The sequence below is a fragment of the Pelobates fuscus genome, chromosome 4, assembly GCF_036172605.1.
Source record: "Pelobates fuscus isolate aPelFus1 chromosome 4, aPelFus1.pri, whole genome shotgun sequence".
NCBI lineage: Eukaryota > Metazoa > Chordata > Amphibia > Anura > Pelobatidae > Pelobates > Pelobates fuscus.
The window spans coordinates 230,517,178-230,661,356 of NC_086320.1; the positions used below are offsets into that span (position 1 = coordinate 230,517,178).

General features: G+C 42.1%; 2 protein-coding genes across 2 annotated transcripts; one reads left to right on the top strand and one right to left on the bottom strand.

Annotated features, from left to right (window-relative positions):
* Nucleotides 1–31,947: 31,947 nt before the first annotated feature.
* ATPSCKMT (ATP synthase c subunit lysine N-methyltransferase) lies at nt 31,948–84,640 on the bottom strand. Its single transcript, XM_063451937.1, has 5 exons — nt 84,427–84,640; nt 80,252–80,529; nt 77,783–77,920; nt 73,599–73,649; nt 31,948–32,501 (listed from the first exon to the last, which is right to left on the bottom strand). The coding sequence occupies exons 2-5, from the start codon at nt 80,516–80,518 to the stop codon at nt 32,295–32,297; spliced, it is 663 nt and encodes a 220-aa protein (XP_063308007.1). The 5' UTR covers nt 80,519–80,529; nt 84,427–84,640; the 3' UTR covers nt 31,948–32,294.
* A 610-nt stretch (nt 84,641–85,250) lies between these two features.
* Nucleotides 85,251–97,871, top strand: CCT5 (chaperonin containing TCP1 subunit 5). Its single transcript, XM_063451933.1, has 11 exons — nt 85,251–85,467; nt 89,426–89,486; nt 89,585–89,749; nt 90,268–90,466; nt 93,291–93,483; nt 93,567–93,716; nt 94,318–94,437; nt 94,519–94,704; nt 94,840–94,977; nt 96,848–97,028; nt 97,612–97,871. The coding sequence occupies exons 1-11, from the start codon at nt 85,363–85,365 to the stop codon at nt 97,737–97,739; spliced, it is 1,626 nt and encodes a 541-aa protein (XP_063308003.1). The 5' UTR covers nt 85,251–85,362; the 3' UTR covers nt 97,740–97,871.
* The last annotated feature ends 46,308 nt before the right edge of the window (nt 97,872–144,179 follow it).

Consider the following 144,179-nt stretch of genomic DNA (forward strand, 5'->3'; position numbering starts at 1 on the left):
AAATTTCTCCAACAACTTAAAAACATAAGAATGGCTGTATCCAAATCCGTGACTTGATAGCCGAACATGTTTTCTACATCATGAGATTCTAAGTGGACCTGAAATAACTAACAATTTTTCTATAAGAACCTCAGATTTCATCATTATTTTTTTGTATTTTTTAAATCATTATATAAGCTATTATAGTTTGATTTAAATACTATTGATACGTAAAATGTTTTATTATTTATGTAAGGAACAGCAGCTTTCTTTCCATTTTGTATTTTGTTTATATAATAAAATCAAGAACATTTGGATATCTATTGAATCTGCAGTCTGGTACTTTCTATAATAGATATAATTTATACTCTTGTTTTCCTATGAATCTTTCTATTATGAATGATTGTTCTGCCATCTGCTGGCTAGCACTGTTATTTACATGTATGAGAGTTTTTGTGCGGTACAGAGTAGTTACAGTAATTTACATAGAGTAAAAGACACGTTAGTTATACAGACAGTGGAGGCTGCTTAGATATGTAGTACAAATGTAGTAAAAACAAAACATGTTAAAATGTCCTGTAGTGTTTCCTTCTGCAGGGGTCTGGAGGATAAAATGTGTTCATCTATATCACAAGTTGTCCTACTCAGTACTACATAAAAGTTGGGTCTACTGTCTAAGATCCTAATAAGATATGATTAGTCTTTTGAATGTATTTTTTTTTTTAAATATATGTATATTTTTGACAGTGAATAACACACACACTTTACAGTGTAGCTGAGATTCGTTAAGTCATACTTTAGGAGATTAAGGAGCAGAAGTCCTCAGCCAGGTACCTACAGTTTGTGCTATCAAATTATAAATGAGTGCATATTTTTACATTATTCTTTCTATTCTATAGATTTGCAACTTTATCATTATTTCATTCACCTTTACATACTTCTTTGCACTTTCATATTTATATACAATTTAGTGTACCGCCTACTACATGCTTATAATATTTATTTTTAAAGTTATGTGGGAGTGAAGTGGAAAAGGGGATAAGAGTGGGGCTGGGATATATAGATGTTTCTACTGGTATTTTACTGATTTGTATGTTATATTGGACGATTCACAAACATGGTTCTATACTACTGTCAGTATTATGTTCCTCAATAAAAACTGTTTAACGTTAGGTAGGGAGGTAGGTACTTTATTTTAGGTAGGCAATTACAGAGAATTGAGCTTCCAGACACAATACAAATAATTCTGAGATGGGTTTTGGCAATAAAATTGGCAATAAATTTGATAGTGCTGTAAAATATGTGGACTGATGGACACAGAGGAACAGAGGGTGTTAAGGGATATTCTCAAACAAGCTTACATTCTAGAGCAGGGGTTCCCAACCCGTGGTACGCGCACACCCAGGAGTATAATCCAGTGCTACGGGGGTATGCAAAACAAATTAGGTAATGGCGGTTGCGCAGGCAGGGAACTGCATTGTGAGCGGGTCCAACGGGTGGCCCATGCACTTGGGGCCACTCGATGGACTTGTGCCATGAGGGGCCCAGTCATGCGATGTGACACTTTAATAGCGTCACCGGGCCCCTTCAAATCTGCTGGGTGGAAGTGAGAGAGTGACGGGCACTTCCTCCAGGCTCAAGCAGACACAATCGTGTGAGATGGAGGATTCGCGAGTGGTGGCAGGGCCTGGGAGAGGAGCAACACTCCAACTCCCACCAACCCTAGTCAAGAGAAGCCACCCTCCAGCTCCTACAAGGTAAGAAACTGATCTCTACGTGTGCTTCGGATGTCTGTATGTGTGCGTATGTGTAGTGTTTGTATCTGTGTATATATCTGTATGTGTGAGTGTGTGTATCTGTATGTCAGTATTTGTTTCTGTATATCTGGCACTCTTTGTATCTGTGTGTCTGTACATCTCTATGCGTGTCAGTATGTGTATGTGTGTTAGTTATTATTATGATATTTATAGAGCGCGTCAAATTCCGCAGCGCTTTACAATGGGTGGACGAACAGACTTGTAGTTGTAACCAGACAAGTTGGACACACAGGAAGGGGGGGTTGAGGGCCCTGCTCAATGAGCTTACATGATAGAGGGAGTGGTGTAAAATGACACAAAAAGGTAAGGATAGTATTAGACTAGTGACAGTTGCTGAAGAGGAATTAGTTGGGAGCTATTAACAGTTTAATTGATACGCTTTTATGAAGAAGTGGGTTTTTAACGATTTTTTGAAAGAGTGGAGACTGGGTAAGCCTCTAACGGAGGAGGGAAGCGAGTTCCACAGGAACAGTGCAGCCCTCGAGAAATCTTGAAGGCGAGCATCAGAGGTGGGAGTACAGACAGAAGAGAGACGTAAGTCTTCAACAGATCGTAAGGGCCTAGACGGGACATACTTGTGTATAAGGGAGGATAGATAGATGGGAGCAGCATTATGTAGAGATTTGAAAGCAAGAACCAGAATTTTAAATTGAGCTCTATAATTTATAGGAAGCCAATGTAGGGACTGACAGAAGGGTGAGGCATGGGAGGTGCGGGCGGACAGGAAGATGAGCCTCACTGCCGCATTCATTATGGACTGTAACGGCGCAAGTTGGGAGCACGTAAGACCACTGAGAAGCAGATTACAGTAGTCAAGGCGAGAAAGGACAGTGGAATGGACCAACATCTTAGTCGCATCTGGCGTTAAGTAGGGGCGGATGCGCGCAATGTTTTTGAGATGGAAATGACAGGATTTGGTTTTAGATTGAACATGAGGCTTGAAGGAAAGGTCGGAGTTAAAGAGAACACCGTACACCGTTGACTTGGAGGGAGACAGACACAGGAGTAACAACACTTGAGGGAGGAAAGACCAGAATTTCAGTTTTGGTCAAGTTTAGTTTAAGGAAGTGGGCAGCCATCCAGTTAGAAACAGCAGAGAGGCAGTCAGAGACACTAGTCAAGAGGGACAGGGAGAGATCAGGAGAGGAAAGGTAGATTTGCGTGTCATCTGCATAGAAATGATATTGGAAGCCAAAGGAGCTAATGAGTTTACCAAGGGAGGCAGTATAGATGGAGAACAGTAGGGGACCAAGGACTGAACCTTGGGGGACACCAAAAGAGAGGAGTTGGGGAGAAGAAGCAGAGCCAGAGAAAGAAACACTGAAAGAGCGCTGGGAGAGGTAAGAGGAGCACCAGGAGAGAGCAATATCTTGTAGACCGATATTGCGGAGGACGAGAAGAAGCTGTTGATGATCAACAGTGTCAAAAGCCGCAGACAGGTCAAGGAGAATTAGGATAGAGCAGTGACCACGATATTTTGCAGCGAGTAGATCATTGGATACTTTGGTCAGTGCCGTTTTCACAGAGTGCTTAGCGCGGAAACCAGACTGAAGCGGGTCTAGCAGAGAGTTGGACTCAAGGAAGTCTGTCAATCTCGCATACAAAATTCTGTTAAGAATCTTGGATGCAAAAGGCAATAACGAGATAGGACGATAGTTGGATGGGGAGTTACGGTCAAGATTGGGCTTCTTTAGAATTGGGGTTACAGTTGCATGTTTGAAGGGCGATGGAAATATACCAGAGGAGAGAGAGAGATTGAGAATTTTAGTGAGAGGTGAAGAAAGAGAAGAAGACAGAGTATGGATGAGATGCGAGGGAATTGGATCTAGGGAGCAGGTGGTGGGGTGGGAGGACTGGAGCAGAGCAGAAACCTCTTGCAATGTAGCGGGTGCGAATGAACATAGAACAGCAGAGGGAGTGAAGTTAGGGGAAGTATTGTAAGGGGAAGAAAAAAGATGAGAGATCTGATTGTAGAGATCTTGTCAGCGAAGTGAGTTGCAAAGTCAGAGGCGGTCAAGTTAGTAGGTGGAGGAGGAACAGCAGGCGAAGAAGAGAGTTAAATGTGTGAAATAGTCGTTTGGGTTCACGGGAGAGTATGGTTATGAGGGTATTGAAGTAATTAACTTTTGCAGAGGAAAGAGCCAAGCTGTATGAGCTCAGCATAAATTTATAGTGGAGAAAGTCAGATGCACAGTGAGACTTTCTCCAGCGTTCAGCAGATCTGGAGCATTTTTGGAGGTATCGAGTGAGCTTGGTGTGCCAGGGTTGTTGTTGGGGGGCCTGTTGCTGTGTGTATATGTGTATCTACATGTGCGCCAGTGTGTGTATCAGTGTGTCGGTGCTATTGTATGTGTGTCAGTATGTTTATCAGTGTGCCTGTGCAACTGTATGTGCGCCAGTGTGTATCAGTGTGTCTGTGCAATTGTATGTGTGTCAGTATGTGTATCAGTGTGTCTGTGCAGCTGTATGTGTGTCAGTGTTTGCATCTGTGTGTCTGTATCTGCATGTGTGTCCATGTTTGTATCTGCTTATCTGTATCTGCATGTGTCAGTGTTTTGTATGTGTGTCTGTCTGTATCTGCATGTGTACAATAAAAATGAAAATCCAGTGCACTCCCTTATATACTAAACAGTAACTCTGGTGCTGACAGATTTTGCTAGGTTTTTTTTTTTTTTAAAAAAAAAAAACACCTAATCTAGTCAAAAATAATGGGGGTTTAGTTACATTATGTGATCATACATTGCATAAGCCTGCCACAACGTCAATGTACCCCATCTTTGGCAGGTCCTACTCTAACAGCCAAATGTCAGCACCAAAGTTGCTGTTTAATAGATAAGGGACTGTGCTGGATTTCATTTTTATTGTACTTATTGGCTCCCAGCAGCACCCTATTTATGCATGTTTAGGTGAGTGCAGCCAGCCCCTTGTTTTCTCATATGTACCTGCATGTGTGTCTGTGTTTGTATCTGTGTGTCTGTATCTGCATGTGTGTTAGTGTTTGCATCTGTGTGTGTCTGTATATGTATGTGTGGCAGTGTGTGTCTGTATGTCTGAATCTGTATGCCAGTGTGTGTACCTGTATGTCTGTGTATCTGTAAGTGTGTCATTGTTTGTATCTGTGTATCTGCATGTGTGACACTGTTTGTATTTGTATGTGTGTCAGTGTGTGTATCTGCATGTGTGTGTGTGTCTTTATATATGCATGTGTGGCAATGTTTGTATCTGTGTGTCTGTACAGCCATATGTGTGTCAGTGTCTGTATCTGTGTATCTGCATGTGTGTCAGTGTTTGCATCTGTGTGTATGTGTATCTGCATGTGTGGCAGTGTTTGTACCTGTTTATCCACATGTATTAGTGTGTGTATCTGTATGTGTGGCAGTATATCTGTGTATCTGCATGTGTGTCAGTGTGCATCTGAATGTGTGTATCAGTATGTGTGTCGATGTTTATATCTGTGTGTCTGTATATGTATGTGTCAGTGATTGTATCTTTGTGTCTATGTATTTGCGTCTGTGTGTGTGTCAGTGTGTCTATCTGCACTGTGAGAAGCAGGGAGAGCCTGGAGCAGAGGAGAAGCAGTGGGAGCCTAAGACAAAGGAGACGTAGCAGAGAGAGCCTGGTGCAGAGGAGTAGTAGGGTGAACCTGGTGCAGAAGAAAAACAGTGAGAGAGCCTGGGGCAGAAGAAAAGCAGGGAGAGCCTAAGGCTGAAGAGACGCATCAACTATATTAATTACAAACATTTCACTAATATGAGGGATACAATTTATGGAAATGGGCTGCCAAGGGGTACTCGAGTGAAAAAAGGTTGGGAACCACTGTTCTAGAGGATTAAAGGGGGGCAGACCTGGCCTTACTTAGTAACATACTATTGAACCATGCACTTATATACTATCCCCATCCTAGTAATTTAAAGGAGTGGGCATGTCTACAAAGTTTGTATTTATTATTATTATTATTAAGTCATAACCCATCAATCTTTCAGCATACAAACCAACTTGATGGGTCAGTGGGTGGGGTGACAGCAGCATTACTACCTTCTACTTTAGGAGAACTTTTCATTTTATTTTAAACTATTTGCAGTCTGACTGCTCAATGAGACTTTAATCTATTAAAATGTGGGGGGGGGGGGCGGTGGCATAGAAATATTAACAAGGCAGATAGATAAGAAAGGAGGTTTAAACTCAGTCCTGGGGGTGGTGAAGGGGGAAGTGGTAGCAATTAGCGAAAATGTGACCCTAACATGCTGTAATTTGACTTAAACTCAGTTAAATGAATGTATCCGTTGCCTACTCTCAACCAGTGAGCTAACGGAAGTTCATGATTAGTAACTTCCAACTCTCCGAAGATAGTAGTGGAGGCATAAGCAGCGTCTGGCAGATCCCAGAAAAAAAATGAGCCAGTCAAAAACTCCTTAAAATAGCAGTACTGGTTACAGTGCTTGTAAGGTTCACTACAGCATGCTGTATTAGTTATTGTGCCACTACTTACATCCCCCATGTAAGTAGTAAAACCAATTTAGAGTAGCTCAGACCTTCCGAGCCAAGCTTCCTGCCTCTCAGAGAGCTCATGTGCTGAGCTAAGCTCATAGTGCTCATTTACTGAGCATGACCAGTGGAGTTTCTTAGCCAACAAGCCGGCTCTGCCCTGCAAGGCTAACAGAAGCTGCTAGCAGTGAGGCAGGGCCGGCGCGTCCATAAGGCGGCACAGGCGGCCGCCTCAGGGCGCACCGGCCCGGGGGCGCAAATGTCGGGGTGACCGGCAGGAGGGAAGCGCACAGCGTCCCTTTCCTGCCGGTCACTTCTTGAAGCGTGGCCGAGCGGCAGCAGCATCCCCACAAATCAGCCTTCTTCCCTACAGTGCCGCGGACTGTGTGGAGGGGGCGGGGATATGAACACGTCATATCCCTGCTCCCTCTGTAGCACACAGCGCGCCCAGCAGGGGCGGAGCTAACGCTGGACACCTTCATTTCAGCATGGGAGGACTTCCTCCCAAGAAGAATGCAGAGAGGAGGGGGGCTGGGCAGGACTAGCTCCAACTCCCAACTACCTGAGCCAGCACTCTAGATCCCAGGTAAGCCACCCTCCTGTGTATGGCTAGAAAAGTGTATATTTTGATCAGCATGTTTGTGTGTGTATGTCTGTCAGTGTGTCTGTGTGTGTATATATCTGTCTGTGTGTATCTATATGTCTGTCAGTGTGTCTGTGTATGTCTGTCTGTTAGTGTGTCTTTGTGTGTGTATATGTCTGTCAGTGTGCCTGTATGTCTGTCTGTGTTTCTATCTGTCAGTGTCTTGTGTGTTTCTGTCTGTCAGTGTCCGTGTGTGTATGTCTGTCAGTGTGTCTGTGTGTGTGTGTGTGTATATCTTTCTGTCAGTGTGTCTGTGTGTATCTATATGTCTGTGTATGTCTGTCAGTGTGTCTTTGTGTGTGTATGTGTGTGTGCGTATGTCTGTCAGTGTGCCTGTATGTCTGTCAGTGTATCTGTGTGTGTTTCTGTCTGTCAGTGTCCTGTGTGTTTCTGTCTGTCAGTGTGTCTGTGTGTGTATATATCTGTCTGTCATTGTGTCTGTGTGTATCCATATGTCTGTCAGTGTGTGTGTGTCTGTCAGTGTGTCTGTGTGTGTAACTGTATGTCTGTCAGTGTGTCTGTATGTCAGTGTGTGTTTATCTGTATGTCTGTCAGTGTTTGTGTGTATCTGTATATGTGTGTCTGTCTATCTGAATGTGTATCCGTTTGTGTATATGTGTATCTGCATGTGTGTCAGTGTGTGCATCTTCGTGTATGTGTATCACAGTGTGTGCGTGTGTGGCAGTGTATGTGTATATGTGCATACATCTCAACATTCAAACACCAACACTACACACAAATAACCACCTGCATGCAAACTTCAACACTACATACAAACACACCCCTGCATTCAAATGTCAACACTACATACAAACACACGTCTGTATCAGACACCAAAATTATATATAAACACACACCTGCATTCAAAAACCCAACACTACACGTAAATGCATGCTTGCATTCAAACTCAAACACTACATACAAACTCACCCCTACATTCACACAAACATACTCTATACAAACACATACTTACAGTCAAACACACAACTGCTCCGTGCTAAATACAATCCTGCAAGCATGGGGAATCGGTAGAGCCCCAGCTTTCAAAGCATTGTTAAAGTTGCACGACAGATGGGGGTCTATCTTTTAGCCATCCTGTGTACATACACAGACCGTCATACAGAGACATACAGTCTGTATGTCTCTGTATGATGATCTGTGTATGTATTCAAAAGGAATAAACGCAGGCAACACTCTAATAGTAATAATGGTATATTTATTGATAGGTGAACCACCCCAAAGAAAGTGCAACGTTTCGGCTAAGCAGAGCATTATTGCATTATTAAGGCTCTGCTGAGCCGAAACATCACACTTTCTCTGGGGTTGGTCACCTATCAATAAATATACCATCCTTACTATTGGAGTATTGCCTGCGTTTATTCCTTTTGAAGACTTTACTGGTGGATCCAGCGATGTCTGCCTGACGTCGGAGCAACTACCACTGTGGATGGCCGGAGCATTTACACGGTATCGGTGTGCAGGGTTCTTTGTTTGTCTGTCTTTGTATGTCTCTGTATGCCTTGTCTGTATGTCTCTTTATGACTGTCTGCGTATGTATGTCTCTGTATCACTGTGTATGTATGTCTCTATATGCCAATCTCTATGTTTCTTTATGTCTGTGTCTGTATTTTTGTGTGTTCCTGTGTCTGTATGAATGTATGTCTGTGTTTGTACGACAATGTACCTGAATGTGTAGATTGTATGACTGTGTTTGTTTGATTGTGTGCCTTTTATGACTGTGTGTCTGTATATCTTTGTGACTGTGTGCTTGTATGGTTGTGTGTCTGTATGTTTGTGTATTTGTGCATGTATGTATTTTTGCCTGTATCTATGTCTATGTCTATATGGGAGAAAAAGAGAGATAGAAAGGGTCTGACGGGGAAGTAAGAAATACATAAGAGGGGTTGTATGAGACACACTAAAGGGGGGTGTAAGGCACAAAGGGACCAGAGGGGTAAGAGAGTGGATATGCAACACTAATGGGGGTAAAATTCAAAAGGGGGGCTACGAGACACAGAGGTGAAGATGCATTGGGTTTTTTTGGGTGCGGGGGGGGGGGGGGGGGCCTCAAAATGCATCTTCGCCTGTGTAGTCAAAAATCCTAGCACCGGCCCTGCAGTGAGGGTAACTATCATATTCGAGGTAACATGTCTAACTATTCTAAAGCAGTTTGTCTGTTAACATTGGTATAGATATGCAAGGCACTGTAGTGTTTCTATATTCTCCGTCATCTTTGAGAAAACATGGCACCCTCAGAAAGAAAATTGCCCCCATGATAGCATACCATTTTAGCAATTATTCTAGCAATCCAGTAGTCAGAGTAGTCGGTATAGCAAGCCACAAAATCGGTACAGGCATTACAAATAGTAATCAGATCAAGCTGTGGACAAAACTGCAGAATAATCAAACAAACTAACAAAGTACCATACAGAGTAATTCAATAGTTCAGCTCTGTAAGATAGACTATGAAACAGTCTGTTTTGTAGAAGGCAGGTAGAGATGGACAGAAAGGGCAGTAATAGCTGGAGTTCTTTCAAAATCCTTTTTTATAGCGAACACAACACTTTCTCTGGGTTGACTTTTTACAAATAAATCAATACTGGTATAATAATTATGAACCCATAGATATAGCCCTTATTTAATAAGGGAAGGATCAGATGCCACACAATCTTGCCATTTGTGCTCACAGAATCAGAGCATCCTGGTGGGTCAAGATGGCTATCCTTCAATTCAGGGCTCGAGTCCTGCAGGAACGCACGGGAACGGCGTTCCTGCACTTTTTCCAAAGCAGGAACGCCGTTCCCGCTAGTGATCCTGCAGGACCTGCCCTGCTACCTGCATACAGGGGCCCTCACACGCTGTGTTTCCTCTCAAGCACTAATTCTCGCGAGACCCGTGGCTGTAAGAGCGTTGCCACGGGTTACCATGGCAACGCTCCGCACAGGCAAGTCTCGCGAGAATTAGTGCTGGAGAGGAAACACAGCGTGTGATGGCCCCTGTGTGCAGCGGCTGCTTCCCTCCACCGGACCACCCGGCGATCTCCCCCCTCCCTGACAAGGTAAGAAGCAGGGAGGGGGGAATAAAACAAAAAAACCTAAACACATAAGGTTTAAAAAACAAATGCTTCCCCCCATAATCCAGCGCACACACACACATCATCCAGCGCACACACACACTTCATCCAGTTCACACACACTTCATCCAGCACACACACACTTCATCCAGCACACACACACTTCATCCAGCACACACACACACACACTTCATCCAGCACACACACACACACATCATCCAGCCCACACACACACACACACATCATCCAGCACACACACACACATCATCCAGCACACACACACACACACACACATCATCCAGCACACACACACACATACACATCATCCAGCACACACACACACTTCATCCAGCACACACACACACTTCATCCAGCACACACACTACATTCATTATACACACTCTGCACTCACTACAAACACACTACATTCATTATACACACTCTGCACTCACTACAAACACACTACATTCACTATACACACTTTGCACTCACTACACACTACATTCATTATACACACTGCACTCACTACACACACTACATTCATTATACACATTCTGCACTCACTACAAACACACTACATTTATTATGCACAAAAGCGTGTATAAAACCCCAAGGGTGATATACACAGGTAGAGGGTGGTACAAAACAATACAACCTGTTTATGGCTGATCGTGAACGTGGAATCTATTGAATGGCAAAAATACAAAATATGGTGAAGTAAATAAGGCAAAGATAAATTTTGCACGTGGTAGAGAACTTACAAAAGAGAGATGGTAATCACGCCTGTCACCCTGTCAGGGGTATTGTCCAAATGAAGGATCAGATGTATATGATAGAGACTGGATAGCAGTGGAAGCAGGTGTCTGTCTCGTAGTATATGGAGAGGAGAAGTTCCAGATTCAATCGCTTATACGGCAATATCACTTTTGCTCAGGAATAAAAGAAAATAGAAATAGTGCAGATTGTATAAAATTTACAAAATTTATTACAAAGATTGCACTTACAGAAAATCAGTGGTAAAACAGCATGTCTCCATAATGAAGTTTTGGCCTGGTCTCCAGATGGTAATGGAAAGAGATCCAAAAATGGAGATGCACAAAAACAATAAAATAAAATAAAATAGAATGGACTATAATAACAGTGCTGGTAATTAGCATAAAACGTCCAGAGTGTAGTATCCAACGCGTTTCGTCACTATAGTGACTTCCTCAGGGATGTAGATATGCTGTAATCTTCATGGTTTATATACCATATCAGTTTTCAAATTTCGCGGGAAAAATTCTCCAGTCACATGTTACTTCCGGTTTTCGGCCATTTGACTTCCTGTGTTTCACCTTGGAACGCATGACATCACTTCCGGTTTCGGGTTCATTCTGATCCAGGAGAGCCCTTATCTGATAGTACTAATAGTAGTGCAGCAGAGACTTCCTGCGTTCCACCTTGGAACGCATGACATCATTTCTGGTTTCAGGTCTGGTCGGGGGGGAGTCCCTATCTGCTGGCACAAAAGGTGGTGCAGCAGAAAAGGTTTCCCCTCTAAACAACCCTTAGACAATAGGTTCCCATTACACATAAATAGGGCAAAACAGAGAACTGTATGTCCATAGAATATTTTAAAAAACTGGCATGCAGAACATCATGAAGAACCAATGAAAAATAATTTTTTCAATGCATTATATACTCTGTAATATCAGAATACATGGCTTCAAAGGATTTTTTATATATGAAGCCCAAAATGTAAAACAAGGAATAAATAATACTAATAAAAATAAAAAATAAATAAAAAAGCTAAGCATACAGTTCAAAATCCAACCTATAATGTATAATGGAACAGCATAAACAGGTATTTAGCAATGGCTAGATATATTTCAAGGATTATATGCATATGAATTATAAAACATACATAGAAAACTTTGAAAATTATATAACATATATACAATAAAATACATAGATATGGTTATACAAATATGGAGTGAAAATGGTTCAACATCCATCTATAAAGTAGAAATAAAAATTAGTATCCATATAACACATATAATATACTATATCCAAACATCAAGATAATATAGGTGGATATAGATAAGTTTCAAACAACCATAAATAAGATAAGGGTATGTAGAAAAGGGGAAAGCAGTCAAAGAATTTTAGGATGGAAGAAAGATGGTTTTTAAGGTTACTCTGTAAATTATTAAATTAAACCAGTTAGATCAATATCTTGGTTTAAACCGGTTTTTAGTGTTCTTAAATTATATATCCATTCTGCTTCTTTTTTAATTAGCTCCTGCATTCTATTACCTCCCCTCCAATGTACATCTATCTTGTCGATTCCAAAGGCACGGAAAGTCGACCATTCAAACAAACTGCATGTATTGCAGTGTCTGGGAACACTGTGGTCGCTTTTTTTGTTTCTTATATTGAGAAAATGTTCTCTGAACCTAATATGTAGTTTACGGGTGGTCCTGCCTACATATTGTGCCCCACACCCACATTGGAGCAAATATATGGCATAGGTGGCAGTACAATGTAAAAATGTTTTAATTTGGTATGTTTTTTGAGTATATGTGCCCTTGAAATCGACAATCTTTCTTTCTAAATGTGTACATGTGGAACACTTTCCACATTTATGGAAACCGGGAGTTTTTGAGGACTCCAAAAAATGTTTCTTTGGTTTGTTGGTATTTAGAAGACTAGGGGCCAATTGAGATTTTAGATTGTCCGCTTTGCTGTATATGACCTGGGGTTTGTTTGGTAGAATCTGGCCTAATACTTCGTCCTGTTTAAGGATTGCCCAGTGTTTTTTTAAAATATTTTCAATCTTTTTGGCATGCATATTATATTTTGTTATAAATGCAAATTCAAACTTTCCCCGGTTATGGTTCCCCTTTTGTTTATCTATTAAAAATTCAGATCGGTTCTTTGTTTTTATACTTTGTATATCTATGTCGATTTTTTTCCTATTGTATCCCTTCTCTACATATCTGTTTTTTATGATTCGAGATTGTTCTTCAAAAGAATGTATATCGGAACAATTTCTTCTCATACGGATTATTTGTCCCTTAGGGATATTATCCAACCATAATGGATGGTGTAGACTGTTGTTTTTAATAGCAGTATTACAGTCGGTTTTTTTAAAGAATGTCTTAGTTCTTAATGTATTTTCCTCGATATATATAGTCAAATGAAAGAAATCCATTGATTCATGGTGTATTGAAGAAGTGAATTTTAAATTATAATCATTTTGATTGAATTACCATCTCTCTTTTGTAAGTTCTCTACCACGTGCAAAATTTATCTTTGCCTTATTTACTTCACCATATTTTGTATTTTTGCCATTCAATAGATTCCACGTTCACGATCAGCCATAAACAGGTTGTATTGTTTTGTACCACCCTCTACCTGTGTATATCACCCTTGGGGTTTTATACACGCTTTTGTGCATATTTTATATAGTGTGTGTGAGGTACACTTTTTGGGGGTGTGTCTTTCTAGTGTATCATATAGTAAGCTAATTTCTTTTGTCTGCAACACTACATTTATTATACACACTGTACTCACTACAAACACTTCATTATACACACTCTGCTCTCACCACAAACACACTACATTTACTATACACAATCTGCACTCACTACAAACACACTGCATTCATTATACACACACTGCACTCACAACAAACACACTACATTCATTATACACACGCTGCACTCACAACAAACACACTACATTCATTATACACACACTGCACTCACAACAAACACACTACATTCATTATACACACACTGCACTCACAACAAACACACTACATTCATTATACACACTCTGCACTCACTACAAACACACTACATTCACTATACACACTTTGCACTCACTACACACTACATTCATTATGCACACTGCACTCACTACACACACTACATTCATTATACACATTCTGCACTCACTACAAACACACTACATTTATTATACACACTGCACTCACTACAAACACGTCATTATACACACTCTGCTCTCACCACAAACACACTACATTTACTATACACAATCTGCACTCACTACAAACACACTGCATTCATTATACACACACTGCACTCACAACAAATACACTACATTCATTATACACACTCTGCTCTCACCACAAACACACTACATTTACTATACACAATCTGCACTCACTACAAACACACTGCATTCATTATACACACACTGCACTCACAACAAACACACTACATTCATTATACACACACTGCACTCACAACAAACACACTACATTCATTATACACACACTGCACTCACAACAAACACACTACATTCATTATACACACTCTGCACTCACTACAAACACACTAAATTTATTATACACACTGCACTCACTACAAACACACTACATTCATTATACACCCTGCACTCACTACAAACACACTACATTCATTATACACCCTGCACTCACTACAAACACACTACATTCATTATACACACTGCACTCACTACAAACACACTACATTCATTATCCATACTCTGCATTCACTACAAACACACTACATTCATTATACACACCCTGCACTGCACTATATGCATAGGAGTGTAATTTTATTTTTTTAAGTCCCCCCCTCCCCCCCCCCCCCCCTTAAAAAGAAAAATTACCTTCCTATGCATATAGTGCAGTCCAGGAATCTTGGGTGAGTTCCCACACTTTTTTCCCCAGGACTTGACCCCTGCTTCAATTGATAAATCTGAAATGGCCATGTGTAGCCTGTAGTGGATTCACATAATTTAAATAATTTGATACCATTCGATGACTGCTTTAATAGGATATGTTGTTTGAAAAGCAGTCTACCTTTAAATTTTATAAGGGATTCGTCAATACATCAATACAAATGATTTGTCAGACAGGAGTTGTATAAGGTGCCAACCAATTGGTCATTTCCAGGGGGAACCCAGTGTATTGTCTTTATAATAAAGGAATAGCAGCATTTACTCATAGCGATCCCTCTTCATAACGCCTGTGAATAGAGGGGTAGCCAGTATTGGATGCTTGTGCCGATAAAACTTTTTTCACAATCCCCATTACTAGGGATAGAGCCACAAACGTTTTCATTTCTGTGACATCAGTGGGGTGCTACATGCTTTTTCTACTGTTGTGTGACCCCGGTTAAACAGACAGATACTGGCTGGCATTCAAGTTGGTTTGCTCAACCATCAGCTCAAGTATGTCGTCCAAAACAAACAGCCTAAAATAGTTCACTGGCTCACAAATATATAACGTTGTTGTGATGCCAGGTGTAGCTATGAATGGGAGTATTTCTGGGGCAGTAAAGTTTTGTAGTACCCAACTTTCCATTGGCACTTTAGAGCACCCAAAATGCTTTCTTGTAGATGGTAGTGGGGCACTATTACTGGAGGACTCGCTTAGGATCTCATTGTTAGAGGATGTCATAGTGTCACTGTCTGCGAGAGTGTCACTATCCGAGCCTGCCAGAATGTCATATGCCTAATCCGCCATATAATAGCGTGCCATCTTAGGGGGTTTAATTTCATTAATTTGCCTAATATCCACTACCACAACCACCTCTAAATTCCCACTTCCACCCACAAAAAAACCCAAATCCAACCTAAAAATGAAAATAAAAGTAGCATGCGGCCCACAGTGAACTATTTGCGTCCCGCCTGCCCTGGAGCTGCTTTCAGCTGTGGCTGCGACCAGCAAGTCAGGAAAAATATTTCCTGATTCTTGCTCTCCTGGCCACAAGAGGGCAGAGTGGCTGTGTGTCTGCTGAGCAGACCAGAGCAGCCACTCCCCCTTCCCTCCTGCTCGCAGTGCCAGAGGAGCGTCTGGCCTGCTTCAGCAGGGCTGGAGCTGGAGGATGGACAGCAAATTGTAAGGTAGGAAAAGAGTGGCTTGGGGAGGGGGCAGTGTATTTATTTGAGGGAGGGGACACTATTAATTTAAGGGAGGGAGGGGGCACGGTATTAATTTGGGGGAGGGAGGGGGCACTGTATTAATTTGAGGGAGTGGGCACTCTATTAATTTGAGGAAGGGAGGGGGCACTGTATTAATTTGAGGGAGGGCAGTGTATTAATTTGAGGGATGGAGGGGGACAACGTATTAATTTGAGGGAGGGGGCACTGTATTCATTTGAGGGTGAGGGGGCACTATTAATTTAGGGGAGGGAGAGGGCCAGTGTAATAATTTGGGGGAGGGACAGGGCCAGTGTATTAATTTGAGGGAGAGGTACAGTGTATTAATTTGAGGGAGGGAGCGGGCCAATTGGGGGAAGGCAGTGCAAAGTGGTGGTGGGTTTGTCACAAACGCACCCTACTCCAAGAGTGTGCGTGACGTAGTTGTGGTGGTGAAAGGGTTACAGTTTACTATTTGTCTGCACTAGACCGGAAATAATAACAAAATCCCCCTTAACACCACCCACACTTAAACATAATAATATAACTATTACTGTTTTAACGCTGCCACCACCAAGACAATTTATAAATGGGGTGCCTTGGTCCCCCCAGGTAAATCAATAATAAAAACCCACCAAATATTATTTAGCAAAATATCTATGTAATTGCAAAATACTAATTAGTCTCTTCAGGCAACGTGATTCTTAACCAGACAAAGGCAGAACGTAATAAATTAATGTTTATTATGAGCAAAAAATAGTCACAGTGCATACAAAAATATATGATAAACTAATTATTTACACCAACAACAGATAAAACCAAAAAGGATAAAACAACCGAAGTCCTAATTACTCACTTAGGTTTGCAAAGTAAAACGTCCCAGGGGGTCTTTGGCAAGGAAGGATGATGGTGACTCAATTAGATCTTGGCCCCAAGCAAGTACACCAACACCACTCCAAGTCATTGGATATATACCCTGTGGATTATCAAGTCTTGTCCAAGGGTGGAGTTAAGGCGTACCTATAGAAATAATAAGTGACCACCTCCTTTCTTCCAGACCAACCTCAATTCAAATGGAAACATTTGACTCTATCTTCTCTTATGTAACTGCCAGAGAAATAATAATTGCATCTATTAATTTGTTATTGTTCTCCCAATCTATACATATGTTGCACGCCTTACTGGCGACTCCATATGGCGGACATCATAATCCCTGCCACACGGTTTAAGTTGTGCAACCAGTGGCGTACACACGATCCATGGGGCCCCGGTGCAAAAATTGATCCGTGGGCCTCCCTGCGCGCTTACGCTGCACGGGCCGGGGCCGCAATACATGGCGGCGGGCACCTGGTCGCAGGGCTGCGACCCCTGCGACTGCGGCATGTATGCCAGTGCATGCAGATACATATACACTTAAAGGACCATTATAGGCACTCAGATCATTTCTTTTCAATGAAGTGGTCTGGGTGCCAGGCCCCTCTAGTTTTAACCCTGCAGCTGAAAACATAGCAGTTTTAGCGAAACTGCTATGTTTCACCGAGGGTTAATCCAGCCTCTAGTGGCTGTCTCACTGACAGCCACTAGAGGCGCTTCTGCGATTCTCACTGTGAAAATCACAGTAAGAAGACGCTGGACGTCCATAGGAAAGCATGAGTAATGCTTTCCTATGGGTGGTTTGAATGTGTGCGCACGTTCGGCTCTTGACGCGCATGCTCGTTCGGAGCTGAGAGGCGGTTTGGGGCAGAGAGATCCCCAGCGTCAAGGGAGCTGGGTGCTGGAAAAAGGTAAGTGCTGAAGGGGTTTTTTTTTTTTTTTTTTTTTTTAATTCTTTATTTTTCTTGTGCATGGATAGACAGGTAACATTTTTCTTGCGATGCTACAACAGCATTGGCAAGCTATTTTGAGACAAATGGTTTGACATGGCATGCGATTTGACAGCACATTTTTATAATCGATAAAAGGTTTTCAACAAGTTAAACTTCGCTTAGTACAACTACACTGTTAGTCTCGATTGTACATAGGTAAGAGGTCTGCGTGTCATGTACTAACTAAAGTAGCACTGGTTAGGGATCGCCGTTTAAGATGGGCTAAAGAGTATATGTAAATGCTTGTGCCTGTAAAAGGAGCACAAGTTGAGTCGCATAGATAGAAGATAATATAAACATGGTGATTATATAAACTGGTTATAACTGGCTTGCTACTGAAACATGCACTGCGCTGTTCTTCATATTGTAAGCTAATATGCGTCCAGCTGATATGCCTCTGTCGTAATACTAGTTAGAGCTAAACAATTATGCAGTATATGTTAAACATTTTTAGGGTCCCTATTTTTATAAAGTTATGCTTGAACATCAAAATACTCGTGTGGTTCGAATAAAAATAAGCTGAAGCTACGTAATTATCAAGGCAATAGCAGTATGCATACAGATATCACTTATCACATGGGTGACACATAGAGAGCATGCAATAGGAGGCCCAATAGGTAACTGGAGAGAGGTGTAGTCATGTTGGGTACATTGGAAATTTGTTCCATATCGAAAGTCAGTGGGAATAAGAGGCAGAAAAGCGTCCGGTTTGTATGTGGACTGTATGCCAAGTCCCCTTTTTTGCTGGTAAGGTGGACGGTCATTAAGTCCTTGCGGTTTAGGCATCTTCATCCTATGCCCTCCTGAGGGTGTATAGAGTCCCGAAGCCATGGTGGGCGCAGCCCATTGCCCCCAGTCATGAAGGATCGCCAGGTATGGGCTTTCGCTGGTAGGATTCACCACTGTACCTCGAGTATGTCGTGCATTTGCCCGCCAGCCAGCATTCTCGCTGTGTTCTGTTCGGCGTTACGGTGAGGTTTTAGAATTCTCTTGTGCAGGGAGATGCCCGCTTTGTCAAGGGTTGCTGGTGCCGCCGGGTGGCAAACAGGTCGGACAAACTGGCGGGAGTTATTCTTGGGCGTGGGGGTGTGAGTGCCGGAGTCCGGTGAACTCAGTGTTCTCTTGGGCCCAGACGATTTTTGGCTGTGTTCCCGCTGGGGGGCCGCCTTTGCTTCTCGTGGGGGAATCTCCCATATACGGCGCCGGGTAACTGGGCGAATCCAGGCCGCCATCTCTCTTATCTCTTGCTTGTAAGGCTGTCTCCGGGTATTGTGCCCCCTCCACAGGCGTGTGCATAGCTGGTTGAAGAACTCCAGGGCGTCCCTGGGTGGCTTAATAAGTGTATTTTTGGTCTTGGGTTGCGTCCGTGCCTCCATTTCAGTGAGGCCTAGTCGGACTCGCTTAGTTGTGGGTTGCGTCGCTTGGTATAACCGCTGAGTGGGGATGACCGTCCCTTGCGAGGACCGGGATGTACCCCGCCGGTCCAAAGGGGGGGGGGGTAGCAGGGCTGAGGTGAAGTCTGGTTCGTGAGCGCATTCCGCGCCAGGGGATCGGCCGCCTCCCCCGGGCCACAGGCTCCCCATCTGTTTAGGCCGCATGGCCGTTGTGGGCTTTTTGGTGTCCCTCCGGTGTCGTACAGGTATCATTTTGTTTGTCTGGTTGTGCTGTGTCTGTTTCCGGGCCCCGTGGGCCGCTGTGGCTATCGTGTCGGTCAAAATCAGCGTTCTCATGCTCTGTATTGAGAGAGCTCTCGAAGGGTGCGACCGGCCATCTTGGCTGTCAGGCCCCGCCATGTGCTGAAGGGGTTTTTACCACACACACACTCTCACGAACAGACACATACACACTAGCTAACAGACACACACATTTACTGACAGACACACACTCAGTGACAGACATACATACACACTCACTTACAAAACACACACTCACTAACAGACCCCAAACAGACTCACTAACAGACACACACTAACACACTCACTGACACACACACTCACTGACACACAAACCAACACACACACTGACAGTCACTAGCAGACACACAACTAACACACTCAATAACAGACACAAAGTAACACACATACTCTAACACTAATACAAATACACACTCAATTTGTTTTACATTTTGTCCCCCCGCCTCCCTACCTTTGGCAGTGTGTAAGGGTTTCCAGATTTCCTTGGGGTCCAGTGGGGCTGCTGGGCGGCCAGTCCTGCAGGCGGTGAAGGAGCACTGATCCTCCTGTTCAGCTCCCTCGCGCGCCGCTTACTGATGCCAGAGCCGGAGGGACGTCATATTCCAGCTCCAGCATCACTGCAGTGCAAACGAGGGAGCTGGGCAGAGAGAGCTCAGAGGAGAATGCTCCCTCGCGTGCCCGGTGACACCACTGCCTGCTTCGGGGGCTCCTGGGCCCCCCTGGCTGGCAAACAGGCGTACATACCGGGTCGCAGGGTGGCCGGGCTCCTGGTGGGCAAGACCCGGTAGCCGCTGCGACCCCTGCGACCGCGGTATGTACACCAGTGGGTAAGGGGGTTGCACACAGGGGTAAGGGGCTGCATAGAAGGGGCAAGGAGGGGGGAGAGGGCTGCACACAGAGAGGTCAAGGGGCCTGCACACAGAGGGGGAAGGGGGCTGCACAAAGGGGGAATGAACTTCACAGAGGGGGAAAGGGGGGATACACACAGGGGGAATGAACTGCACAGAGGGGGGGGAATTCACACAGGGGGAGGGGCTGCACATAGAGAGGGAAAGGGGGCTGCACAGAGAGGGGGAAGTGGGCTGCACAGAGGGGGAAAAGGGGGATTCACATGGGGGAATTAACTGCACAGAGGGGGGAAATGGGGATTCACACAGGGGGAGGGTGCTGCAAACAGAGGGGGCTGCACAGGGAACAGAGGGGGGGAAACAGGGATTCACACAGGGGGGGATGAACTGCACAGAGGAGGGAAAGGGGGAAATTAACTGCACACAGGGGGGAAAGGGGGCTGCACAGAGAGGGGAAAGGGGGCTGCACAGAGAGGGGAAAGGGGGCTTCAAAAAGGGGGGAGTGGGCTGCACAAAGGGGTGACTGAACTGCACAGAGGGGGGAAAGGGGAATTCACACAGGGGGAGGGGGCTGCACACAGAGAGGGAAAGGGGGCTGCACGGAGAGGGAAAGGGGGGATACACAGAGGGGGTAAGGGGCTGCAAACAGGAGGAAGGGGTTGCACAAAGAGGGATGGGCAGCACACAAGAGTGCCAAGGGGCTCACTGTGGTGGTGGTTGGGGTTAAGGGCTTTAAAATATTAAAACAATGCAATGCAAAAAAATAACCAATAATACAACTTCCTATTTGTTGTCCCCCTCCCTTTGGCTTACCTTGGGCCAGAGAGGGGAGACACAATGATTTGGACCTGGCCTGACTGGGGGGACTCTGCTCTGCACGATGCACAGCAAAATTCTGTGTTTGTTACTTGTTGCTGTCAGACAGTGGCAGTGCTGAAGGGCTGCTGCCTGCTGGAGAGGCAGTGAGGGAGATCTGATTTCCTGCGGATTTCCAGCCTCCTGGCTGCCTTCCCAACCCCACGTTCCCCCCTGGGCTCCACCCCCACCCCCAGAGTCCCCCCGCGCTCCACTCCCTGCACCACATGCCCCAGTCAGACAGTTAAAAACAGACAGCATACGGGCCCAGCTTACCTGCTGCATCAGTCACTGAGTCTGAGACTCAGAGCAGCCAGACAGCTTTCTGCCGAGGCCGCCCACAGCACCAGGAAGAATGTTATTATCTGATAGTAACAGCAGGGGTCCACAGTGCGGCCGGGCCCCCTGGAGTGCCGGGCCCGGTCGCAATTGTGACCCCTGCGACCACTGTAGGTACGCCACTGTGTGCAACTCATGTTTAGGCTTAATTAAAAGATTGAGTTTGTCCGATTCCAAATATAATAAAAATGAGGCTTAATTATTAAGATGTGGGTAAGTTTTAATGTTTCTCTTGGATATGATACTGGAAAACAAGGGTCTTCATGAAACTAATACCATTACCATATCAAAGGATTTAACTATCAATTGAGAGTTACAGGCCATATGGTCGAAGTCATTTAATTTACAATGAAACTGGACATACAGGTGACTCAAGTGTAAAATGTCTCACGTTGCAGGGCCTTTGATAGATCAAAAGGGCAATCTTTTTGACACCTTACAGAAGCCCCTTTTGATCAAAATAGCAATTTCTCTGGGCCATTTGTCCTCTACCCAGGGGTCAAATTATTGATGCACTACATGTAGGGCTGGTTTAACATAGACTTTTGCCGCTGGTATTCCAAGAGTTGCTTAGGATCAAGTAAATTATCACAGGAAGAACATAAGTAGTAAATAAAATAATCCACGAATATCCCATCACCTTTCCCAATAACTGGACAACACACAGTATCAGGAGCAGAACTGATGTTTAATGACATGCAAGGGAGACACCCACCGAAAAGTAGGCATTCTCCAATCACTAACTGGTTACATCCCACACATCCTCTCCCCTTAGCCTGAGAGATAACACAATTAACTGTACATTTGAAACACACAATTTTACCCATTTTCAAGATGTACCCCAAGACTATGTTTACACCCATAAATTACATATCCCCTGATAGCCCTGATCTGGGTGAACAACATACTCAAAAATCACCCAGATCGGTTCAGGGGATCGGGAATTTCTTGGAGGTCTTCGTTTTACCGACTGCACACGAGATAGTAGCCGAAAAGAGTTCCATGGGTTTTGGCCTTGCGGTTGGTCTCCTTTCGTGCATTGAAAATCACAAAATAAGTCACTACAATGGGCTCTGCCTGGGTTTGTCTGATTCCCCTCGTTCGTGTACATCTTTTCACCGAACGCCGACCCGTTCATATGTTTTCTCACAAATGGGTGGAAGTATGGAGGTCTCTGCGGTGTTCGCGTGGTCTAGTGTCCGATTTGGGTTCCAGACACTCGACGACCAAACACCGCTGGTGCGTTCGTATGGCAAGATGGCCACCACCACGTGTTCGTATGCCGAACAGCGCCTACCCAGGGAATACATAGTGTGTTCGTGCAGTTATCAATCAGGAAAGTGTGAATAGCGATGGGAGGTCAATAAGAGCCACATTCCTCTCCAGGGTGGCCTGGTTGTTCAGTAGTTTGCTCGTTTGTTGAACGGAGGTATTTAACAGGTTTGCAATTGGGTTTCTACCGAACAACCAGACGAATGCTTTAGCAGCCAACTTGTTACTTCTTTTCTCAAAAGTAACGAACTGTTGGAAATTGAACAAAATATTGCAACCATCAAAGTTATGGACAGCCAAAATTAAGGACAGGGGTTAGTAGCCAAACGCAATCTGCTACACTACACAAGTTATATTAAATAGCTATATTCAATAGTGCAAGAATGAATTATGTACCCTTGCCATGACAGGGGTCAGTGTGTTAAATTGGGGGGAGGCCAGTGTATTAATTTAAGAGAGGGAAGGGGCAGTGTATTAACCTGGGGGAAGGAGGGGGCAGTGTATTACATTGGGGAGTGGTGGCAGTGTATTAATGGGAGGAAGGGGGCAGTGTATGTATTTGAGGAAGGGAGGGAGACAGTGTATTAGAGTGGTGTGGGGCAGTGTGTTAAATTGGGGGGAGGGAGGGCAGTGTATTAAAATAGAGTGGTGGGAGTGGGGGCAGTGTATTAGATTAAGGGGCAATGTATTAGATTGGCTGAAGGGGGCAGTGTATGTTGGAGGGAGGAGAGGCAGTATGTTGGATTTGTGGGCAACGTATTGGATTTGTGGGCAGTGTATTAGAGTGGGAGTAGGGGCAGTGTGTTAGATTGGGTATGCATGGAGGCGCTGAATGCTCCCCATGGAGATGCTGTTTGGCCACACAGTTTTTTGTCACACATGCACAATAGCCTCCCAATGCTTTCCTATGGGAAAGCATTAGATTGGCTGAGATTATCAAGTTTAATGATCTCAGCCAAAGTGAAGAACACACTCATAGAACTTCAAAATAAACAAGATAACGCCATTTGCTTTTTACAGCTGTGCAACAGCATACATTCACCATTTCAGTTCCATTACTGTACATGTCTTAATATGTCAAGGTAGTTGGATTGAAACGTTGTATATATGCAAATGCAATAAATTCACTCTTTTGTTTATATAAAAGCCCTACGAGCGCGAGGACATCCAGTGTGGGTTAGGCAACTTTTTTATATTATACTTTTCTAAATAAACCTACGTTTCTATGGAAACTGAAGTTTGTTTGTTTTTGCGGCCCACAAAAACATAAACCTTGTTTATTTGGCCCATCTAGGGCACTGGCCTGCTGGGGGCGCCCACCGGGATAATTCCTGGTGGGCTCCCCTGTCTTGGGCCGCAGCGCTGGGCAAGCGGCTCTAGAGCCACCTCCCTCAACGCCGGGCCGCTCCTCCAGGTGCCCGAAGGTGGGGCTGCACAGAGGAGCCCTGTCACAGAATGTCAGAGCAGGCACCTTCTTACCTTGATGACAGGTGCCTGCTCTGCCATAAAATGTCGGTGCCCAGAGGAGAATGCAAGCTGCGACGGAGGTTCTTCTTGCAGCTCCTCACTCGCGCGCCCTCTGTGATGCATGGCAGCTGGAATATGATGTCATTCCGGCCCTGGCATACTAAATAGCGGGTGGGAGGAGTGAGGAGCTGCCCTACACTGGACCCCAGGGAGGTGGGTGTTTGACTGTCAGTGAGTGTGTTGGTTGCCAGACAGGATAGTTCCTGTTGGTTGCCATGACCGGATAGTTCTGTAGTGGACACCTTCCTGCAGAATTGGCCAGCCAGAGGGGGTTACACCTTCACACCTTTCACAATGTATTACACCACATCAGAGTTCAAGAACTGACGACTCTCCTGTTAACTCCCCTATGGCAGAGTCAACCATGGTTCCCGGACCGTCTCACATTATCATGCAAAGACCCTCTCCTCCTACTGTATGACCAGACGATGCTCAGAGACCCTATGGGGAATCCGCATCCTATGTTTCAAGACGGACACCTCTCTTTGGTAGCCTGGACTCTTTTAGGGGCTCATGGTGCACCAAAGAACTTTCGTCGGAAGCTAGAGGAGATGTTACCTCACAGCTTGGCATTCATGGTCTAATTGGTGTATGGGACAGATCCTTGATCCCTTTATGGCCTCTGTATCCCCTATGTTAAATTTCCTGGCATCCCTGTTTTCTGAATGTAAGGTCCCATTAACATTATACATTCAGCGATTTTGGTGGCTCATGTCCCTGTCCATGGGAAACCAATAGGTCAAGACCCTTGGGTTTGTCATCTACTTCGGGGCATTCAGTTACGAAGACCACTGGCCCCGAAGTATTCCAATCATGTAGCTCATGGTTCTTCGATTCCTGAAATAGTGGCCTTCTAATCTGTCCCTAAGACAGTTTACTGCGAAACTCCTTCTATTGGATATCAGACGTTTGGGTTTTTGATGTGGATGCCTTCTCCTTTTCTCCAGAAGGTATCACCTTTCGGGTGTCTTGAAGTACCAAATCGGATTTGACATCTGTTTTCTACGCATCTTTCCCATCAGAACCCCCGACTCTGCATGGTCCAGGCTCTACGAGCCTATATAATGGCTACGGCTGTGATGCGGTCTTCATCCTCCTGACAACAGTTAGTTGTTAAACCACATGGACCTGTTTCGGTTACCACCTTGTCACGGTGGGTGAGATGGCTTTGTCCTTGTCTGGACTTGACCCATCATTTGGTGCCCACTCGGTTCGGGGTGCGGCGGCATCGTCTGATTTTGTGGCAGGTGCCTCCTAATCGGATATTTTCCAAACAGCAGATTGGTCATGGGAGGTGGACGAAAATTAAAAGGTCGGAAAGGTGGATACCTTTCCAACCTTTTAATTTTCGTCCACCTCGAAAGCAGCTTTTTTCATTGTTATAATAGGGTTAAAACTGCAAAATATGAAGCCTCCTGCCATGTGATAAAAGATTATGCTATCTTTAGTGTACTAATAATCTTAATTTTAAAAATGACAGGAGGCAAATATTTTCCCCACCTTCCTCTTTTTCCCTCCCTTTAAGTGTGGTTCACGTTTTGTTCAGGGTGTACGTTCATGCTGATTTATCGAGTTTGGCCCTTCTACCACAGTATAACTGTATTAATTATGTTCATATGTTCTGTATGACATGGTATTGCCTTAACCGTTAGTTGTCTTTGATAATTGAATTAGTTAATTGTTTAGACATTCTAATCTGATACATAGAATTGCCTTACATAACGTTCAATAGGATATGGATTGGTCGTGTTTTCAAAGTCCCATGCCATTTCACTAAAACGTTTTTTGATCTCTTTCAGCTTAATGCAACACTACCATCTTCTCTGGGTACAAGCATAGGAAGATTCTTCACGATTACCATCTTTTGCTTGGGCGTTACAGTTGAACTCCCTTTATTCTGTAGGATGTTATTGGACATTCCTTGTCTTAGTTATTTGGTTGTTCCTTTATGTGACCTTTGATGTCGCTATATCAAGAGGAAGTGCCTCAGTCTGAGGAGCATGTTATATTATCTGCTTATCAGTTCTTTGGTTTTTTTTATGTTCTTTGCTGCTATGGAGTAGTAAAGAAAGATAATGCAAAATACTCGCTAAGATTATTAATACTCTAAAGCTAGCATAATCTTCAATTCTACTTGTTATGAAAGGCTTCTCCTTTATATTTTCTTTGGTTCTTTGGTTCTGTTTTATCACTGCACATAGGGCAAGAAACTATAACAAATAATTTTAACTATGGTAACTTCTATCATTGATAGCTATGGGAAAACTACTAATCAATCATTAGAGATGTATTGACCATTAATATAATTTAGACCCTAAGCGATTCATACAAAGCTCAAAATAGGTAAGAGAATTGTGTAAGAATAGTATAGAATGATAGAAGAAAGATCTTTTTCTCTATGCAGTTCACCGCTATCCTCACCTACTTATTTATCTCTTCTATACCCATACATCAATTTTTGGATCACTCAATTCTACCCTTCCTTATCTGCTAACTTTAAATGTATTCATTCTACTTCCTCAGTAACATTTAACAGTTTTTGTGTTCCCCATGCTAATTCTCATTAACGAGTTTACTATATTTTCAATGCATTTCCCAATGCAATAAAGACCACCGCACATTCTGGAAGCAGTCTATTTTTCTAGATTTATTTTGAATCTCATTACATCAGAGTGGAAGAACAGGTCATTGAGTTAATTTTATGAACATAATGAAGTATAATGAAGTATATGTAATGTGAATTCTTTTGAATTCTCAAAAAAGTTGCCAATTTCCATTTTGAAAGTATACATAAAAGTAAAATGAGGGGCAAAATCAATTTAAGATTCATGTGCTCTCCAATGGGCCAACATGGATTCTGCATATAAGTGCCTCCACTGGACCTCTAGAGCCAAAAGGTAAGCATGAGGGGGGTCAAAAATAAAACATCCCCAAACACAACATGCAGACTCCCCTACACACACTTCACTTGGACTCCTACACTCACTTAACACTCAACTAGCATCTACAGGTACACCCAGCCTCCTGCCAACATACAGTTCTCAGGTATATAATTTAGTTGGTTTATTAAGAGAGTCCTAAGAGAAGAAAGTGTAAGACTATATTTCTTTCTATCTATAGAACCGCTCGCAGCGTATATAAGACAAAATCATAACATTACTGGGGTAAAATTATAAACTTAACTGGTCTGATAATTTACACTACTTGGGGATTAATTTAATTCCAAGGTCGATGAGTGGACTACTGTTAATTACAATCTACTCCTTAAAGAATTCAACAATTCACTCTCAAAATGGTCCAAACTACAGTTATCATGGTTGGGAAGAATAAACATCATTAGAGCATATTTACTCCCAAAATTGGAATATCTTTTCCGTACTATTCCTCTTAGACTACCGAAGAAGATACTTCAACTATTCCATGGCCTAGTTCTTTCTTTCGTTTGGGATAATAAAAAACCCAGGATAGCCATAGGAATTATGTCAGCCAGAATATCAGACGGAGGGCTATCTTTTCTGAACATATTACACATTCACGACACAGTAATGTTTTCACATTATTTAGAATGGGAAAACAATTCAAAATTGAAAGCATGGTATATCTATGAAAAGAAATTGTGTGGTACTTTAGACCCGTTTGATTTTCTCTGGGTTGGAAAAAAGATTTTTAAAAATCTCCAGATAGATAACCTAATTATCTCATACCTACCAATCTATTAAACCGATACAGAAATATTTTTTTCCCTCAAAATCAAATTTCTATAAACGCCCCTTTGGGAACTTTGAAGCTTTTTATTCAAGATTTAAATTTGGTAGAGTGGCAAGCTAGAGATGGGATAAAAATTAAGGAATTATATAGCATCTCTGTGATTAATAGCTTCCCATACCTTCAAGAGAAAATAGGACTACCGAATAAAGATTTTTTTACATATTTGAGAATACAAGATTTTTTACATATTTGAGAATACAAGAATGGTTTTAAATGGTTTTATAAAATTGTGTATTTTATATTATTAAAGATTTTTTGGCTAATATCTGTGCCAACTATCTTTTTACACACTATTTTATTTACTTTTACCTGGCATTTAATTGATTTTACCATGTGCTTACAAGCCTATCCTGAGGTGGGGATCATACCACCACCGCTGTTACCATAGTGCAGTTGGCCTGCACTATACTTGTAAGTACATTTTTATTTATTTAAACAACTTTTATACCGTGTCAAACAGAGACTATTAGTTGTTTTTATATATCCCTTTTCCTGAGAGTTGGACACCATTCCCTCCGGAGGACAATCGTCCATATATCCCATAAGCGGGGATTGTTCCGCTGTACGCCTGTCATACCTGAGCTGGATATAGCTCATTTAAATGTGAGTGGAATAGTTATATCTTTTTCTCACATATATTGACGTTTACACTCTATACGATTTGTCTTTTATCTTGTTTTTTCCATATCACGAGACCAACAGGACTACTATAAACAGAGAAGAGACCCCATCATCTAAAGCACCTTAAAATACATTTATTGCCACAGTGCAACTACTATAAACTTATTGGACTATTCCATAACTTTTATAAGTTTTATTTATATGTCTTTTTATTACTTGTCTTTTCATTATCTGTAGTCCTCATTGATTCATTTTGGCGCAGCTTTGCATTATTGTTGTTGTTCTTTTCCATTTGGCCTTGATAGTGGATCTGGGATTTGATCACTGTTATAGAAGGAGGTACTTCCTTGCCATACATAATTTAACTGCCATCAGTATGTGTATAGTCAAGTATAGAGAGGGTTTTCCATTTTTTGCTGGTCCAGGTGGAACAGGAATTTTTCTGGTGATAGAACAGGTTTTAATTTCAGATCCTGAATAAGATTTAAGACCTGTAGTTTAAGAATATCTAAACCAGTACAGTCCCACCAGACAGCTTTTCTAAGTTTTTATATGTCTTTTTATTATTTGTCTTTTCATTATCTGTAGTCCTCATTGATTCATTTTGGCACAGCCTTGCATTGTTGTTGTTGTTGTTGTCCATCCTTACCATAGAGGGTTAGAGGGTTACCCTCTGCCAGGCCACTGCCTATCTTTTTATTATTAGCGCTAACCTCCTTTCCTGTTTTTCATTGATTTTTAATGACAACAATATTGGCTCTTATAATAGAATCTGGACAAAATGGTACGACTATTATAAAGAATATGCTTTCTACACCTCAGTAAATTTTTGACCTTGGTATAAACTACCCTTATCTGACATACTATTATAAACTTTCCAAAGAAGGTTCTAATGATTTAACTTATTAAAGAAGCAATATATTCACCACCCACCTTTCCTATTTTAGAAAGTTGATCCTACACCCGTATTCTTGTATGATGTTTGTTTATGTTTTTTATGTAAGTTTATTATACAACTACTAGGAACCAATCTTTACGACCAGGAGTATATCTTAGGCCTATATTTATATAGAATTTAGGCCGGAAACTTTATTTGATATTGTGGTTTATAATATACTAGATTGTGAACTGATAATGGAACTCCAAAACTATGTTTGTCGAATTTGAAAAATGACAATAAAAACTAATTATAAAAAAAACAAAAAAAAAAAGAATAGAAGTGAGAGAATTGGTTGAGCAACAACAAGACATCATCTGGAAATGCACCTATTTACACCTACTTAAATCCCATATTAACCCCTGTAATCATAGCACTACTAACAGAATTTAAAAAAGGTCTAGTATATATACAGTTGTCATCAAAAGGATTGAACCCCATTAAAAATCAGGTTTATTGTCAAAATTGTTGTGAACTAGGTGTCAGGATTACTAGTTGAACTGTATCATACCTAAGACTAAAGGTAACGTCTTACCGGGCCTTAGAATGGCCGGACTTAACGTACCAGCGAATAGACAGAATACTTGCCGAGGTCGGGGACACAGAATGAGACACAACGATGAGGGAAAGCCAAAAGTCAAGGGTACCAGAATACAGGGTCAATATAAGTCAAACGAAGCCAAAGTCAATAACCAGAAATAAACGCTCAGGAACACACTCTCGGACAACCACTAAAGGAAACCAAGACAGGGCAATGAGGGAAAAGAAAAAGGAGTTTAAATAAGTCTCCTTCAGATCCGATTGACCGTACCCGGCCTTTGACCCCAAAACTTGTGTGCGCGTCCTTTGCACGACGTCACACGCACGCTTTAGTCGCCAATACCGTGGGCAGGCGTGGGGCTACAAATGGGAATGGATTCCCAGCAGCCGGTGTCCCCCAAAATGCCACAGGAGTCAGATACACCAGCACAGGGCTGCTGAGTAGAACCTCCGTTAATGCCAGAAAGGCATTTGCCGTTAAAGATACCACAAGGTGAGGATGAACATGTGACACTGGGGCCTCTATGAATCAGATTTGTTGTTCCAGCACATCCCACATATGCTCAATCGGATTGGGATATGGGAAATATGGAGGCCATGGCAACACCTTGAACTCTTTGTACTGTTCCTCAAACCATCCCTGAACAATTTTTGCAATGTGGCAGGGTGCATTATCCTGCTGAAAGAGGCCACTGTCATCAGGGAAATACCATTGCCATAAAGGGCTGCAACTATCTCTGTCACATTCACATGAATGCCAGGACCCAAGGTCTCCCAGCAGGACATAGCCCAGTGCATAACACTGCCTCCGCCAGCCTGCCTTCTTCCCATAGTGCATCCTGTTGCCATCTCGTCCCTAGGTACAAGACGCACACACGCCCAGCCATTCACCTGATCTATAAAAAAAAAAAACGTGATTAAACAGACCAGGCAACTTTCTTCCAGTGCTCCATGGTCCAGTTTTGATGCTCACGTCTACATTGAAAGCACTTTCAGAGGTGGGCAGGGGTCATCATAAGCCCTTTGACTGGTCTGCGGCTACTCACCAAACTGCAATGTACTGTGCATTCTCACTTTTCTATTTTGGCCAGCATTACGTTTTCAGCAATTTGAGCTACAGTAGCTCTTCTGTGTGATCGGACTAGACGGGCAAGCCCTTGCTTCCCATGTGCATCAATGAGCCTTGAGCACCCATGACTCTGACACTCGTTCACCATTTGTCCTTTCTTGCCCAACGTTTGGTAGGTACTATCCACTGCAAACCAGGAACAAACCACAAGACTTGCCGTTTAGGAGATGCTCTGACACAGCTGTCTAACCATCACTATTTGGCCCTTGTCAAAGTAACTTGGATTTCTTTTTTCCTGCCCCTTTTTTAAGCTTCCAACACATAAAAATCATGATAAAAATCATTATCTGTCTGTTAACTTGCCACCTAATACATCCCACCCCTTGGTAGGTGGCATTGTAACAATATAATCAATGTTATTCTCTTCAACTGTCAGTGGTTTTAATGGTATGTGATGCTTGCAGTAACAGAGAGGCATCATCTCTGCTCTGCATTGCCATTGTTCTTGACCACATATTTTTTTCTGGGGAAAAAATGGCACGTGATCTATTTTATCATTTTTAAAATTAGCCATCTGAGAAATCCTGCAAAATAACCCAGTAAAGCAGTAAAGCAATTCAGTTTTAGTTGCTGCTCTCATGCTTAAAAAAAAGCTGTATCAATGGTATACTTTTAATAGTAAATACTTAATTTTTAGGGTTAGAAAATGCAAGACTTGAATTAAAGATAAACGTTAAATAACAGACAAAACAAATATTCATAATATTTATTACAGACTTTATACAATGATATGCAAAACAAAACCATACATATTTAAGTATCAGTTTGTCTTCACATAAAACACAAAAAGGGACATTTATCAAGACAGAAATGGATACTATTCTGATGCAAAGTGCTGCATAAGTATCAGTCTCCATGGAAAACAATAGAAATTCTCTCAATAATTGGTACCTAGTAACACAATAGCATGTTTGGCCTTTATAAATCTTTGAACTCTTTTGATTAGCAAGGCAAATTATAAGCATTTCTATTGTTCTCAATCGATTTATGTAAAACTTAATGTTCCTTTATACTAAATCAGAAGGGATTTGATTTTGGTCAACTGATCTTGACTCCTTGTATTTCTTTAATGTATCCAATTCATATGTCCAAACAGTGTCTACACCTTCACCAGAGACATGCTTTGGAATCCAATGAGGAAAGGGAAATCGGCAAGCTATTACTCTGGCACATTCATCCAGTTCCATCTCAAGCTTCTTTTCTAACTGAGGCATCTGTAGAAACAAAATAAAGCAGCATTGTTTATCTGAAAGTTCACATTTCATCTCTCCACTTGCATTACTTCAAATGAGATAAAATAGCTAAGAGAAACAATGGTTCTAATCTAATACATTATTTTTTACTAAAAAAAATAATAATAATAATGATAATTAAAAAACAAACAAAACAAAAAAAAACAGATTTATAACTATCATACTAAATCTAAGAAGCAAGGAACTGCTGAAATCAACTTTGTGCCCCAGTCAGTGGTGAATTAAGTAAGAGGGACTCCCCCATTTAAAATGTATGCTCTTCACACCTTCATATCAATTAAGTGGTTATGGTGCCAGAAATTTCCTGGTTTCATGCTATTGGTCAATATTAAACTCTAACAATAAATAAGGATTTCTGGGAAGCTGTGGCTACTCCACCACACTGGTGGTATAGCTAGGGCAGAATGTATATCCACATTACCATAACAACGCAAACCATTGATCGGCATCAGTGATAGGCAGAGAGCGAACAACTGTTGCTCCCAGCCTGTCATTGCTACCTATTACTGCTTGGCCTAATGCAAAAGCACTTGGAGTTTGGGGATTTCTAGGGAATGAGGACAGTAGCTCTACGTACCCCCAAGCCTCTCGGCCACTCACAATTACTGTGAATGATATACATAGTTGAGTCCAATTCATTGGTGTATAAAAACAGTAATGAAGAGTTTTTCTTTTTTTAACCCTTTAACCCCTTAAGGACCGAGCCAAATGTACACGTTGTGATCAAAACAAAACTTAAACAAAAACTTGAATTTGCGCTATATGTCTGTTCAGGTGTAATTCGCCTCTTTCATATTATGTGCACCCACACTTATTATATATCATTTTATTCAGGGGAAACAGGGATTTTATTTAACATCAAATATTTAGGTATGAAAGACAATTTATTATGAATAAAATATTAAACAATGGGAGAAAATACAAATGTAAAAAAAATGTTTTAGTTCTATGTGACATTCTAACTGTGAATGTCATAATACGGTTTGCTTTTACTGCAATAAAATACACATATTTGTATTCAGCAATGTCTCATGTGTAAAACAATACCCCCTATATACAGGTTTTATGGTGTTTTGGGAAGTTACAGGGTCAAATATAGCATGTTAAATTTTTCAGTTTTTTCACAAAGAAATTCGCCAGATTGGTTACGTTGCCTTTGAGACCGTTTAGTAGCTCAGGAATAAAAAAACCCCATGATGACATACCATTTGCAATAGTAGACAACCCAAGGTATTTCAAATGGGGTATGTCTAGTCTTTTTTAATAGCCACTTAGTCACAAACCCTGGCCAAAGTTAGTGTTAATATTTGTTTGTGTGTGAAAAATGCAAAATAATTATTTGAATGCAAATTTTGGCCAGTGTTTGTGACTAAGTGGCTACTAAAAAAGATTGGGCATACCCCACTTGCAATACCTTGGGTTGTCTACTTTTGCAAATGGTGTGCCATCGTGGGGGTAATTCTCAATCCTGGACTACCATACGGTCTCAAAGGCAAGGTGACCAATCTGGCAAATTTCAATGTGAAAAAACAGAAATGCAAGCCTTATATTTGACTCTGTAACTTTTGAAAACACCATAAAACCTGTTATACTCGGGAGACTTTGCTGAAAATAAATATTAGTGTTTCAAAACCGTGTGATCGGACTAGACAGGCAAGCCTTTATTCCCCACGTGCATCCATGAGCTTTTGGCACCCATAACCCTGACGCTGGTTTACCGGTTATCCTTTTTTGCACTACTTTTGGTAGGTACTAACTACTCCATACCTGAAACACCCCACAAGATTTGCCGCTTTGGAGATGCTCTGACACATTTGTCTAGCCATCACTATATGGCCCTATATGTCAAAGTCACTCAGATCTTTTTGCTTTCCCTTTTTGCCTGCTTCCAACAAATGAAATGTAAGAACTGACTTTTCACCTGCTGCCTAATATAGTCCACCACTTTGATATTGTAACAATATAATTAATGTTATTGACTTCACATATCAGTGGTTTTAATGTTGTGGATGATCCGAGTATATCTGACCCACATGCTGTGTACAATGCCATTACATCTTTCATATTACCAACAGTCTTCATAGTCCTGCATTTTTCTGCAGCTTGTCCCCTTCACTTCCATTTCCTCCATGCACAGAGTGTCAGCCGCAAGGATATGACAAGTTATATCCTTGTAGCCATCAGTTCTGTTTATTGTGAGTAGCGGCTGAAGCTCCTCGTACCTCCCCATGCCTGGTTGTCTACTGCGGCTTCTAGCTGGCTTTAGACTATGGCTGCAAGACCTTTCACCGTACTAATCACCCTCCCACTGTCAACCCTGCTGCGTGCTTGTGGCAGGGCTAAAGGGTAGAAACACTGCTTGACCTGTGCCAAAAATAACATCGGGAGATACATATTCCACGTCCCTGCTATTACAAAATCAGTGCTTAAAATATAAAGCAAAAAAAAATATTGAATGTTGGTTAAAAAGAAAAAATAAACTATGTTACCTCCCCATTTACTTCAATGCTGATTCTCACCCAGCAGAGAGACATCATCCTGGCCCCAAATGTTAATGCAAGGAAAGAATGCAAGGTTGGAAGAATTGAGGGGCGGTGTGTTTATCTCAGGGCAAAAGCTATAGCAATAGTATTGTGCAAGGCCATGAGAAAACCATGAGTCTGGTTTTAGGGAATTATTTTTCTTCTTCTACACATAAGGAAAAACACTTTATCATTTTACAGCTTTCAAGTAAACACCAGTATTTACCATTTTCTTTCATTACAACTACAGAGCTTACCAGGCTTAGGTAATTTAATTTGCTGTCAATGTGTCTTGCATTTTTAATAAACATTACAAAAATATTCAAAAAGAACTCTGTAATGAAAGGGTTAAAAGATAAATATTATTGTTCATGGCATATTTCCAATTCTTCTGTAACGCATAACAACCAACTGCAGAAAAACTTAATTTCCAAGAATTATGTTTTAATGTTATCACACAAGCACAACCCAGGTGCCTTGCTTGTTCAATAAATATTTAATCATCAGAATTATTTATAATTCATATAAAATACCAATGGAGCAATGAGTCGGTTTCTGAGATGTCAAACATTCTATAATAAAGATTTATGCTTTTTAATTATTCATAGTCCTTGTAATGTAAACAAATGCAAAACTGCACATAATAGGCCATCAGTCAAGAAAATAAAATGTATGAACTTATTTCTATCTTACACCCTTTATTTCTCTAGTCATCATTATGTTATTATTTATATAGCTCCAACAAATTCCGCAGCACTTTACAATGGGTGGACGAACAGACATGTAGTTGTAACCAGACAAGTTGGACACACAGGAACAGAGGGGTTGAGGGCCCTGCTCAATGAGCTTACATGCTAGAGGGAGTGGGGTAAAGTGACACAAAAGGTAAGGATAGTATTAGACTAGTGACAGTTGCAAGAGAGGAATCAGTCGATAACTATTAACAGTTTAATTGATACACTTTTATGTAGTCATGTATGTATGTATCCAATCATGTACCTATAGATTTACAGGTTTTCATTTGCATTGCGCTGTCATGCAAAACAAAATATAATAAATTCCTTCACATCCGTTCCTTGTCATGATCAGCATGAGAAGTTAAAGGAACACTATAGTGTTAGGAATACAAACACAACAGTGTCCTAGTGCCTGAATAGCGTAACACCTCCCTCTTCCCACCTGTTTGCTGCACCTGCTGGACTACAACTTATATCATTCTTAGTGATTCTGGCAAAGGCTGGAGGAAGTTGAAATTCACATCTGATGTAATAGGACAATGAGGAATCAAGTTGATAAACAGCTTATGTAGAACATAACTCCAATTAGCCACATTCAGTGGTTGACGGAGTCTGGTAAAGAACTAGGGATTATTCTAGCCTTGGTGAAGGAATAATCTAAATTTTATTAAAGCCGGGAGGCAAATATTTGCATTACCGTCTTTATTAAAAACCTCCAACAGCAAAGAAATAGTTAACATAACTTCCAGAAAACAACCAATCAGAAAAAAGAACAGTAATATAATACTCTCAAGCAGACCCTCCCACTTCCTCTTTCATTGAGGTCGAGCAGGAGAGCAGGAATTCCAAGCAGAATAAGTCAATAATCACATACAACCAAACAAGAACCAACTGAACCAGAAGAAGCCCCAAATAAACTGCAAAGAGAAAGAAAACGTTGTGAAAATAAACTGCAAAGGCAGAATTTCATGCTAAATCAAAAAATACAGGATTACGCACTGTAAGCATATTAACCAAAACAGGTAAACGCCAGAGACAAAACATGCAGACAAAATAAATTTAAAAAAAACAGAAAGAACAATAAACAAAAATCACAAATCCCCACAAGACCATGAAATAAAAAAACCCAGGGAGGGACGCAAAGTCAGCAGTATGGGAAATATTCACCTCCTGCCTTTAATAAAATTTAGATTAATCTTTCACCAAGGCTAGAATAATCCCTAATTGTGAAGAAAATTGACTTTATTTCGACATTTTCTTCTATATTCGTGTATTTTCTCCATTTTGCTGTATAAATATTGGTTATTAGTTCGGCAGTTTGAAACTAACGAACACCGACCACCCTCCTGGCTTGTTAAGTTCAAAAGTACCGTCGATTAAGTGTTCCCTGGGTGGCCGCTGTTCGTATAGCCGAACGCCATGTGGAAAAGAAAACGGCGGCCATCTTGTTCGCACGAGGGGAGTCAGCGGGACTTGGTCGTCGAGTGTCTGGAACTAAACTAACTACTCCCTGCTGTAGCTATAATCACTTCGGCTCAGCTGTTGGGAAAGGAATAGAAGACCGCAGTACCATAACCACTGCAGGTCTTAACAACTGGTGGCAAGCGACGGGATTGAATGGAACACGGAAAGACAACTGGTGAATGGCCCAGCAGTACGAGAAACTAAAAAGGACTACGCTAAAGGATCTACTGGAAGCCAGAGGTCAGGTGGCAAGCAACAAAAAGAGAGCTACCCTCATAGCGGAACTGATGGAGGGCGACCAAACCAGCAGCATGGCGAATGTCAGCCGGGAGGAAGCAGAATTCCAACAGAAGGTGATGTGGAGGCTAAATCTATATGGGCCAAATCCCACACCTAAGATGGCGACGCAAGTCCTGGCACAAGTGAACGCAGAACGCAGAGCACAACAAGCGAGCTTGATCCAAGGAGACAACGCTTAACTCTTAACGGGATCTATAAATGGAGGGCAGCGGAGAAAAATTAATTATGCTGCATTTAAAAGTTTTTCGGACGGAGAGATGGAAATTAACGCTTATTTACAAGATTTTGAGCGTCAATGCACTTTGGAGGGTCTGGAATCGGAGCAATGGGCAGCGATTTTAAGCAGCAAGCTCACAGGCCGAGCAGCATAGGCATACCGAGCAGTTCCTGATACAGCCATACATGACTACGCCAGGGTAAAGGACATTCTGCTGGCCAGGTATGCCGTGACCCCAGAGACTTACAGGAAAATGTTTCGGGCATTACGGAAAGGGGGCCGAGACTCCTACACCAAATGGGCCTTTAGGATGTATCGGGCAGCCCAAAACTGGATACAGGGCTGCCAGGCCACAACGCTGGAGGAGGTGCTGCAACTCCTCTTGCTCGAACTATTTTTTTTTTCTTCAATGTCTTATTTTTTTTTATTGAAGATTTAACAAACAAAAGAATCCATGGGGTACAGAAAGGAAAAGGGGAGGGATTACAGAGGTATCAGATGCATCCAATATCACAGAATTATACAGAGTTATACACGGTTCAATTGATATCATTTAATAAACTATACAATCATCCAATTAAAGGAGTCATGCGTAAAGTACTTAAACAAGGTGAGTACGCACAGTTTCGTACATGGAAAGCATAAAAACATAATGACACATACAAGTCGGCAGTAAAAATAATAAAATCAGTGTTAAGCGTTTGTGTAAAGAGCAAACGGTATACATGCTCTTGGTCGTGTAGATTGGCCCGCAGTTTTGATGGGCAAGTAACACATTGCATTTATAACGTAAAATATCTGTACAGAAATCATCTGTACATATTCCAACCACTGTGCCTCTGTCGGACGGCTTAATGTGGATGCCTAAAATCTCTGCTATGCTTGAGATTAAACCAACCCTTGTGAGAGTTGTGTAGGTTTGGTGTTATCTTCCTTACGGATATATAAATTGTCCGCATATAAATAATGAAATAACGGGGGATGCAGAGGGGACAGGAATAAAGGAACCTAAAGAGGGGGTAAGCATAGGGGAGGAGAGGTCAATGCATACTATATTTTATAACACAATCAGGTTAGTATTCTTAGTTGGTGTTCACATTTGTATCCCAATCTTTCCATAAAGTAAGGAATTTCGACATATCACCTCTCTTTGCCCATTCTCTTTCATGCATGTAGGTGCTATTGACCCTTTTGATTACCTCCTGTATGGTGGGACAGACTGTGCTTTTCCAGTGAGCGGCAATGCTGGTCTTTGCCGCCAAGAGAATGTTTAGCACCACTGCTCGTGAGGGGAGTGTACCTAGGTCTGGGATTAGATGGAGAATGTAGTATGCTGGTGAGAGCGGTAATGTTTGGCCACTTACTAATGCTATGAGGCGTTGAACTTGAAGCCAATAATTTTGAAGAATTGTACAACCCCAAAATACATGTTGCAATGTGCCTTTCTGAGTGTTACATCTCCAACAGAGCATAGATACATCCGGATAGATATTGCTGAGTCTTTCTGGAGTCATATACCATCTCATTAGTACTTTGAAGTAAGCTTCCCAGTGGGTAACGCACTTAGAGGATTGTTTGGTAAACCTAACGGCTTTATCCCAGTTAGAACTATGGAAATTGGTACCCAATTCCTCTTCCCAACGAAGCCTGTAAGGCAATTTGTCGATATTCCTATTCAGTGATAGTAGTAGATAACAAAGTGATAGGAATTTTGAGGAGGTTGGATTCGTTTTATGAGTGTAGCATATATGTCCCACAGTGCTTAATGAGGAGGGGTCAATATATTCTATTGATCTGGATTGTAAGAGAGGTTTCACCCGTAAATATAAAACCAAATCTCGTGTAGTTAGTTCGAAGGTTTGTTGAAGATCCGGAAAGGGGATCAATCCCGTACGAGTAAACAATAAATGTACATGAGTTAATCCTCTTGACACCCAGTGGTGTACTGGCAAATCTGGTGAGATAGCTGAGAGGGCTCGTAGTGGTGCTACAAACAGTAATTCCGATTGAGGGCATAACAGTGAGCTCCCCGATAACCAAGACTTCAGTAAAAATCTAGTGGTTGTGAGCATAGTCGATGACGTTGGGATGTTCCTAGACCAAAGGTTATCAGATAAAGATCGAGTGTTTGCACACTTTGCTTCCAAGTTAAGCCATACTGGCTTGGATCTGTTTGTAATAATGTCTAGGCCTTGAGCCAAAATTGTTGCCTTATAATAGTTCCTTATATTGGGAATATTAAGGCCAAAATATTGGTTAAAACTGTTTCATTATTTTCCTGAATAATTTGCTTGTGGGAACAGGCTATTTTTACCCCCAAATAGGATATCGAGGTTTTGCGCCATTCAAAAGGGAATCGTGCTTTTAGATCGTTGATTGTCCCTACATCCAGATGGACGGGAAGAATTTGACCCCCCCCCCCATCCAATAAAGGGGGACCTAACAGAGGTCCCCTATACCCCCAGAATTAGTTAAACAGGGGAAGGCATGGTGTCTCCCTCTAGCCCCACCCATGCCCCATGGGCTACTAAACTAAAAGGGGAATCCAGCCTCTCCAGTGTCCCCCCCAGTTTAGGGCTCTAAATGATAATGGGGATCCCAACCAAGTCTCCTTTCATGAGAGGCGGGTGGAAGCCCACAGTAATAGTGTGGGGGACCAATTGTCCTCCCCCAGTCCCCACCTATTGGTAGAGGGTGGGGGCTTAAGTGACAATGGGGGGAACCTACTGTCCCTTCACCAGCCCTCAGTCATTAGCAGCGGGTGGGGTCCCTAAGTGATAAGGAGGGGAGGGGACATCTTGCATACCCTTCATTACTAGCGGGTGAGGGCCCTAAGTAGTAAAGGAGGGACCTATTGTCCTCCCTCAACCCCACCCATTAGGGGTGGGTGGGGGCCATAAGTAATAGTGGGGAGAAACCTATTGTATCCTCCTAACCCCCATACAGAAGTGGGAGGTGGGGCCCCTAAATAATAATGAGGGAAACCTATTGTCCCCCCACCGGCACCCACCCATTAGTGGTGGGTCGGGACCTAAGTGATAAAGGGGGGGATCTATTGGCTTAAGCCAACCAATCAGAGAGTTCTGACAGGTAAATCTTGAGACTTACCTGTCAGCCTTCCATCATTCTTCAGTCTCAAGATTTACCTATCTGAGCACTCTGATAAGTAGCCAACCAACCAGAGCGCTCTGAGCCAAATTGCATAACATGGGAAGGCTTTATAAGCCTTTCCCTGCCCTGAAAAGCTCAGTCTGCGCCAAGCCCTTGCCGGGTGAAGATGGACCTAAGTGATAAAGGGGGGGACCTATTGGCTTAAGCCAACCAATCAGAGAGCTCTGACAGGTAAATGTTCAGAATTACCTGTCAGTCTTCCGTCATTTTTCAGCCTCAAGATAAAATGAATATTTTGTCTGGATTTTTTTTTTCTGTCTTTTTGTTTGCAATTGGCTCTTTTTTATTTTAATAGTTCAACTCGACATTATGCAATTTTATTTGGCCTTTTTTAAAACTGAAAAAAGATGATAGAAAAAAAAAACAACATCTAATTGTTAGTATTAATGTTTTATTTTTCAGGTATTTAGTTTACTGCCCCACTATTGTCAGGGTGAGTGGGATAGGTAGGGCATTTGTTTATTGGGAGCGTGACTAGGGTCTAGGGACCCGAAATCACTAGGGAGGGTGTCTAGGGGCTTTTTTACAATAAGCCCCCAACGTGCTTTGGTGGATGGGGGCTAGGGGGGAGACAATAGGTCCCTCCGATATCACTTAGGGCTCCACCCGCCACTAATGGTTGGGGGCTGAGGGAAACAATGGTTTCCACTATTATCATTTAAGCCCTTCGTCTGCCAATAATGTGTGGCGTCTGGGGCGGGGACACACAAACTCCCCCTTTTGGTTTAATAGCACCCACTCGCATGGCACGGGTGGGGGCTGTAAAGACACACTATGTACCCCACTTGTTGAGAAAAGGTAAGTTCAGCGTGACAGTGACGCTTTAATACCAAGGACTGTTACCTTACTTAAATTCTCTTTCATTCCAGCACTTGTTCTCACCTAACTGAGAAACTAATCGTATTCAATGGCATGCCTTTATAAAGGTTCCTATTTTCATTTTTAGCACGCGGTATTGGTAAATGTTCAAAAACTTTATTTAAATGCATGAAAATTTTCTGAAAGTATGATATGGTTGACTGTACTCTGTATTTTAATACTCACAAGGCCTACTAAATGTTATTAGACTTTTTTTTACCTGCTATAAAGTTATTGTGTGTCTGCTATGACAGTAATAAAACCAGTCAACAGCCTCTGATAGTTCAAAGACTTTTATTATGGAATTCAATGAAGCATATGGTTCATGGCTTTAAGCAGATTTAATGTGCCCCTTGAAGCAGAACTACATAGAAAAGTGTAAGTAACAGGAGACAATCTTTCAAACTAAGATTATATTGTTCAATGGAAAAGGAATACATAAATTCTTATTGATATAAAACACATACCGTATATACTCGAGTATAAGCCGACCCGAATATAAGCCGGGGCCCCTAATTTTACCCCAAAAAACTGGGAAAACGTATTGACTCGAGTATAAGACTAGGGTGGGAAATGCAGAAGCTACTGGCAAATTTCTAAATAAAATTAGATCCTAAAAAAATTATATTAGTGGAATATTTATTTACAGTGTGTGTATATAATGAATGCAGTGTGTGTGTATGAATGCAGTGTGTGTGTGTATAAGTGCAGTGTGTGTGTGTATGAGTGCAGAGTGTGTGTGTATGAGTGCAGAGTGTGTGTGTATGAGTGCAGTGTGTGTATGAGTGCAGTGTGTGTGTGTATGAGTGCAGTGTGTGTGTGTATGAATGCGGTGTGTGTGTGTGTATGAATGCAGTGTGTGTGTGAGCGCAGTGTGTGTGTATGAATGCAGTGTTTGTATGGGTTTAGTGTGTGTGTATGAATGCAGTGTGTGTATGAGTGCAGTGTGTCTGTATGAATGCAGTGTGTGTATGAGTGCAGTGTTTGTGTATGAATGCAGTGTGTGTGTATGAGTGCAGTGTGTGTGTATAAGTGCAGTGTGTGTGTATGAATGCAGTGTGTGTGTATGAATGCAGCGTGTGTGTATGAATGCAGGGTGTGTATGAATGCAGTGTGTGTGTGTATGAATGCAGTGTGTGTGTATGAATTCAGTGTGTGTGTATGAGTGCAGTGTGTGTGTATGAGTGCAGTGTGTGTATGAGTGCAGTGTGTGTATGAATGCAGCGTGTGTATGAATGCAGTGTGTGTGTGTATGAATATGGTGTGTGAGTATGAATTCAGTGTGTGTGTATGAGTGCAGTGTGTGTGTATGAGTGCAGTGTGTGTGTATGAGTGCAGTGTGTGTGTATGAGTGCAGTGTGTGTGTATGAATGCAGTGTGTGTATGTGTGTGATGCAGAGTGTGATGCAGAGCCTTGGTGGGGGGGTGCCTTTTTTATTATTATTTTTTAATATTCATTTGTTTGTTTTATTATTATTATTTTTTTAATTTTTTTTTATTTTTTTATTGTAAAATTTTATATATATTTCTCTTATTCGTCCCCCCTCCCTCCTTGATACATGGCAGGGAGGGGGGCTCTCACTCCTTGGTGGACCAGTGGCATTGGCAGTTCAGTGGAGGGGGGGCTGGCAGGAAGCACTTACCTCTCCTGCAGCTCCTGTCAGCTCCCTTTTCCTCCGCGCCGGTCCAGTCAGCTCTCTCTGCAAGTCCCAGTGTAAGTCTCGCAGCCGCACTATGACCCCGCAGCTCTCGCGAGACTTACACTGGGAGCTGACAGAGGTGCTGACCGGACCGGCGCGGAGGAGAAGGGAGCTGACAGGAGCTGCAGGAGAGGTAAGAGCTCTCTGCCAGCCCCCAGTCTGTATTATGGCAATGTAAATTGCTATAATACAGACAGTGACTCGAGTATAAGTCGAGTTGGGGTTTTTCAGCACAAAAAATGTGCTGAAAAACTCGACTTATACTCGAGTATATACGATACTTGGCCCATTATTAAGTGGGGAATTATACAAGTAAAAAGATCTATATAGCAAACAGCAGACTTCTCATAAAAATTTTGTATGTTCGGCCTGCCAAACAAGTAAATAAATACATTCTAAATAATAATTAATAATAGTGAGAAATGATCACAAAAATCCATTAAATTCTGGCATCAAGCAAAGCTGGCATAGCTTCATCAAGGAATATGAAAGAAAAGAAGGGGAGTGGTCAAGGATAAGGGTTTAATGTAACACCCTCATCCTGTACGTAACCCACAAAAAAAGGTCACCTAGACTGGAAAAGTAGGGGATAACCCTAGGGAATACAATAAATAGTAGAGAACCAAAGGTGTCACTTGAATAGAAAGTGACCACAAGGTTACATTTCCAATCCACTCCACTAAGATCCTAAAGGAGAAAATAATAATAAATAACAAAAGAACTTTATTAGCAACTCTAAAAAGTACTAGGACAAATTCAACAGTGTAGCCTGATAGGAGGGGGGACAGCCCTGAGTGAGATGCTCAATAATAGATAGTCAATAATAAAGCATACCACACTAGTTTCAAACGGTTATGGATTGGCAGTACGAGAACTAACTGAAGATGTAACAATCTCCCCATTTATGTGTTTAAGCTCTCATGGAAGTATATACAGCACTGGTTACGACAGAGCCTAGTGTGATCTTCCAGAAGCAAAAACTAAAACGTAAAAAGAATAGTGAGAGATATGCTAAATGGTGAGAAAAAAGCACACAGGAAAAAATATATAAAATAAGGGTATATACAGAGCGATAAGTAATAGAGATATAACCAATTAAATCCACCTCTCTAGGGTTACCAGAGGTCTGTGGCAAGGGTGTCCCTAGTCGCTAGACCCTAAATCTCCTGTAAACACTTTCATGGGTGTTCTATGCTTATACTCCGTCTAGGGTAATTCCCTCAAGTTCTCAATCGCTAAGTACTAAAAAAAAAATAAAAAAAAAATACTTCAAATGAATAAAGTTATAAAAGTGCATGCATAGAGGCACATACAAGCAATACATTCAGAATACCCTGCACCAATAATGGGGACAGGGTGACCAAAACACAAAAAGAATCTGGGGATCTACATATGGTGTCTGTCTTTCATCCCCAGTGATGGTGACTACCGTTACATATACCAGGAGTGAATTTCTAAATTTCTACTCGCCAGTTTTAGATTTTCACTCTCCAAAGGTTAGTGGCTAGTGGTGTACATATTATAATACACATATATATATATATATATATAGAGAGAGAGAGAGAGAGAGAGAGAGAGAGAGTGAGTGTAGATTGGATTAGCCGTGTTAGTCCAGTAAGATGGCAAAATACCACAGTGTTGCAGTATGCAATAATACCTTTTTTATTGGACTAACATAATATTTGAAAGACAAGAGTTTTCCTCTCTTCCTCAGGTCTGAAGCAATAAGATATATATACACACACATATATATATATATATATATATATATATATATATAAAATGTATTCCTACTTACTGTAATTTTCTTTTCCTGTTCATAGGCCATGGCAACACAATAATGGGTAGTCCCTCCCTATGCCTAATTAGACACAAAATTAATTAGAACAGAAGGTATCAGTAACTTTGTGCTGCCATGGCCTATGATCAGGAAAAGAAAATGATGGTAAGTAGGAATACATTTTTCTTTTTCCTGGTCATATCCATGGCAGCACAACAATGGGTAATACCCAAGTAATAACCAAGGGAGGGATAGAAAACACAAGACTGAGGGTGGGATGGGTATGAAAAGTAACTTATACTTTTATTTAGATTCCTGTCTAATTAGGGATATGGATGAGCTACCCCTTGTAGTGCTGCCATGGATGTGGCCAGGAAAAGGAAATTATGGTAAGTAGGAATACATTTTCCTTTTATTTATATATACACATTCATATACAGACACACACACACAGTACAAGGCAGGTGTAAAAAAATCACTGAAAAGTATGAATTCTTTAAAAAAAAAAAGAAATGTTAATAGTTTATGTCAAACAATATTGAAAGTTTTTTAAGGAAACTTTTTTTAAGGAACTCAGCAGATAGGTTGCTCCAAACATCCTGGAGATCTAACCATAGTTCTATGGATTTGTGTAGCCTCAGTTTTTTCTCTTCACCTCAAACTCTATAATGTTGAGATTAGGGCCGTTATGGGGGGCAGGATTTCTTGTCCTTTCTTATCGCGTAATGGCTTTAGCTGTATGCTTGGGGTCATATATATCATAAGTAATAATGTTTTTTTTTTTCACTTTCCGGGACCAGTGGGACTGCCTAAGAGCCCAGGCAGTCCACGTGCAGGCAGTGCTAAGGGCAGCTATTGGGGCCATGTTAGACCGATTACATGGCCCGCAGGGACCTGATTCACCGAAGGGGGACTGCCTGGCCTGTCAGGCTGTACCCCCCGAAGATGATCGCCAGAGAGGTGAATATCCTGGCAACTGTTATGACATTCTATGCCACCACAATGGCTTTAAAGCCCATTATAATAAGGACAACATAAAAAGCCGTAACAGATTTATGTTATTGACCCTTTTGGCTTGCGATTTGGACTCTAACCCGTTGCTGCCTGGACCCACATCTGCACTGACTGTTCCTGCCTCTTGGACTGCTGCTTCAATTTGACTATTGCCCTGTTTCTTTCTACTGTTGATGCTACTGTAAGTCACCCTCTAACTGAGCAATTATCTGCATACTGAGCCCCTTCACCAAACAAATGTCACAACAGATAGGTTAATTGGAACACACCTCATACAATATCAAAAACATGTAAACCCCTAATGGAAGATTTAAAGGTTGTGAAGCAAAATTACACATTATCAAAAACAGCTCACATCTGAAGTTTGAAGCAAGGATTTTCAGGATGAAATCAATTGCCATATTCAAGTGAAAAGCACCTATGAGTCTTTGATCTTACACATATGGACTGCAGGTTTTATTAGCAATTTTCTATTGTTTGTTTTAATAACTGTTAAAGTTTAGAATACTATAGCATTAAGAATACAAGTATTAGTGCCTAATGTTATAGTGCGAGACTATCTATTTAGATTAAGCCCCACTGCCAAAGAATGAAGTAAAAATTAAATTTCTATTAACGTTTTTATTTCTCGCCTCGCTGGTCTCGCAGCAGCAGTCTCACCTCCGTGCCTGAGATCATCAATCTTGCATCTCCTCATGGATGCAGTTATTTAATGCACCTCTATGGGGTGCATCCTTTGCAGGACAAACGCAGGAATTCCACCTAGTGCCGGTCTAATTGACAGCCAGCCACTGGAGGTGGACTTACTGCTCAATTACTGCTCAGGCTGCAGGGACATGCTACTTCCTTAGAAAAATGAACGTACACCCTCTTTGAATTCTATGGTTTTAGATATCAGGAAATAATAATCATCTGTTCCTTAGCAGGTCTTAAAATTAGGCAAATGCTACCTCCAATGAACAAAACATGACATATTGCATTGTATCATGATTTGTTTAACAAAAATAAAGCCCAAATGGAGAAGCCATGTGTGAAAAACATCCTTACTACTTCCAAAGGAATTAAGAGGCAAATTTAATCAAATGTCCTTGATTAATTGATTATCAGCAACTGTGACCACCTTTATAAAAGCCAAAGTTTTAGCAGTTTGCTGGTCTGGAGGACTTGGGTGTGTGCCAAAAGGAAAGACAGCAACAATGATATTAGTGAAGCAATTGTTGCTGTTCATCAAACTGGGAAGGGTTATAAGGCCATTTCAAAACAATTTAAAGTTCATCATTCTACAGTGAGATAGTGGCTGATCCGGGAGGGGAGGAGAGTGGGGAGCAATTGCAATGGCACCCGTCCTCGAGAAAATAGTGCAGCTATTGCCCACACTGAGTAGCCCAGGTGCATGGGAGTCCTTCTCAGGACTTTTCACTTTTGTGTCTGGGCTGGAATACGGAGCAGGAATAGACTTTATATTCTATCCCTGCTACCTCCTACAAGTAGGTGGTGCCAAACTGAACTGCGCTCCTGCTAGGACCATCAGTTCCATGCCACTCGGCCACACTACCACCAAGGCAGGTAGGCAGAGCTTCACTTTATTTTAAATTGCTAAACAGGGAGAGTATATGGAAAGAGGAACAGATTGTGTGTGTGTGATATGTAGAAAGTTGATGGTGTGGGGGGGGGGTGGGGAGGGAATATGTAGAAAGTTGAAGGTGTGGAGGGGAGACTATGTAGAAAGTTGTATGTGTGTGTGGGGGACAATATGCAGAAAGTTGAAGGTATGAAGACAGCTGAAGGTGTGGGAGGGGTATATGAGAAAATAATAATGAAGAAAAGAAGAATATGGAGAAAGGTAAATGTGTTTGGACAGAATATGAGGAAAGGGGCAAGCGTTGGTGGTAAAATGTGTACAGAAGGGCAGAAAGTGGGTGAGAAAACCTAGAGAGAAGGTCACAAGGTGAGTATGGAAAGAGGGATACCATTGTAGAATCGGACAATATGGAAAGAGGTACAGAGTAATGGGGGAGTATTAGGATGATGTTGTATATTTTAATTTCTGTAGAACTCTGTTATGTTCATATACAGTGAATATTGCATTAATGAACACTGCAGAAATGCAAACACACACAGGGTCTTTACTAAATTCAGATTTTTAGTAAATAGAAAACAGAATTGCAGAATTAAGGGTAAAATATTCAAGCTGCGACAATAGCGCAGTTATAGACTTTCTTAAAATGTGTGGCTTAAATTTGCAATTTAAATTTTGATTTGGAGTAACTCAGATATGTGTATATACACTGCTCAAAAAAATAAAGGGAACACTTAAATAACACAATGTAACTCCAAGTCAATCACACTATTGTGAAATCAAACAAGAACGGATGAGGGGACGAGGTGACGTGATGACGCTCACGCCGGGTGGGGAGGGGCTACGATCGGAGATGAGAGGTTGAGGAGAGGTTGATGCCGCCATCACCGCGTGGAACAGAGAGACACGGAGAGACTGAGGAGAGATTTCGATTACGCTCGTATGGATACAACTTAAACAGGCACTAAGAGTCAGGAAGATGTGGTGAGACTGTGAGCTACTGGAGTATATACATCGGATTGCATCAGATTTTTTCCCCAGTATATAGGGGTGAGTCAGTTGAGCTAGCGTGACATCAGGACACTTTGACACCAGGGGTAATAATGGTTAAACCACGGTTAAACTACTAAAACCACTAAAACCCCTGAAGATTACCAGGGTGCAAAGCTCCTGGTACAACGTTGCCCCTAAGGGGCAGGATATCGGGAAAGCTAACGGAAAGTGAACAGAGAGGGGGGAAAATAGAGAGGAAAAAAAAAGTGGGTTGCCCCGTTTTTTTTTCCCCTCAAAAGTATATTACGGACACTACAATCCACTACAATGGAGGAAAATGAAAAGAGAGGACGGGGGAGAGGAGAGAGTAATTATTTCTGATTATGTTATATAGTTACTCTTGAATATAAACTTAGAGGTGCCAGCAATTAGGGGATTATATGCCAAACCTCTATATGTTTTATGAAATATATGCTCCCACTGAAGCGATCTATTGCAGAAACAGAGATATCTCCCTAAGCTCTAATTTAATTTATGCTAATATAGTTACTTTGAAGAGACAAGTTCTTATTGAAGATACTCTATTTACGCTTTAAATTAATTCAATTCAATCAAGTTACTCTGGAAAACATCATATACCAGGGGATCACAGGTTAAACAACTATATGTGCTGGGAAATATATGTTCTCATTGAAGAGACCTACTGCAGAGATACAGATATTTCTTTAAACCTCAAACTAACTCTCTCTATTACACTGACTTTGAAAATATATGAATTCATTGAAGAGACCAAGATATGCATTTATATTCTAAACGATTCCAACTTAAATCAGTTACTGTGGAAAATAACATATACCAATGGATCACATGTTAAACCACTATATGTGCCGTGAAATACATGCTCCCAGTGAAGAGATCTACTGAAGAGACCCAGATACACCTCTAAGTTCTAAACCAACTCATTCTAATATTGTTATTCTGAAAACTTAAATATTATTAGAATATATATCTACCTATCACTGAGAAATGTCAACCAAAAAAATCCCAGATAAAACCTCAACCAGGTCAGATAAAAAAGGTCAGAAACATGAAAAGAGACTTTCCGTTTTTTTTGTACCGCAAGATAACCTGGAAGGTGTGGAACAACCCCCCTGGAACCGTTACATATAGGGGTCTTATCCTCCCCCACCAAGATCTCAGATAAAGAGGAAGTTACTCCTATTTTTCTAAAGAAATGTTTGGAAGACATCTCTAATGATATCAAAATGGAGCTGAACAATAAATTTTTAGATCTAAAAACAGATTTAGCTATGCTAAATGATCGTATCCAGAAAATAGAAGAAAATGAAGAGTCTTTAGAATTTCAATTACAAAAAGCAAACGAGATCCAAACTAAGATGACAATGAAACTGAGAGATCTGGAAGACAAAGTATGTGATCTAGAAGATAGATCAAGAAGAATGAACCTGAGATTCAGAAATATACCAGAGGAAATATCAGATGTTCAAATACAGGACTTCTTAATAAAATACATTGAATGCCTGGGGATTTCTATAACACAGCAAGACTCTAAGATGTTACGCTATCATCGTCTTTCATATAGAAAACAGAATCAATTATATCCGCGAGAAGTAATTGTGGCGTTTACTACGTATGAATTTAAGACACAGATCCTCCAAGCAGTTAGAAAGATAACGATAAATGATGAAAAATATAAAGACATAAGAGTTCTCACAGATGTCTCTTTCACAACGAGGCAAAGAAGAAACCTTTTCTCTATGATTTTCCCAACTCTGAAGAAATATAATTTAAAGTTTAAATGGAAAAAATACAGTATATAGAGATACAAATATTAGACCACCCAGGTGCAGTATGTGTAAAAATAAGCAAAAGGATAATTACTTCCCTTCGTATGGTAAGGTATAACAAAAGGATTCCTCTTAGTCCTTAAAATACACAGATACAAAGCAAGAAATACCTATACCTAAAAATACAAAAGAAAATACGCTCATAGGGGATTAACGTTGATACAATAAAGTGCCCCTTATTTATATGTCACACTCACAAGATTGAGGTTTTTTTCAAGCTCATCAGAATGATGTGGATTCTCTTGGACCCCTCGTTTGTAGAAGGAATGGGTATTACATGCAAGAGATAAAAGATGACATAGTGTAACGCTGTTTTGAAAAAGTATAAATTGGTTTTAATGGTTACACTTACAGCATAAAAGTTGTAAAAAGGCCCATCAATACAAATCTGTCGTCCAGACAATGCAGGAAACGAAATCCTTGTAGAGATCTCAGCCAGATAGACAAATATAAAAGCAAATATAAATATATTCGCAATCAGCTTTAATAATTTGCTATAAAGATTTATGGAAGTCCTTTAAGACACCGGAGACTGCCCAAGCCTGGCTTACAGACAATGACATGTAGCCACCCTACCAACATCTAGTTAATGAGGGGTCATCCCACTAACTTGAGATATTATATAATATTTTTAGTTTTATTAGTTTAGTGTTACCACTTTACCTTGCACTTAAAGCGATATAATGACTTAGGATTTTGTACTAGGACTTAGGATTACTAATTAATTCACTTACTATTAGTAGTAACCCAGACACATTAATTCAGTTCACAGTTAGTGGCTTTAATTATTATGATATAACTAATCTCACACCTATATAATAGATATATTTAGAGTCTATCCACAAAACACTTAAAAAGAAAATGGGAAAATGAATAAGTAAAACACCAACCGATCTGGAATGACATAATGCCCTTCAAAAAAGTTAATGATACACGGGTTCGCTTTCATTATTACGTTTTTTTCTTTGACTATAATTAATATTTTTTTTTGTTCTTTAACCCCTTAAGGACCAAACTTCTAGAATAAAAGGGAATCATGACATGTCACCAGTGGCGGCTCTAGACTTGGCGAGGCCTTAGGCGAGACTCATACATGAGGCCCCCACTAACACCATTATTGAAAAAATAGCAGTTGATTTGTGTGTATACAGGGCCGTCTTTAATTTTGATTGGACCCTGGGCAAGCATTTACTTGGGCCCCCCTGACTACATATAGACACGCACAAATACACTACCTGACACACACTGACCGCATATAGATACACACAAGAACATACAGATACACACAGACTACATATAGATACACTAACACACACATAGACACACACAGATACAAACACTGGCATACATGCAGATACAAAGGTACACACACTGACTTCATATAGATACACCGACACACATACAGACACACAGATACACAACCTGACACACATGCAGATATACAGATACAAACACTGACACATACAGATACACACACAAACACAAATGGACAACATACAGATACACATTCTGACAGACGTACTGACACAGACAGCCATACTGAAACACACATACACAAAGACATACTGAACCACACAGACACTGACGGACTCACGCACACAGACATACAGATACACTGACATACATACTGGCACATATACACACAGACAGATGGACATCCTGAAACACACATACACTGACAGACATATTGACAAACACAGACATACAGAACCACACGGACACTGACAGACTCACACATAGACATACAGACATTCTGGCACACATACAGACAGACATACTGAAACACACATACAGACATACAGACACACTAACAGACTCACACACACACAGACATACTGACAGACTCTCACACACACACAGACATACTGACAGACTCTCACACTAACACATACACACACACTCAGACACTCATGCAAAATTTCATAACCACAGTGTGACGGGGCTGACAGTGTGAGGTGGGTTGACATAGTGTTAAGGGCTGACAGTGTGAGGTGGAGTGACAGTGTTAGGGGCTGACAATGTGAGGTGGGGTGACAGGGTGAGAGGGGCTTACAATGTGAGGTGGAGTGACATGGTGAGAGGGGATGACAGTGTTAGGGGCTGACAATGTGAGGTGGGGTGACAGGCTGAGAGGGGGGGCATATTGTTTGGGGAGTGGCAGGGTGAGGTGACAGAGTTAGGGGGTTGACATAGTGTGGGGTCACAGGGTGGGTGACAGAGTCAGAGGTGGGGTGACAGTGTGAAGGGGTGACAGGTGGGGTGAGAAAGGGGTGACAGGTGAGGTGGCAGGGTGAGAGGGAGGTAAGAGGGTGAGGGGGTGACAGGTGGGGTGACAGATGGTTTTGCTGGGTGACAGGTGGGGTGGCAGGGTGAGAGAGGGGTGACAGGTGGGGTGGCAGGGTGAGAGGGGGTGACAGGTGGGGTGACCGGGTGAGAGAAGGGTGACAGGTGGGGTGGTTGCAGGGTGCGGGGTGTGACAGGGTGAAGGGGGGTGACAGGTGGGGTGGTAGGGTGAGGGGGTGACAGGGTGAGGTGACAGAGTAAGGGGGTGACAGTGGGGGGGTCACAGGGTGGGTGACAGAGTAAGAGGGGGGTGACATGGTGAAAGGAGGTGACAGGGGGTGGCATGGTGAGAGGGGGGTGACAGGTGGGGTGATAGGTGGGGTGGCATGGTGAGAGGGGGGTGACAGGTGGGGTGATAGGTGGGGTGACAGGTGGGGTGGCAGGGTGAGGGGGGTGACAAAGTGAGGGGGTGACAGATGGGGTGGCAGGGTGAGGGGGGTGACAAAGTGAGGGGGTGACAGGTGGGGTGGCAGGGTGAGAGAGGGGTGACAGGTGGGTGGCAGGGGGAGGGAGGTGACAGTGTGATAGGTGGGGTGGCAGGTGGTGTGACTGGGTTAGGGGGTGACAGGTGGGGTGGCAGGGTGAGAGGGGGTGACAGGTGTGTGGCAGGGGGAGGGAGGTGACAGTGTGACAGGTGGGGTGGCAGGTGGTGTGACTGGGTGGGGAGAGTGACAGGTGGGGTGGCTGAGTGAGGGGGGGTGACAGGTGGGGTGGCTGCGTGACAGATGGGGTGACTGGGTGAGGGTGAGGGGGTGGCAGATGGGGTGACAGGTGGGGTGGCAGGGTCACAGATGTGGTGACTGGGTGAGGGGGGTGGCAGAAGGGGGGGCAGATGGGGTGACAGGGTGAGGGGGTGGCAGATGGGGTGACAGGGTGAGGGGGTGGCAGATGGGGTGACAGGGTGAGGGGGTGGCAGATGGGGTGACAGGGTGAGGGGGTGACATGTGGGGTGGCAGGGTGACAGATGTGGTGACTGGGTGAGGGGGGTGACAGGTGGGGTGGCAGAGTGGCAGAGGGGTTGACAGGGTGAGGGGGTGACAGGTGGGGTGGCAAATGGGGTGACAGGTGGGGTGGCAGGGTGACAGATGGGGTGACAGGTGGGGTGGCAGGGTGACAGATGGGGTGACTGGGTGGCAGATGGGCGTGACAGGGTGAGGGGGTGGCAGGTGGGGTGGCAGGGTGACAGATTGGGTGAGGGGGGTGGCAGAAAGGGGTGGCAGATGGGGTGACAGGGTGAGGGGGGTGGCAGATGGGGTGACATGGTGAGGGGGTGAGGGGGTGACATGTGGGGTGGCAGGGTGACAGATGGGGTGACTGGGTGAGGGGGTGACAGGTGGGGTGGCAGATGGGGTGACAGGGTGAGGGGGGTGACACGTGGGGTGGCAGATGGGGTGACAGGGTGACATATGGGGTGACTGGGTGAGGGGGATGGCAGGGTGGCAGATGGGGTGACAGGGTGAAAAGGTGGCAGATGGGGTGACAGGGTGAGGGGGGTGGCAGATGGGGTGACAGGGTGAGGGGGTGACATGTGGGGTGGCAGGGTGACAGATGTGGTGACTGGGTGAGGGGGGTGACAGGTGGGGTGGCAGAGTGGCAGAGGGGTTGACAGGGTGAGGGGGTGACAGGTGGGGTGGCAAATGGGGTGATAGGTGGGGTGGCAGGGTGACAGATGGGGTGACAGGTGGGGTGGCAGGGTGACAGATGGGGTGACTGGGTGGCAGATGGGGTGACAGGGTGAGGGGGTGGCAGGTGGGGTGGCAGGGTGACAGATTGGGTGAGGGGGTGGCAGAAAGGGGTGGCAGATGGGGTGACAGGGTGAGGGGGGTGGCAGATGGGGTGACATGGTGAGGGGGTGACATGTGGGGTGGCAGGGTGACAGATGGGGTGACTGGGTGAGGGGGTGACAGGTGGGGTGGCAGATGGGGTGACAGGGTGAGGGGGGTGACAGGTGGGGTGGCAGATGGAGTGACAGGGTGACATATGGGGTGACTGGGTGAGGGGGATGGCAGGGTGGCAGATGGGGTGACAGGGTGAAAAGGTGGCAGATGGGGTGACAGGGTGAGGGGGGTGGCAGATGGGGTGACAGGGTGAGGGGGTGGCAGATGGGGTTACAGGGTGAGGGGGGTGGCAGATGGGGTGACAGGGTGAGGGGGGTGGCAGATGGGGTGACAGGGTGAGGGGGTGGCAGATGGGGTTACAGGGTGGGTGGCAGGTTAACAGGTACCTTTTTCCCTGCCGTATGCAGAGCTGCAGACCACATGGTGAAGGTCTCGCGATCTTCAGTCAGAGCGTTGCCGTGGCAACCCGCGGCAACGCTCTGATTGGCTAGAAATCGCGAGACACTTCAGTCTGCAGCTCACACCCAGCGGAGCTGCAGACTAAAGGCTGGCTCTCCTGGGCAGACTGACAGGAGGGGCCTCGCACTGGCGGCATACAGGGGAAGCCGCCGGGCCCCCTCCTGTGTCGGGTCCTCAAGGACCCGACATGTCAGTCTGCCCTATGGCGGTTTAGGCGGCCGCGAGGCCCCACACAGCGCGAGGCCTTAGGCGGCCGCCTAAACCGCCTAATTAGAGAGCCGCCTCTGCATGTCACACATGTCATGTGTCCTTAAGGGGTTAAGTAACTCAGGATATAAGGGATTGTTGGTGATAAGTATACAATATTTTTAGTATCTCTAGCTTATTTCTACTTCTCACTTTATCTTATGCATAAACTGAAATATGGACCTAGGACTTTGATTTAGGACTTAGGACCTTCAGTTAAATCACTTTCTATTAGTATTAACTATGACACTGTAATTAACTGCACATTTAGCATCCTTAGTTTTTTCGTTATAATTAATCTCATACTTATAGAGTGGACATAGTGAGACCTGATCCATAAAACTCTCATTAAGATGGTAGGAATAACAATAAGTAAAAGACGAAACGATATAGAGAGTTACAATGTTTCTTAAAACTAATGTCATATGGGCTTGTTATTACAATTTTTCTTTCCCTTCTCTCTCTCTTCTAATAAGATACTCCGAATCTATACACCCCTCCCTGTGGGACTCTATGGGATTCCCAGTACAAGGAATACTTTTTTGTATTCCAGGTTTCTATGTAAATATATATGTTTTTATGTTGTTTTGTCAGTCATGTAATATGTGTAACCGGTCGGATATATCGCATATATGGTCAGGGTGCATGAGAAAGAAGATTAGGTTGAAATATGGTTAGAGTTTTAACTATTAATGCTCAAGGTCTTAATTCCCCTGTTAAACGAGGCTATTTATATAATACCCTTGTTCAACAACGTATACATATAGGGTTTATTCAGGAAACCCATTGGATGGCGGATTCGAAGAAATTTTGGTGTTATAAAAATTATCCTTTGATTTTTTCTGCTTCTATACAAGGGGAAAAAAAATGCGGTGTCGCAATATTTTTTTCTAGAGAAGTCAACTTTGACTGTTGTTTTAACTATTTAGACTCAGATGGGAGGTTTATCATGCTGGTTGGTCAAATGAATGGGATAGATTACACTTTGGTTAATGTGTATCTACCCAATAAGGACCCAATTAAAACATTGCTCAAAATTCTAGATATGGTGGAGCAAGTAAAAAAGGGTATAGTTATGATTGCGGGCGACTTTAACTGTATCTGTGATACCTTAATGGATAAACAATTAGATTTTTAGCTAATTGTTTATCCATTAAGGTATCACAGATACAGTTAAAGTCAAAAAATAGACAAATCCCTGAAAAGACAGGCAGCATCATTAAATAGAGTGTTAAAGAAAGCGGAAAAGTATGATTGTTGGAGACTATTCCATCCTAATGAAAAAAATACGACCCATAGATCAATCCCTCACAATTCATCTGCGAGGATAGACATGATTATGAGTAATTTAAATTTAATCCATACGATGTCTACAATCTCTATTGTTGAAAATACTTGGTCAGACCATGATATGGTAATTGCAGATATGGTGGGAACCCGAAGACCCCCCACGATCTGGAGATTGCCAGATTTTCTTTTAAAGGATAAAACTAATATAGATCATATAGAGAAGCTAATTGATTATTTTATTGAGGAGAATTCATCTGAGGATATATCTAAAGAATGCCTATGGTGTTCCTTTAAAGTAGTTATCAGGGGATACTGGATAAAATTAGCAAGTCATCAAAAAAAGAATGTAGATAAGATTTTGTCAGATCTCTATATAGAATTCTATAACCTTGCTAAAGCTAATAAGCAATCTTTTTCTGAGAGGAGAGCATCTGCTATTAAAATCTGCCAAGAAAAGATAAATGCACAGCTCAAAATTAGGATAGAACGTAATTTAAAAAAACTTAATATTAATTATTATTATAAGAGTAATCGTGCTGATTCAATGTTAACTAACAAATTAAAGAAAAAAAGGTCGGAGCAAAAAATCTCCAAATTAGGAGATGGTAAAAATTTTGTCTACAAACCAGATGAAATAGCTAATAAATTTAGGTCATTCTACGAGAATTTATATAATTTGAATAAGTCCCCTGATATGGGTGTGATTGAGAAATATTTGGAAAAATCTAATTAGTTGAAAGTGTCCCCTGAACAAAAATTCAGACTTAATGGAACTATATCTCAGAATGAAGTTGAATTAGCTATTGATAACCTTGTTAACAGAAAAGCTCCAGGTCCGGATGGGTATACGAATTTGTTTTATAAGGTCTTTAAAAAACAACTTCTTCCGCTATTAACGAACACCTTTAATGAACTGGCGATTAAGGGATCTGCTTCTGTAGAACTATTAAGGGCACATATCACTCCGATTTTAAAACAAGGTAAAATCCCCTACGAAGTGGGCAATTATCGCCCTATTTCGTTGGTCAATGTTGATATTAAACTCTATGCCGCAATTTTAGCGGAACGTTTAAAAATAGTACTGCCATCACTTATCCATCAGGACCAGATAGGCTTTATGCTGGGTAGGCACTCATTTAATAATACGCGTAGGGTCCTGAACTTGCTGGATTGGGCGCGGGCTGAGGGAACACCCCTCCTGACCCTGTCGGTGGATGCTGAAAAAGCCTTCGACAGGGTCGGGTGGGGGTTCTTGAGGAGAACTCTCTCTCAATTTGGTTTTGAGGGGTGGTTTATGGATGCAGTTGGGGCTATATATTCGAACCCCTCAGCCCGCATAGTAACTCGTGATATCTGCTCAGAATGGTTCAGTATTAATAATGGGACAAAGCAGGGGTGCCCTCTTTCCCCCCTTTTATATGTATTATCAATAGAGCCTCTAGCGAATAATATTAGACAAAATAATGAGATTAGAGGAATGGGTCCAAGCAATGATGAATAGAAAATATGTCTGTACGCAGATGATATCCTAATTTCTATAACAGAGCCTCACGTTTCGCTACCATATCTAACGCAAGAATTTGACAACTATAGTACTGTTTCAAATTATAGCTTGAATATGAATAAAACAATAGCTCTGTCTACTAATATACAACGAGATAAATTAACATTGTTAAAGAAAGAGTTTGACTTTAAATGGACAAAAAAAAGAGTTTACTTATCTAGGGGTGATTATATCTGCAGATACAAAAAGGACTATGGAAATTAATTTTCTGAAATTGCTAAAAGAAACTAACGCTCTATTAAAAGAATGGAGAGTACATGAAATCTCCTGGTGGGGAAGGATTAACACTATTAAAGCCTATATAATCCCGAAATGGGCTTACCTCTTTGGGATGCTCCCACTTTCGATATCTACACATTGGTTAACCATGTTACAAAATAGTTTTACATCTTATATATGGAGAGGAAAGAGACCAAGAATCAATACGTACACCGTTTCCAAGAAAACACAACAGGGGGGAATAGGATATCCCTTAATTTCCCAAATCTATCAGGCTAATATGGTGATACACGCCAGTAATTTACAACTAAGTGATTCTAAAAAATCAAGCATGGTATAAGATCGAAGCAGCTAGAACTGGACTGGATAATCTGGAATTTCTCCTATGGAGAGAAGCTAGTCAGAATAATCAAATAGTTGAGATTCCATCTTATTATCCTTTACCCTTCATTCAAACACTAAAAGAATGGAATATTATAAAGAGAAAATGAAAAATTAATAAAAAAAAATATATGAAAATTTGGATTCAAGCTCCATGGAATTTTATATGCTGGAGATTAACTTAGTAAATTGGTACAAAGATCCTAATTTTAAGATAAAAGATCTTTATAATGATAAACAACTAAAAAGCTTTGAAGTACTTAAAGCTCTGTTGGATTTACCCTCCAGAGAAATATTCAATTACCTCCGTATAAAGAGCTACTACTAGTCCTAAATGGTCAATTGGGAAAACTGTTTAGAAAAATCTTTTCCAACTCAAGGGCTAAAAAGGTGTTTTCTCTGGCGATTGAATTAATAAAACTAAAAGGTATTCCAGATATCTCCAATGCTTTAACTAAATGGGAAAATGACTTGGCAATTTCTATCTCTCTTGATATTTGGAGCAAATCTTTTGTGATGACTAAAAAAGCTATACTGTTTGAATATTCTAGAGACCTTTACTAAAATTATGTATAGATGGTATTTGGTACCGATTCGACTAGCAAAAATATCGGAGTCCAACCCACCAAATTGCTGGCGGTGTTTTCAACAAGATGGCTCTATGCTTCATATTTGGTGGGCATGCCCTAGAATTAAGCCTTTGTGGATTATCTCATTCAACTTAATATACAGGATTGGGGGACTTAGATTGGAGCATAAACCAGAAATTGCTCTTCTCCATATTATGGGGGAAGAATTATATGGTATCCATGAAATTGTAACCCTACACTGTTTATTAGCAACTAAAATTCTTATCGCGAGATCATGGAAAAGTATCTTGATCCCTAATAGAGACCAAGTTTTAGCCCAATTGTTATATCAACTGGAGATGGAAAAAGGGATTATACTTACGAATGACTATCTTAATGTAGATACTCTGACGTTATACTCCAATCTTATTGATAGGACCAAAGGGCTGGCATGAAACTTGGATAACTGCTCCCTGACCATATATTTACTTTATATTGATATCAGATCTATTACTGATCTTTATTTTTCATTCTTCTCTTAATATGGAACTTTAGGCCTGATGATCTATTTCTTTTATTCCTGACCGGTTATATATGTCTGTATTTGTATTTTCTACATGAGTATTGATATTTTAGATATGGGATGACTTGATACACTGATAATGTAAGTTTAACCTTTTAGGCATAGTAATAGTTATCCAACTGATACACATGATTTAATCGAAATACTCTGTGTTTTGTACGTCTATCCGAAGGAGGATGTCCTTGTGGTAATTCCTTCTTCGGTGTTGTATTGTATTTTTAATGTCATATTTGTCTTGTCTTTTGTACTAAAAAAATTCTAATAAAAAGTAAAAAAAAAAAAAGGAAAGAGGAACAGATTGTGTGTGTGTGATATGTAGAAAGTTGATGGTGTGGGGGGGGGGGATATGTAGAAAGTTGAAGGTGTGGAGGGGAGACTATGTAGAAAGTTGTATGTGTGTGTGGGTGACAATATGTAGAAAGTTGAAGGTATGAAGACAGCTGAAGGTGTGGGAGGGGTATATGAGAAAATAATAATGAAGAAAAGAAGAATATGGAGAAAGGTAAATGTGTTTGGACAGAATATGAGGAAAGGGGCAAGCGTTGGTGGTAAAATGTGTACAGAAGGGCAGAAAGTGGGGGAGAAAACCTAGAGAGAAGGTCACAAGGTGAGTATGGAAAGAGGGATACCATTGTAGAATCGGACAATATGGAAAGAGGTACAGAGTAATGGGGGAGTATTAGGTAAATGATGATGTGGTATATTTTAATTTCTGTAGAACTCTGTTGTGTTCATATACAGTGAATATTGCATTAATGAACACTGCAGAAATGCAAACACACACAGGGTCTTTACTAAATCCAGATTTTTAGTAAATAGAAAACAGAATTGCAGAATTAAGGGTAAAATATTCAAGCTGCGACAATAGCGCAGTTATAGACTTGTTGTGCAAATGGGATAGACAACAGGTAGAAATTATAGGCAATTAGCAAGACACCCCCAATAAAGGAGTGGTTCTGCAGGTGGTGACCACAGACCACTTCTCAGTTCCTATGCTTCCTGGCTGATGTTTTGGTCACTTTTGAATGCTGGCGGTGCTTTCACTTTAGTGGTAGCATGAGACGGAGTCTACAACCCACACAAGTGGCTATGGTAGTGCAGCTCATCCAGGATGGCACATCAATGCGAGCTGTGGCAAGAAGGTTTGCTGTGTCTGTCAGCGTAGTATCCAGAGCATGGAGGCGCTACCAGGAGACAGGCCAGTACATCAGGAGACGTGGAGGAGGCCGTAGGAGGGCAACAACCCAGCAGCAGGACCGCTACCTCCGCCTTTGTGCAAGGAGGAACAGGAGGAGCCCTGCAAAATGACCTCCAGCAGGCCACAAATGTGCATGTGTCTGTTTAAACAGTCAGAAACAGACTCCATGAGGGTGGTATGAGGGCCCGACGTCCACAGGTGGGGGGTTGTGCTTACAGCCCAACACCGTGCAGGACGTTTGGCATTTGCCAGAGAACACCAAGATTGGCAAATTCGCCACTGGCGCCCTGTGCTCTTCACAGATGAAAGCAAGTTCACACTGAGCACATGTGACAGACGTGACAGAGTCAGTGGCGGATCCAGGGGGGGGGGCAACGGGGCAATTGCCCCCTCCCCACCGAGATTCCACCCTGCCGGCTAATGCAGGGCTGGCATTGCCCAAGTGCCAGCCCTGCAATGTGCCTGCGGACCGGGGAGGGAGATCAGTGATCTCCCTCCCCGGTCCGCAGGCACTGTGCCGGCAGATGACAGGGGAGAGAGTGAGGACCCGGGAGCTCAGCCTGCAGCTCCTCCGGGTCCTCCTCTCGCGAGATTTGGAGCGTTGCCGCAGTTACCACAGCAACGCTCCAAATCTCGCGAGAGTGAACTCTAGCCCTGGAGCGCGGGCTAGAGTTCACTCCTACCACTGGAACCACCAATGAATCCCACTGGGATCACCAGGGAACAAAATATGCCCCCCCTCCTCCCAGTAAAGGTAAGAAGGCAGGGGGGACATAAATATATTTATTTTAATTACATTTTAAAAAAAAACCTTATACAAAAAAAAAGCCCCCCCTATCCTTCTTATCATACACACACATTGCCCCTGCCCCCCATACACACACATTGCCCCTGCCCCCCATACACACACTGCCCCTGCCCCCATATACACACACATTGCCCCTGCCCCCCATACACACACTGCCCCATATACACACACATTGCCCCTGCCCCCATACACACACTGCCCCCATATACACACCCATTGCCCCTGCCCCCATACACACACTGCCCCCATATACACACACATTGCCCCTGCCCCCCATACACACACTGCCCCATATACACACACATTGCCCCTGCAGCCCATACACACACATTGCCCCTGCCCCCCATACACGCACTGCCCCCATATACACACACATTGCCTCTGCCCCTATACACACACTGCCCCCATATACACACACATTGCCCCTGCCCCCCATACACACACTGCCCCCATATACACACACATTGCCCCTGCCCCCCATACACACACTGCCCCCATATAAACAATACATTGCCCCTGTCCCCCATACACACACTGCCCCCAGATGCACACACATTGCCCATGCCCCCCATACACACACTGCCCCCGTATACACACACATTGCCACTGCCCCCCATACACACACTGACCCCATATACACACACGTTGCCCCTGCACCCCATACACACACTGCCCCCATATACACACACATTGCCCCTGCCCCCATACACACACACTTTGCCCCTGCCCCCCATACACACACTGCCCCCATATACACACACTTTGCCCCTGCCCCCCATACACACACTGCCCCATATACACACACATTTTTCCCCTGCCCCCCATACACACACTGCCCCCATATACACACACATTGCCCGTGCCCCCCATACACACAATGCCCCCATATACACACACATTGCCCCTGCCCCCCATACACACACATTGCCCCTGCACCCCATACACACACTGCCCCCATACACACTGCCCCCCACACACACATTGCCCCCACACACATACACTGCCCCATACACACACTGCCCCCATACACACACTGCCCCCATAAACACATTGCCCCCATAAACACATTGCCCCCACACACATACACTGCCCCCCATACACATACATTGCCCCCCCCCCCCTCCCCCATACACACATACACTGCAATACACACACACACTGTAACTGTCACACACACATACTGACCCACACACACACTGCACCCCTGTCTGGGAGGAGATCCCTCAGGAGACCATCCGCCACCTCATCAGGAGAATGCACAGGCGTTGTAGGGAGGTCATACAGGCACGTGGAGGCCACACACACTACTCAGCCTCATGTTGACTTGTTTTAAGGACATTACATCAAAGTTGAATCAGCCTGTAGTGTGTTTTTCCACTTTTATTTCCATTTTTTAATTTTTGTGTGATTTTGTTGTCAGCACATTCAACTATGTAAAGAACAAAGTATTTCAGAAGAATATTTAATTCATTCAGATCTAGGATGTGTTATTTTTGTGTTCCCTTTATTTTTTGGAGCAGTGTGTATATATATATATATATATATATATATATTTATTATTATTATTATTTTATTATTTATATAGCGCCATCAGATTCCGTAGCGCTGTACAATGGGTGGACTAACATACATGTAATTGTAACCAGACAACTGGACCTACAGGAACAGAGGGGTGGAGGGCCCTGCTCCATGAGCTTACATTCTAGAGTTAATGGGGTATAGTGACACAGGGGGTAAAAGTAGGGGTACGAAGTAGGTTGTTAGAAAAGTATTAATTGAAGGCTTAGTAGGTAATTTTTGACAGTTGCAGGAGAGGAGTCATGGAGGGTGGGGGATGAAAACCTGCTAACAGTTTAATTGATATGCTTTCTTGAAGAAGTGAGTTTTCAATTATTTTTTTGAATGAGTGGAGATGGGTGAAATTCTTACAGAGAAGGGAATGGAGTTCCACAGAAGAGGTAGAAAAGTCTTGGACGCAAGCGTTAGAGGTGGGAGTACGGACATAGGATATACGTAGGTCTTTGGCAGAGCGTAGGGGCCTCGACGGGACATTCTTGTGTATTAGGGAGGATAGGTAGGTTGGAGCAGCATTATGTAGGGACTTGTAAGCAAGCACCAGAATTTTAAATTGAGCCCTATATCTAACTGGAAGCAAATGCAGGGACTGACAGAGAGGGGAGGCGTGAGAGGTGGGGGAGGACAGGAAAATGAGCCTCGCTGCCGCATTCATTATAGAGTGCAGCGGTGCAATCTGGGAACACGTAAGACCACTGAGAAAAGTATTGCAGTAGTCCAGGCGAGAGAGAATAAGAGCATGGACCAGCACCCCGCATCCGGGGTTAAATAGGGGCGGATGCGCGCTATGTTTTTGAGATGGAAGCGACAGGATTTGACGGTTGATTGGACATGAGGGGTGAAGGAGAGGTTGGAGTCAAAAAGAACACCCAGGCAGCGAGCCTGCGAGGTAGAGGTGATGGTAGCGCCGTTGACTTGGAGGGAGACAGACACAGGAGTAGTAACACTTGAGGGAGGAAAGACCAGAAGTTCTGTTTTGGACAGGTTGAGTTTAAGGAAGTGAGCAGCCATCCATTTGGAAATCGAAAAGAGGCAGTCAGAGACACGAGTCAAGATGGGCGGAGAGAGATCAGGAGAGGAGAAGTAGATTTGCGGGTCATCCGCATAGAAATGATAACAGAAGCCAAAGGAGCTGATGAGTTTACCAAGGGAGGCAGTAGATAGAGAAACAGTAGGGGACCAAGGACAGAACCTTGGGGGACGCCAACAGAGAGTGGTTGGGGGGGAAGAGGCAGAGTCAGAGAAAGAAACCCTGAAAGAGCACTGGGAGAAGTAGGAGGAGCACGAGGAGAGCAGTATCCTGTAGACCAAAATTACAGAGAATACAAAGAAGATGTTGATGATCGACAATGTCAAAGGCAGCAGAAAGATCAAGGAGAATTAGGATAAAGTAATGGCTGCAAGATTTAGCAGCAATTAAATCGTTAGATACTTTGGTCACAGCCGTTTCAACAGAATGACCAGCGTGGAATCCAGACTGAAGGGGGTCAAGCATGAACACTGTTTTCGAGAAATTCAGTCAGTCTGGTGTACACAACTCTCTCGAGTATCTTGGAGGCAAATGGCAATAGCGAGATAGGGCGGTAGTTGGATGGGGAGTTGGGGTCAAGGCTGGGCTTTTTCAGAATTGGGGTTACAGTTGCATGTTTGAAGGGTGATGGAAATGTGCCAGTGGAAAGGGAGAGATTGAAAGTTTTAGTGAGGGGAAGAGCAAGAGAGGGAGACATGAGATATGAAGCAATAGGATCGAGGGAACAGGTGGTGGGGCGGGAGGACCGGAGCAGAGCAGAAACCTCTTCTGCTGTAGCAGGTGTGAATGAGTGTAGAATGGTGGAGGGAGTGGGGTTGGGTGATGTAATGGTAGGGGAAGGAGAGAAATTAGCGATCTTTTCTCTGATTGTAGAGATCTTCTCACTGAAGTGAGATGCAAAGTTTGTCTCGGTCAAGGTGGTAGAAGGTGGGGGATTAAAAGGTCGAAGAAGAGCATCAAAAGTGTGAAATAGGTGTTTGGGTTGATGGGACAGTGTACTTATGAGGGTATTAAAGTAATTTACTTTTGCAGCGGAGAGAGACAGGCTGTAGGAGCGCAGCATAAATTTATAGTGGAGGAGGTCAGATGCAAAGTGTGACTTTCTCCAGCAGCGTTCAGCAGTTCTAGAATATTTTTGGAGGTAACGGGTCAGCTTGGTGTGCCAGGGTTGTAATTGGGGGTGCTTGTTGCGTTTAATTGTAGGAGGTGCCATGATGTCAAGTTGAGAGTTGACTTGTAGAGTGAGGTAGCTGAGTTATGGCAAGTTAGTTTTGAGTTTGGAGGGGAACTGCTGGAGATCAAGGCAGTTGAGGTTTCTGCGAGATTGGAGAGTTGAGGGTGGTGAAATTTTGGTGCTGATGGCAAATGTTAGTAGATGGTGGTCAGACAAAAGAAATGGAAAAGTGGAGAGATTAGAGATGGTACAGAGATTGGTGAAGATGAGGTCAAGAGTGTTTCCTGCTGTATGAGTTGCTGAATTTGACAACTGCGTGAGGCCAAAGGAGGAGGTTACCGAGAGCAGATGGGAGGCATCAGGGCAGTTGAGGTTATTGATTGGGATGTTAAAGTCCCCAAGTATGAGGGAAGGAGTGCTAGAGGATAGAAAGTGTGATAGCCAGGAAGAAAAGTGTTCACTGAATAGCCTAGGATGACCCGGGGGGGGGGGGGGGGGGGGGGGCGATAGATGATGGCAATTTTTAAAGGAGTGGGCTTAAAAAGGCGGACGGTATGAACTTCAAAGGAAGTAGAGGAAAGGGTAGGGGCAGGGAGGATAAATAAAAGGGTGCACTTGTAGGACTTTTTTCAATACATTTGTTTAATTCAGTTGCACATCAAGATCTTGAGTAAGACCTAAATGGGTCAAAATGTCTATCTAGGCCACATATGTGATATGCAACTGAAATAAACACGTCAGGTTGGTTGGCCAGTACTTGCTTGTCTGTCTGGATCTGGAAGTTCAACAGGATCCTACCTCTGTCAATCTCAACTACCCATCGTGGTATCTCTGGGCTTAGGCAGGTCCAGGCTATATTCTGAGCAGATATTTCGGTACACAATTCCAGCAACTTGGTTGTGTCTCTTGGTTGTGAAGGCAGTATGCTGTTCCTGCTAACATCTTGCATCCAGCTACTGTGTGCTGGATTGCCTTGAATCAATGCATCTCTTTGGTGGAATGTTTAGCGTCTTCATGAACACTGTGCAGCACTGACCCAGGAAGTACCTCTAGTGGCCGTCTGAAAAGGCAGTGTATACTATAAAAAGCCTGCAGGGACTGAATATACCCACCAAAACAACTACAATAAGCTGTGTCTCTTTAAGACTTTTGTGCTGAAACATACACACACAATGTTTATTTTTTAAATTGTTACTATGTTTTTACAATTGCAGGATAAGATTAATTTTCTCAGTATTTGTTTGAAATTAGTTTAAGTTAAAAGCATACATTACAAATTAATTTTTCAAAGAACACACATTTTACAAGGGCTAATTTCAGATCTGGAAACTAGAATCAGAATTGACATTAACAGTGATGCTAGTGCCCTCTAGTGGGCATTTGTGACAACTGCAGAACAGTATATCTGATACCAAACATAATTGCCTCAGCTGCAAATGCCATATTACAAGATTGTGTTCTATAAACTGAAAAAAAAAGAAAATCCAAAAAATATGTAATCCAAAATAATAGCAATACTTTGGTATCCTATATGCCAGCAATATTTTGTCCATGTAAACAATATGCTGCAAGAACATTAAAGGAACACTATAGTCACCTAAATTACTTTACCTAAATAAAGCAGTTTTAATGTATAGATCATTCCCCTGCAATTTCACTGCTCAATTCACTGTCATTTAGGAGTTAAATCACTTTGTTTCTGTTTATGCAGCCCTAGCCACACCTCCCCTGGCTATGATTGACAGAGCCTGCATGGAAAAAAAACTGGTTTCACTTTCAAACAGATGTAATTTACCTTAAATAATTGTATCTCAATCTCTAAATTGAACTTTAATCACATACAGGAGGCTCTTGCAGAGTCTAGCAAGCTATTAACATAGCAGGGGATAAGAAAATCTTAATTAAACAGAACTTGCAATAAAGAAAGCCTAAATAGGCCTCTCTTTACAGGAAGTGTTTATGGAAGGCTGTGCAAGTCACATGCAGGGAGGTGTGACTAGGGTTCATAAACAAAGGGATTTAACTCCTAAATGGCAGAGGATTGAGCAGTGAGACTGCAGGGGCATGTTCTATACACCAAAACTGCTTCATTAAGCTATTAAACTGCTTCATTAAGTTGTTCAGGTGACTATAGTGTCCCTTTAATAATTATGAAGACAATTTTGCTATGTCATTAATGCCATCTTGTAGAGAGCCTTTCACTTGTTTTTTGGTTTCTCAATGCTCCATTTAATGCTCCATTCAAATTAGTTATTTTACTATTTTTAAGTCTGCAAATTATTTGATGCAAGTTTATTACATTGTTGCGAAATTGTTGCTAGATTGTGGTAATCCTTGACTACACATATTGGACAAAATGGTATGAATGCACTGAGGATAAATGGTGTCTTATTAAAATGTTGGGATATCTTATCAGATACCTAATCATGCACCCAAATTACTTGATTTTACTATTTCACGCTGTAAAGTTATGTTTTTATAAAAGACACAGAGGCAAGTAATGCTTTACTGAACCACAATAGCAGAAAATAAATAATACACACCGAAAAAAATCATCCAGGAATACCAATCCTGACACAGTACCCTGAATAAGATCAAGCTACACTCCAGTACATTATTGTACAGTGAACACACAAAAGGATTCTATTGTAAGGAAAATAAACCGGTCTCCCTCTGCGCTGGGTCGATGCTCCATCTCTGCCCCTATCATCTGATGGGGGAGGGGGGGCTAAAGTACATTCTTCAACAATTTCTTATGGAGATTTAAATGACACTGGATGTCCTCATGCAGACTGTGAGGACATCCATGCTCAGTTAGGTGACCAAAAGTCACCTTGCAAGCAGGAAGTGCCTCCAGGGTCTGTCTGATTGACAGCCACTAGAAGTTATTTTAGTCTTGCAATGCAATTATTGCAGTTTCTCAAAAACTGCAATGATTTACATTGCAGGACTAAGGAGGACTGTGACAATGCAACCAGATCACTTCAATGAGCTGAAGTGGTTCAGGTAACTATAGTGTCCCTTTAACAAAGGCAAACAAAGTCCACATCCAGAAACTACTTACAGTCCAAATTTTTGGAAAAGATTCTGCCCGTCAACTGCAAACAACCAACTGAGATTCCAAAAACAAAACAAAAAACAGTGAACATAAACTCCAGACCAAACATAATTCCCGCCAAATCATACTGCAAAGAAACAAGAAAAACACACAGGAGCTAAACAGTAAGGTCTTGGATGACGAGAAAGCTTTGTGCCTTAAGTACAGGGCAAACCAACACATGTTTACCCTCCAGGTACACATGAAAACAGCTATGAGCCAAAGAAAGCACAGACCTATACAAATTCACCGTGCGGTAAGTCCGTCCATCCTCTGATGGCGCTGATCAATGTTCCGAGCCAGACACCAGCTAGCCCAAGAGAAGCGGATGAAAATAGCAGTCCGGGTCCCAAAACAGAAGGGGTGATACAATTTCCAAAAGCTGTGGAAACCAAGACTGTTAACTTCTGAAGCAGGTAATCAACACCACAGTTGCTAAGTGGCATCATATCTGCAGGGGATTTAGTGGAATCATCGAGAAAGGCGGAAATGTGCAATGGGGACCCCAATCCTGGAGGAATGTATCTACTACCTCCACCTAGGGATGTTAGCTTAAGTACCGGAGTAGTTGAATGTTGAGTCTCGACACAAAGAGGTTTATCTGGAAAGGACCCCAAAGAGACACCATTGAAGAAAAATAAAATTACCTCTTTCAGCCTCTTTCTTTTAAAACAGCTCCCTTAAATCATAATTTTGTGGAGTTAGAAAAATGAGCTGCTGGGGGGTGGAGCCTAACTGCCAAGCAGGTCAGACGTGCTGTAAATCAGCTCCTGCACAAAGCGACTAAAGTGGGGGTATATACCTCGAAAACAGACACACTCACGCGCCGTAGGGTGCACAACGAATCGGGGGAAACCCGGGGGCATCGAATGAACCTACAAGCGAGACTTACACTGCCCGGGAACCTGTACAAAGCACATGGTGCCTAACTGCGACCGAGCCAGGGAGAGATGGCCGCTCTCCTGGATGGTAAAGCTAAGTACAAACCCCTCCGTGCACTTGCCTCCTTCCCCCCAGGAGTGAGGGGAATATCCTTGGGCACAACGTCGCCTCACCAACACGCAACCTAGCCCACCCGGGCTGCAGGCCAAAGGGCAGAGAGCCCAGAAGCACCGTCCACACTGGCAGAGGAACAAGCATCGCAAGCAATAGAAAAAGACCAGCTCCTCTGTCACTCCCACAGGTGGAGGAAACCCGGGCCCTACCGGTAGCCGAGTTTGTGGCCAGAAGATGCAGGCCTGCACGCCAGCCTGGGGTTGGAAGGACACCCTCATTGACACCCACACAGCGGCAGGACGCAGAAACCCAGCGCCGGACGTACACTGCTTCTATAAAGAAGGTATCGAGTGAAAGAGACTCTGACGGGGGCCTCGTGAACCCGCAGCAACGGGACATTGTCATAATGCTGGCCCCTCCATGCCATAATAGAGAGACGGCAGGATTCACTGGGCGGCTGGACAGACTTTTGGACACTGAGCTTAACATTATGCATGTCTCCTACCCTGCATCGCAGGTACCATGATAAACACAGTTACAGCACACACACACACACTAGACCAGGGAGATAGTTCAGTCCAAACAATATCACAAAGGGCATAAAAGCTTATCATACTAAACACAAGCCAAGTGCAGCTCTCTCAGAGTTACTTACCTGAATACCAATTAGCATGCTCCACGCTACATTAAGAGACAGCCGAGCACGACAACACATCACAGCTTGTACCTAGCCTGCTCAGCACACGCTATAACCCTGACAAACGTCCTCTACATACACACATATTGAAACACTCCAATGTACTTGATTGACTAACCTAAACTTGTTAAAAACAACACAACCTTCAAATTATAAAATTGTGCCCTGTTATCATTTGCCCCACTGTTACAATGTCTTGGAATAAGCAAGTGGAATGCCGTTGGGGTACCACACACATGTCTGTTAAACCCATATGCACTGCAAAAAAATAAAGGACACTTTTTTCTCCATGATTTCTGAAAGAAAGCTGACCCTGAATCAAAGTGTTGATAGGTATAGTGATTTTGATGACATGTAAGATAATGTACATTCATCTAGCAAGCTACATTGTCATTATACCCAAGGCCGGCCCCCAGTTTGGCCTTAGGTGCAAGTGTTTTCTACGGACAACTAGGACAATATTTTCTCATATGCCCCCTTTGCCCACAGTATGGGCATAAGCCTTTTTTTCTGATTTAGTTTTTCTCAGCCTTGGTTAATTTAGTCGTAGTTAGTTGCATGGAGGAGGTAATGCAATTTTTTCAGAGCAAGGTAAACTGAAGACAGGACTGATATACATGCGTTTTTGTCTCTCCCTAGGAGTATGTCTCTTCCTTGGGAAATTGTCTATGTGGAGACAGTAGTCTATTACAGCGTTTTCCAATTGGTGTTCCGCGAGAACACAAATGGTGTTCCACTGCAATTTCGGGAAACAAAATGACGGGCTCCGCAGTGATACCTGAGCCGGAATATGACGTCACTCCGGCCCCAGCATCACTAAGTGGCGCGCAAGGGAGCTGAGCAGGAAGATCACTGCTTCCTCGCCGCCCGCTCGCCAGCCACTCAGCCCAGCAGCCCCACTGGACCACAGGGACCACACACCAGCCACTCAGTGTGTGTGGATGTGTGCTTGTCTCTGAGAGTGTATGTGTATTTGTCAGTGACTGTGAGTGTATGTGTGTTTGTCAGCGACTGTGTGTGTATATATGTTTGTCAGTGAGAGTGTATGTGTGCTTATGTTGAAGTGGAGCGTTCACGTCTGGTGCTCACTAACACAGATTTAGACAGATTTGTGAACAATATTTGAAAGAAATAGGCCTTTTCTGTACATAGAAAAAGTCTTAGATCTTTGAGTTCAGCTCATGAAAAATGGTGGCAAAAACAAGTGTTGCGTTTATAATTTTGTTCAGTGTAATTAACAACAAATAGACTTTCCGTGTACTGGTACTGTCAGGTCCCCTCCGCTCACGGCGGCTTCCGGGTCCCGTGCACCGCTTGCAGTGGCTTCTCTTTGTGCCTCACCGCGAGCGTCGACTTCCGCGGTTTCTCCCTCCTCCTCCCAGCTCGCTGCGACTCATCTTTGCCGTCCAGCGTGAGCGACGGTCTCTGACTCCTCCCCGACGTCCATGGCCGTTTCCAATCCCACAGGCAGGGATTCTGGTGCTGCACGCTTCCGGGCTGCATGTCTATATAGGTGCCTGAGTCAGCCTCCTGACTCGGCGCACAATAGTGATGTCACAGCCCATAATGGAAAGATTAAATACCCTACATGTGTTGTAATCAATTCTGATTGGAAATTAGCCAATCAGAATTGCCCTAAGCATATTTAAACTTGCCTCTCCCATGTCCCTTTGCCCTGTTCTTGTGACATCCCAATAGCACGTATACTCTGTCCGTTTGTCTGATTTTCTGGTTATCGAATCTTGGCTTGTCTTTTCCTGCTTTACCGTTTATCCTGCTTTCTCTAACCCTTGACCTTGGCTTGGCTTATCGATTACTCTGTCTCTCTGGTTCCCTCTGACTTTGGTTTGTATCCTGACTTCTCTCTGTGTGCACAGCCCGGCCACTCTAAGGACCGGTACTGCACTGCCTGTGTCTGTGTTCTGTCAGCGTGCTTGGATCCGGAGTTAGTGACAGGTACTTAGAGTAACCGGACGAACAGTGGATAGTGTCAAAGAGAATAGCGGAGGTAAAGGAGAGATACGGAGAGAAAAACGAGTAAACTAACCAAGAGCAAAGGAGTACATAGATGAGTAGAAAGAAAATATCTGATACTAGAAAAAAGATACACAAGGAACACGCTCTTGGGCTGCAAAGAATCACAACAGTGCAACATGGATAAGTAAGTATATATACACTTTTTAGTGCTCCACCACAGGCACAAATGTATCTTGTACCATTGGAAAGTGTAAATATAGACAATACTTAATTTCTATTGGCCCACATAATAGTGCAATTCCTTATGGTACGTGGGTCATATAAAACCTTATTTGACCTTGTTTGATTTCATCATAATTAGGCAGTAAATTCGGCATGAAAAACCAAATTCGATCAGCCATAATAACACATGGTGCGTGCATCGTCACAAACAACAAAGGCAGGCCCTGGTACAAGGCTGCCGATCCTTGATCAGTTACCCTACTTGGTAGCGTTTTACTCCACTAATGGATAGTATGCCCCCATTTACATGCAGACATATTCTCAATGAGAATTACTCAAGTGAAGGAATTAGGAAGTACTAGAATACTGTTTTATTAGTTACTGTTCTATCTACATATTAGAAAATAACAGATTTTGTCAACAAAGTAACCTATTTATAATTATTTTAATTAATGGAATAAAAACAGATTATATAACAATGCCTGGACTAAATCTCTATAATTTATCTACAATAAAATGGTCATCATTTTCTAAAATAGAATGTTTAAAATAACACAATGCATTCAATAAAAGAAAACATTTAACTTACCATCTGTGGCACACCAAATATTACAACATTTGTATAACGGGAAAAACTGATCTGAAAAAAAAAAAAAAAAAAAAAATATATATATATATATATATATATATATATATATAAATATATGAAGATTAATAATTAATCTTAATAATTAACAACATTATTTTGATACTAGTTCATTTTGCAATAGGAAATAATGACAATACATAAATAATAGTTTATTTTACAATGTATACTATTGGGAATGCATGACAAGTTCTTGTTTTCCCGTGTGTCCAACTTAAAATGTACAAATTAAACTCAGTCTGATTGTCACTCACTCTGTTCATTACGGCATTGAATAAAACAATGAAAATCCTTGATCAATGGTGTTAACTCAGAGAAAATGCAGTGTTTAAAATACAGCCTAGTGAATACTTCACTGGCCACTCCTCAGATGGCTGTTAGAGGTGCTTCATGGGTCATGGCTGTCTAAAATGCATCCAAACATTCAGTGTCTCCACCCTCTACATGCAGACACTGAACTTTCCACATACAGATTCATTTATTCAATTCATCTCTGTGAGGAGATCCTGATTGGCCAGGGCTGTGTTTGAAGCATGCTGGCTCTGCCCCTGCTCTGCCTCTTTGTTAGTCTCAGCCAATCCTATGAGGAAGCATTGTGATTGGATCAGGCTACCACTTCTGATGATATCAGCAGACTGCTTGTTTTTCTGAGGCAAACAGCATGCAGAGTTACAGCTTCAGGCTTGAATACATTAAGATTTTGTTATATTTATGGAGGCATGAGTGGCCCAAGGGGGCTAGATGGTGAGTTTAACACTATAGGGTCAGGAATACATGTTTGTATATAGTGATCCTTTAAGTCCACTTCTTTAAGAATTGCCATCATCTATCGCCCTCCCCCCCTCACCCCCTCCAGTCATCCTAGGCTATTCATTGAACACTTTTCTTCATGGCTACCCCACTTTCTCTCCTCTAGCACTCCTTCCCTCATACTTGGGGACTTTAACATCCCAATCAATAACCTCAACTGCCCTGATGCCTCCCATCTGCACTCTGTAATCTCCTCCTTCGGCCTCACACAGTGGTCTACTTCAGCAACTCATACAGCAGGAAATACTCTTGATCTCATCTTCACCAATCTCTGTACCACCTCCAATCCCATTTCCTTTATCTGACCACCATCTGCTGACCTTTGACATATGCATACCCCGTATCCAAATTTGACCACCCTAAACTCTCCAATCTCACAGAAACCTCCACTGCCTTGATCTCCAGCATTTCTCCACCAAACTCCAAACTCTCCTTTTACCCATCTCAAGTCTCACTTGCCCTAACTCTGCAACCTCACTCTACAACTCCCCTCTCTCCTCTCAATTAGACATCATGGCACCTCCTACATTTAAATGCAGCAAGCTTTCCCAATTACAACCCTGGCACATCAAGCTGACTCGATATCTCCAAAAATGTTCAAGAACTGCTGAACGCTGTTGGAGAAAGTCTCACTCTGCATCTGACTTCCTCCACTATAAGTTTATGTGGCACTCCTACACTCTGGCTCTTTTCTCTGCAAAAGTAGATTACTTCAATACCCTCATGACCACAGTCTCCCGCGAACCCAAACAACTATTTCACACTTTTAATGCTCTCCTTCGCCCTGTTGCTCCCCCTCCTCCTACCACCTTGTCCGCCTCAAACTTTGCAACTCACTTCACTGAGGTTTCTACAATAAGGGAAGAGATCTCTAACCACTCTCCCTCCCCTTCCAATATATCACCCAACTCCACTCCCCCAGCTGTTCTATGCTCATTCGTACCTACTACAACGGAAGAGGTTTCTGCACTGCTCCGGTCTTCCCGCCCCACCACCTGTTTCCTCAATCCTACTGCCTCATATCTCATCGGCACTCTGTCTCCCTCTCTTTCTCTCACTAAAATTTTCAATCTCTCTCTTTCGCCTTAACGCCGATTCTGAAAAATCACATCCTTGACCCTAACTCCCCATCCAACTACCGCCTTATATCACTACTACCATTTGCCTCCAAGATCCTTGAGAGAGTTGGGTATGTGAGATTGACAGACTTCCTTGAATCCAGCTCTCTGCTTGACACGCTTCAGTCTGGATTCTGCGCTCGTCACTCTGTTGAAACAGCTGTGATCAAAGTATCCAACGATTTAATCGCTGCTAAATCTCACGGCCATTACTCTATCCTAATTCTCTTTGATCTTTCTGCTCTCTTTGACATTGTTGATCATCAACAGCTTCTTCTCATTCTCCATAATCTCAGTCTACGGGATACTGCTCTGTCCTGGTTCTCCTCCTGTCTCTGCCAATGCTTTTCAGTGTTTTTTTATCTGGCTTGCCTCTTCTCCCCAACCCCTCTCTGTTGGCATTCACCTAGGTCCTGTCCTTGGTCCCCTACTGTTCTCTATCTATACTGCCTCCTTTGGTAAACTCATCAGCTCTTTTGGCTTCCATTATCATTTATATGCAGAGAACACACAAATTTGCCTGTCCTCTCCTGATCTCTCTCTGCCCATCTTGACTCGTGTTTCTGACTGACTCTCTGCGATTTTCAACTGGATGGCTGCTCACTTCCTTAACCCCTTAAGGACCAAACTTCTGGAATAAAATGGAATCATGACGTGTCAGACATGTCATGTGTCCTTAAGGGGTTAAAGCGGCACTGTCATGGCCGAATCCCGTTTTTTTTTTATTCTGACTCCACTACAGCTAACTGACCCCCTACACACCCCCAAATACCCCAAAGCTTATTACCTATTTTTTTTATTTTATTTTGTGTCCGGACCTATGGTCAGGGCGCTGCCCTGAAAATTGTTATCTATAGTGTAGTATTCTCTACCTGCAGTTACATGTATTATTTAATAATCTGGCTGTTAGTATTTGATTGGCAAAATTCTAAATTGTAAACCACAACTGTTTCTTGTGCCTTCCCACTCCTCCCCCATGCTTGCCACTCCTAGCTGTAAATCCTTGAAATAACGGTTTATCTCTATCCCTCCTTAGGCCCAGATCCCCATACCATCTGCTAACAAGCCTCTTCAGTTCTACTCGGCTTAATCCACCCACCCAGGTTTCCCCCTAAATTTATAGCATGCTCCTCCAGCTGTTTAAAATTCTCACTCAATTACCTTGTCATTCCCTATATTTTACTAATAGCTGCAACTCTGTTTACTTTTTTAGCCATCACTTCCGAATTTCCCCTGCTACCTCTTGTCCCCACTGTATCCTTTAGATTGTAAGCTCACGGGCTATCTAGCTAAGCACTTTTTATAGAAGAGCTTAAATGGCTAGATTTCAGCTTACGGACTGGGTCCTCTCTACCTTTTGTATTTGTCTGTGTATATTTTACGTCCTCCACTAATTGTACAGCGCTGCAGAATTTGTTGGCGCTTTATAAATACCAGTAATAAATAAATAAATGGATAACTCATGCCCAGTAAATCTCTTTTAGAAGCACTGAATTGGCAAGAGCGTAGAAGAGCCAGCAAGTACGCAGACAAAGATGGAGGCAGAGCAGTTGCCTGCCGATGAGGTGTTTCTGGAAATTATGTAAGCAAGATTAAACTTCACTTTCTTACATCAAATGGGGATGAATAGTGGTTACACTGATTGACAGAAACTTATAGTCCTGAAAAAAATATTTGTATTTGAAACTATAGGCTCCCTTTAACTGTCCATAAGACTAAGTCACCTTTCATGTTACCACCAAATTCTCTATAATGGCATTCTTTCCTTAAACATGCCCTCCAACTTACGCTAATGTTAGCGCTGTCAACCTCCCTTCAACTGGAGGTCATTTGTAAATAAAACCTACAATGTAATGAGGTCCATTTGACAACATCAGGGGAATTGTATAAGATAAACTAAACTGAATTAAGCAGAATGAAATTTACTGAATTTACAGGAATAAATTCAACGTGTAGTGAGTAGATCCCTACAATGATTTCAAATGATATATAGTAACTGATTTTGTAACTAATAAGATATTAGCACAGAAAGAAATTATTTAGTATATATTTTTCTGTATTAAATCAGTTTAATTATATAGGAGAGATATAAAAATCTCTAGAAATTTTTCATTGCATGTAGATACCATTTTAAAACATCTAAACATTAAATTTTGAGCAAACAGTGGATGAATTACTATATTAGTATTCTTTCCTTACCTTCCATAAATCCGAAATATAAAATGTGGTTTTATGATTCACACCTTCTCTCCATGCACGATACCTGGAATACCACACTAACCAAGGATTCAATTCATAACCAACTGCTTGGAACCCTTTTTTTGCTGCAGCTATCACCTAAAAGAGTGTTTAAAATAAAGAAAAAAAAGGTATGTGAGTTTGATTAGAGGATCAGTCTTAGACCAATATTACCTTAGCTTTTTTGGTGTACATATCATGCCTTTAAAGTCTCTGCTGTTTAGGAGTTATATATATATATATATATATATATATATATATATATATATATATATATATATATATATATATATATATATATATTTACTTGAGCAGCTCTAGCCACACCTTTATTGGTTGTGACTCATTTAAGTTTCTCTTCATACTTCCTGAAAGACAGATCCATTTTGAACTTACATTAAGTTCAGTGTCAATACCAATGTTTACATATTGGTGTTCTTATTTCCCTGCTCAAAGCTCTGAAGTGTTCACAAATCTGTTGGATATGCTGAACTTTGAAAGTCCACCTCCAACAGATTTCATTAGCCATCACAAAATTACAGTTTCAAGTTTGCTGATGTTAATACTGAGCACATTCTATGCACAGACACTCATGTCATTGTCTCAGCTGATGCTCTAATCCAATGAATGAACTGCAATATCATCATTTAGCTACTGCTGCCTACAGCACAGTTCTTAGGTAGGACATAAGCAAGTGGAAGAACATTGCAAAACAGTGTGCCCCTTTAACTTGGAAAAGCACCAGGTTACGCATGGCACCATAACCACTACAGCAGACTTTTCGAGGTTATGACATTTGAAGTGATTTGCCATGCAATACTGGTATATTGTATTGGCCATACCAGCAGCCTCCTGTGTGAGATATGGCTCTCACAAGAAGACCGGAAAACTATAAGACCTCGCCTGAGTAGCATCACTGGAAAGCCTGCTCTCCTCACCAGGATTGCATCACAGAAAGTATGTGGTTGTTGTGAATATTTATTTTTTAATCCAATTTCTAGTATTTAATATTATATATCTAAATAAAGATATATTTATATCTGATCTATCTGGAGCTTATGTATTTGGAATAAAGGAATACCTATTATGACAAGACCGAGAGTGCATATACTGAGTAATGGACTACCAATCTCTCACAATAAAGGATTCTTCTTACTGGCACACGACACATTACCTATTCTTAATTATTATTGATAGTATATTAAAAATGTTATTTCTTTGCTGCTGAATAAACTAAACACTTTATTAAAAAGTAAGGTGATTGTAGTGGGCATGTGTAAAAGTTTAATGGATGCAGTCCCACTTGTTCTAGTTAAATGTTTTATATTGGTTTGAGAAAAATAGGGGGATTCCACAGTACTGAAAGTTCACTCATAACCAGTGATATTATATAAGGAACTTTCAATGTATCTTAATTATCCAACCAAAAATATTTGTCAACTTAAGGGACCACTATAGTGCTAGGAAAACAAACTAGTTTTCCTGGCACTTGTAGGGTCAGTAGGTCCCCCCTACCCTCAGGGCCCCCCTCCCGCTGGGCTGAAGGGGTTAAAACCCCTTCAGCCACTTACCTTTCTCCAGCGCCGGCTCTCACTGTGCTGTGGAACTCTCCACCCCTTGCCGACGTCAGATCCGAATACGCATGCGCGGCAAGAGCCACGCGCGGATTCAAACCGCCCATAGGAAAGCATTATTCAATGCTTTCCTATAGACATCCAGCGTCTTCTCACTGTGATTTTCACAGTGAGAATCGCAGAAGCAGTGGTTCTCAAGAGCAGTGGTTCTCAAACCAGTCCTCAAGACCCACCACCTGGCACCCAGACTACTTCATTGAGCAGCGGTTCTCAAACCAGTCCTCAAGACCCACCACCTGGCACCCAGACCACTTCATTGAGCTAAAGTGGTCTGGGTGCCTATAGTGGTCCTTTAACAAGGATTCAACTGTTCAAAATCGACAATCTTGTTCAGCACCACTGAATTGACACAGATTTCTTTGTCAATTTAGCACCACTGAAAGGATTTCAGAGAATCTGACCAGTCATATTTAGACTGTTGACATCCAATTTGCACACATACAAATACACATGCAGGGTCATTCACCTAACAGGCAAATGTACGTCAAAGGCAATGATAGCAGATTAGGGAAAAATCTCCAACCTAGCCATTCCAGACTAAATTTAGCATTTTCCGCTAAACAGGTACAGAAATAAATTATAATGTGCCCGATCAGGAGATCCTTTGATCTTTCCAGCAAACCTCGGGAGATCCTTAGCTCTTTCCAACAAGCCCGCTGCAGTCCATTGCAGTCCACTAAGTTTGCCCGATGGTCACGTAACACAACAGTTATATTTAATATGTATATACATTTTTATTTAACAGGTGCCCAGTAACGCACAACACACAAAAAGGATATGAAGGCTTGCAACTTACAATACGTCCATCACCACTTCCAATGTCAACCACTGGCCCACTTCTAGAATTAAGCATTTTTAGTACATTTTCAACCTGTGTCGGAGTTGCAGGAACATAGGGAAGACAAATTTTTCTCAATGCTGGTGCTACAAATGGAGTAGCTACAGCATATAGAGCCACTAATGTCCCTCCTACAACACCAGTGATTACCAAGCCCCATCTCTTTTTCTTTGACTTGCCACTATTAGAAATTAGAGAGAGCTCTTCTTGAACAGCATTGGACATGTCAGATTACCCTGAAAAATAAAAGGACATCAAGCATATGTATTTTGTAATAATATAAATTATAATAATAAAGCAGAAACCAAAATAAAATGTGTGTGGGGGGGGGGGGGGGGGGAATAACTTGTATTTGACTTGATCATGCCTGCATTGAAAGCAGGACATTAATGAATACATTTCAGTTAAAGGTACACTAAAGTCACCCAGCCCATTAAGTAGTCTTTTAACCGTGCAATATAAAACATTGCAGTTTTTTTTTTTATAAACTCTGTTAATATTGCGGGGTTAAATCTACTCCTAGTGGCCATTTTCCTAACAGTCACTGGAGCCGCTTCTTCTGCACTGACCAAGCTAAATTCAGCAGTGTGACACTGCAGCTTATAAGAAAGCATTGAATACATTGCTTTCCTATGGAGAAACTTGGATGAGCGGATGACGCTTGTTGAGGAGCATTGGATCAGACGGTCACTGGCAGAGGCCACGCCTCCTTTATTGCATTGCAGGAGGCAGAGAGACTCACCAAGGGAGTAGGGGCACTGGAAAAAGATAAGTAAGTTCTTTATTTCAGTCATTTTTATGATAAATGGGGGGGAGGGGATCTGTATTTAACTAGGCGTAGGGGCACTATAGCGTTAGTAATACATGTTTGTATTCATATAGTGTTGCTTTAAAAGGAACATCTACTGTAGTAATGGTGCCAGGAGTGCCCACCTTAAGTGTCACTTTAAGATGTCAAACTGCTTTGGCATGGTTTAACAACTTACCCAAGAGCTGCTGGGCTCCTCATCCAAAGCATCCATTCTTTTCCAGAAAGAGAACCCAGACTGCTCTAAAGAACAAAGTACTACGCTGCAAGACTGTGTTCACTGGCTTAGAGCTTTAGCTCAAAACTTTCAATCAATGAGTGCATTATTGCATCAGCTGTGCTATGTTCTACAGAAATATCCAGCTTCTCGTGCTGAAGAAGAACAGATGCAGCGCCTCTCAGGTAAGTGTCAAACCATGCTAAAACAGTTTCGCTCCTTACAATTATAATAATTGGTGGTGCAACAGTTTAGTTGACATGAGCAGCAGCTAAAGGCTATAATAAGCATTCAAATGAGAGCTCATGCCTTCCAAGTGACTAGGCACCCCCTCCATATACACACTCTAATAATACACTGCGTGCAGAATTATTAGGCAAATGAGTATTTTGACCACATCATCCTCTTTATGCATGTTGTCTTGCTCCAAGCTGTATAGGCTCGAAAGTCTACTACCAATTAAGCATATTAGGTGATGTGCATCTCTGTAATGAGAAGGGGTGTGGTCTAATGACATCAACACCCTATATCAGGTGTGCATAATTATTAGGCAACTTCCTTTCCTTTGGCAAAATGGGTCAAAAGAAGGACTTGACAGGCTCAGAAAAGTCAAAAATAGTGAGATATCTTGCAGAGGGATGCAGCACTCTTAAAATTGCAAAGCTTCTGAAACGTGATCATCGAACAATCAAGCGTTTCATTCAAAATAGTCAACAGGGTCGCAAGAAGCGTGTGGAGAAACCAAGGCGCAAAATAACTGCCCATGAACTGAGAAAAGTCAAGCGTGCAGCTGCCACTTGCCACCAGTCTGGCCATATTTCAGAGCTGCAACATCACTGGAGTGCCCGAAAGCACAAGGTGTGCAATACTCAGAGACATGGCCAAGGTAAGAAAGGCTGAAAGACGACCACCACTGAACAAGACACACAAGCTGAAACGTCAAGACTGGGCCAAGAAATATCTCAAGACTGATTTTTCTAAGGTTTTATGGACTGATGAAATGAGAGTGAGTCTTGATGGGCTTGATGGATGGATTGGTAAAGGGCAGAGAGCTCCAGTCCGACTCAGACGCCAGCAAGGTGGAGGTGGAGTACTGGTTTGGGCTGGTATCATCAAAGATGAGCTTGAGGGGCCTTTTCGGGTTGAGGATGGAGTCAAGCTCAACTCCCAGTTTCTGGAAGACACCTTCTTCAAGCAGTGGTACAGGAAGAAGTCTGCATCCTTCAAGAAAAACGTGATTTTCATGCAGGACAATGCTCCATCACAAGCGTCCAAGTACTCCACAGCGTGGCTGGCAAGAAAGGGTATAAAAGAAGAAAATCTAATGACATGGCCTCCTTGTTCACCTGATCTGAACCCCATTGAGAACCTGTGGTCCATCATCAAATGTGAGATTTACAAGGAGGGAAAACAGTACACCTCTCTGAACAGTGTCTGGGAGGCTGTGGTTGCTGCTGCACGCAATGTTGATGGTGAACAGATCAAAACACTGACAGAATCCATGGATGGCAGGCTTTTGAGTGTCCTTGCAAAGAAATGTGGCTATATTGGTCACTGATTTGTTTTTGTTATGTTTTTGAATGTCAGAAATGTATATTTGTGAATGTTGAGATGTTATATTGGTTTCACTGGTAAAAATAAATAATTGAAATGGGTATATATTTGTTTTTTGTTAAGTTGCCTAATAATTATGCACAATAATAGTCACCTGCACACACAGATATCCCCCTAAAATAGCTATAACTAAAAACAAACTAAAAACTACTTCCAAAAATATTCAGCTTTGATATTAATGAGTTTTTTGGGTTCATTGAGAACATGGTTGTTGTTCAATAATAAAATGAATCCTCAAAATACAACTTGCCTAATAATTCTGCACTCCCTGTAGTGACTGGGGTTCAGTAAACTTAAAGGGATATTAGAGTGCCAGGAAAACAAACGTGATAATATTTGTATGGTTTGGTAGGCTGTATTTCTAGGAATCGCTGTCCATGATCTGCCATAAAGAGATTAGCATATTGGGGTGCCGTCTTAGTGCCCATAGCAGTAAACCTCATTGTTAAAACTGAAATAATTAAGTGTAAGGATGAATAGTGCCAGTTCTGTGATAATTTGGGGGCTGTATTTTTGGTTGTTGGCATAAGAGAGGAAATGGAAGCAAGCATTGATGCCATCAAATTGTTTAAAGGGACACTGTAGGCACCCAGACCACTTTTGTCCATTGGAGTGGTCTGGGTGCCAACTCCCACTACCCTTAACCCTGCAAATGTAATTATTGCAGTTTTTATAAACTGCAATAATTACCTTGCAGGGTTAACTCCTCCTCTAGTGGCTGACTACTAGACAGCCACTAGAGGGCACTTCCGTGTCTAGAGTGTCGCTGGACGTCCTGATGCTGTGTGAGGACCTCCAGCGTCGCTCAATTCCCCATAGGAAAGCATTGAAAGCATTTTTAATGCTTTCCTATGGAGAGCTCTAATGCGCGTGCGCGGCATTGCCACGCATGCGCATTAGGTCTCCTCAGCCGGCGGGCGGGATCAGTCTCGCCCACCGGCTGACGTAAGGAAGAGGATGAGCAGCGGCGAGCAGAAACCACCGCCGAGGGACATCGGCGGGGGTCTCAGGTAAGTCACTGAAGCGGTTTTCACCCCTTCAGCAACCGGGGATGGGGGGGAGAGGGAGAGGGGACCTGCAGTGCCAGGAAAATGTATTGTTTTCCTGGCACTGGAGTGTACCTTTAACAGCAATAGAGGACTAAATATTGACTTGGGTTTCCTGTCCCACTACCAACACTTTACATGAACACTCCCCCAGCATTATCTTACTGTTACAAGATACGAATTGTATCTGTTTTTTTTTACATACATAAACATATATAATGCTGAGTTTAATTATCCCTTTGCATGTGAGGAATAAATAACAGTCACGTCTCTGTGCTCACTGCTGAGAAAATAAACTCTTTAAAATTGACCAGCCAGCCAAATATAATAGCTTTTCTTCAAAAATCTAAACCAGCTGTATCTCATATAGTGCTCATTCAGACATATATGCACTGACCCCTGCCTGCACTGCTCGCTTTAGATATTGTGATTTGAAGGCATGGAGTACCCTGGCCGGAGAGATGGAGGTGACAGGAAATGAAGGATTTCACTGTAACAGCAGACGCAGACAGGGAGGAAGAGGAGGAGACTGGATGGAGCACATGGCTGGTTACAATGCTGCTCCCAGTTATTGTATCAGTGTGGGAGGGTGTGAGTGTGAGCTGTCATGGTTACTCGGTCTCACTAGAGAGATAGTACTAACTATGGTCAGTCTCTGATTAACCCTCTGGGTGCCATACTTGTGCCCAAAGTACTGCAAAACAAAGGAATCATAGAGGAAACCCTTCAAAATGTTGGTTTGAATGGCTCTGTTGGTCCATCTATTGCTCATTAATAACATACTGTGACAGACTGCATGTTCATACACACTCTATAAACCCTGGGCTGCTGCCACCCACTACCAGCTGGCTAAGGGTAGATAGGGCATTGCAGTCTAGCTACGCAGGACAGTCAGGACTGACAGCGCGTGATTGCCACACTAGCTAGCCAGTAACTGAAATGGCACAAATGGCAGTAACTGGCTGCCAGACGGTGGGCGGGGCAGTTTGATACGCGTCGCGTGACGTCACGTTGACAGTTTGGAACACATTACTTCAGACAAAGAGAATCGCTAATTGCTTCCTACATCAGACACGTAATAATGTCCAACATAAAGCATTTAAAAACGTTGTGAAGCGTAAACTGCGTCATGTATTTTATTACAAAATAATGAAAAGGGACCATAAATCCACATAATAAAGGCGACACAACCTTCTCCCCACCCCCTGCCCTCCTCTGATAATGGTACGGTCTCCCATCGAGGCTTCCAGAATCCGTTGCTGCTCATAGGAAGCGATTGGGAGTGGTAGCTGCGCATGCGCGGTACGGAAGCCGGGTGAGGTTTGCTGGTCGCGTACGCCGCGCGTTCCGTTGGTATCGTTCCATTCCATTCTGCGCCGCCATCATGTCAGCCATGGGGACCCTCGCCTTCGATGAATATGGACGGCCGTTCATCATCATCAAGGACCAGGACCGCAAGTCTCGGCTCAGCGGGCTGGACGCCCTCAAGGTGAGAGAGTGAGGGCCAGGAACCTCGTGTGTGACAGGCGGATGGCCATTGTGCGGCCTCGGTTATAAGGGCTGGATTGAGCGCACGGGGGAACGCGCTGTGTTCTAAAGCCGTTATTACACATGTAGCTGGCACACAGCATGGGAGGGAGCGGCTGATAAAACATTCCATTGAGAATATTAAACCGTTCTGGATTTTTATTTTATATTCACGGTTACAATCCCTTCAGGAATGATGGCATCATGGCTGTGATATCAGAAGTAGATAATAAACATTTTTTGATTACTAAATCATGAATTATGAAGTGGTGGTGGTTTTTTTTTTTTTTTTTTTTTCCAAGGGGATTGCAAACTTTAGGTAAAGTGGAGGAGATGAAATATTTTTCTTTTAAATCCAGCTATGTGGGCCTGCAATGTGCAGCTCCCTTAAAAATGTCTTGGGTTTCAGTAATTTGTCAGCTAGATGGGTTCTGCGTTTCTAGTGTTCACAAACCCAAGTGTAACATCTATCTATATATGGAAGAACTGCAGACAATGTAAGCTGGTGGTGATGCTCAGTCAGTAGAGATTGGTTGATAGATATCTGTAAGGCCACAACTGGAGTGCAATAAGTTGTCACACTCCTAAACTAGTATTTTCAAGTGCTTATTTTGCTTGCAGAATGACCGTTAAGGCCATTAGACAAGCTTTCCACTACTAAACTTATATGGGTTAAACTTATATGGGTTAAGTCCATTTTTATTTTGTTATTGGGTATGCGTCCTGTCATGGGCTCACAAAGATTTCAATCATGTAAAATGGCATGGTAAGTAACATCTGTTTGAAAACCGGTTATGTCGTTCTAGATATATATAGATCGACATACATATATGTACATGTGTGTTTATGTGAAGGGATTAATATTTAATTTACCAAGGCTTTTTTTGAGATGCAACTAATTTGTGACCAAGGTGTTTTTGGCATTTTTGCAATGCAATCATTCCACCATAATTTCCCCTTTTCTGTTTAAGTCAATCCATACATATTATGCATCACTTTTAAAGGAGAAATAGGCCTTTTTTTTTAATACCTTGTATGTATCATTAACACAATATTAATAAAAAGCATAAAAACATATTAAATAAGTAGGGGGAACAAGTTACTTTTACCCCCGCTGTTCTAAATGCAATAATTTCTACCCATCAAGTCCAAGTAAAAAAAATCTAATTCAAAACAGATTTACTAATTCGTCCTGATTGTTAAAATGCCCAGTATGTCTAGAATTTAAAGTAATTTTTAGAAGTTATAAAACAAATAATGCAAGTGAATTACAGTTATAAAGCAGCATTGTATTTTAGGGAATCTTTATTTCACTGAAATTCCAACCCAGTCAACATACACCAATAATTTTAAAGGGGTTCTCTAGTGTCCCACTCCCAATCCAACGTCGCTGAAGGGGCTGAAACCCCTTCAGTCACTTACCTGAATGCAGCGCCAATGTCCCTCGGCACTGGGTCAGGCTCCGCCCACTGCTGACGTCCGCAGGCAGGTGAGACCTAATGCGCACGCGCATTAGACCTCCCCATAGGAAAGCATTATTCAATGCTTTCCTATGGCGGTTCCTGGCGGCGCTGGAGGTCCTCCTGCATAGCGTGAGGACGTCCAGCGTAGATTAGACACCAAAAGTCGTCTTAGAAACGGAAGTCCCTCTAGTGGCTGTCTGGTAGACAGCCACTAGAGGAGGACATAACCCTGCAAGGTAATTATTACAGTCTATAAAAACTGCAATAATTACACTTGCAGGGTTAAGGGTGATGGGAGTTGGCACCCAGACCACTTCAATGGGCTGAAGTGGTCTGGGTGCCTACAGTGTCCCTTTTAAGAAGAAATAGGACTTTATTTTGATACCCTATATGTATACAGAGACAAAGTATAAACAAGAACAGTGTCCCTGTATATTTCCTCCACCTGACTTTTACACACTGGGCGGAGCTACAGTGTCAATCCCGACAGTCGTCACTAGTGGCGGCTGCATGGAAATGGCTCTTTCTATGGAGTGTCTGACAGGATCCTCCATAGACTTCAATGCTGTACCCTCGCGCATACACGATTAAATAACAATTTCACTTGCCAGTGGTATTTAAAGGGCTTTGAGCAGCGCTCACAGCTAATCTGTCAGTCTTACGCCCTGCAAGTGCCGCGCGTGCATTCAAAGTGTCCATAGGAAACCATTTCTCAATGCCTTTCCTATGGACGCTCAGCGCGATGGTGGCATAATATGCCTCCAGCGTCGCAGATGCGCCTCTAGTGGCTGTCCGGAAGACAGCCACTAGAGGCTGGCTTAACCCCAAATGTAAACATTGCAGTTTCTCTGAAACTGCTATGTTTGCATCTGAAGGGTTAAAACCTGAGGGACCTGTTACCCAGGCCACTTCATTGAGCTGAAGTGGTCTGGGTGACTATAGTGTCCCTTTAACTGGTTATTATCAAGTGTTAGACTTTTGCACTGAAAGAAATTCTATGCATTGTTACGAGAAAAAAAACTAGTAAGTTTATATATTTTAAATTTATATTTAAAATATGGACTCTCCCTGACATGTCAGTCATTTCTCATGGGTTTTTTACAGGTGTCATCCTGTTCTCCATCCCAATTATTTTTTCCAGGAAGCTTGTCTTTTGCCAAATTAGGAAATATAAGAACAGAGAAACTCACGTCTCTTTCCAGACCCCGATTTGCTTGCAATGAAAGGCACACTCAAATGTTAGAAATATATTATATTTATGTATAACGTTAGTCTTCTTGTGCATGTTTAGGTTATGTTAAACCCAACTTTAGTTAAGTGACATCCGAGCACTGGTGTTGACTCTGCTTCACCTGACATGAGATGGTCAAGATCAAGTCTCTTTGACCAATTCAGTGCTTTTTATAGAGTAGTTTTGGCACCCTAAGTTACAGATGCAGCATTTGCTCTGCTCCTCCCCTCAAATGTCTAATTGAGAAGCACTGAATCTAGTATTTCTCATAGAGAAGTGTTTGGTGACAATGAACATGAATATTTTTCACTAGAAAGTTGATGAAGTACCTCTAGTGGCTGTTTGACAGTCACTAAAGGTTTTATCAGTAACACGTGAACATTGCCATTTCTCAAATGCAGTAATACTTACATTTGTCAGATTGCAGGGAAGTGTCTGAACATTAAAGGAACACCCCAAGCATTATTACCACTCTGTGTAGTGAGTATGGTGCCATGAGTTCCCTTTTGTCATCCCAGTTTAATTAAAGGGACACTGTAGTCGCCAGACCAACTGCAGATTATTGCATTTGTTCTGGTGTGTAGAATCCTTCCCTTCAGGCTTTTTGCTGTAAACACTGTCAGAGAAAATGCAATGTTTACATTACAACCATACCTCCACTGGCTATTCCTCAGATGCTTGCTAGAAATTCCTGGGGCAGTGCTGGACAGTGAGCAGCACTACCATTCAGTGTCTCCACCCTCTGCATGCAGACACGGAACTTTCCTCATAGAAATGCATTGATTCAATTAATCTCTAAGGAGATGCTGATTGGCCAGAACTGTGACTTGAGCTGGCTTTGCCCCTGATCTGCCTTCTTGACAGTCTCTGCCAATCCTTTTGGGGAAGCATTGTGATTGGCTCAGATCACCACTTCTGATGTCTGCAAACACGAGGCAGGTCACAGGCAAACAGGGGCAGAGCCAGGAGCAGCAGACGTTGAATACCAGTAAGATTTTACTATATTTAGGGAAGCAAGAGGGATTTAAATGGTGGTTTTAACACTATTGGGTCAGGAATACATGTTTGTGTTCCTTTTTAAGAAGACATACACGTTTTCTGCTGCACAATATTACAAATGCAAATTTATTGAAAACACACCTGTTGGCTAATAATAGCTTTGTGTATGTTGGCTAAGTATAGCCCTTTATTATTTTTTTTCTTGTGTGCATTCTTCTGTATTTCAGTCTCATATTATGGCAGCAAAAGCAGTTGCAAACACCTTGAGAACATCGCTTGGCCCCAATGGTGAGCATACCTTGTAAATGTCAGTACTCTTCTGTATATGCAATAACAAGTTATTATTTTTTTATTTTTAAATTCTCATTTTACTTTTTCAACTAAAGGTCTTGACAAGATGATGGTGGACCAGGATGGTCAGGTTACTGTAACTAATGATGGAGCAACAATCCTAGGAATGATGGATGTAGATCATCAAATTGCAAAGCTAATGGTAGAGTTATCCAAGTCACAAGATGATGAAATTGGTGATGGCACCACTGGAGTTGTGGGTAAGGAATGAGAAAGGTAGTTTATGTCCATTGTTAGTTTTCCTTTATATGTGTGTTATGTGTACTGGCACTTAGACGTTAATGGATAACTCTAATCTCCATGACCACTTTTGCTTTTAGAAGTGGTCCTGGTGGAAGGAATCTGGATCTTCAGCATTTTTGCTTGAGATCTGTTTTATATTGCACTTCAATTTATTCTGTGATGCATGTAAGTGCAGCTATGGGATAAACTACTTCTCTGATAAGACCAGAATTATGGGGTCAATTTTTGCATGTTGTGCTCTTTAAAAGCTGGTCACAGATTGGGTGCACACATACAATTCTTAGACTCCTCCACTACTTTGTTTTATGGGTTCCCTGCATATGAACCCACTCCCACTTTAGATCTTGTTCCAGTCTAAGATCTGATCATTTGAATCACATGTCTCTTTGAAAAGAAAACATTTACTTACATCGCTGTTACATAATGTAAGGTTATATAAATGCAGGCACTAATCAGGTTTGTGTTGTCGTTGCAGTTCTTGCAGGAGCTCTGCTTGAAGAAGCTGAGAAGTTGTTGGATCGTGGAATTCACCCCATCAGGATTTCTGATGGATATGAGCAGGCTGCACGTGTTGCTATTGAGAACTTAGATAAGATCAGTGACAGTTTTCCTTTTGATCCTAATAATGTAGAACCACTTATTCAAACCGCAATGACGACTCTTGGCTCAAAAATGTAAGTATTCCCTGCATAATGCTAAACAAAAACCGGTCTAGAGAAATCCATAGTTAATATACTTTAGATGAACAATTGTTCATTTTCTTATTCACATAATTAAATACAATGTGAATTATGAAGAGGAAGCAAGTAAAAACTTATTGTGCTTTTTTTTTTTTTTTTGGGAGACCGTCATTACACAGTTATCAAATGCTTTCCGTGGAGGCATAGATACAAATGTGCTCTAACTCCAGTTCCTTACATATACCACATTCACAGGGAAAAAACAGTGCATGAAGTTTCACAAGATCATGAACCAACTAGAGTAGTCCCCACTACCCCATTAGTATTAGAAAGTGCAAAAAGTGTAACCAAAGCATGTGATATGACTTCTATATGATCTTGTTCCATGGGCATTTATTTATGAAGGGTCAATAAATTATTCATTTAGCGTTGTCTCCTTTTGTAGCTGTAACAGCTGCCACTATTCTAATATGGCTTGCCACAGCGTTTTGGATAGGGTCTGCTTAAATTGTGTCTATTTTGTTTAATAAAAAAAAAAGCATTTGTGAGGTCAGGCATTGATGCAGGATGGGAACGTCAGATTCATAATAGTCATTCCAGTTAATCACAGAGATATTCAGTGAGACCAGACTGTAGTTCCTCCTCACCAAATTTGTCAGATCACTTGTTCATGGACCTTCCTATGTGCACATTTCTATTGTTTCAGAGACCAGTGGCATCTTTATACCACTCATTAAGCATCTAATGCACTGTTCTTGTGCTGATGTGTGCTTAAGGCAAATCTCTAGTGAGTGATTGCAGAAATGATATTTACATGTTGGAGGACTGAACACCTTCTCTAGGATTATGCATGGACTACCACTTTGAGGCTTTGGTGGTGTTGCTCACAATAGGAGCATTTACAGTTTACTAAAGCAGAACTGTCTTGAATTGACTTGTAACAAAGATGTGGCATCCAGGGAAACAGATTCCTTATCTGATTGTCCATTCGGATAGTATTTTATGGAAGTGGATGGGACTCTTTATTAAAGGGTTCTTATAGTTCCCTCTGTTTAATGTAGAAGGATAGGAAACCCTTAATTTCTAAGAGGGTACGTACCTCTTTTCTCTGTGGGGTTTTTAGGTGATCACTATGGTAATTATGCTTCAGTGTCACAGTTTTTTAGGGGAGACCTAGTATACAGATGGAACATAACTCCACTTTGGAAAGAATGGAGACAGGTAGGTCACTACCTGACCATAAATATTTTAATGGAATAGGTTCTCCAAAGGATTCCCTGTCCCCTAAAGATAGCATAATGCACAGGGAGAGTGTTTTTTTTTTTTTTTGCTAGGTAATAAAATCATGGAGGTGTGGGAGCTGTACATTGTTTTCCAAATTCACAAGCGTGAGACTCCTTATTTGAAAACTGAAATTCTCCTCTCCGAAAGAAGTACATTTTTATCTGTATATAATTTGTGGTGCAATTATTATTTTTTTTTTTTTTTTTCTGTGCAGTTAGGAATATAGTGACATTTGTGACCTCTCTCCCTAAAACAGAATTCTGTGTAGTTTAAAATATTTTTTAGAAAATTTGATATTTAAAGTTAGTTAAACTGATGGTAATTGTGAAAACATTTTCCAAATATAAAAAAAAAAAATCATGCTGGTGTACACTATGGATAATTGCACACAAAAAATCATTGTGTGTATGTATATATGTGCGTGCGTGCGTGCGTGCGTGCGTGCCTGTACACTCATCCCAATAAGAGCCATTGAACATTTAATTTTTTTTTAAATATTTTTTTTAACATGTCTTTTTAATTTTGTAGGAAGATGCTAAAATTGATATCCTCACTTGCCCATTTGAACCACCTAAACCCACCTAAACTATATACACATACAGAGTATTTCAACCTCAAATTTCATTTTTAAACTCTTTGACATAAGTATTCCAACCCTTTCCTATGACCGCTGAAATGTAGCTGACGCACCCCATTTCTCTGGATCAACTTTGAAATGTTTGGATTCCACCTGTTGCAAATTCAATTCATTTGGAAAGGGACACACCTGTCTATATAAAGTCTCAAAGCTGTAAGTGCATATAAAAGCAAAAAAACGAGCCATGGAGTCAAGGGAACTGCTTGCATAGCCTAGAGGCAGGATTGCCGATCTGGATTAAGCTACAAAAGCATATTTGGCTGCCTTGAATGTTTCCAAGAGCACAGCTGCCCCCATAATTCTTAAATGAAAGCAGTTTGTTTCCGTTTAGAACAGTCTGGCTCATCCTTGGGCTGGCTGCCCAGCCAGACTGAGTAAGGCCTTGGTAAAGGTAAGACGTGACCAAGAACCCATTTGTCACTCTGGGTGAGATCCTGAGGTAATATGTGGAAAAAACAGACACTGCTCCTCAAATGCACAAAACAGTCAGCGTTGAACACAAAATACAGAGATATCCTTAAAGGGACACTGTAGGCATTCAATAAAAGAATAATTATGTGAATGTCCTTGAGTGCCCAGGCATATCCCAGACTTGCACCCAACTAAACCTCTCTGGAGAGAAATGAAAAGGGCTGTCCATCGATGGTCCCCGCCCAACAGTATGTTGTAAGTGGGTATTGAGTGTAGTTTGATGTGAAGGGAAACAAACTTTTTAAACTTCATAGCCTATGGCTGCAACATGAATGAAAGTCTGAATAGTTTTTGAATGTTGTGCTTGTGTAGATATTTTTATCACAGGTGCAATACAGGTTTGAGTTGGCAACAAATCCACATATTTAACATTATTCACATTTGCATGTAATTTCTGAGCCTAGTTTTGTTTTTCGTCTTTTTTAGTATCAATCGATGCCACAGACATATGGCAGAGATTGCTGTGAACGCTATTCTAACAGTTGCTGACATGGACCGCAAAGATGTAGACTTCGAACTCATTAAAGTTGAGGGCAAAGCTGGGGGTAAACTTGAAGACACACAGCTAATCAAAGGTGTGATTGTGGACAAGGATTTCAGCCACCCACAAATGCCAAAGGTACATGCATCCCAATAAGAGCCATTGAACATTTATTTATTTATTTATTTTAAATATTTTTTTAACATGTCTTTTATTTGTAGGAAGTTAAAGATGCTAAAATTGCTATCCTCACTTGCCCATTTGAACCACCTAAACCCAAGACTAAGCATAAGCTTGATGTAACTTCTGTAGAGGATTATAAATTACTTCAGAAATATGAAAAGGAAAAGTTCATTGAGATGGTAAAACAAGTAAGTATGGTCTCTCCTTCCTTCTCTTCTCCCCTAAAGTATCTATGACTGTTAGAATAGTTTGGTCTTCATCTGAAAGCAACTTAACCAGTGGTTATGGTGCGAGGCATTTCTAGTCGCCTTTTTTTTTTTTTTTTTTTTCCGTCCTCAAACATCTAAGAATAGTTTCATAACTGATCTGAGGTCTGCTTGAACCACCTGAGTTAGCCCTGCATGGGCAGGCTTGGCTCATTGGAGATAACTGGTCTTCTAGCAACATAGGAGATGGTCACTAGTGGTGTGAAACTGGTGAGAGGTCCTTTTTATTAAATGGTTTGACTGCTCTATTCCGGGAGGGTGCTAGGGCACTCCTGGTACCATAACCACATAATCATGCAGTCGTTGCTCTGGTACTTGCATTTTATTTTTAGGAATTTGATCCCAAAATGTAATTACCAATTGCATTGCTTCCTGTAGGGATGCATAGCCGTGCCAGAGCTAAATAAGTGAAACATTAAATGTCAAATGGGTTAAACAGGGACAAAAATATGATTACTGCAAAGTGTTCCATTTGGTCATTAAGTGGTTAATTGTATTTCTCAAAAAAAATTGTGTATTTCAGATAAAAGACACTGGTGCAAACCTTGCAATATGCCAGTGGGGTTTTGATGATGAAGCCAATCATTTATTATTGCAAAATGAGCTCCCTGCTGTTCGATGGGTTGGGGGTCCTGAAATAGAGGTAAGAATCACCTAGTGTTCTTGTCCGTATAAACCATTCAAATGCAAACAAATTTATTTAATTTTTTTTCTCCTCTTCTAGTTAATTGCTATTGCAACTGGAGGCCGTATTGTTCCACGATTCTGTGAACTAACGCCTGAAAAACTTGGTTACGCTGGTATTGTGAAAGAAATTTCTTTTGGTACAACCAAGGATCGAATGCTTGTTATTGAGCAATGCAAAAACTCTAGGGCTGTGACTATTTTCATAAGAGGAGGAAACAAAATGGTAAGCCTTTAGGCACTGTGCACTTTATATGAGGGCTTGTAATTCTTCTAGATTGTTGGTCTGTAACCAAAGTCCATTTTTTTTTTTGTCAGATAATCTAACTGCTGACCATGTTATAACGTTTACATTTTTTAGATTGTCGAAGAAGCTAAGCGTTCACTTCATGATGCTTTGTGTGTCATTCGCAACTTGGTCCGCGACAACCGTGTCGTTTATGGTGGTGGAGCTTCTGAAATATCTTGTGCGTTAGCAGTGAGCCAAGCTGCCGATAAGGTAAAATGTAATTTACATTTTACTTTCAGGAAAATCTCATGTATTTTGTTTGTTTGTTGACAAGTTTTTCCCAATTAAGAAATGTTTTTCTAAAGGTTTGGTTACTAAATAGTGATTTGAAGACCTAATTGCTAAATTTTTATCTGATCTGTAAGCTTAAAAGCTTATTTTTTGGCTTAACCCCTTAAGGACCAAACTTCTGGAATAAAAGGGAATCATGACATGTCCCACGTCATGTGTCCTAAAGGGGTTCAAGTTTATGCAACCTCCCTTCAGTTCACCACTTTTTTTTTTTTCTCTATTCATTTAATTGTTGTTTTGTGTTTTTTGCCTGCCAGACATGCTTATGTCTACCGAAATAATGCTCGAGTTTGTGATATAGCATTTCTCTGTAGATGCCTATTCACACCCAAGGCAGAAGTGCAGTGGAGCTGTTATTTTATATATCCCCTGATCAGATAACTGCAGGTTACTCCTCTCATACCACCTGTTATATCCGTATAGCGTGGTGAAATCTGATCACCTCAAACACATGCAGTAATCCATAATTTCTGATAAATGGAAGACTGACATTTTCCTGATCTGGTCTACCTACATGCCACCATCCTGATCTCACATTTTAGTTTGTGATGAATGTAAGGCTCTGCGTGAAGCCCTGTGATGGTCAGAGATGGGGTTGAGGGATGGTAGAGAAGAATGGGCTATGAAGTATGGGAGGTTGTGTTAGAAGAGGCTACTAGCTATGAGAAGGGAGGGAACTGGCTATTTGTTAATTATAGAGAGGAGTGGGGTATTGGCAATCTGGGGGAAGGGGCCAATAGCACTGATGGGAAGAGGAGAATTTACTAGACCGTAAGGGGGTGCAAATACATCACTTCTTAACACATGCATAGCCACAACAAACTTGCACCCCTGCATTCACACATGGACCTTCATGCATACATTTGCATATAAACCCTCTACAAATTGCCCTTGCATTTTTGTGCTCCTACAAATGGGCCTCTACATACACACAAACACTCATAGTTAACATACATACATTTTAAAAAAAATAAAATAAAGCTGTATGAACACATTTGAGGTGGCAAGTAACTTTACACGTCTGTCAAATTGCATTCTGGTAACAAATACAACCTGAGTGCATTTGTCAGGTGATGGCCTCACATTTATGCTATGTTTTTCATTTCGGTCTGCATAGTATTTCAAAGCCATGGTAAAGGTAGCTATGGGGTTTAGTGATATTCAGTTTAACTTACCCCAATCTCTCTTTGACTGATCGTAGTATGTGCTGAGAGTATATGTAAATAACAAAGTTGTTTTTGTGAAAGAGGTAGTATGGCCAATGGACAAAATTACATTGCAGGATGCTACAAAACATGTCTGCCATTTAAGAGTTAAATTACTTTTTGTATTTACAGCCTTAGTCACACCTCCCCAGCATGTGACCTACAGTCTCCTTACACATTTCCTGTAAAGAAAGACCTAATGTTTAAACTTGCTTTATTTATTATTGCATCTGTTTGAAAATCACACCATATTTATGTAGGCTGTGTCACCGGAAGGAGAGGTGTGGCTAGGGTTACATAAACAAAAAGTGATTTAATTACTAAGAGAATTGAGCAGGGAGAGTGCATGGACATAATCTATATATTGAAACTGCTTAATTACGCTAAAGTTGTTTTGGTGCTTAGAGCTATATGTGTATAATTGTGTAAATATATAGTTTAGATTGCAATATCTGTATAATGTGTGGGCGCAGGGAGAGTATTGCAGCACCCAAAAGTGTGTATATTTAACACTTTAACATATTGCAACAACTTTACATCTACTCATCCGCATTTACGTCCTCTCTTGTAACTTCTTCTCTCAGTGCCCATCGTTGGAACAGTATGCAATGAGAGCTTTTGCTGATGCTTTGGAGGTTATTCCTATGTCACTTGCTGAGAACAGTGGCATGAGTCCTATTCAGACAATGACTGAAGTACGGGCCAAGCAAGTCAAAGAAAACAATCCCGCACTAGGCATAGATTGCCTGCACAAGGGTACTAATGGTAAGAAACCTACTAAGTTTTTATGTTTAGATCCTCGTTCATTAAGAGACTTGAATAACTACAACCTCTCATTAATTACTTTCCCCTTACCCACATCAACTGTTCAGTGCTCTAGATAACTTTCTTTGACCTCTTCTGCACTCTACTCCCTGATCTCCCACTATAATCTTACCTATCCTCTCCATTCTTTCTCAATTTAAAGTTGTTTTGGTGCCTATAGTGTGCCTTTAATTTAAAATGTATAGTCAAAGTAGCTGAAATTAAAACGTTCTCTAAGATGGCTATGGTTTCAGTTCAGCTACTCTGGCCTTAAAGTTGAAATCTACTTTGAATTCTCACTTTAATGAATAGCACTGTAAGTGAATAACACAGAGTTGACAATTATTGGAAAGCTCTATCAAAATCACCTAATTAGTTATGTAGGGGAGCTTGTTTATCCTTTAAGCTAGTGAAATCTCACCAAATATTCTATGAATTGACAGTACCTGTTTGTCTTTTTTTTATATTTTCATAAGAAATCCATAACAGGAAAAAAAAATTGTAAGCCTAAACTTTTATTTGTCTTCTCTCCCCCCTCTCTTAGACATGAAGCTGCAGCATGTTATTGAAACCTTGATTGGCAAAAAGCAGCAAATTTCTCTTGCTACACAAGTGGTTAAAATGATTTTGAAAATTGACGATGTCCGTCAGCCCGGTGAAATAGAAGAATGAGTACATTAAAAAGGGAAGCTGTTAAGACGCCAACTCCACTAAGCTGATTCTTACTGCTATTTATTAATGCAATGTTTCCACTGTACTTTACATTAAACTGTCTAGATACACAATAAATGATCTGTTACTCAAGTTATCCTTCTCTTTCTATATAATTGTGAGACTAAATTTTATTTACATTTCCTGGCTAATCATGGCATGTTTGGGATCCATTCTATGGGGGTCCTCCTGTGGGGGGATCCTGTTTCTTACTTGTGTGCTGAGTGGTCTTTCTTGAGGGTGGAGTCCCTCTCTGCTGCAGCAGGGGTGCCCTCTGGGGTTGCCTGTGGGTTCCTGGTGTGGCCAGCTTGGTTGGCTGGAACGTGGTGTGCGTTCTAGCGGGCGGAAGTGACGTCGCGGCCGGGCTGGCGATACCGGAAGTGATGTAATTTTAGGCCGCGGGCGTTCGGAACGCATAACGTGCGTTCCAGTGGTCTGCGCATGCGCGGAAAAGGTTTTTTCCTGGCGCTATTTAAACCAGGGGATCCTGGTTCTCTGCCTGCTCGCTGAGTCAGCTGTTCAGTGAAGAAGTTCCTATGTGCTCAGATCCTGCTCCTTGGCTCTGCTTGGCTGTCTGGAGTGTTTTTTTTTTTTTTTTTTTTTTTTTTTTTTTTTTTATATCCTTATCAGGTAGGATTCCTTGTTGGGCATTTGCTGGTCTCTTTTGCTGCTGCCTTTTTTCTAAGAAAGTCATCTGTGCTGGGACTTGTTTTACAGTTTTCTCTTAATTTCCTTTGTAGTATGGATTCTGCATCTGCAAGATCCCTCTATAGAAAACATAGGTTAGCCATTTTTGTTGTGATGTGGGGGTTGTTAAAAGAGTGCCAATTGAGCCTGTAATATGTTTTTTTATTTTTATTTTTTTTTATTGTTTTATCACATCGTATCAACAAAACAGATAGATTGTATCCTTTCAAAAAAGTGTCATTATAATAAATTATTGTACAAAAATATAACAATACAATACAATACAAAACAATACAATACATTACAATACAATACGTTATTCGCTGAGATTAACCCTGGTAATAACTTAGTCGATCTCAGGGAGTAGTTTTAGTTTGAACCTATGGAGTAACCTCCTGTGCACTAAAACTCCTCTTACAGTTACAGCATAATACCCAGCGAACCACATATCGTTTCCCATGCCGTCGGGATTACTGGGATAGCCAGTTCCTTAAATTTAAAAAAAATTTTTTGGGGTATGTTGTATACATGAAAAACTCTCGAGAATAGGTTAATTCATGCATACTTGTACACTCAAGTTCCGCCTAACCCTCTCCTTCAATTTTCTTCAACCAGAAGGCATTATATACCTTCTTTGGATCTCTTCCTTGAACCCTGTCCAACTGACCTTCCATTCCAAGTTGAAACCTGACTTGGGAAATCACCCTGTCCAAGGAAATTGGAGAAGAGTTCTTCCAGTTGCGTGCTATACTTAATTTGGCCGCTATCATAAAGTGAATATAAATTGCCTTTTCTTTTTGCTTTAGTGAATCAATATTAAGGTGGAGTAAGGCGTTCTCAGGTAGCTTTGGAATGGACACGCATAAAAGGTTCTCTAAATAATTAAATAATTCCTGCCACAACTTGCCTACGGTCTCACATTCCCACCAGATATGTAGGAAGGTACCCAAGTCCCTTTTACATCTCCAACATATCGGTGAGCTTGAACTGTACATGCTGGCTATTCTTGTGGGCACTAGATACCATCTGTTAATGACTTTAAACAGAGTTTCTAATAAATTCAGACAATGTATAGTTTCACACGCGTGGGGTAATATTGCACACCACTGTTCTTTGTTTATTATTATGTTTAAATCTTTCTCCCACTTTTGTTTTGCGATGATAACCTGAGGAGCCTCTAGTTTCAGTATAGCATTCATTGCCTTGGAGGAAACTTTCTCTATTTGTTTATAGTTTAAAAGTGAGCAGATCAATTTGGTTCCTTCTTGGGGGTGTCTTATAATGTTTTGGGTTAAATAGTTTTTCACTCTCAAAAATTTAAATAGTTCCTTATTTGACAGTTGAAATTCTTGCATCAATTGTGAGAAGGTTTTCATTTTTTCGTTGTTATACAAATTTTCTATTTGAATTATCCCTTTTTGGATCCAACTTTTTATACTTAAGTCGTTAATATAATATGGGAGTAGTTCTACTTTAAGATTGTTTGTAATTTTATTCTCCATATTAGCTTTTCTTTTTATTACTTTCCAGAATTCTAATATTGACTCTATACACAAGTTAGATTGCCTAATAGCCCGTAATTTCGGGTCTGTATACCTATACCAAAGAATAGCGCTCAATTCCTTTACTTGGCAGCTCTCACTTTCTAGGATATACCATCCTTCCCTTTTTACACTATTCAATTGAGTTCTATATATATGAAAGAATTTGTTTGCTAAATAAATATCAATAATGCTTGGAAAGCCCACGCCTCCATCTTTAATTTTTTGAGCCAGTAGAGTTTTGTTAATTCTCGGTCTCTTGTTCTTCCAGATGAAGTTATTAATTTTGTTTTGAATCATGTCCAGCCATGGTCTGGGGATTTTTAAGGGGATCATTCGAAACATGTAGGCCCATTTGGGTAAAAGGTAGGCTTTTATAAGGTTCATTCTTCCCCACCATGTAATTTCAATTTTTTTCCATTTATTCAATGCATTCATCATATTTCTAAAACAACTTAGAAAATTAACCTGCGCTAGGTCTGAGGCTTTCTTTGTCAGCAATATACCTAAATATGGAGTGCTGGTATTAACCCAATTAAAGTTATATTTGTCCTTTTATATGGTTACTGCTTGCTGTATCTAGGTTAATATCTAGAATTATAGATTTATTTTCATTTAATTTATAGTTCGAAACTTCGCTAAATCTCTTGACAGTTTTCATAAAAGCAGTGATAGATGTAACTGGCTTAATTAGGGTGAGTATCAAATCGTCTGCATATAGTTTTTTAATTTCAGCTCTTTCTTTCGTGGTAATACCACTTATTAGATTGTTTGATCTTATATTTATCGCCAAAATCTCCATAGTTATTATATACAAGATTGGAGAGAGCGGGCATCCCTGTCTTGTCCCGTTATGGAGATTAAACCAGTCCGCACATATATTAGGGCCTACTGTCCTAGCCGAGGGACCAGAATACAGGGACATTATGGCTCTATGTATCCAGCCCTGGTAGCCGAATTTCAGCAAGGATTTACTCATGAATTCCCAGTCGACCCTGTCAAAAGCTTTTTCTGCGTCGACAGTTAGAATTGTCATAGGTGTTTCTGTTCTATTAGCTAGATCTATAATATCTGTTATACATCTTGTATTATCTGAAGAAATTCTTCCCGGAACAAATCCTATTTGGTCAGGGTCGATAATATTGTCTAAGGTCGGTTTTATTCTGTTTGCTATAATTGCGGAAAAAATTTTCACGTCGGTATTTATAAGGGAAATTGGCCTATAGTTTTCCACCTCTCCCGGGTCTTTATTCTGTTTCGGAATGGGTAATATATTTGCCCCCAGCATCTCCTTTGGGAATTGTCCCCTATCGACAATGTTATTAAATAAATCTGCTAGATGTTTTATAAGTAAATCTCCGAAAGTTTTATAAAATAGGTTTGAAAATCCGTCTGGGCCTGGGGTTTTATTGTTGTCCAGTTTTTTGATGACCTCTTCCACCTCTTGTGCCGTTAAGTTATTAAGACTTATTTTTTGATTCTCTAATATTACTGGAGTATTAATACCATCTAAATAATTGTCTATCTCCTTATCCTGAGTTGCTAGAGAATATAATTCGCTGTAATATGAGTTAAAGCATTGGCCTATGGATTTGGGGGAGATATGTTCCTCTTCGTTCCTCTTTATTCTAGTTATTTTATTGGAGGCGATTTTTCCTCTCAGCTTCTTAGTTAACAGTTTATCTGCTCTGTTACCTGTGCTGTATTCTTTCAGCTTCAGTTTCCCCATTATCTTTATATTTTTCTCAATTCTGATTTGATTAATTTGATTTTTGATCTCAGCAATCGCCTCCGAGTTCTCTCTTGAGGGTGTTTGTTTGTTCTCTTTAGATTTTTTCTCTAATTTATCTAATAGGGGAGCTAATTCTTCTCTTTTAGACTTTTTTTCTTCTCTTTTAGACTTTCTAAGGTACGATTCTATACTTATTAAACTGCCTCTTATTGTGGCTTTAAAGGTACACCAGTTGTTAGAATGTGAAGTTTCGTCGGGTTGATTATCTAAAAAGAATCTTTCTATCTGAAATCTAAGAGCCTCTTGTTTTTTTTCCTTAGTGAGTATATAATCATTAATTCTCCATGTCGTACTATTTTTAGTATTCCACTGATCTTTCATAGTCCATATGTTGATACTATGATCCGACCATGTGTTGTTCCAGATATCACTTTTCACTAAATTTTCTAGTGCGTTTATATCCCCCCAAACCATATCAATGCGCGAATATGAGTAATGGACTCTAGAGAAAAAAGTGTATTCCAGTTTCTCTGGATATGAAGATCTCCATAGGTCAAAACAATCAAACTCGTTCTTTATATTTCTAAGATTTTTTGCCATTTTAACTATTGCTCTGTTCACTTGAGTATTGAGGCTAAGTTTCTTGTCTAAAACCGGATCCAACACACAGTTGAAATCCCCTGCCATCAAATATACTCCTGTCTTGTTCCAAAATCCTTCTCAGTGTAACCACAGGAAAAGCATTTGGCAGGTAGATGTTGACTAGAGTATATTTAATTTCGTTTAGTTTACAAATTATAATTAAAAATCTTCCTTCCCTTTCCACGTACTGGTAGATTAATTCGAATTTCACTGTATTTGCCACAATTATAGCAACCCCCCTTTTCTTACTGTCGCTAAGCGAAGCCTGGAACACGTATGGAAATCTATCCCCCCCCCATTTTACATTATCCCTCAGCCTCCAGTGCGTCTCTTGCAAAAAACCAACATCTATCTTTTGGTTGACCAAAAAATCATATACTAATGCTTTTTTAGAAGGAGAGTTCAGGCCCTGAGTGTTAACTGATATCATTTTAACCATATTCCCCACAAAAGTCTCCCATCATCCCAGACGGCATGTTCAACACTAACAACAAAACAAAACAAACACTAAAACATTCATACCCTTCCTTTCTAGTTGTACACCAGATAGGAAAGAATGGCCTCTCCCCCGTCAGAAAGGGTGGAGCCATTTTTTCGATAGGTGAATTTGGAATTTTCACCTTATCGGTTATTGTGTCTCAACCACGGACACATGGCTGGGAGCAAAAAGAGAATGCCCTTAAGTGAGAAATACAGTATTTAGTTATATACCTGAGTGAGTTAACTTATTTTCTTACAGAGAGAGGAGAGAGGGAAAAAAAAAAAAAAATACATGTTTTCTATCTAATCATACAACATCATATCTATAATATCCTGCGTTTTGTTACCTCTTATATCTTAAGTTTTGCTTACTCTCCCTTCCCCTCTTTTTTTCTTTTTCTTTAAATATCCAGAAACCTATTTGTGTCTCTTATCGATTTTGTGAGTAGTGCACCTTTTAACCAAAAGTTTCTTAGAGGAGAGAAAAAAAAAAAAAAATTACCCCAAAGCCTATTACATAATTCTATTTCGTACTGGTCTTTTTATTGTTAACAGTTGTGCCCCTTCAGGGCTATTTACCGGTGTTTTATGGTTCCTAATAATTAAATTCTTTTTGTCTTCTTCACACCAATGTGTTTTGTTTGTTTTTGTGGTTACTACATATTATCCATTTCTTCCGTTAACGTTTTATTTTTAACCATTAAGCCCTGTTAAGGCCTTTTACTAGTGCTTTTGTGCTTTATACTATTTTACGTGCTTTTATCTTCTTCACCCTCTTATGTTTTGTAAACCATACTCCTTATCTTTAAACTATAGGTACAGCATACTGTATGAAAAAAAAAAAAAACTTCCATTACCATTTTATTTTTAACCATTAAGCCCTGTCAAGGCCATTTACTAGTGCTTTTGTGCATATACTATTTTACGTGCTTTTATCTTCTTCACCCTCTTATGTTTTATAAACTATAGGTACGGCATACTGTGTGAGTCGTAATCTTTAAAAAAAAAAAAAAGTTGTTCAATTATTATTTGATCTTTGTTAGTTCCATCCAACTGTTCAATGATTCTTTAGAGTCAAAGTTTTCAGCTTTCCCATTCCAGAACACCCTTAGTGTTGAAGGGAAGCCCCATCTATAATTGATATTTTTCTGTCTCAGGGTCGGTAGTAAATCTTTGAAGGTTTTTCGCCACGTTCTAGTTGAGAATGATAGATCTTGAAATATGATCAGATTCTTAAACCTTTCCTCCATTGTCTGCTTATTCCTCATAGCTGCCATTATTCGTTCTTTTGTTTTGTAAGAGTGAAATTTTACCATTACATCCCTTACGAGAGTCTCCGAAGCGTTGTAGGGTTTAGGCAGTCGATGGCACCGGTCTGTCAGATAATCATGAATATCCCCATCTGGTATCAAATTTTTAAAGAATTCCAGGAGAAATCCTTCAAGCTTTTCGTTGGAAACCTCTTCTGGAATGTTTCTTATTCTGATGTTAGCTCTTCTGGATCTATCTTCCAGATCGCAGATTTTAGTTTCAAGTACTCCTATTTTGTTTGTGAGTCCTGCAATCGTTTCTTGACTTATGTTGTATTTTTTTTCTAATTTTTTGAAGTTTTCCTCCATTTCAGCAAGTTTGACTTGAATCGTTTTAAATTCCTGCTTTAATTCTCTCGTATTAGCCGTCATGTCTTCACCTATGGCTCTGTGGAATTTCTCCAGATTTTTTGTCAGTATATCTTCCGTCATAGTTGTTTTTAATTGAGCCTCTTTATTTAAGCTGTAATTTATTTCCATATTCTCTTCAGAGTCTTCTGGGTTAATTTGAGGCTTTTGTTGTGAAGGTGAAAAATACCCCGAAAGTCTTTTATCAGGCTGGAGCTCTTTCCTTTCTTTTTTCTTCCTCTCTTCTTGAGCTTTTTTTGTAGCCATGTCTTTCTTTGTTAGACCTTTTCCTTAGTTTCTAGATGTTTGTTGTCCTTGCCTTTATATGGAGGATGTTAGCGGAGGATGTTGGTGGAGGGGGTTAATATGGCAGGTGTAGCAGGGTTTGACCAGGTTGTAACAAAATAAAAAAATAAATAAATAATAAAAAACACACGACCGGATACTTAATTTTTAGAGATTTTTAGAGATTTTATGAAGCAGTATTTTGCTCTTTGCTCTTTTACTCTGTTGGGTATTTCTAATAACCCACTTGTCCTCTATGGCATTTGAAATACCTCCGGCTTTATACAAGCTTTGTTCAGGGTTGGTAGTTTGATAGAAATAAATTCCCGCTTCAAATCGCTTAATATGGTTTGCATAAATGGCTTGGCAGAAAGTTTGTTAGTGAGGGTTGGAAAGTATGTTAGTGAAGGCAAAAAAAAACGAAAAAATAATTGTATCTTTTTCTCCCTTTTGTTATTTTTCTTAACGCTTCCCTTGGTAATTACCCTCGGTAATGCCCTTGGTGGCTTGGTAGCTTGGTAGCTTTAGTCTTTAGTCTTTCAAGCCCCCCTTTTTAACCACTTTCACACATTGTACCTTCTCTCTGTAGCTCGTCCCTGCTGGTCTGGTTACCTTCGCGTTTTGTTTTTTTTGCCGCTGTCGCTCTGATCAATCTGGTCGGTCTCCCTGTGGACTCCCCCTCCTCTCCTTCACCTCCGTTCACAGCTACCTTGTTATTGTTATCCGGTTTACAGCGTAGCTGATCGGCAAGTTATTGAAGCGTACCGTAATAAACAAACAGCGTTCAGTCAGCGTCTCTCTCTCTCTCTCTCTCGTATCACTTTTGTCACGCTCACGCTCGCGCTCTCTGCATCTCACTCGCGGGCATTCTTGGTCCCGCCTCACGACGTCAACGCCTTCACGTCATCCGTCCTCCTCCTTCCGTAATATATGTTTATATATGGCTTCGTTTCAGCCCCAGCAGACATTTGGATTCTCTTGCAAGGAAATCAAGGGAAAAAAACAATTGCATTAACTGCTCGTCACTTGCTCCGCAAGGAAGAAATCTATGCAGGGATTGCTTGTTGGAAGTGGCGGAAGTTCCCAATAATGTTTCTCCACAGGATGACCTTAAACGCTGGATTTTTCAAGCTATTGCTGAGGGCTTTAAGTCTACCAAGGTGTCTAGTGGTCCGAGTAAGAGACGCAGAGCAGAACCTCAGTCTTCCAGCTCTGGAGAAGACCCTGATGTGTGGGAGGTCTCAGATGATGGTGAGGAGGAAGTTGAATATACCTCCAGGTCTCTCGACTCGAAGTCTATTGATAGACTTATTACCCTTCTCAGAGACACTCTTAGTCTCACGGAAGAAAAGTCTGTATTGAGAGAGGCTGACAAGTTCTTTGAGGACCTAAAACCGAATAGACCTACCTTCCCGGTGCATTCCTTGATCAGGGACATGATCCTTCAGGAATGGAATAAACCAGAAAGGAAATCCACCTTGAAAAATAAATTCACAAGGATTTATCCTTTCTCTGCCGTGGACTGCTGCCTATGGAATTCAGTTCCTAAGATTGACGCGGCTGTGATTCATATGGCAAAGAAAACTATGCTTCTTATTGACTCCATGGCATATCTCAGAGAGCCTATAGAAAAGCGTATGGATGGAGATTTGATTAAAGCCTACTTGGCCCTGGGCTCCGCCCTTCATCCAGCGGTGGCACTGACCACTCTCTCCAGGGCCTTAAGAGTGTGGCTCGCTAATTTGGAGGAGGACATTGATCGGGGTGTCCGTAAGGAATATCTTTTGGAAAGCCTCAAGGACTTTAGCCTTGCCACGGAATTCTGTTCAGAAGCCTCCCTAGACATCACTCGCATGATTGCCAAGAGTATGGCCCTGTCCTTATGTGGCCTTCCGTTCCAGGGGGATCTCCTATTTGGCAAAATTCTGGAGGATGCTATTCAAAAAGCTGCTGATAGGGGGGGAAAAAGCATTTTTGCCTCAAGTAAGCAGAAAGAGCTTTCCCTCCTCCTGGAAGAATAAGCGCTTCAAGGATGGGTGCTTTCGGGACAGCAGAAGCTATAAACCAGGAAGGGAGTATTCCAGAAATTCTTCATGGAAATCCTTCTCACACTCTTCTTCCAATAAGGCTTCCAGAGGAAGAGGAGCTAGAACCTCTGGGAAGAACTTTTGAAGGTCTTCAGGCCCGTTCGGGGACTGTGGGAGGAAGACTGAAGTTCTTCTACCCCGTGTGGGCCAAAGATATTACGGACGTGTGGGTCATATCCATCATAAAGGAGGGTTACAGGATAGAATTTTCCTCTCACCCAAAATCCGCTTTCTTCAAAAAATCCAGGGTGTCGGCAGGCATCAAACAAAGGGCCATGAGGACCTGCATTTCTACTCTTCTGGAACAAAAAGTGGTGGAAGAAGTTCCAAGACAGGAAAGGTTCCTTGTGGTTTACTCCAGTGTTCTTGGCCCCAAAACCCCAGGGAAAGTGGCGTCTCATCTTGAACTTGAAGGGTGTTAACTCCATGCTCGATGTAAGAACATTCAAAATGGAATCTTTACAGACCATCTTGAAGAGCGTCAAAAGAGGAGACTGGATGACCTCCATAGACTTGAGGGACGCCTACTACCAAATCCCTATAAACCAAGAGCAAGAAGTTTCTCAGGTTCTGGGCGCTAGGAAGGCACTTTCAGTTCCGGGGACTACCGTTTGGCCTCAGCTTGGCGCCAAGAACGTTCTCGAAACTTCTTGTTACTTTGATAGCCTTCATAAGGGAGAAAGGTATCGAGATCTTCCATTACTTGGACGACATCCTTATCACAGGTCCATCTCAAAGGATGGTAGCTCATCATACGTTGGTGGCGATGAATATTCTTCAAGACCACGGTTGGCTTCTGAACGTAGAGAAAGGCTCCCTGATTCCTTCTCAGACGATCATATTCCTCGGAGCAGTGATAAACACCGTATCTGCCCATGTGTTCCTGTCTCTGGAAAGGGTCACAAAAATCAGATACAAAGTAGGGAAGCTACAAGGTCTCGAGACTGCCTCTGCAAGAGAAGTCATGAGTCTCCTGGGTTCTTTGACGTCAACTATAGGGTTGGTGAAATGGGCCCAGTGGCAGTTTCTTTTGAACTTCTGGAAGAACAAGAAGAATTTGGCAAAAGGCTTCCCGTTGGAAGAACCTCCTTGGAAGGTTATTACAACAGATGCCAGTTCTTTTGGATGGGGTGCCCACTTCAATTCCACATGGACTCAAGGGAAGTGTACTCGAGAAGAGTCAGCTACACTCAAATCTAAGAGAACTGAGCGCTGTTACCGAGGCCATCTTGGTGTTCCTACCACAGGTCTTAAATTCTTGGGTACTGATCAAAACAGACAACTGAGCGCTTGCTTCAAATGTGAACAACGAAGGGGGCACAAGAAGCAGATTGCTCTTGAAGGAACTGGCTCCCTTGATGACCATCGCTATGACCAATCTACAGGGTCTAAGGCGATCTATCTTCCAGGTTCGGAGAACGTGACTGCGGACTTCCTCAGTAGAAAGGAAATTCTTCCGGGAGAATGGAAACTTCACCTGGCAGTCTTTGCATGAATTGCCCGTCATGATCGACCTGATGGCGTCCTCCCAGAATCATTAGGTGGAGAATTACTTCTCTCTCCACCCGGACAGTCAGGCAATGGGCCAGGATGCTCTCTCTCTTCCTTGGTCATTCGATCTGGGGTATGCGTTCCCTCCCCTACCCATGATACCCAGGTTCCTGCGGAAGGAAAGTTATTGCCATAATTCCGATTTGGCCTCGGAGGCCGTGGTTCCCCCCTATTGTCGATGATGAGCCAGGAACAGCCTTAGCAAAACCTCCCTAACAGGAAGAGGCAAACGCAGGTCCCAATATTCCATCCTCATCCGGAACGCCTCAAATTGGGGGTATGGGTCTTGAAAAAGACTTCAACTACTAGGTCTCTCAGAAGCAGTGGTCAATACCCTTTTGCAATCAAAGAAAGCTTCTACTTCCTCATGCTACCATAGGATCTGGGATGTGTTCCGGGAATGGGCTTCGGCCAAAAATATTGACTTCCTGCATCCTCACAATACTGAAATCTTGGAGTTCCTGCAAGAGGGTCTGGATAAGGGCCTTAGCCTCAGCACTCTTAAGGTTCAGTTTTCGGCTCTTTCAGTTTTGTGCAACATCTCATGGACTTCGGATCCTTTGATCTCCAGGTTCTTCAAGGCAGCTATCAGGTTGAGACCTCCTTCCAGATCTACTACCCCTCCTTCCTCTGGTGCTCAATTACCTAACTGAGGATCTGTTCGTTCCTCTTGAGAGTTTGGATGCTACCCTCCTGACGTATAAAACTTTGTTTTTGGTGGCAATTACTTCCGCAAGAAGAATTTCGGAGATCTAAAGCATTTTCTACCTTATTTTCTTGTCTACAATTCTATCATGATAGGGTGTGCCTGAAGCCAAAACCTGAGTTTCTTCCTAAGGTGGTCTCTGTTTCATCTCTCTCAAGAAGTGGTCCTTCCATCATTCTACCCCAATACTTCTTTGCAAGAGGAGGTTAGGTGGCAACGTTTGGATGTCATGAACTGCCTGTCTATGTACCTTAAGCGTTCTGAGTCTTACAGGAAAACTGACCAACTCTTCGTTTTACCTTCAGGAGCCAGGAGAGGTGAGGCGGCCTCTTTACATTGAAACTTTGGATTTTACTAGTGATCAGGAAAGCATATAGCTCTAAAGATCGATCTCCTTCAATGAAGATAAAAACTCATTCTACCAGAGTATTGTCGACTTAATGGGCTAACTGGGCAGAGGTTCCATACGATAATATTTGCAGGGCAGCCACCTGGTCTTCCCCGATGACGTTCATAAAACACAAGTTGGATGTGGATACTCCTTCCACTTCCTTTGGGAAGAGTGTCCTATCTACGGTTTCCTTATCACGTTGAAATTACATTTCTTTGCAGCATAGAGTCTGTTTAGTGTCTTTTCTCGATTTTAAGTATTCCCACCCTATAATTATGTGAGCTTGGGTATTACCCATAAGTGATGCTGCCATGATTAGCCAGGAATAGAGAAAATGTATGACAAACTTACCGTAATTTTCTTTACCTGGCTATTTCTCATGGCAGCATCAGGGTTCCTGCCCATTCTTTTATTTATTTTCAGCTTTATAATTGGACTGAGGTGTAAGGGGAGGAGGGACTCTTTATACCTATCAGTCTAATTAATCTAATTCCTGTCCTGTGACTGCTAAGGGAGGAGCTACCCATACGTGATGCTGCCATGAGAAAAGCCAGGAAAAGAAAATTACGGTAAGTTTGTCATAAATTTTCTCTATTTCCTCCTTAGGGAGGAACTGCCAGCACATTTAGAAGACAAGTTACCAAGTGGCTAGTGGACATTCTGGTAATTAAGCTGCTGGCTGCTTTCTCATGACAGGACTCTTAGAACTTGGTACAGTGTGTTAAGGGGAGGAACACCACAGAACGTGATAGGGGTATTTTCCAAGAGTGCCTTTGTGTATATGGGTATTTTCCAAGAGTGCCTTTGTGTATATGGGAGTGAGATTCTGTGTACAAACTAAGCACTTGAAAAGTGGAAGTTAATTTACGGGCTTAACTGTAAACTTGCACAATAGTAACAAAAAGTAAGTTGCCCAAAATAAAAAAAACTTGAAGAATTTCACCAATTAATAAAATCTTTTGTCGTCAAGAGAATATAAGTACATAAAAAGCAAAATAAGTGAAATGGAGAAAAATAGCTAGCAGCAATGTTACTGACAAATTATGGTTCTTTATAGGGCAGCCCTATACTACTCCCAGCAACCCTTTACAAGAAACCTTTTATTCACACAGCAGCAAACAGGCTTTGGAAGTGAGCCAAGGAAGTGTGGTGGCAGACTGGCAGAAATGGGGTTCACTCAGTCAGAACAGTGACAGGTTTTTGTGTGTTACAGGGTAAAGCACTATTATTCTACTTAAAACAAGCTTCAAACTGAGACATTTAATTCACAACAGCTGCAACAGACTGGGCATGAGTCCAGGGACAACTTAAGACTCACTGAACACTTGTGGGTGGCATGACTGCAATCTGCACTGCTATGGGCCCTTAAACATTAGGCCAGGGCCTCAGTGTATTCCCAATGACCCCACCACTTTAGCCTAGTCACAAATCTGCCCGGGTGGATGCAGTGCAAGTCTGCGAGCATTTTATTTTAAATTGTATAAAGCAGTATTGTCATCTCTCCGCAGACAGAATCTTTATAAAATACGAATTTATACTGTTTGAATAAAATAAATTCCAAGCCATTCAAGAGATCTACAGAAACAAAGTAGGAAACTACTTTTGTCTCAGTATATATCCTACGCCTAACTTTCTCAGCGGAGCTGCAATGTCAGCCAGTGATGGCTACAAGGAATTGGCTCGGACTATGGAGGGTCTAAACGTTAAATTGACAAACAGCAGAAGACTGAGACAAAGTTCTTTTCTTTTCAAATCCTATTTTATTATTGAAAAATGTTATATTAATATATGCAGGACGTTGTAATTGATACAAAACCTATTTAGTCTTACATTTACATAACTCAAATATACAAAAAAATATATAATTACATCATTATATTATCTTTTGTTTATATTTAACAATGAACCTTTTATGGAGGGATAAAGAATGTCTGTATGTTGACTTATTCAATATCACCATCATATATTCATATAATAATCCCTTTTAACAAATCCTCTGTTAAATGGTGAATATTCTTTTTTATATATATATAATTTATTTGTACATGTAAAGGAATAGTAATGTCAGCAACAGAAACCTGTATTCCTGACCCTATAGTGTTAAAACCACCATCTAAACTCCCCCTGGCCCACATTGCCTCCCTAAATATAGTAAGATCTTACTTGTATTTAAGTCTGCAGCTGCTGTCCCTGAACTGCTTGCTGTCTGCTGATATCAGAAGTGATTCTGTGAGCCAATCACAATGCTTTCCCATAGGATTGGCTGAGACGGTAAAGGAGGTACATCAAGGACAGAGCCAGCATAAGTCAAACACAGTTTTGGCCAATTCGCATCTCCTCATTGAAACAATGCATCTCTATGAGAAAAGTTCTGTGGAGTCACTGAATGGCAATACTGCACAGTGTACAGCACTGCCCCAGGAAGCACCTCTAGTAGCCATCTGCGGAGTGGCTAGTGGAGTCATCCATAGGATTTAATGTAAACACTGCATTTTTTCTGAAAATACAGTATTTACTGCAAAAAGCCTGAAGGAAATCAAACTACTCATCAGAACAAATACAATAAGCCATAGTTGTCCTTGTGAGTATAATGTCACTTTAACATACAAATACAATCAATTGACAGACATCAACAGTTATTACACAATGCCGAGAAAGGGAGGGGAGAAAAATACAGAAAAAAAAACTACCACAGGATCAGATTGACTTCAAAAAGACAGTGTACCAGAGTCTTTGAGAATAGTTTGTATTTTGCCATAATGTGTTCTATGTAGTATTATTTTTAAGTGAATTTGGATATCCCTCCTTTATTTGACTAATAACCAAGGAAAACGAAGTGTCCCACACAGGGACTGTGGTGTGTACAAGCGAACCTAAACAGGGTAACCCTAAATTTGAATGATAAAGAGAGAATATATGTCTAAGGGACAAAGTCACAGTGGGCAGAAAAAGGTTCCTTGTTAGATAAACTATGATAAAATGTACAATAAGATACATTTTATTAGTTTACTGGAAGAGAAACATACAACATACACATTAAAAAGAGCTATAAAGAGATATAGACTCTAGAATAAACCGCAAAGAGAGATACAAAAAAGGAAAGGGTCAGCTATTAGATACTGGAAACAGTATAAACGGATTATGTTAGCTCCTGACCCCAAAAATTGTGTTGAATATTCTATACAGATGAAACCAGATAGTATTAGAGGAAAATAGCCAAATAGAGGTCCATTAACCTTCCTAATATTGCTGTATACCCCTCAAATATTCAATTAGGCAAAAAAGGACAGGATCAGCCATTGATTAGAGACTGAAAGCAAGTGGATTACGTTATCGCTCCTATCCCCAAGAATTATATTAAATATTCTATATAGATGAGAAAATAATAGTGTTCGAGAAAAATAGCACAATAGAGGTCCATAGATCTTTCTAATATTGCTTTATAGCCCTCGAAAAGGATACCAATAAGTATTTTCTCTCAATTAGTCAACATTTGAGTAAGAAACATGTTCCATGTCAGCCAGTTTAAATCTGCTACTTACCCTGCCCTTGATAATATTAGGTACCATCCTTCTTCTGAATTATTTTCTTCTCTATAGATGTAGAACGAAAATACAGGAAATATAGTTATTTTTATTTCTAGGATATCCCAAACCCCCTTTAAATGTCTTTTGGCAAGCATTGATTGACTCAATCTTGGTCTCTTACCCTTCCAGATAAAACAGACAAAAACTATGTTGTATCATTTCCAATCAACTGTCAGGCATATTTACAGTTGCAATTCATATTATTAAACCCCCATTGAAAATGCAATTCCATACTTATTTCTTTATTTAAGTTTCCTTTGACAGTCTGTGATGTGAGGTAATTGGTTCTTATTAGATAGTTATTAATGACAGATATTTTTGCATCTGAAGAATCATTGTACAGTTTGCTGTAAAAGTCATTAAAATGTCAATATCATTAGGGGTCAAAAATGATTTCCTTTATACGTTTTAAAACTCTATCAATCCAATTTTAAGGTCTGATTTTACTTGATGATAATTTGTCTGCCCAATTTCCCTTAGAATATTTTTTCTTTTTTTAATTCCAAATATTTAATGGATTTTTAATTATATAACATAAACGTGCAAACATCTAATTAAATTATAGCTTTTAGTCTTACAAAAATTTGTTCTATGGGGATGCCATTCCCTGCGAGTTTGCCAGAGATATCGGTCTATCTTAAGATGAGCAAAAACAAAACAATCACTATATGCTCTAAACAACGAAACCCTTAATGGAAAAAAATGTTCCCTTTAAGCACTCAAAAACAATGTAAAAATACCAGATAGAAACAAAAAGGGAAAAAAATTTATAAATGTCACCAAAATTGACTTGATTGATTGATTAATAAATATATACAACCTGTGTACATAGATATAAGAAATCAATAAAACATATTAGATGTCAGATTAGAATAATCATATCTCCACACAGCATGGTATCCGGACTTCAGCAAGCAGCAAAAAAGTTCCAGGAGTGCAGAGTGCAAATAAAAAATATCCATCTGTAGATAGAAACTTTATAGTAGAGATAAAATTGGATCCTCATCTTGTACAAAATTCTAAGAAGTTTAATAGGGTATTATTAAAATACAATCTTTTTGATACATGGAGAGCTTTCCACCCGTTAGAGAGGGATTACTCATTTTTTTCATATAGACATAAAATGTATAGTAGATTGGATTATATATTTGTGGATGGGCAGGGTGTATTTCAAAGATCAAACACTCAGAAATAGGGGTGATCACTTGGTCTGATTATGGTCTGGTTGGAGTAAGTTTGGATATGTTAAGAACAAGAGATCATGGAGGATGAATATAGAATTATTAAAAGATCAGGAAATATTGAAAAACCTAAAAAATGAAATGGCTGCATTCTTTTTAAGAAATGATGGAACTGTAAATTCTAAAGCAATAGTATGGCTTTCCTATAAAACTTACATAAGAGGGATAATGATAAAATGGCAGTCAGTTTTAAAGAAGCAGAGAGGTAAATCATTAAGAGATCTACATATAGAATTGGTGATATTAGACAGTGAAAATAAAAAATCTCCATCTGACTCAAAGATAAATAAAATACGAGAACTACAATTACAAATAAAAGGAATTCAGCAACTATAAGCGGATAAATCTTTATGGGCTGCCCAACAAAGATCATATCAAGGCCAAAATAGAGCAGGGAAATTGATGGCTAGTAAGTTGAAACAAAAATTAAACAATAATAGAATAGACAAGCTGTTATGTAATAAAAAACTGTTTGTTAAACCTTATGAAATTGCCGCATGTTTTGAGAAATATTATTGTGATCTTTATAATTTGAATTCCTCTAATATAGCTGATAGTGGGGAAAAAAAAGGAGAATTGTGGAATTTTTAGATAAGATCTATCTCCCCAGGGTTTCTCACACAGAGTTGATAAAGTTAAATGAAGATATAATGGAACAGGAAGATAAATGGGCAATCTCTAAATTGAGATTTGGCTCAGCTCCTGGACCTGATGGCCTAGTTAATCAATTTTACTCGCTTTGCCAAGAGGAGATTTACAGCTATCTGTGTCAAACTTTAAACGAAATTAAGAATGTTGGCCAAGCACACCCAGAAATGCTAGAAGCTCAAATAATAACAATCCCCAAAACAAACAACTTAACCCCAGAATGTAGGGACTTTAGACCTATTTCTCTACTAAACGTGGATATTAAGATTTATGCTAAAATCCTAGCGGAAAGATTGAATAAACATATCCACAATTTGATAAATTCTGATCAAACAGGTTTTATTCAGGGGAGACAGGGCTCAGATAATATTAGGAAACTTTTAAATCTAATCTCACTGGTTAAAAATAAAAAAACAATCACAGTTTTTGTGGGACTGGATGCTGAGAAAGCATTTGACAGGGTGGATTGGGACTTTTTGTTCCACACCCTGTCAAAATATGGTTAAGGTGATTTTGCCTCTAAGGCGATAGCTGCTTTATATACAACTCCTTCTGCATGTGTAACGGGTCAAAACTTTCGGTCTGAAAGGTTTGTCATCTCAAACGGTACTAGGCAAGGTTGCCCACTGTCTCCTTTAATTTTTGCTCTGATTATTGAACCATTGGCGTGTACGATAAGGGAATCTATCGATATAACAGGAATTGTTGTGAATCGAAAATCTCATGTAATCTCTCTTTATGCTGATGATGTAATAATAACAGTAGAAAATCCGGAAAAATCCCTAACAGCTCTTCAAGAGGTTATATCTGAATATAGTGAAATTTCTAATTATAAATTAAATGTAAGAAAATCGGAAGCGATGTGCTTCAACATGGGGCGGTCTGAGAAAAATGTTCTTAGCCAATTATATCAGTTTAACTGGCAATATTCAATAACTCATTTAGGAAATACATTATTTGCTGAAATGAAAAAAAAAACATAGTTAACTTTCAATTAGTTTATTCTAATATAATGCAAGTACTATCTACATGGAAAAATCTTAAGATTTCCTGGTCAGGTAGAATAGCAGTGACTAAAATGACTTTATTACCTAAGATCAACAATGTTATGCGATGTATACCATGGCACTGTCCCGTTTATTTGTTGAATAACTTACAAAGGGCGATAGATGTATTCATCCACCAGAATAAAAGAATGCGAATTAAGATACCAATATTGGCCAAAAAAAATTCTGGCGGTGGGATCGCATACCCAGATATTAAGAAATATCAGGAAGCCTCCCTTCTGGCACATATACTGAGATGGGAGGAAGAGGAACAAAATAATAATTGGGTATCAACAGAAGCTTATTTCTTGAAAGAAATACATCTGAATTCAATTCTTTATCGTGATGATCTAACTAGTGGTCTAGTATATAGTAAAAATTCACCATTATGGCATATTCTCAAAGGCTGGCGGAATTTGAATCATAAATATTCTTTGATCCCATTTCCAAGCCCGATCACGCCTATTCTTTGGATTCAGAAGAAGATTCATTCTCCTTTGTTAGAGATACTACTAAAGGTGGGATGTAGATACTTGAGAGATTTGTATGTTGATAATAAATTCCTCCTATTTGATTATATTCAGTCTAATTTTAATATTCCAGCTAATATGTGTTTAGAATATAACAGGCTGAAATTGAGTATTTATTCATCGATCTATTGTCTAAAAGAGTTTAGACAGTTGACTCCTTGTGAAAAAAATAATATGTTCAACAAATAGGAAGCATATGCTATTGAAATGCTTCAGTTTTTTGAGAGATGGGGATTTAAACATTAAATGTCTGAATGTAGGGGGGGCGGAGCCAGCCGCTGAACGAAGCAGTCGCACATGTCAGGAGCTCCCGAGAAAGATTTTACCTTTTGCAGCCTAATTGCTATTGAACAACTTCTAACCCCCTTACAAAATACATTACCACTATGGGGAAGAAATCCAAAATCCGCAGGATTGAAGCGACCCCCACCTCTCAAGACATCGGGGCCCTGCTCCGTATTACAACCTCGCAGAGGCCTGCTAAGATGGCGCCGGCACGGGAAGACTCGGACCTCGCCTCGGAAGGCAGTGATCACGACGACTCCAGCTACTATGCTGATCGAGGGGAACTCAGCAAAAGTTCGCCCCTCCGTGACTATGATCCGAAGCCTGTGAGGGCGAGTAAAGCTGCACAACCAGACCACGCTCCCGCCAGTAAAGCAGATATCCAAAACATGATGGCGGAGCTGAAGGCCTACTTCTCAGCCGATATCGCGCTGGTGCGCGAGGATATGGGAGCCATCACAGCGCGCTTGCGGGCGCTAGAGGAGGCTGACGCTGTCACGACAAGCCAACAGGGGGCCATGCAAGCTGAGATGGAAGGTCTGAAGCAAGCCAACCATGCTATGGAAGGACGGCTTGCTATGCTGGAGGATGCTAGGCGGCAACGTAACATGCGGGTCCGAGGCATCCCCGAGAACATCGGGGAGGACGAAGCACCTCATTACCTCCGCAGACTGTGGAGCTCTATACTCCCACCGGCTAAAGCCAAGACCATACACCTGGACTATCTGTACCGAGTCCCGAGGTCATCTAAAGCTCCAGCTGGGGTTCCGAGGGATTTACTGCTATGCTTTCAATCGCTCCAATGTAAGCAGCTTATCTCAGCCACGACAAGGAAGACACCCACTTACCATTTTGAAGGCTCAGACCTGGCCTTCTACGCAGACCTTTCTAGGTCCACAATGACCTGGAGGCACTCACTAGAACCAGTGACTAAGCTGTTACGAGAGAAGGATATCAGGTACCGCTGGGGACCAGGTCGCAAACTGACCATATTGCACGCGGAGAAGAGAATGCAGTTAACACACCTCTCAGAAGCTGGACGCATCTGCAGAGAACTGGACCTACCAGCACCAGACCTCACCCAGAGGTCAGTGGCAACAGCCTCAAGGGCGTCCTCCGCCCCAACATGGGACGTTAATAACATCAAGCCCTTCTACCCCAAGCCGAATCGGGTGGCGCGGATGCAGTTGTCCTCAGGCACCTGATCAATGCAAGGCGCAAAAGTGACTGGCCGCAGAACACCTTGGACTTTTCTACTGTTGTTTAGTTTCTAACAGTAACTTAGAAGTTAGTTCATCAGCTTTGTCAGATTTTGATTTATGTTTAAACACTTTATGTTTAAATACTCCTAATTTCATCTTATGCTCTCCCTGCTGAAGTAAGCTAGTTGGAAGCCGTGGATCACATCCACACAGTCGCCCATTAAGTTATAGCATTGTCGTTAAAGTTTTTTCTTTTTTTCCTTTAAATGTGGTTCCTGATTGTGTTTCTGTAGCTAAACACTGTCGATAATCGTTAAATACTAGGATGTTTTTCACTATACTTATCAGCACTTTCTCGAGAACCCAATACCCCCCAGAAGCAACGATTGCAGATCAATAGTAAAGCGGATATATCCTAAGAAATGCGAGTAGCCTTTACTAAGCTCAGCCAGACTGCATCTCCTACGAAAATGTATAAGCACAAATGTTCTAAACGAGTCTGTCATTACTCATGCATGCATTTTAAAAAATGTAGCTTAATATGCTTTACATCTTTGTACAATTATATATTTATGCTACAATAAAAACTATAAATATAAATAAATGTCTGAATGTAAGAATTTGGGAGGAAGAATTAAATCAATCTTGGCCCATGGAGATATGGTTGGCTGCTTTTGTCTTAACAGATAAATTAATTAAACATGTTTCATATAGGGAATTATATTTTAAAATTGTAAATAGATGGTATATAACGCCGCTTAAACTTTGGCAAATGAAAAAAGATGATCATTGGTGAAAAGATTGATTTAACCCCAGAACTGGCTCTGTTTCATTTCATACCTAGATACCGTACAAAAGAACTAAAATCCCTCCTGCTTGGTATTCTTTCAATAGCAAAATTGAGGAGGCTGCCAAAATGGTTAGATGTGGAAAGGGTGATGCAGAGAAATAGAGCATTAGAAAGAGAGGATGGACACTTAGGGGTTTATATAGCCCCGAATTATAGGTGGGCCATCTGGGACGACTATTGTTTAACCCATGGACAAAATTCTTTATAGTTTAGGCTACTCATCAGCTCACCTCCCCATGGAATTTCGGAAATATGTATGTGACATGTGTGTGTTTGTGGTACATGGGTATTGAGGGTTTTTGACCCTGACACACCCCATCTTCCCGGGTTTTCAATTTTTCAGCCTTTGGAATATTTCCTCACCCTTATCTATATAGAGTGCTTTTTTTGTTTTAGGGCTTTTCCTCCAAGATATGGTTGGAGATGATGGTTAACATGTGGAAGTGGAGTATCCCCTTAATATAAGATTATGGGGGGATTGGTGATGAAGTTGGGCAGATGGGGGAAGGGTGCAGGTTATTACTTATAATTTGGGTTTATCACTATATTAAGACAGTATGTATTGCCAGATTGACTGTTGTATATGCTTTTTTATTCTTTTTGTGTAACCTGCTTCAAACCAATACCTATGTTGAGTGTAACGTATGCAAATGATTTTGTTTTATGTATTTTGTGATAAAATTAATAAAAATATTAAAAAAAAAGTCGAACATGTAGTTTGCGGATGGTGCAACCAATATATTGTGCACCACAACCACATTGTAATAATTATATTACATGGGTTGTGGAGCACTGAACTATTTTTTTTATATTATATGTCTGATTAGTGTAGGAACCAGTAAATTAATTTATAGCTCCCTTCTGAAATGGATATGTGGAACACTTGCCACAAGAATAAAAGCCCTGTAATAATGCTTTAGAAACAATATGTCTGATAAAATTTGTTCTTATTTTTATTTTGCGGTAATAAGCTGGGAGCTATTTTATTCTTAAGATCGTCCACTTTATTATGGATAACTGTAGGTCTAATGGGTAAAACCTTATTTAGAAACCCTGCAAATTATATTTAGTGACAAAAGCAAATTCATATTTATTATCATTTTTCTTTTTATTTTGTTTGGCTTTTTTTTTTTAAAGGTCCATTTGATCAGTTTGGATTAGACACAGCTCTGCCTTTTCGATGTCCTTTTTATTATAACCCTTATCACCATATCTATCTTTAACAGTTAGAGATTTTTTTTTTTTTAAATGTTCAGGTCAGAGCAATTCTGTCTCAGGCGTATAAATTGCCCTTTCAGAATATTTCTTAATATTTTTTTTTTATATATTTTTTTTTTAACTATCTACTCTGGATTAAATTAAAGAACATGACCCGTAGAATTTATTGATATACAAAATTATCATCAAGATGACTTGTTCTATCCATTGATAAAATAAGACACAAATTGGTGAGAACACTCTATAAAGAAAAATATTACCCACTTTGAGGATAACACTGAAAAAAAGAAAACATAATATAGGGTAATAACGTCAAATAAACCAAATAAAGATGGATAAATTGCACTCACATACACGGAGCCAATTGGAAGCTGGCTCAAGCTAACGCCTTGAACAGAAAATAATCCTAAGGACTGGAAAAACGGTCTCAAAAACGGACCGTTTTTAACCCTTCATGAAGTCTGGGCTCATGTTTGGGGGATTGGGAGCTATAATTCACAGGCTTAAAAGGAACTCCTCGCCAGAACAGAAGATAGCACCTCTGATGAAGGCTTTGTGCCGAAATGCGTAAGGTGGACCCTGAGGACATTTTTGGGATGTTTTCCATACTTATGGGACTTTCCTTATTTCTACAATTTGTTTTATTACATTTTGTTTTAACTAGTTTATATTAAAGTTTGTGTGCAATTTTCAACCTGCGTTCCTGTTTTTTTGCACCAATCCTGGGAAGATACCCATCAAGAAATGTCCTGTTCCAGTCCTTAGCATTATTTTCTGTTCAAGGCGCTTAGCTTGAGCCAGCTTCCAATTGGCTCCGTGTATGTGAGTGCAATTCATCCATCTTTATTTGGTTTATTTTACCTTATTACCCTATATCAGTGGCGTACATACCAGGGTCGCAGGGGTCGCGACTGTGACCGGGCCCGGCCGCCCCGGCGACCCTGTATGTACCCACTGGACCAGCCTCTTCTCCTGGGGGGCCCTGAAGCCGGCCACCTCCGGGCCCCCCGAGGCTGGCCCTGCTTACACCCAGCGGGCAGTCAGGCTGGCCGGAGCGCGAGGGAGCACTCTCCCTTGAGTGCTTCCTCTTCAGCTCCCTTGCGCACTGCACTGATACCGGAGCCGGAAGATGACGTCATCTTCCGGCGCCGGCATCCCTACGCGGCGCGCGAGGGAGCTGAAGAGGAAGCACTCAGGGGAGAGTGCTCCCTCGCGCTCCGGCCAGCCTGACTGCCCGCCTAAGAGCCCAGCAGCACCACTGGACCCCAGGGAATCCCCTCAGCACTCCAAAAGGTAGGGAGGCTGGGGGGATTAAATTAAAAAAAAAAGTGTGTGTGAGTGTTAGAGTGTGAGTGTTAGAGTGTGAGTGTGTGTGTGAGTGTTAGTGTGTGTGAGTGTTAGTGTGTGTGAGTGTGTGTGTGAGTGTTAGTGTGAGTGAGTGTGTGTTAGTGAGTGTGTGTTAGTGAGTGTGTGTTAGTGAGTGTTTGCGTGTGTGAGTGTGAGTGTGTGTGTGAGTGTTAGTGTGTGTGAGTGTTAGTGTGTGTTAGTGTTAGTGTGTGTGAGTGAGTATTAGTGTGTGTGTGAGTGTTAGTGTGTGTGAGTGAGTGTTAGTGTGTGTGAGTGAGTGTTAGTGTGTGAGTGAGTGTTAGTGTGAGTGAGTGTTGGTGTGTGTGAGTGAGTGTTAGTGTGTGTGAGTGAGTGTTAGTGTGTGTGTGAGTGTTAGTGTGTGTTGGTGTTAGTGTGTGTGTTGGTGTTAGTGTGTGTGTTGGTGTTTGTGTTAGAGTGTGTGTGTGTCTGCTAGTGAGTGTCAGTGAGTGTGTTACTGTGTGTGTCTGTTACTGAGTGTGTGTGTGTGTGTGTGTGTGTGTGTGTGTGTGTGTGTGTGTGTGTGTGTGTTAGTGAGTCTGTTTGATGTCTGTTAGTGAGTGTGTGTTTGTCAGTGAGAGTGTATGTTTTGTATGTGAGTGTGTATGTATGTCTGCCGCTGAGTGTGTCTCTGTCAGTAAATGTGTGTGTCTGTTAGCTAGTGTGTATGCATTTGTTCGTGAGAGTGTGTGTGTGTGTCTTCAGCACTTACCTTTCTCCAGCGCCGGACTCCCATGGCGCTGGGGATCCCTCCGCCTCTCAGCTCCGAATGCTCATGCATGGCAAGAGCCGTGCACGCATTCAAACCGCCCATAGGAAAGCATTACTCAATGCTTTCCTATGGACGTTCAGTGTCTTAAAATGACGGAAGCGCCTCTAGCGGCTGTCAGAGAGACAGCCACTAGAGGCTGGATTAACCCTCAGTGAAACATAACAGTTTATCTGAAACTGCTATGCTTTCAGCTGCAGGGTTAAAACTAGAGGGACCTGACACCCAGACCACTTCATTGAGCTGATGTGATCTGGGTGTCTGTAGTGGTCCTTTAAGTGTGTGTGCATCTGCATGCACTTGCGTAAATACCGCGGTCGCAGCCCTGCAACCCCTGCGACCAGGTGCCCGCCGCCATGTGTTGCTGCCCCGGCCCGCGCAGAGTAAGCGCGAGGGAGGGGGGGGGGGCCCACGGATCAATTTTCACACCGGGGCCCCATGGGTCATGTGTACGCCACTGCCCTATATTATGTTTTCTTTTTTTCAGTGTTATCCTCAAAGTGGGTAATATTTTTCTTTATAGAGTGCTCTCACCAATTTGTGTCTTATTTTATCACTTCTGTTTATTTTAGTGGTTTATTGTGGCCCACTAAGGTGAGTAGCACCAGTGTTTGTTCATTATTTTTTCACCATGTGTTTTGAATTTTATGTATTGTTCTATCCATTAAATAGAATTGAAAACAAAGACCAACTATGCAATTGTGGCATTACTTACCTCCCTCGATCCGCGCAGACCTCCTCCTTCAGCGTGTTCTGACTGATACACGCGGCCGCGCGGCATGATGAGCCCTCCATCTGCCGCGTGATCTGACCTTTCGGCACAATCAAGTGCACTCACCTCCTCCTGCCGTGCAGTCTGATTGATCCACGTGGCAGGACATCTATAAATAGAATATAGGCGTGATGTCACGCCCGCTCTTAAAGGGACAATGTCACCATTGTATTCCTAATCTATTTTGAGTCGCAATGAACCTAGGTAAGCCTATTTAGGGCTTGTTTTAGCCCCCATTCATTGCCCTATCATGGTTTCTTGTTAGATCCTCGTTTAATGCTCCAAGAGATTCCCTTGTGATTTCCTGTTTGACCTCGGCTTCATATTTGACTTGTGATTTCTGGTATCCTAACCCGGCTTTGTCTTGACTTTGTATAACTTTCTGTATCCCTGACCTTGATTTGTTCTTGACCTTGATTCTCGCTAATCTAATAGGTTAAGTCCGGCCATTCTAAGTCTCGGTAATATGTCTTTTGAATCCACCTTTTGTAGGTCTCCTATTTTCTGCGTGTTGGGGTACAACTCCCGTGACATTACGATAGGGCCCTGGACCCTGCAGGAATGGGAGCTCCACAGAATCCTTGCCAGGCTTAATTTGAGGAAATGGACCAATTCTTTCAGGCCTTCTAGACCTTGTTAGTGAGAACAGCCCACTTCTCTCCTGAAAATCTTCCACCTATGCCTCCCCAGTCTGTGCCTGTGGAGATTGAAGCTTCTGGTCAGAACAGTATACCTATAAAACTGACACCACCTCCTAGATACAGTGCCGATCCTGTCGAGGGTTTTTGAACCAGATAGAGTTTCACTTTAAAAAGGTCTCTGAGGTCTCTTCCCACTAAAAGGTCCAAGGTCGGTTTCTTTATGCACCAATGATCCGACAAGGCCTTGGAATGGGCTAATCCTTAATGGGAGGTAAACAAAGATCTGGTTTATGACTGTAAGACCTTTGTAAGACCTTCCGTAAAGTGTTTGATCCACCTAGCAGAGAGAGGAGTGCTGCTAAATGTCATATGAGGATTAACCAGGGAAATAAATCTATAGCGAAGTATGCTATTAGTTTCCGCGCTCTTGCCTCTGAGGTGGATTGGACCAATAGTGGTTTAGTATATGCATTCATAGGAGGTGTAGTAGACCATGGGTAGCCCAACTGGTTACCTCTGCTATTACCTTTTTTCAGCCACTCTGTAACCATCAGCACAAGTAAATACCCATCCCCCCCAGTAACCAGACGAAACATAGTCCTAGGAATCAACTGAACTTCTGTTTAATGGGACATGGTACAGCCAAGTTATACACAGACCCCCAACAGGGGGTCTTCATACAATTACACACAAACTCCTCCCCTGTGACTGGGAGAGGTGATACTGTCAATTTCTAAAGGGGTTAGTTTGATTGTATGGGAGGCCAGAGCTTACAACCTAAGTTCCTCTTTGAAGCTGGGACCCCAACAGAGCTATTCTGCAAGGTGTGAGAAGTCATACATAGGTGGCCTTGAAGTCTGGCATAATGATAAACTAGCGCTCTCGTTTGCCATTTGCCTTGATTGCCTCTTAGATAAGGAGTCCTTTGATATGAACAAGCTTGTGTTCCAATGTCATATCCACAAGAGACATTAATACCAAATCAAATATTAGAAAGGTACATTTCGCAGTATCTACCATTGGGTAAAATATATAAAAGAAACAAATTGAAACCAATGTGGCTTAGTAGAGAAGTAAAACAAGAGATTAAAAATAAGAAGGGGGGCGTGGCTGACCACCGAGCAAGATGGCCGCATAAGGACTTGCTCCGGCACTGAGCTCTCAAAATGAAGCATTAAAAGGCACAAATAAGCGTCTCCAACGAAACCAACGACAATGTCCACACATAGGACGAAAAAGTTGGCGGCGAAAACCGATAAAATGAATTTCTTTGGACATAAAAGCCAGATTCCGCCACAGACTCGCGGCCGGAGGCCCAAGATGGCGACGGAGACTCCGACACGAGTTTCCCCGTGGCTGATGGTGGACAAGCGGACCAAATTACCAAAAGCTTCCTGGAGCATGCACTGGACACACTGTCCAATAAACTCATCACCTCATGGCAGCAAACAGCAGAGGCTCTGAGGAAGGAGATGCACGAGTTGGGAGCTCGCACATCCAAAATGGAGGATAAAATGGGGGAATTTGCATCTGCCCATAATAACATGGCGGACCACGTCCAGCACCTTGAGGAGAAAATAGAGCATCTGGAGATGCAAATGGCAGATGCGGAAGACAGAGCGAGACGGAATAATATCCGACTGCGAGGAGTACCGGAGTCGGTACAACTAACAGACCTCCAAGCTTACGCGAGAGGCCTGCTGAGGGCCTATGCACCCGACATCCCAACGGACATGATGCTGATCGACAGGATACACAGAGTCCCCAAGCCGGCTTGCCTACCAGACTCCACGCCACGAGACGTGCTACTCCGGGCACATTACTTTCACGTCAAAGAGCTGGTTCTCATGGCGAGCAGAAATAGAAGCCGTCCGCATGAGGACTTTCCCACAGTGAAACTATTCAATGATCTATCAGCAGCAACGCTGAAAAGACGGTGGGCATTTCACCAGGTCGCAGAAGCACTGAGGCAGCATGGCACCAAATACAGATGGGGCTATCCGACCAAGATGTTGATCCAGCGAGGAGGTGTATATAAAGCTGTCCACACTCCGGAGGAAGGCCTTAAACTTCTGGAAGAATGGGACATACCGTTCAACACGAAGGAGTCTGCACCGCACCCAGCAAAGAAAGTGGCAAGGGAATGGAGCACTGTCCGCAAAAGACTCACCTAGAAACCTATTAGCAGGGACCGCAAGTATTATTTATGCACCACACAATAGTTTATCAAGCTGAACCACACTATTCAATCTCTGCACTCATGCTTAAGTTGTACATTAATCTCCATGTAGTAACACACATCTTACACTTACAATATCACATCATTGAAGCGGTTGACCAGTGTATGGACCGCAAGGTACTTTCAAGGCCTGAATACATTAATACATAAATACATATGGACCATTCAGAGAGACTGCCACAATAATTGAAGTGCATTTAATATTGAAGTGCATTCAAAATTGCCAATCGGTTACTTATCATAGTGGATATTCCACAGGACAATTGTTATCGTTATTAAGGTTCAAGGACTCATGTAGCGCATGCCTGTGCATAATATAGGCACTTGAGAGTACATAGATAAGAAAACTGATGTATATAACATGTACGCCTGGGCAAGGTCAAATGTGTATTTGGGCAAATATGGAGTGAAGGGGGAATGGAGTCCGAGATAGCCATGAGATGGCGGTTTGAGAAGCGCACGGCTGACGAAGCAGGCTAGCACCACCCCTATGCACGGCGATTGCGTCGTGCATACTGGTCGTGGGCCAGGCAGAGGTCGAGCGTCTTGTAATAGGTGGGAATGATGCGAGTGCGGGTGACGGTGGCCCGCATAGGGATGGGTGATTAGGACTCCACAGCATTCACACTAAGTACCAGGTAACATACGCCAGTACACTACATTCGATTAAGAGAAAATATGGAACTTAGGCCTTGTATACAAAATGTTTAGTTTATTTTTTTTTAGCCTTTATCTGAAGTTAATTGTATTTCAAAGAGCTCGACAGCCACAACACGGGAGAACTGAGGATTTCCCGACCCCGAGGTGTGGACTATCCACACCACGCCCTCAAAGGAGGGAATTGTGTTCATGACCATTATCCCCAAGTTCAAATTCCCCGGTTTTGTTTCCCCCTCCCCCTTCTTTACCCACGAAAGAGAGGTCTAAACAGGGATCTGCTTGCCCACTATATAACACACCAGTACCTTATGTCACAGCTAAATTCTAGTTATAAGAAACAACAGGTTCCAATTCAGATTTTTAGTCTGCACCCATGTCTATAACAATACGTTCCCACAATGCCAGAGGGCTGAATCATCCGCATAAGAGACGCATGCTAATAGAGGAAGCAAAAAAAGATAAGATTGATATCCTATGTGTCCAAGAGACTCACTTTGTAACAAACAGAGTTCCCAACTTTGGTCTTAGAGATTTCCCAACTCAGTTCCACACAACGAATACCTCCAAATCCAAGGGGATGACTTTTCTAATTCATCACTCACTAACATTTGAACTACTGCGAATAAGAAAGGATATGCAGGGAAGATATATAGCACTTCACTGTATAATTAACAATACTGAATATATCCTGGTGGGGGTGTATTGCCCAAATACAAATCAAAAACAATTCTTACAGAAGGTCTTGAATAAATTACCCACCACGACCACGGGTGATATCATTATATGTGGTGATCTCAACCATGTACTAAACTCGCAGGTAGACACGTCGCTCCCTGGCATCTCCCCGCGACATTTAGCGACTAAAACACACAGTAAAGCCCTAAACAATCTATTGATAGAACACAATCTGTATGATGCTTGGCGCACACTACACCCTAAGGACAGAGAGTTTACGTACTATTCACAGGTACATAAGTCGTTCTCCAGAATAGACAATATTCTAGTATCAGGGACATTGATAACGAGGACAAACCAATGCCGAATTGGGGACATTGTGTGGTCCGACCACGCACCAGTCACAATTGAGATAAGAAGCTCCTTTCTGCATAGAGGACAGGCGCCGTGGCGCCTAAATGACTCTCTACTGAATGACCCCACATTCCAGGCGCACATAACACAGGAGTTAAAAAACTACTTTAATACGAATGATACGCCAGATTTATCCCCCAGCTCTCTATGGCAGGCATACAGGGTCTACTGATCAGCAGGGCAGCACATTTAAAACGGAAATCCACTGAGGAGTACATAATGCTACTGAGAACAATTAGGGATGCCACAGCAGCACACACATTACATCCTGACCCCGCCCATCTCCCTTTGATAGAGTCAGCTACTAAGAGATTAAATGAAATACACATAGCTAAATCTTCTTACGCTATGCAACGCTTAAAAATGAGGCAATACTCACAGGGTAATAAAGCAGGGAAACTATTAGCGACATTATTAAGGAAAAAACAATCCCAAACTAAAATACCATTTCTACAAACCAATAATGGAACAAAAATATATAACCCCCAGGACATCAACAATGAGATGGCGAAGTTTTACCACAAACTGTACAATCTAAAACGGGACGATCAGACCCACCAGCCCACAGACGAAGAAATTCAAACATTTTTGGATCGCACACGGTTACCAGAACTCACTCAGATACAAATAGAACAACTACAAACACCTATAACGACCCAAGAAATACTAAACACTATCAAATCACTATCGTCTGGTAAGTCTCCGGGCCCGGACGGCTTCACGAATTGTTATTACAAGACCTTCGCTACAATATTAGCACCACACCTGACAACCTTATACAACCACATTACCACTACAGGTGTTATGCCGAGGGAGATGCTGGTGGCGCACGTGGCTACGCTTCCCAAACCAGGGAAACCCCTGAATAAGTGTCAAAACTTACGCCCAATCTCGCTCCTAGATACAGACACGAAAATCTTAGCCAAAATCTTTGCTAACAGACTGGCGCCGATAGTTCCTACTCTGGTACACGCTGACCAGGTGGGATTCGTGAGAGGTAGACAGGGGGCGGATGGAGTAAGAAAAGTGCTGGACCTGCTGGGTGGACTGCGGGGGGGAAGCGAGCCGAGTGTGGTTGTGTCGTTAGACGCAGAAAAGGCTTTCAACCGGCTTCACTGGCCCTTCCTCCGCGCGGTCCTAGGGAGATTTGGGTTCCCCCCATGGTTCAAGTCATTGGTGGAGGCATTGTACTCCTGCCCCTCTGCGAAAGTGGTAAATGGTGGCTTTTTCTCAGATACTTTTGAAATCTCAAATGTATCTAGGCAGGGTTGCCCCCTGTCGCCAATACTATATATACTTGCTCTAGAACCGCTCACACACCTAATCAGGAGCGTCCCCCAGATACAGGGAATTAAAGTGAAAAATGAAGAATATAAGATAACACTATTTGCGGATGACATTCTCCTCACACTACAAAACCCACACACTTCACTAACGACACTACATAACTTGATACATCAATATGGGCAATGCTCATACTATAAATTGAATATTAACAAAACACAGGCGATGGGCATTGATATACCTCCGCCTAAGTTGAAGGACCTCAAAGAAAAATTTAAATTCGACTGGTGTACGGATAAGATTAAATTCTTAGGGATAGCTTGAACTAAAACAATAACGGGAATCTATAAGGCCAACCATGTGCCACTTTTAGCGGAACTGAAAAATCTGATACACAGCTGGAGGGGGAAGTTTATCTCATGGATGGGCAGAATAGCCGCTGTAAAGATGCTTCTTCTTCCACGGCTGCAATACCTATTTCGAAACATCCCGCTTGTACTCCCAAAGCATTACCTATTATGAAGTACAAAAAATGATATCCTCGTTTATATGGAATAAGGCTAAGCCTAGGATAGCGAAGACCACTCTACATAAGCCACTGGAGAAAGGGGGCATGGGGTTACCGAATATAACCCATTATTACAAAGCGGCAATATTAGGTCCGCTCCTGGCGGCCACTGGTACGCCAGACCCCCCTCAATGGGTCCATATAGAGGCATATTACACCAACAACCTCAAAGTAACTACGTTAGCTTGGATGTCCAGAAAGCTCAGGCCTAAGTATAAGAATATGCTCCCATCCACCAAACTCACACTACAAATATGGGATAAATTTGGGGAGTCGTATATATTAAAAGGGAACACATCTCTAGCGACACCACTAGCGACACTATCCATAGCTATACCGGGATTCCCTGTTCGGGTGTGGCACAACCATGGTATCATCAATCTCTACCAAATAAGCCAAGGTCCAGTACTGAAGCCATTTCTAGAGATCCAAAAACTCTTCGGGTTACCCACTATAGCCCATTTCTCATATATGCAACTAGCGTCATGGTTTAAGGTACAAACAATTTGTTCATATCATCCAGAATCAGGTCTGCAACTAACGGAGATAGAATCAATCTGTCTCAACCTAAAACCAAAGAAAAAACTCATCTCCTTAGTATATGCAATATATAACTCCACAGGAGATTTCCATGAATATACATTCATGAAAGCATGGGACCGGGAACTACAGACCCACTTAACTCGGGATCAATGGGCCCGAATACTCAGAGGACATAGGAATCTCTCCTTATGTGCCTCACATGCAGAGACAACACGTAAACTCATGTATAGATGGTACATGGTCCCAACCAGACTCAACAAGGGAAACCCAGGTATCCCAGACACGTGCTGGCGATGCACGAGGCACAAGGGATCCATGCTACATATATGGTGGTCTTGTCCAAAATTAGAAAAGTATTGGAAGGACATACATAAAATCATACAAGACAGTACGGGCATTCGCCTACCCCTAACGCCTGAGGTATACCTATTACAGCTCTTCCCCACAGACATCACAAAATCTCAACGATACCTCATATACCACATAACAGTAGCAGCCCTACAAACAATTAGCAGGCAATGGCGAGACACGAAGTCACCGTCTAAGACCCAATGCCTTGCAGCACTACAAATGACAAAACAATATGAAATAATGGCGCGTAGAAATGCACCACCAAAGCGGGCAATAGTGAAAGCCTGGGAAATATGGGAAGCGTACATGATGAGTATAAAAGGGGAGATCTGTGCCGCCCAGTAATCCCAGAATAGGAGATGATGAGAGGCGCAGATGCCCCTATAAGAAAATTAAATGGACATTGTATTGTAAACACCCACCTGCAGGGGAAAGGAATAAGCCCTGTAGTCCTTAGTGCAAGCATAATATAACAACTCCAGATCCGCAACAATCATGATCAATATATTCTCCCCCCATCACCCCTTTTCCCTTTGACCTTCCCACTCCCTTTATCCCGTCCCTCTTCAGTTATTGTTAATGTTGTAATATAAAATTGTATCAACATGTGAAATATGATGTATAATCGCAAGAGGACTGTTGCGAAGCACTCTACTGCAATGTTATTCATTCATACTATGTGATATTATGTATGGAATGTTGATATTATAAAATGCAAATAAAAAAAAATTAAAAAAAAATAAGAAAAGGGCATTTAAAGCATTTAAATCGGACAAATCAGAGGCATTCTATATAAAAATATAAGGAAGAAAATTATGCTTGCAAAAAGGCAATTAAAGTGGCTAAATTTGAAAATGAGAAATTGATAGCCAAAGAATGCAAAACTAACCCCAATTTGTTTTTCAAGTACATCAATTCTAAAAACACAAAAAATGAAAGTGTAGGTACACTGGAAACAGAGATGGGTCTGTTAGCTAATGAAGACCAGGAAAGGGCAGAAATTTAAAATAACTATTTTTCTTCAGTATATATTAATGAGTATCCTATGGCAAGAGATATGCAAATGATTGCTTCAAAGAACTTGCAGATAACTTGTGATTGGATAACTTGAGACAAGGTGCTACAGCTGTTAAAGAAAATTAATGTAAATAAAGCTCCGGGGCCTGATGGTATTCACCCACAAGTACTTAAGGGACTTAAGGGACTAAGTGGGGAAATAAGTGAACCTCTGTATTTCCTTTTTCAAGATTCTTTTGTTTCAGGTATTGTACCGGAGGATTGGAGGAAGGCAGATGTCATTCCTATATTTAAAAAGGGTTCAAAATCCTTGCCTCGAAATTATAGACCTGTTGTTACGAACACTAGTATAGTAGATAGCCTGTTCGCCTATTCCTCCCAAACTGCTGAACCTGAGTAATAACAGCTGCAGTTCAGGTGTAGACAAATAGTTTCAGACGAATGCAGCATCCAAGTAGTTTCTCCCCAGCAAGTAGACAGTTACCCAAACATGAGCCTAGACTTCATGAAGGGTACAACAGGAATGCATTTTAATGGTGACACACTGGCTATTATGCAAGTCCTCATTCAAGGGGCACTCCCACATGAACCTTGTGGGGGACAGGGACACAAAGGCTACAGCCAATAATATTATAGTGACAAAGATGAACACTCCCAATGCAAACAGACAATCCCCTCCTCTCTGCCTGTGAGATAATTGAGTCAGCTAACTTAATAACTCAATTATCTCCAGGCAGTAAAAACATATTTTCTCCAAAACTTGGATAGTACCCCAAAACACATAGTATCTCCACAAAAGTCAAGCCCCATTTGACCGACCACACACGAGGCTCCTGCCCAGAAACAGTTCCATGAGTTTAGGCCGTGCATTCGGTCGATTTCGAAAAGTCATAAAAATGAAAAAATGCACGAATAGAGCCCCCTGGCTCATACTGGCGATTGTTCCCCTGCTTCGTGGGAAGCAAACTACCGAACAGAGCTCTCCTGGCTGTTCAGGAAAAAGAAGCAGGCGTTCGTATGGTTTGACCGGTGTTTGGGAAGTCGAGTGTCCGATTGTAGTTCCAGACACTCAATGACCAAGTCCCGCTGCCTCCTTTCATGCAAACAAGATGGCCTCCGTTTTCTCTCGCACGTGGCGCTTGGCTATACGGGGAGAGCGCTTAATCAACATTTTTCTTTGAAGATAATGAGCCAAGGGGTGGTCGGTGTTCGGTAGTTACAGCTACCGAACCAATTAAACATAAAAAGTCCAGAATGGCAATAAAAGTCTTGAATAACATGCTATTTTCTTCACATTGCTCCCCCTTAGTTCCATGGATCGGCATACCCACCTAAACCCTGCCGGGTCGGCTTAGGGATGTCCGGGAAAGTCAATTACAGTTCTAGTTCAGTCTGTCGTCAAAGTCTATTCGCCTTGCCATTTTGCTTGCCTGGCCGGTATTGCAAAGTGAAATTGTAGGGCTGCAAGGCTCCAGCGTAACAAGCGAGGGTTGTCTCCAGAGACTCGCTTTAGCCAAATGAGAGGGTTGTGGTCAGTCATTAAGGTGAAAGAACGAACATACAGATAGGGTTGGAGTTTCTTTAGAGCCCATACCAGAGCCAGGCATTTTTTCTCCACGGTGGCATACCTGACATCTTGTGGTAGTAGTTTACGGCTGAGAAATGCCACCGGGTGTTCCATCCCGTCGTCCCCCACTTGGCTTAGCACGGCTCCCAGCCCAAACATTGAGGCATCTGTATGGACAAGAATATTTTTAGTAGGGGCCGCCAATACAGGGGCCTCGCTCCGGGCCGTTTTAAGTCTCTGAAAGGCTGTTGCACACTCCAGGGACCACGCTACTTGTTTGGGCAATGACTTCTTGGTTAAGTCAGTAAGGGGTTTATCCAGGGTGCTATACTCAGGGACAAATTTCCGGTAATAACCTGATGTGCCAAGGAATGCTAGTACCTGGGTTTTTGTGTGGGGTTGGGGCCAATTTGCGATGGCCTCTGCTTTGGATGACTCAGGCCACTGTTTCCCTGACCCTACTCTGTTACCAAGATATTGAACCTCTGCCATGCCTACATGACACTTTTCTGGTTTTAGAGTGAGGCTGGCCTCCTGTATCTTCTGAAATACCATAGCCAAGTGCCTCAGGTGAGCTTCCCATGTGCCACTAGAGATATCATCTAGGTGGCACATGCTAAGCCCTGCATTCCATATAGGAGCCGGTCAGCCATTTTTTGGAACGTGGCAGGGGCATTCTTCATCCAAAACGGCATAACCCACAATTGATATAGCCCAAATGGGGTGACGAATGCCACTTTGGGAATGGCTGCCAAGTCCAGAGGGATACCCCATGCACAGGTCTAGGGTAATTAAGAAGTTCCTGCTTGCCATGTGATCGAGTAATTAGTTGATCCGCGGCATGGGGTAAGCGTCTGTTACCGTCCGGTCGTTCAGTTTCCAGTAGTCAATACAGAAGCGAGTTGTACCGTCTTGCTTCGGTACTAGCACTACCGGTGAAGCCCAGGGACTCTGAGAAGCCTCAATGACCCCCAATTCTAGCATATCTTGGATTTCTTTCCACATGCTAGACCGAACTGCTTCAGGAATACGGTACGGTTGTTGCCGCAACGAGGTTTCTCCCTGAGTTTCCATTCAGTGGACTGCAGCGGAGGTGTACCCAGGTTTTGAGGAGAATAATTACCAATTTTCATGGAGCAGTTGTGTCACGTCAGCCTGCTGCTCGATCGTACATGGGTTAGTATCCAGCAGATCTGGTAGGGGAACCATTTGGGTTACGTTAGAATTTGGTAATCACACAGTAACTTGTGTAGGTGTGATTTATAGGCCCCCAGGATAAATAGAAGAGTTAGATAATCTGCTAGTTGAGGAAATAGCTAAAATGACAATGAAGGGGGAAGTTATCATCATGGGTGACTTTAATTTTCCTGATGTGATCTGGAAAACCAAAATAGCTGCTTGTGCCAGGAGCACACATATTCTAAACTCCCTACTGGGATTGTCTCTAAAACAAATCTTTGAGGAGCCAACTCGTAAAGAGGCCATACTAGATTTAGTGTTAACAAATGGAGATTTGTTATCAGTAGTGATGTACCGAACTGTTCGCAAGCGAATAGTTCCCGGCGAATATAGCGTGTTCGCGTTCCCTGCCGTGGGCGAACACATGCGCGGTTCGATCCGCCCCCTATTCGTCATCATTGAGCAAACTTTGACCCTGTGCCTCACGGTCAGCAGACACATTCCAGCAAATTAGCAGCAGACCCTCCCTTCCAGACCCTCCCACCTCCCTCCCAGCATCCATTTTAGATTCATTCTGAAGCTGCATGCTTAGTGAGAGGAGGGAAAGTGTAGCTGCTGCTCATTAGATAGGGAAATTGATAGCTAGGCTAGGGTATTCAGTGTCCACTACAGTCCTGAAGGACTCATCTGATCTCTGCTGTAAGGACAGCACCCCAAAAAGCCCTTTTTAGGGCTAGAACATCAGTCTGCTTTTTTTTTTTTTGTGTAATGTAATTGCAGTTGCCTGCCTGCCAGCTTCTGTGTCAGGCTCAGTGGATACTGTGCCCATTTGCCCAGTGCCACCACTCATATCTGGTGTCACAATAGCTTCAGCTTGACATTTAAAAAGAAAACATTTTTTTTCACTGTAATAGATTGAAGAGCAGTTAGTTGCCTGCCAGCTTCTGTGTTAGGCTCACAGTGGATACTGTGCCCATTTTCCAGTGCCACGACTCATATCTGGTGTCACAATAGCTTAAGCTTGACATTTAAAAATATTTTTTTTTTTCACTGTAATAGATTGAAGAGCAGTTACTTGTCTGTCAGCTTCTGTGTCAGGCTCACAGTGGATACTGTGCCCATTTGCCCAGTGCCACGACTCATATCTGGTGTCACAATAGCTTAAGCTTGACATTTAAAAAGAAAACATTTTTTTTTCACTGTAATAGATTGAATAGCAGTTAGTTGTCTGCAAGCGTCTGGGTGTCAGGCTTCAGCGTGTGCTCTGCAGACCTCTGCCAGTGTACTTTGCCAGTTGCCACTCATATCTGGTGTCTCTATAGCGTGCTTTTACAAAGAAAAAAAGTTTTTCAGTGTAAGCTAATAGCAGTCAGTGTCCTTAAAGCGGGTGTGTCAGGCCTTCAGCGTGTGCTCTGCAGACCTCTGCCAGTGTACTTTGCCAGTTGCCACTCATATCTGGTGTCTCTATAGCGTGTTTTTACAAAGAAAAAACGTTTTTCAGTGTAAGCTAATAGCAGTCAGTGTCCTTAAAGCAGGTGTGTCAGGCCTTCAGCGTGTGCTCTGCAGACCTCTGCCAGTGTACTTTGCCAGTTAACACTCATATATGGTGTCTCTATAGCGTGCTTTTACAAAGAAAAAAAGTTTTTCAGTGTAAGCTAATAGCAGTCAGTGTCCTTAAAGCAGGTGTGTCAGGCCTTTAGCGTGTGCTCTGCAGACCTCTGCCAGTGTACTTTGCCACTCATATCTGGTGTCACAATAGCTTGCATTTAAAAACCAAAAAACCTTTTTCACTGTTATAGATTGAATAGCAGTTAGTTGTCTCCAAGCGTCTGTGTGTCAGGCCTGCTCATCTGCCCACAGTCAGGTGTCTGTCAAGGACATGTTTGAGCGTAAGAAGCCAATGTCAGAAAGTCACCCTCTTGCCCGGCGTCTGACAGCTGGCTTGTCTGTACTATTAGCCCGCCAGCTTTTACCATACAAGCTGGTGGAGTCTGAGGCGTTCAAAAAATTTGTAGCTATTGGGACACCGCAGTGGAAGGTACCCGGCCGAAATTTCTTTTCACAAAAGGCAATCCCCAACCTGTACTTGATTGTGCAAAAGGAAGTAATGGCATGTCTGGCACACAGTGTTGGGGCAAGGGTCCATCTGACCACTGATACCTGGTCTGCAAAGCATGGTCAGGGCAGGTATATCACCTACACTGCGCATTGGGTAAACCTGCTGACGGCTGCCAAGCATGGAATGCGTGGCTCTGCAGAGGAGTTGGTGACACCGCCACGACTTGCAGGCAGGCCTGCTGCCACCTCCTCTACTCCTCCTACTCCATCCTCTTCCATAACCTCCTCAACTGAGTCCTCTTCTGCTGCTGCGTCTTGCTCCACATCAACGGCACCCCCCAGCTCCCCAGGTACTATTCCACATCCCGGATACGGCAGTGTCACGCCATCTTGTGTTTGACTTGCTTGAAAGCAGAGAGTCACACTGCACCAGCACCAGCACTCCTGTCCGCCCTGAACGCACAGGTGGAAAAGTGGCTGACTCCGCAGCAACTGGAGATCGGCAAAGTGGTTTGTGACAACAGAACAAATTTTGAAGTTGGGCAAGTTGACACATGTGCCGTGCATGGCACATGTGTGTAATCTGATCGTACAACGCTTTGTGCATAAGTACACAGGCTTACAGGACATCCTTCTTGTCTCTGTACTTAACTGCCAACAGCTCCTCTTGGCGCAGAGCTGAGGTCTCTCCCCTTCGTAGCCGGGTGCGTGCAAGTTGTCCTGGGAAACCTGTGCTGTTCTTTTTAATTGTGCCGCAAGCAACTGTATCAAAACAGTACAGTAGCTTGAACAAAGGGACACTTGTATAAAAATTGTCAGTATACAAGTGGTACCCTTTGTTCATCAGGGGGAATATCATGTCCCAGACAATCTTGCCACTGGTTCCCATATGTTCTGGGCAACCTGGAGGGTCAAGGTGGCTATCCTTTCCCTCGTACACCCGGAAGGCCTGAGTATACCCAGTCTCGCTATCACAGAGCTTATACATCTTTACACCATACCTAGAGCGCTTTGAAGGAACATGCTGCTTGAATCCCAGCCTTCCCTTATACTTCATCAGGGATTCATCCACGCATATATTCCTTCCAGGTGTATAAACCTCTGCAAACCTGGCAACAAAGTGGGTAATCAGGGGGCGGATTTTATACAGCCTGTCAAACTGGGGATGCTCCCTAGGGGGACACAGGCTGTTGTCGCTGAAGTGCATGAGATGCAGAATCATTTCATACCTCTTCCTCGACATACATTGGGAGTAAATGGGGGTAGAGCAGATGGGGCTACTGCTCCAGTAGGAGCGGATGGAGGGCTTCTTTATGATGCCCATCAGCACAGTGTGTATCTTTGCCAAAAAAGAGTCCGGATTTGTAGCTCGGAATTGATGGGCATATAAATTAGTTTGGGTGACAATGTTCCCCAATACAGGGATCCTTAGGAAAAGTGTCAATCCATATCTGCCAAGTGACCCTATGTAGGGTGAACAGTCTCTATTCTGCTCTGTGTCAGTGTGTATCATGGTCTCTGAGGACAGGTGTCAATCCATATCTGCCAGGTGACCCTATGTAGGGGGAACAGTCTCTATTCTGCTCTGTGCCAGTGTGTATCATGGTCTCTGAGGACAGGTGTCAATCCATACCTGCCAAGTGACCCTATGTAGGGGAAACAGTCCCTATTCTGCTCTGTGTCAGTGTGTATCATGGTCTCTGAGGGCAGGTGTCAATCCATACCTGCCAAGTGACCCTATGTAGGGGGAACAGTTTCTATTCTGCTCTGTGGCAGTGTGTATCAGGGGCTTTGAGGACAAGGTGTCAATCCATATCTGCCAAGTGACCCTATGTAGGGGGAACAGTCTCTATTCTGCTCTGTGTCAATGTGTATCATGGTCTCTGAGGACAGGTTTCAATCCATATCTGCCAAGTGACCCTATGTAGGGGGAACAGTCTCTATTCTGCTCTGTGTCAGTGTGTATCATGGTCTCTGAGGACAGGTGTCAATCCATATCTGCCAAGTGACCCTATGTAGGGGTAACAGTCTCTATTCTGCTCTGTGTCAGTGTGTGTCAGGGTCTCTGAGGACAGGTGTCAATCCATACCTGCCAAGTGACCCTATGTAGAGGGAACTGTCTCTATTCTGCTCTGTGTGAGGAGGAGGAACGGGAAATGAGTAGCTCGGCATCCAACCTTGTGCAAATGGGGTCTTTCATGCTGTCGTGCCTGTTGAGGGACCCTCGTATAAAAAGGCTGAAGGAGAACGACCTGTGCTGGCTGTCCACGCTACTAGACCCCCGGTATAAGCAGACAGTGGTGGAAATGTTACCGAATTACAAGTCGGAAAGGATGCAGCATTTGCAAAATAAATTAAAAAGTATGCTTTACACAGCATATAAGGGTGATGTCACAGCACAACGGGAATCTAACAGGGGAAGAGGTGAAAGTCATCCTCCTCCTCCCACGACCACGCCATATCTGCCAAGTGACCCTATGTAGGGGGAACAGTCTCTATTCTGCTCTGTGTCAGTGTGTATCAGGGGCTTTGAGGACAGGTGTTAATCCATACCTGCCAAGTGACCCTATGTAGGGGGAACAGTCTCTATTCTGCTCTGTGTCAGTGTGTATCATGGTCTCTGAGGACAGGTGTCAATCCATACCTGCCAAGTGACCCTATGTAGGGGGAACAGTCTCTATTCTGCTCTGTGTCAGTGTGTATCAGGGGCTTTGAGGACAGGTGTCAATCCATACCTGCCAAGTGACCCTATGTAGGGGGAACAGTCCCTATTCTGCTCTGTGTCAGTGTGTATCAGGGTCTCTGAGGACAGGTGTCAATCCATATGTCAAGGTGTCAATATGTCATATGTCAGGTGTCAATCTATATCCATTGTGATTTAGGAATGTTAGGTGATTTCTGCCCTTTATTGATTAAAACCAGACTCTGCATCAACTGTGTAATTTTCCATGGGAGTTTTGCCATTGATCCCCTTCTGGCATGCCATTCCGGCATGTCCAGGTGTTAGTCCCCTTGAAAAAACTTTTCCATCACTTTTGTGGCCAGACACAGTCCCTGTGGGTTTTAAAATTCGCCTGCCCATTGAAGTCAATGGCGGTTCGCCCGGTTCGCGAACGTTTGCGGAAGTTCCCGTTCGCCGTTCGCAAACCGAAAATTTCGTGTTCGCGACATCACTAGTTATCAGATATTACTGTAGGTGAAAGTTTAGAATCCAGTGATCACACCACACTGTCACACCACACTAAAACAAAAGTTTTAGACTTTAGAAAACCAGACTTTTCTAAATTTTGAATATGTGTAAAGGAGTCATTATCAGACTGGAGCAGTTTAAATGGAGTCCATGAGGAATGGGATTATTTAAAAGTTGCACTGCTGAAGGCAACAGAAAATTGCATTAGGCTTATCAGTAAAAGCAAAATAAATAAGAAACCACTGTGGTACTCTGCAGATGTGGCAAAAATAGTACAAAACTAAAAGTTAGCATTTAGTAATTATAAAAAAAAAAACAGAATGAGGAAGATACACAGATCTATAAGATTAGGCAGAAAGAGGCTAAGCAAATTATAAGAGTTCCAAATCACACACAGAAGAGAAAATAGCACAGTCAGTAAAATAAGGGGACAAAACATTTCTTAGATACATAAATGAGAAAAGGAAAGTGAAATAAGGATTAGTTAGATTAAAAACAAAATAAAGAAGGTATGTAGAAGAAGATAAAGGTCTAGCTGACTGCCTCAATGAATATTTTAGGCCCAGGGGTGGTGCAGGCTGTCTATCATTTGACCGTATCCTGGTGGTACTCTTGCTGCGGCGCCTAGTTCGGCGTTGTTTGAGTCTTGATGTGTCTGGTCAGACGGGGCTGTAATGGCCGATGCTGTTTCTCGTTCACTGTGGGACATAATTCAGGCAGTGGCTCTGCAGGCCAAATTATAGGGCAGTGGAGATGTGGTCTCTTGGTCTAGCGGACTGATGAAGCTGGTGAGTGGGTCGATCTCTGCGGCTGCGTGGGGCCCGCTACATTAAGGTGTGAGTGATCGGGACGGGTGGGAGCGTAACCTTGGGGGGTTCCAGGATTAGTCTCCTCGTCTACATGTTTTGTTATGTCTCTTAAGGGTGTGGGAGGCAGTGGGGTAGTCCTTCTTAGTGATTTCTTTGATTTGCAGGGCTCGGCTTTCTGTTCAAGTTACGGTTGTCTGCAGTTGGGGGAGTGTTTTTTGGTGGTTATGATTAAGCATCGGAATGGACTTCCTTCAGGTTTCAACGCTTGACGGCTGTTGTCTTTGGGAAGGGTACATTGGTAGCGGTTGGCTAATTCATCAATAGAATCTGTTCAATTCTTGGACGTTGCGGGTTCATTCCCAGTGTATAAGTGCAACATAATGCATCTTGGATGTAAAAACCCAAGGGCAGAGTACAGAATATTTAATAGAGTCCTAACCTCAACATCTGAGGAAAGGGATTTAGGGTAATTATTTCAGATGACTTAAAGGTAGGCAGACAATGTAATGGAGCAGCAGGAAATGCTAGCATAATGCTTGGTTGTATAGGGAGAGGTATTAGTAGTAGAAAGAGGGAAGTGCTCATGCCACTGTACAGAGCACTTGTGAGACCTCACTTTATTTTATTGTACACAGTACTGGAGACCGTATCTCCAGAAGGATATTAATACTTTAGAGAGAGTTTAGAGAAGGGCTACTAAACTGGTTCATGGATTGCAGAATAAAACTTATAAGGAAAGGTTAAAGGATCTTAACATGAATAGCTTAGTGGAAAGACGAGACAGGGGAGATATGATAGAAACATTTAAATACATAAAGGGAATCAACACAGTAAAGGAGGAGACTATATTTAAAAGAAGAAAAAGTACCACAAGTATTACTTTACTCAGAGGGTAGTGGATGCATGGAATAGGCTTTCAGCTGAAGTGGTAGAGGTTAACACAGTAAAGGAGTTTAAGCATGCATGGGATATTCATAAGGCTATCCTAACTATACGATAAGGCCAGGGACCAATGGAAGTATTTAAAAGAAATTGGGCAGACTAGATGGACCGAATGGTTCTTATCTGCCATCACATTGTATGTTTCTATGTATAATAAAGGTCACTCCTGTTCGTCTTATTAATGTTCTTACTGCCCCACCGCTATCTACAGACATGCCCTCCCCTTATGTACACCTGAAAGCCAGGGCCCGATTAACATAGGGGCTGATGGAGCTGCAGCTCCAGGCCCAGGCCCATGGAATAGGCCCATTTTTTTTTTACACACTTCTCTTAGGTTTGCCACCTGACTGTGTTTTTTTACTGGCACAGCCGGTATTTGACGCTGCCTGGCCGTGCCGGTAATGCAGCAATACCGGCAATACAAATGCAGGTAATTTTCTCTGAATAAATGGAGATTACTCTGCAATACCAGCACCGGCCAGTAGGGGTCACTGTGTGTGGAGAGAGGCAGGGATAGGAAGTTACAGCATATCCCTGCCTCTTTCTACTACTCACTGATCCGTGGTCCAGACAGTCCAGACAGCAGCTTTACAGCTCAGGTAAGTGAGGAATGGGGGGAAAGGCAGCAGGGACACATGGGGACACTGAGACACTAGGGGACACATGGGGACACTGAGACATTAGGGGACACATGGGGACACTGAGACATTAGGGGACATATGGGGACACTGAGACACTAGGGGGCACAGACACTAGGGGACACAGACACATGGGGACACATGAAAACATGGGGACACAGGAAAACATGGGGACACCGAGACACTAGGACACATGGGGACACAGACACATGGGGACAGAGACACATGGGGACACATGGGGACACAGACACATGGGGACACAGGAAAACATGGGGACACAGAAAAACATGGGGACACAGGAAAACATGGGGACACTAGGACACATGGGGACACAGGAAAACATGGGGACACAGGAAAACATGGGGACACAGACACTTGAGGACACTGGAAAACATGGGGACACTGGAAAACATAGGGACACTGAGACACTAGGGGACACTGGAACACATGGGGTGCTGAGACACTAGGGGACGCTGTGAGACATAGAGACATTGGGAAACACTGAGACGTTGGGACACGGAGACACTATGTTCCCATGTCCCCCAGCCAGTGTCCCTAGTGTCTCAGTGTCTCCAAGTCTCCCAGTGTCTGTGTCCCATGTCTCTCAGTGTGCCTAGTGTCCCTATATGTCCCAGTGTCCCCATGTCTATGTCCACAACTGTCCCCATGTCTCCCCAAGTGTCTGTGTCCCTAGTGTCTCAGTGTCCCCATTTCTCCCAGTTTCCCTAAATATCTGTGTCCCCATGTGTCCCCATGTCTCCCAGTGTCCCTATGTCTCCCAGTGTCCCCGGGTCTCTGTGTCCCCGGGTCTCTGTGTCCCCGGGTCTCTGTGTCCCCTTGTCTCTCAGTGTCCCCAGTATCCTAGTGACATGGGGACACACTGAGACATTGGGACACTGGGAGAAATGGGGACACAGACACTGGGAGACTAGAGGACTGGGCGACATGGGGACACTGACACTGATACATAGGGACACTGAGACACTGGGTGACTTGCAAGACTGAGACACTGGGAGACAGGGAGACACAGGGAGCAATCCATCTATACAGCAGAATCAAACTGTGAGTAGTTTGTTGGTGATTTTACTGAATTTTCTCTGATGTCACTCCTTGTGATTTACATCACGTGATGTCACACATAACTACTTAATTATACAAATGATTAAGGCTGGTATTTTTTTCCAAGAAAGGTGGCAACCTTAACTACTCGTCACATACTCTTGCTTAATAGGGTCAGGAACACAATCATGTATTTCTGACCCTATTATGTTAAAACCACCACCCTGGCCCCTTCTTGCCTCCCTAAATATAGTAAAATATTACTTGTATTCAAGTCTGCAGCTGCTGGCTCAGAAGTGGTGGTCTGAGCAAATTACAATACTTCCCCATAGGATTGGCTGAGACTGTCAACTAGGCAGATCAGGGGCAGAGCCAGCACAAGTCCAACATAGCCCTGGCCAATCAGCATCTCCTCATAAAGATACATTGAATCAATGCATCTCTATGAGGAAAGTTCAGTGTCTGCATGCAGAGGGTGGAGACACTGAATGGCAGTGCTGCACACTAGGCAGTACTGCCCCAGGAAGCACCTCTAGCAGCCATCTAAGGAGCGTCCAGTGGAGTTATTTTCTCTGAAAAGACAGTGTTTACTGCAAAAATCCTGAATGGAATGATTCTACTTACCAGAACAAATACAATAAGCTGTAGTTGTTCTGGTGACTATAGTGTCCCTTTAAGTTTTTAAGCTTAAGAGGGATGTATGGGAACAAAACTTGTGTGGACTGGCTGACATTAAAATTAGTTTAGGTAATGCAGATGTTGGTCTCTCTAACACTGTGGCATGTCCCCTTTCTTCTACACTAACTACATACACCTTTTCTCTGTCTCAGACTATATACCAGGAACTTCTGCCTGCTAGTAAGAAGGTAAGGAGGCAAGTGGACCAGCGAGTGCTAGCGGACAGTCCTTAGAAAGCATGGAGTGAGCGCATCATTAGACGCATTTATGTCAAGCTCAAGGTGCTGCCTGCATAGTATGCCCTTAGTTGGACAGCCTGCAGGATTGGCAGACAGCCTGACATGCATTCATGCCAGGCTAACCTTCCAATTCTTTGGACAAACATGCCCCCTTTTGGGGCATGTTCACCCCTTTTGGCAGGTCTTGTCACGTGATTTGCGCCAGTGGCACAACCTTTTACCTCACCCATTGACTTCCTGCTTCACTGCTGTTAGGGGTTATAGATTTACTTGAAAGATGAAAGCATAAATTAGAGAGAAATTAGCATAGAGTATGTGTTTTCTTATAGCTGCATCCTATGAGTTTCCCTCCAGCACCATCTCCATCAGATACATGA

Bases quoted from the DNA above. Each gene is read 5' to 3' on its own strand.
- CCT5 (XM_063451933.1), top strand. From the start codon at position 85,363: ATGTCAGCCATGGGGACCCTCGCCTTCGATGAATATGGACGGCCGTTC. The intron at 93,484-93,566 runs GTACATGCATCC...TTTTATTTGTAG, and splicing joins GCCACCCACAAATGCCAAAG to GAAGTTAAAGATGCTAAAAT. The intron at 97,029-97,611 runs GTAAGAAACCTA...CCCCTCTCTTAG, and splicing joins CCTGCACAAGGGTACTAATG to ACATGAAGCTGCAGCATGTT.
- ATPSCKMT (XM_063451937.1), bottom strand. From the start codon at position 80,518: ATGTCCAATGCTGTTCAAGAAGAGCTCTCTCTAATTTCTAATAGTGGC. The intron at 77,921-80,251 runs GTAAGTTGCAAG...ACACTCTTTTAG, and splicing joins GAAGTGGTGATGGACGTATT to GTGATAGCTGCAGCAAAAAA. The intron at 32,502-73,598 runs GTAAGTTAAATG...TTGTTTCTACAG, and splicing joins TATTTGGTGTGCCACAGATG to ATGCCTCAGTTAGAAAAGAA.